The sequence below is a fragment of the Canis lupus genome, chromosome 28, assembly GCF_003254725.2.
Source record: "Canis lupus dingo isolate Sandy chromosome 28, ASM325472v2, whole genome shotgun sequence".
NCBI classification, from domain to species: Eukaryota; Metazoa; Chordata; class Mammalia; order Carnivora; family Canidae; genus Canis; species Canis lupus.
Window position 1 is genome coordinate 33,601,150 of NC_064270.1, and position 142,969 is coordinate 33,744,118.

The following is a 142,969-nucleotide window of genomic DNA, read 5'->3' on the forward strand; positions in this document are numbered from 1 at the left end:
GGATCCAGAGGGCCTCTGCTGCTCCGGGGACCCTAATGGAAAGGAACATCCTTCCTGAATGTGCAGGACCCAACCCGGAAGCCTCAGGGTACTAGATACACACACACACACACACACACACACACACACACACACACACACACAGGGTTTGACCCTCTTTTCTCCTCCCTCCTCCCCCATCCATCCCTGGCTGAGAGCCTTAGGCAGGGAGCCCAGGAAAAGCCTGAGAAGCCAACTCTACCTGACTCTACGTACTTCTTAAAATGTGCCGCAGTGTACTGAGTATTGATTACGCATGTGATTCATGACGAGGAGCGACTCCGACCCTTCTTTTCTAGGCAGTGGGACCAGTCAGAAGGCGCCTAAGGGGAAGGTACCAGGCGGGCAGCGCATCTTGTCCTGACCCCTGAGCCAACCCTGCCCGCAAAGCTCTTACATTGTCAGGAAAGTGCTAGAAAATGCGGGTAAGCACTGCAGAGACAGCGGCGATGCAGATCAATCTATTTGGGGGTGGGAGTCCCCGCTTCCCGGGAGGAGCACCCCCTGGAGGGGACTCCGTGCCCCCAGCACCTCCCGGGAGGTCCCCACCACCCTGCACCAGTCGGTGGCTCCCTAGAGCCGTGAGGTCGGTTCCTGCAGAGGGTGGCCTGGCGGGAGGACAGCGAGCTGCTTCATCTTCTCTGCCGGGATATGGTCAAGTCATTTGTGTGCTACTTTAATATTCTGGATGAGTGTCCTCTAGTTCCCAGCCTAGGAAGCTGGTGGGGGAAGGGCAGTCAAGAGGAAGGGGGCTTCACCGTACCCGCTGTGCGCCCACCTAGCAGGCACCCAGTGGGGAGGGGTGGGCAGCTGGCACTGGGCACAGTGGGTTGCACCAGGCTCCCCACCATTAGCTGCACCCAGGGAGGGGTCTCGGCTGCAGACCCCCAGGCCTTGGTCCCGCTCTTCTGTGTTTATGGGTGCTTCCCATAACGTTCTTGTCCCTCGGAATGCGCAGGCAGCACTGGGGACCCCAAGCCCTCACCCTCACCTCCTGACCCACAGCTCAGGAAGGCAGGACTCAGCAGAGGGACAGAATTTGGGGGTCCCACCTTCCAGCTCAGCCTGTACTTCCAGCCCAGTAGCCCTATTGGGGGGACCAGGACCAAAGGAATATTCCAGAAAGCACTGAAATGAGCAAAGTCCTAGGTAAACCCAGCCAAGCAGGTCCCCCTGTGGTCAGCCCCACCTCCAGCCGCCCCAGCAGCAATTCCCCAGAGATTGTGTTTACTTTGTTCCCTCCGGATGTCACTATTTCTAGATCTTGACACCCTCTACGGGAGCAGGAATATGCTTTTGATGCCTGCAAGCCCGCAGTCGTTTATAAATTCCTAATTTGGGGCCAGCGGGGCTGCAGTGTAGCTGCTGGCACCAGGCCCGGCCAGCAACTTGCAGGGCAAGGCCCCTTGTCTTCTCGCCGGGTTCTGGCACCTTCTCGACTATGCTTCTCCACAGTGCCGGTCACCTTGTCATCTTCCCCAGACACCGCTGCTACCTTTTATTTTCAGCCCTCTGGCTGCTGCCCTCGGAGAAGCTGATGTGCTCAGGCCCTGAGCCCGGGTCCCCCCTGAAGCTCGGCGGTGCCGTGGTCCCTGTGCCACTTCCCCAGAAGGCCCGCTCCCGGCCACCTGGTTTTGCTGCAGCTGGAAGGGAAGCTACTGTTCGGGAAGGAAGACATTTGAGCAGATCTTTCTCAACTTTGTGTTTAGCATTAGACCACAGCTCTTGACGTCACAAGCCAGGAACCTGCCAGCTCCATGCTTTGTTTTTATTTGCGACGTGCCCTCCCCCAGGACTGTGGTGGTCCTCCTAACCAGCAACGCAGTTAGAGGGGTTTGTGGGATTAGAAGGAGCCCATGGGTTCATTTCCCCCAGGCCATGCTGCAGGGTTGAGGCAGGTGGAGTCTGATTTGTCTGCTCTCCAGGCTAACCCGATGGTTTGTCTGTCTTCTCCCCCCTGATCAGCAGGGAGCCTGCTCCTCCCTCTCTTTCAGCCCCTCTCCTCTCCCCACTCATGCTCTCTCTCTCTCTCTCTCTTAAATAAATAAATAAAATCTGGGACGCTTGTGGCTCAGTGGTTGAGCGTCTGCCTTTGGCTCAGGTCATGATCCTGGGGTCCTGGGATCGATGCCCACATCAATCTCCCTGCAGGGAGCCTGTTTCTCTCTCTGCCCATATCTCTGCCTCTCTCTCTCTGTGTCTCTCATAAATAAATAAATAAATAAATAAATAAATAAATAAATAAATAAATAAAATCTTTTTTAAAAAACCTTTTAAAAATGAATAAAATCTTTTAAAAAATAAAATGTAGAATCAAAATGCATCACAATAACAGAAAAGGGTAAGAAAATACAGTGTTCTAAGATCTGAACACTGTGTGGAAGAAATAAAAGTCTTAAATTATGTTAGATGGTAATAAGGAGGGGATATATATTGTAATTTCCAGGACAATTATGAACATACAAATAAAAGTATAATTTAGTGCCAAGTTTGGATAGGGAAAATAGAGTGATAAAGCTATCAACCTGTAAAGAAAATACGAAAACAATGGTGTGGAAAAGCAACATAAAACAGGTGCAACAAATAGCAAATACATAGTAAAATTGTACCTTAAAAAATCCCAACATATTAATGATTATGTTAAATGTAAATGGACTAAATATTCCAAGGAAGACTAAAATTGTCCTATCAGAGTTTTCTTAAAACTGACTTATAAATTAGTTACAAGAGATTCAAACAAGAGCAAGAGATGATAACACTGAAAACGACGCCCGATAAGCCCCAAATTGGAGGAAGAGACAAACCCACAATAATATTAGCAGATATTAGCACAGTCCTCTCGACAGAAATAGAAAATCAGTAAGGATGAAGTCTCAACAGCACGATCAGCTTGACCTAATTAACATCGTCTCCAACATTGACAGGACACACCTTTTTAAGGGCACATTTAATAAAATGAACCATATGTCGAGTCGTGAAGCAACCGCCAACAGATTTTAAGGGATTGACATCATTCACAGCTAAGTCAGTCCTCTGGTCACCGTGTCATTAATCTAGGAATGAATAACAAAAGGTCATTTCGAGAACTCCCATCTCTGCCCCACTAACCATCTCTGCCCCCAAAATCTATGTCCAGTTCTCTGCAAATCGTGGGCAAGCCCGAAAGAAGGAAAGGGAGCACTTCTCGAGCCAGACGTAGAGCAGCAACCGCAAGCCAGAGGGATCATTCAGGAGCCAAGACCATCCAAACCCAGGGGAGTATCAGATGCAAGTACGTGTCCTCAGGGCTGGGGGTTATTTATTTGTTTATGAAGATTTAATTGGCTTGATTAAGCAATTTGGGAATCGTGTTGCCTCTCATTTGGCAAGTAGAGGGGATCTCGCCGGGGCTGGGTTTTCGTGCTTATAGGAGAGGAGTCACAGCTCTGACATACAAGAGACAGAGGTGAACTAGGAACTCTGAACAAAGCCAGGGCCCTGGAAGACTGGCCCTCCCTTCTAAGAGAGACTAGGAAAACCAGAGATACACCTCAGGAATGAAGCTCGACTCTGCTCAGAAATGGTGAAGGTGGAAAAAGGCTCCCATTTGAAACCAAAGCTCCAAACCCACCCCACACCAGGCCTAGGTAGAGTTGCAGTGTGCACTGCCCACAACGGAAGGACATCCCAAACCAGAAAGTCTTTGCAAAATTTGGCTTCAGAAATGTGACCGCTTGGATCCAGGCCAAAGCAGAGACAAACACTTGCCTGGAGATACTTTCCTGCTCTGGGCTGGAAAGGCTCCCATAATAAAAACTGGTGACACCAGCTGAAGAAAGACTCACAATAATTTCTTTAAATCACAAACTGCACAAGGAAACAATTCTCAGTGAGGCCAAGTCAGCAGGGAAAGGGGACTAGATCCCCCAAGCATTTGCAATAACAAAACAGTTCAAATGAAACTATAAATCATACTTAAATGTAGGACTTACATTTTATGACGTGTGAAACTACAAATCATATTTAAATCATACATAAATTTAAATCATTTATAAATCACATTTAAATAACAGACTAGTTCAGTTGAGATGATAAATCATACTTAAAGCATGTTTAAAATGATTATGTAAAGAAGGAATGAGAACCGTATGGAAAGAACAGGATTCTGTGCAAAAATTAAATTTGAAAATGAACCACGTTGAAGTCCCACAACTGAAAACGATCCTGAAAAAAGTCATTTGAAGCCGAAAAACGATAGCTGAGCTCGCAGAGCTGGTGGTTTAGACAAGCAGAAAGATTTGGGGAGCGGAGAGAGGAAGGTAAGGATATTTCACAGAGTATGGTGCAGATAAAATGTGGGGAGCAGCTAGAACCTGGAAGGGATGAAGGACTGGGGAGGAGAGTGAGGAGGGCCAGGCAGGGGTCAGGGAGGATGGCCGTGAAATGACGGGTCTCCATCCGGGCACTTGCTAGCCCACCTGCCTCAGGTGGGCTCTGGCCACCACGACAGGAACCGACTGTTCTGGGCTCACTTCTCAGAGGAGGCAGGGGTGAGCTCTCTCCTCTGATGCCCATCCCAGAAGCTCGAGTGTTCCAGAGACGGCGGCCCCAGCTGGCGAGGGAGAAGCCTCGGAGCCCCTGGGATTGTGTGAAAGCCTGAGAGCCCAGAGCCTGAGGAGCCACAGGAAAGTGTCTCAGCAGATGCGAGCAAACTGGGATCACTTCCTGTGCTGCTTTCACTGTTTCTCTGAATGTCCTGGTGATGTGGGGCACGGGGGTTTCTCTGGGTTGTGATCTGCCCTTCAGAACCCGAGCTCAGCCCAGCCCAGCCATGCCCAGTCTAGCCCAGCCATGCCCAGTCCAGCCCAGCCATGCCCAGTCCAGCCCAGCCGTGCCCAGTCCAGTCCAGCCCAACCATGCCCAGTCCAGCAAACTCCTGCTGGAAGGACAGCAATTGAGGAGGGAGAAGAGAGGAAGTGGGAGGAAGGAGCAGAAAGTCAAAAGCAAAGGGAACAGAAGGAGGTCAGGTCTGTCCTGTTAGACGGGTCAAGCAGGATGAGTTACCGCTGCCCGTGGAGGTCCCAGACCCCAGAGTGTCTAAACTAAGGCAGGACAGGTGCTCCGTTAGCACAGGGAAGCCCTGGGAACGGAAGCCGGGGTGGGAGCCCAGCAGCCCCTGGGACCCCCGGAGCTCCTCCCTCCCCACCTAGGGAAGATTGGCCTGAGGCCAGGGGGAGCCAAGAGGTCACAAACCAAGGCCCCCGGAGGTGGGGCCTGCAGCCAGGCAGGCCTTTTGCAGGGAACAGAGAGCAGAGAGGAGAGCACAGCAGGGAGATGATGCAGGGGAAGAGCGCGATGGTGGAAGCGGGACAAGGACGTGCAGGGAGGGAGTGCTGAGGTCTGGGGCAGAGGCCGCAAGCCAGGCCCTCCAACCACCCACAGCCCCACCTTGGAGGCCTGCCGGGTAGGTGATGGCTCCCTTGGGGCCCTCCTTGGCCACCCACAGGCTGGCTCAGGACTGGGTGCTTGGAAGGGGGGGTTGGGAGTGAGGGTTGGGAAGGGGAGGCATCCCAGGTGGAAGGACCAAGGTGGGGAGGAGGTGTCTGGACTGCTGCCAGGTACAAAGAGGCTGGAGGAGCCTCAGCTCAGCCCATCGGAGCCACGTCCTGGAGGCGCCAGGTGGAGTGGAGGGAGCACTGGAGGGGGAGTCAGGCCGGTTCCCAAGGAGCCTCGGCTCTGCCCCTGGCCTTCGCCCAGCCTTCCTTTCCCTATGGACACTTTGGGTGTGACCATGCCTAGAGCCTGGAGGCCAAGAGGCAGGCAGGCGGGGTGCACGCCGGGAACACCCAGGACCACACTCCTCCCACATCCAGGAGCCTTCAGAGGGAGGCTCCGAACTGGCTGGAGGGAGACTTTGAGTCCTTCCGCCCTTGGATGCCCCGTGACTGGGCTTCCCCTTGGTTCCAGGGAGCTCCCTGGCCTAGGTGAGAGGCGGGTGGGGGGCAGCGGGGGTCCAGGTGGGTGGTGGATCTCGATCATCCATCATCAATCATCGATGCCCGGGTCGGCCTCCCGGCTGCAGGGCCCGCGCCGGCCACACGGGGGCAGCGCGGGGCTGTGTTTCCGTCCCTCCTGCTCCCCGTCCGCTGCCCCCCTGCACCCCAGAAGGCTGGGGACCGGCTGCCAGTCCCCGCCTCGCCCCTTTCCCCACCCCCTCTCCACACCCCGCCTCTGCAAAAACGCCTTAGGAAGTCAAGAGTCGTGGGGCGAGCGGCAGGTTTTTAAAATGCAACCCAGAGACCAGCAGATCTGAAATCCTCCAGGCCCTGAGCCTGGTCAGCAGCTAGGGAAACTGAGGCTCAGAGCAGTTACGCCGCTTGCCCAATATCGTCCCGCTCCCTAGCTCCCCGTCCAGCCTTCTCTCCAGGCACCCACTGCCTCCCTCGCCCGGCTGCTGGTTATGGGGTGGGGGGTCCCCCAGGCTTCGCTGTCTGGATGGCCGGGGGGCACACAAACGACTGCGGAGCCAGGTAGAAAGCCATGAATGCCACACTGGGTGGGAGAGGGACTATGAGGGAGGCCTCCTCATGCAGGTGGGAGGGAGGGTGGAATCCGGGGGCCGTCATGGAGGAGGAGGCGCCGCCCGAGCTTGTCCCTGGGGTGGAGCAAGAGGCTGACTCAGCTGAGCAGGGGGCAGGCGGGCGGGCACTCTGATGGGTAACGCCTTGGGCAGAGGCAGGGAGGCAGAACAGAGCATCGGTGGGGGGGACCCGGGCCTCGAGGGGGAGGAGGAGGTTAGAGGCTGACAGGGACGTCGCTGAGCCTGGTGTCCACGCGGGCTGCCTCGGTCTCTGTCTGTAGCACCCGGCCGGGGGGCGGGGGGTGCTGGCTTGGCTTTGGGAATTTCCTGAATTCCATTATGTTGAAAGTACAGAAAATGGCAGTTCTCCAGATTATCTCATGTGGAGGTAGGAGTCAACAAATGGTCTCCGCGGCGACCGTGGGGCCTAAGAGGAGACGTCTGGCGCCCCGTGAGCTCTGGAGGCCAGCCCCGAGGTGGGGGGGGGGGGTGGCCTCTCCCCATTCCTCAGTCGTGACTCGAACTCGCAGCGGAAGGAGCGGGAACTGGGACGCTGAGCTCCGCCAAGGCCTCGGGCCGGGCGTCAGGGCCCAGGGAGCGCGCAGGCCCGAGACGTCAGGGGCTCCTCTGGAGGCCCAGCAGCCCGCTCGGGACACAGAGGGGATGCAGGGAGCGGGGCAGGAGGCCAGGGTGGAGGCCAGGGTGGATTCTCGGCCTCAACGTCCCCGGCAAGGCTGGGCACCGGGGCCGGGGCGGGGGGGCGGAGAGAGAAGGGGCGCCGTCGTCTGGATCCGTTCAGCTGTGTCCACAAGGCAATGCCCTTGAAGATGCTACCCGGGCCTGGCGGCAGCCCCAGCACCTTTGTCAGCCTCCCCGCCCAGGCGGGAAGGCAATGCGACCACCCAGCCCCACCCACCTCTTTGCACACTCAGACTCCAGGGACCCAGAACTGAGGTGTGCAGGGTAAGACCCGGGTCCTGGAGACCAGCAGGCCTGACACCAAGGACCACCCCTGCCGCGTAGGAGCCGGTAGGGGCCCTGTCCTGCCTGTTCCCCATCCGCACGATGGTCGGCCCCAATAATGATAGGACCCCCCTCTGGACTGAAGGGGAGGATCCAGGGGACCACGAAGGTGCGCTTGGCACAGCAGGTGCTCAGTAAACAGCTGGCGCCGTGATTACTGTCGCCGCCACTGACCCGGCCTCCCCGGTCAGCAGATGTCCCTGAGTCTCCTCCGCTCCTGGCTGACGCTCGGGGCCTGCTCGGTGCTCTTGGCCATTCTGCAAAGTGCCCTCCAGTGGATTCCGTTTCCCACGAGTCAGTCATGTCTGTTCCCAAATCCATCCTATGCCACTTGCGCCTGACCTTATAAACGCGCGATTTAATTAAACACACAAAGCCGCGGTTCTCAGACTGTTTCGGATTAAGACTCCTTTCTATGCTTAAAAATTATCCAAGGCCCCAGAGATTCTGGTTATCTGGTTTCCATCCCTCGATGCTCACCCGGTTGGAAGCGACCACCCAGGGATTTGTGGAGCACCTGCACAGACCCCAACAGCTGGGCGACGTCGCTTGTACCCCGAGAAGGACGGGGACTGTGTGAGGGCAAACGACCTCTGGGTATGATCGTGAAACCAGTTTGGGCGGGGGCATCTCCCCGAGAGATTTCAGCACCCGGACCCCGTGGGAGCCACTGCTGTGGACTCACGACCCGGGAGAGCCAACAGGAACTGCTCGCTGCCAACCAGCCTGGAAGCTTTGAGGACGTCCTAGCACAGATGAGGGAGATGCGGTGGGAAAATGCCACAAAGGAGGAAGGACTCTGCCTTCAGACTGCGAGGCTGCTGCCTTGGGGTCCCCGTGCCCTACAGGGAGCCCAAACCAGAGCCCGGCACTGATTTTATCAGGACGCTGCCTCTGCGAGTCACGGCCCAGGGCTCCTCTCTGCGCGCCCACCTAGGGAGGAGAGGCTCTGGCCCTGATACTACAGGATGGACAAACTAATGCCCTTTAAAGATTGTATGTAAAAATAAAATGTTAAAAACCATATATATGGTTCAGTAGGATTTCCCCTTTACCCAAGTTCCTGGATGAATTCCAGAGTTCCAGAGGCCGCCAGCACAGTGACTACCCTCCTCCCCGCCCCAGCCAGCCCATGGCCTCCCACCACAAATTTCCAGAAGGTCAGGTCGCCAGCCTTGCCAAGGCCTGGGAGGGTGTGTCCCAGGGCTGGGGACAGCGAGGGCTGGGTGGGCATGAGGGACGGCTGCAAGGTCGGCGCTGGAGTCGAGGGGGGCCGGGTGAGTGGGTGGGGGGAGCTGGGGCTCAGGGGTCAGTCAGCAGGGCGAGTCAGGGAGGACCTGGCAGGGGCTCCACATTTCATCCTGAGCAAGCTGGGGGATTGAGGAGGGTTTCCGGGTACAGAGGGACGTGGTTTGAGGGATGTGTTAACAGGTTGCCTTGGCTGCAGGTTGCAGGGAAAGAGCTTGGGGGGTGGGGGGCAGGGGTGCTTGGCAGGGGTCCCACCATCGGGGGTGGGATGGTTTTACATGTAGGTGTTTTGTGTTTCTTTTAAGATTTATTTATTTGAGGGGGGGGGAGAGAGCAGGGAGGGGCAGAGGGAGAGGGAGGGAGAAACCTCAGCAGACTCTGGCCGGATCCCATGACCTTGAGATCATGACCTGAGCCAAAACCAGGAGTCTGAAGTTGTGCCAGATGCACCACCCGGGCGCCCCTACATGGAGGTTTTATTATTATTCAGGCCCAGTGAGGCCCACAGACCAGGAGACAAGTGCCACTGAAGACACAACGTGTCACTCACAGCTCCCAAGAGGAGGGGGCCCGCCAGGCCGCGCGGGGCCACCCCGGGGGTCAACCAGGGTGGGCCAGCACGCAAGAGCCTCTACGGTGGTTTCCAGGGGAGAAGTGGGTGAAGAGGGTGGTCACGCTAAGCAGGGTTAGGACGGCCGGTGGGAGTGACTTGGAAAATCTCACCAGGAAATACCGGTGGCAATGTGCTTTTCCTCCTGTTAAACAGGAGCCTGCGTATCTTCTATTTTGCTCGCTCCCAGGAGGATCCGGGCACAGGGGCGCCGAGCAGGAGCCCCGGCCTGGTCTGAGGCATGCTGGCTCTGCTGCCCGGGCCATTTGGGGGAAGCCAGGCCGCCAATCCCTACTCGGTTTCTGCCACAGACAGGGAGGGGAGGTCGCACGTGGGATGCAGTGGCCTCAGGAGGGGCCGAGGTCACAGCAGGAACGGGCCGCTGCCCTCAGCACCTCTCCCGGGGCCACCCAGGGGTGCTGCAGTTCTGCACTGCTTGGGTGATGCTCTGGTCTGTATCTAAGTGCTGCACGAGATCCCAGGTCCACACGGACAGGGACCGGGTCTGCTCTCCCGGGAGCCTCCGGCGCCGGGCACCCAGGCAGCACTCCGAAAACACCTGGTGAAGGAAGCGGCAAAGGAAGCGGCGAGGGAGCAGATACGCAGCCCCCACCCCAGCCCACCCCAACCTCTGGCCCACTGCCTCCTGCCAAGTAGATGTTCAGAAAATCTTTGCTAAGAAATTAAATTTTGAGTCTTTGTGCACTTTCTAGCTGCAGGGTGTCCCTTGGTGCCTCTGAGGCGGCGGGGTGGGGCTGGGCCCAGGGGTGGGCAGCCCACTTCTGAGGACTCTGCTGGCTCCTATGGGGGGAGCCGGTAGGTCGGTAGGTGGGAGGCCCAGGGGATTCTACTGCCCGTTCCATTGGGCAGAACAGAGTTCATTTCCTCTTGTTTTCCCCTAGAAGCTCCAGTCACCACCCAGAGCCCTGGGACAAAGGTCTGCAGAAACCGCTGCCCCATCCCCGAGGGCCTTCCAAATGGGGGTTGGTCGAGGGAGGAGTGCGGTACCTGAAAGGCTGGGGTACCGGCTGGGGAGCCCTGCTGGGGGCACGGTGCCTATACAGGTGGCACAGCGGGTAAAGGCATCGGCTTTGAAATTAGTAAGTAGAAAACCAGTTGCCATTCTGCTGCGACTGGGGATCAGGCCATGTGACCTCAGGCAGGTGGGCAGCCTCTCTGATCCTGTTTGTCCCTTTGTAGACCGTGGTCTTATTAACTGTCCCACTCGCTCACGAGGCCCCCACACCTGGGGATGTGGGAAAGGCCAATCTCAAGGTGATGGGGTGAGCGCCTCTCAGGTGTTCTCAAGGTGATGGGGTGGGCGCCTCTCAGGTGTTCTCAAGGTGATGGGGTGGGCGCCTCTCAGGCCTCCACTGGGGAACCTGGGCCTTGAACCCACCCTGTCTGGCTCCAGGCCTGGGGCTTATCTTCCTCCCATACCGTCCCTCTTTGGGCGCAGTTCGGTGGGTGCAAGTCAAACCATCCCTCTTGGTGGAAGAATGGTGAAGAATGGCTCCTGACTTGGGGGGGAAGCTGGACACGGTCCCGTCAGGACTCCCCGGGCCCGGCCTTTCTCTGCTCCACTGGGTCCCCGCTCTTATGTCACCATGTGGCCTTGGGAAAGCCATGCAACTCAGAGAGGCCCAGGTGTCAGCCTTGCAGAGACCTCCCTGCTTCTAAATCCTACCGCGAAGGGGCTCTGGGGGCCGGCAGAGCCAGGGTGCATGCTGGAAACCCACGAGAGCCCCAGTGGCCTCCCTGCTCTCCCCATGCCGTGCCCCAAGTAAGGAATCCCCACCGTGGGAGGGGGGGCCCCTTCCCATACCCCCCACACCCCACCCACAGGGCGGCCAGCAGATAATGGGCCCATCTGGCTCCTTGCCTAGTCCTCAGTGCAACAGTGAAGGGCGTGGGGGCAGCCTGCGTCCGGTCTCAGGAGCCCAGCGGCAAGAGGATGGGCAGCCGCGCTCGGGAGGGCATGCTGTTGTCCCTCACAGGCCGGCTGCAGGTGCCCAGGGCGCCGTGTCCGCCCGGGCGTTCAGACCCGGCCCGTGTCGGCTCTGGGGGAGCAGGCCGTGCAGCCCCGAGACACCCTGGGCTGCCATCAGTCCTCCCCCCTTCTGCCCAAGACCTGGGCTGGAGCAGGTGAGCAGAGGGGAAGGCGGACGGGGCCGGGGGATGGCCGGGCGGGAGGGCTGGGGACACGGTCGGGCCTGCCAGGGCGCCAGGAGCAGGGACAGAGTGGACTGCAGTCCAGCCGGCCCCAGGCTGCCCCCAGACGTGAGCCCGTGGAGGTCACGGCCCCGGGCCTCTCTCGGGGACCAGAAACCATGCGAACTATTTTGGTGGCTTTCAGAAGCTGCTCCCCTTGAAGCATGACTAACCCGGAAACAGCTGAACTTCAGAAACTCTCAACTGCCCTTGTGGCTGAGGCGGGTCTCCTGGGGAACCGAGAAAGTGACTTTAAAGGAAAAAACAGAACTTCTAAGCACTCAGCAATCTATCTGGGGTGGGGGGCCCCTGGGCTCACCTGGAGAAACACCCAGAACGGCTTGCAAGGTGACTTTGGGAGAAAAGTGGGTCTGTGGCCTGCCTGGCCTCCCCCCGTCCCGCTCACCCCAGCCACAGGACCTGCTGGACAGGAAGACGCACCACCTCGGGACGGATGGGTCGGGAGGGAAGCTTGGTCCTCTGCTGGGCAGCCGCCTGCCCCCTCAGATCTGCTTGGGCCCCACAGGGCAAAGATGCAAAGGCTGGGCCGGGGGCGTCCACTCCCTTGGCTGCCCGGCTGCCTCCCGGGGTCGCCCTCCTGGGGGTGGCTGAACAATGACCCCCGAAGATGTCCACATCCTAATCCCTGGAGCCTCTAAGTCACCTTATGTGGCAAAAGGGCCTTTACTCAGGCCCTGAGACGGGGAGAGGACCCTGCATTACCTGGGGGGCCCAGAGTCATCCCTGGAGTCTTTCCGAGGGCAGGGAGAGGGGGACAGTCAGAGAAGGCCGATGTGACCCCGGAACTAGTCAGAGATTCGAGGATGCTACACTGAGGACCGGGGCAGGGATCACGAGCCATGGAAAGGGGAGGCTTCCAGAAGCTGGAGATGCCAAGGGAGCGGGTCCTCCCCCAGCATCTCCAGAAGGCACGGAGCCCACACCTTGGCCTTCGCCCCAGGAGACTGATTCCGGATTTCTCATCTCCGGAGCTGCCAGATAATCAACTCGTGTTGTTTTAAGGCGCTAGTCTGGCATAATTAGCGCCAGCAGCCGAGGGATCCTGGTCCGGTTCCCCAGGGCCACCCGCCCACGGGCCTGCCCCCTCCTGGCTGCTCGGCGGGAGCCCTGGCCCGGGAGGTTCTGGGAAGGTGCCTCTTCCTGCAAGTCTTAACAGGATCTGCCTCGCCCACAAGGAGAGCGGCTCCCCCAGGGTGAGATTTCGGGAGCAACAGGGAAACACCCGCCCACACCCAAGGCCTCTCTCCCTCCCTGCTGGCTGAGACCAGAAATTCCTCCAGAGCACGGCCTTTGCTTGTTCCCAAATAGGGGCATGGGGAAGAGGTCATTCCAAAGGGAGGTCAACATTAAGCTGTAGATGAGCGTTCCCTGTGAACTGGATCCCGAAGAGGGGGGCGCCCACACAGGGGAGAGGGTTTCCCAGGACAGGGAATCAAGGGACCTCAAGGCTCACCCGTCCATCCTGCCCCTCGTGTCCCACCCACCCCTCTCCTCTCAGGCTGGCTTTCTCTGCTGAGCCAAACTGGTCCTGGCTCCCTCATCAGGAGATGGGGTCCTCCTCTTTCCAGGTCTGGACTTGCTGGCCCCCCTCCCACAATACACAACTACGGGGGAGAGTTCTGGGGGAGAGACTCTCCCAAGGTGGTCTTTTCAGAAAAGGGGGACCAACCCGTGGTCCACACTGGCCCCCTGAAAGCCCAGGCCTCTGGAACCCCAAATGTGGGTCAACCCCATCTCCTCTACCTGGCTGGCCCATCCCCCTGCAGCCAGAGGACCCTGAAGTGACACACACTCACTGCCCCCGGGTATGAGGGAAGCAGCCATCCTGGGAGCAGCCCGTGGGCACAGCAGGGCCTGTGGTCAGTCACCCCACCTTCCAACCCACACGGCCGACAATCACATGAGGCTGGTCTGTGGGCACGGCGGGCCCTGGCACCCGCACACCCATGGCAGGCCTACTCGTGGGTTGTCCCTGGTGATGTCAGAGCTCTTCCCTCTCCCGTCCCCATATGCAGGGGGTCCCCTCCCCCGGTGTGCGCAGAGAGCACACAGGTGAGACCCTGAACGATCTCGACGACTCATCTGTAAGCAGCAGGTGTGGTGGAGGACCTACCCCGGGCGCACAGGGGGGCGAGGCACCGCATGCACTCCCGGGCCGGGTCACGGGGGCCACATTTAATTATGTTAAATATTAATAAAAGTACAGAGTAACTGTGGTTCACTTAGCATACCTTCCACTACCGAGGGTGTACAACTGAATACAGTCCGATACGCGGCTTTGGGGACACACAGTATCTTCAATACCAGGTCATGAGAAACGCTCCCATTCACTTTGGTTTTGGACGACAGGCTCTAGGACCGCCGTCCGGAACGACACCCGGGCCATCAGCAAGAACCGGGCTGCCTGTGAGAAAGCAGGGGCGCCAGGGGCGCCCTCCGGAGAAAGGCCCCTCGAGAGGAACTGTCTGGATGGCATGATTGGCACCGAAGGGCTGGGCCTGCGTCTATAAAAAGATTTGTATCATAAACCAAATAATATTGGAAATAATACCTCCGGGAATACTTCTGTAAGAAGCAGAATCACACTACATGTTATTCACATGCATCCGAGTGCGTAGGAAAAGTCCTCTGTCGTAGTCGTGGGTGGGGCGGGAGAGCGAAATGTGTCCTCAAGTGACAAGTTCGTTGGCAGAGAAATCAATCCATGAAAAGGTGGTGTCCAGAGCGGAGGTGCCTCATCAGCAACAGAAGTGGAAGGTGCCCACGCACGCATGCGCGTGCACACCCGGGACTGTGAATAAATACACACGCACGCTGCCGTGACATCTCCCTGCAGCCCCTGGTGCTCAGGCCGGATCCCCTGCTGGCTGCCTGTGAGGGACTTAGGGCCAGGTAACTATCCCACAAAGCAGGTCTTCAGGACACACAGCTCCTTCAGTAGCAGGAACAGCTCGGCTACGGCCATACTGATGGCCCTTGCACGCCTTCACCCGGGCGGCGCATCCCACCTCTTGGTGGCAGAAAGATGAGGACGCCAGAGCTGGACAGCTGAGCAAATCCTCACGTCTGCACACATGGCTGGACACAAAGGCATCCGCATGTTCTGACTTTGGCGTATGGGACTTGTCCAGAGAGCTCTGGTTCCCAGGAAGCTTCCCTTGGAAACACTCCAGTGCAAAACTCCATCGAGGTCCCACCTGGGGCTGCGTGCCAAGTGGGCTCCAGTGTTCTCTTCACTCTCTCCCCATCACTTCCAAGAAATGATGAGACCTTTAGCCCATCCACTGGTAAACCAAGCTGCCGAGCGGCCCAGTAAGTTCCATTAAGAATCCCAGCATACCATGCGCGGCCCACGTATAGCTCACTCATTGTGTTTCTGAATCAGAGCAAGCATCTTGTAGTCTGTGAACATAGGAAGGGCCTCTGGCCACACGTGGTGGAGAATGTGCGTAATGAGCTCATTCCGGGGGGTGGGGGGGTGGGCGGAGGCAGAGCAACAGAGAGCGTCCTTGGCCGGAACTAAAACTTGAAACACCTTCCAGGCCTGGTGGTGACCTTGAGTGTGCGAGGAGAGTCCAAGAGGCCCAGATTTCCCAGGAAGAGTTCAACCCCTGGAAGGTGCTCAGTCTGGCATTAACTGCAACAACTTCCCTTCCAGTTAGAAACGGACTCTGTATTCTGATTATAAACTGAGTAAACTCTTGAGGAAACATCTAAAGAGGCAGAAAAGGGAGCTACGGCTAACGAGATACAGAAAGTGGTTTCAAACATTCATTTTCTAGTTAAACGTAAGTAACGCACAAGGACAGAATGGGAGATGGTCCGAGAAACAAATGTGCTACCAAAAATTGATGATTTTTTTTCTTCTCTCTCATGAAAGTGAAGTTAAGAGGGTTTATATCTGAAGAGAAAAAGGGTGGACTTTGGAGTAAAAGGAAAAAAAGGAAAGAGGCTCCATTCTCTGCCCAAACGAAGGTATTGGCCTGAACAGTGCTTCCAAACTGAATGGAAGTGTAAGCTCTGGCAATGCCATGGTGTGACCTCCGGCATGGTGGCACGACCTCCAGTGTGGTGGTGTGACCTCTAGCATGGTGACATGACCCCTAGCATGGTGGCATAACCTCAGTGTGGTGGCATGACCTCCGGCATGGTGACATGACCTCCAGCGTGGCGGCGTGACCTCTGGCGTGCTCAATCGGATCCCAGCATCGTCAGCCCCCAGCTATGCCCGTCCCCCAGCGCCCCCACCAGCACCGCCCGCCTCACCCCCGCAGCCTGGCCACGCTGCTGCAGGAGGGAACAGTTTCCCAAGTGGATTTCCAATGGCCTCGGCTGGAGAGGCCCTGCGAAGGGTCAGTTCCCAGATTATTTCACACCACAAATGGTTATGCTAAACACGTGCCTCGGGAGGGGAAGAAGAATCTTGGGGTTTTCTCCACACTGTGAGTAAAAGGGCCCCCCCACAAAGAGAGACTTTTCAATCGTGGTACAGTGGAAACCACAGCGGGAACGCAGCCCTCAGGTCTTCCTCCAGGCGAACGCCTCGTCAGCGAGCACCTGCGCCAGCCTGGTGTTGAAAGGCCCGTAGAAGTCCTGCAGGATCCTCTGGGTGACAGGCCACATGGGCCCCAGGTTCCGGTCCTCAGGACGCCGTGCATTGGACGCGGGGCTCTTTGTCATCAGGGTCTCTTGTTTCTCACCTAAGGGCCCTGAACAGAGAGAAAAGGCTCCCATGAGGCCAGAGGCACGGCAGGATGGAACCCCACAAAGCTCCCAGCCATGCTTCGTGTGTCGAGACAGGAGTTCCCCTTCAGTGTGCGGAGATTAAAATGCTTCAGCTGGACCCATTCTGGAGTCGCTGAGGGTGAAAAGCAGAAGTGTCATCATGAAATAGCAGGGACTCCTGGGCCTGGGGTTGCACTCTTGCCCTCGGAAGTGTGGCTGGACCTGTGGGATGCAGCTCACCTGGGCCTCACCTCCTGGCTTCCTGGCCAGATACCCCTCGAGGGCAGGCACTCTTGGCTGCCAGCCTGTCCTTTGATAACTGTCCAACCTGCACATCCATGTGCTTAGATCCTCCTGCTAACCAGCCTGCCAGAATTTTTGTCCCTGTTCTTTCCACTTCAGGCTGCTGATGCAAAGGGCCTGTGGCTGGGCCATACTTCACCCTGTGTGTTGTGCTATGCAGGGCCCATGGGGGCAGGTAGAGGCCACCTATGCCCAGAGACTCCATGAGCTGAACTTTCTCCTGCAGCAAGGTCGTAGGGAGCGAGGCCCAGGAACAAGCCAGCCACCTCCACCCCCAGCCCTCTAGACCATAGGCCTCTCACTGGCTTAACCAACTGGATCAACGCTCAGGCCCTCGGGATGGTGACAAGGCCAAGGTCCTAAGCCTTTACACAGAAAACCCTATTCCAGTGTCCTTGGGTTGCATGTAATAGAAGGAACAGAGCTGCCTCACTGTCCGTCTCAGGGACTAAAGGCAAGCTCATCAAGGCAAGAGAATCTACCAGCGGCCAAATCAAAGAAAAATGGTTCTGGGCCTTCAAAGGGAAGAGTAATCACACTCCCTCATATCACCAGCTCACCTATGACAAAGGGTCCCAAGGCCAGTGGTGGGCACACATACTTCAGGAAATATTCCCTCAACAAAATTCCCAGGCCGGATAATTAGACGGGGCTGCGGGAGATGAATGATGAGCTCTGCTCTAGACTTCAAGCAATCCTTGGGGGCACATCCACATGGGCAGCACGCCGTGTCCACATGCCCACCCCTACCAGCCATCACCATGGCCAGGAGCAGTGGGCCTTCCCAGACGTACCACCAGCCATGTGGCCCTGACAACATCAGGGGTCGACAGAAATCTGGGACGAGGCAATGACCTGTCCATGCCCTCCTCCAAGCCTTGCGGCCTCCGCAACACTATTCCAGGCACACACTGACATCTCACCCATCCTCAGGGCTCAGGCCACTGACCATTCCTTCCATGAAGCCTTCCATCCTGTCCTTCAGCAGCTGGGACCCCAGGTCACATGTACAAACCTACTGCGAGGACACTAACCTTCCCCATCGTTCTATCAGTGCCTTGGGTTCCTTGAGCTGAGGCTTTCCTTCTCCTCTCTGTCTGCTACCCTGAAAGCTTCCAGATGAGGGGCCATCCCCTCACTACCCCAGCACAAGGCTCGGCGCCTGACAAACAGCTACTGAACTAGCCACCCAGCTCGGCCCATCCCTGCCAGGTGCACGGAGTCCAGATGTGACGCAGCGAGCACCGCGGCCAGCCAGTGTCCACGGAGCTCATGCCAGCTCCACGGTCTCCAGCGCGACATTCATACCGAGGTTGAGGAACTGGAAGACCCTGTGCATGGTGTACTTGACGTTGGATGCGTGGTCTTCCAGGCGAAGAATGAGGAATTGGTCTTTGTTAAAAACAGTGAGCCAATCCAGAAGGTACACAGCATACAGACCGACCTGGAGCCTCACCTAGAGCCAAAGAAGAAGGCAGGCGTTACCTCAGGAGTGATTCCCCCAACATTTTTCCCCAAGTATGATGGCATGTGTACAAGCCAATCCCAAAAGACTTATCCAAGCAAACAACTGCCTTCAAAGGATGGATTTTAAATGCTATGCATGCTCGAGTCCTCATGGAGGGTTCTGAGCTACCCACGCAAGGGGTTCCTACTTGGCGTCACGTTTAACCCTCACGATGACCCTCTAGGTAGCTCTGTGACACATTTGGTAGTAAAGACTGTGGTGAAGGAAGTGCCCCAGACTGTTTGCATGAACAGTGCCGACATTCTTTGCACAACGTCCTGGCTGTTTCTGCTCCTACACCCAGCACATGACGACCATGAGAAACACCAGTCAACGCCTCAGAGACAAGCCAGGTGAGGGAACTGCCATGTGCCCGGTGCCACCCGAACACCCGTGCCAGATGGCTGTGTGTACGTCCCGGTACAGCAGTGTTACATGCAGCCACTGCACGTCCGGGGTCCTCGTCTTTCTCTGCCTTCTCTCACGCCCAACTGCAAGCTTGCACAATGAATAACCTTGCCCAAGGGAAGTCTGACCCCTTGTCCCTGGATCCTAGGAGGTGACCTCTAGGTCACCTGGATGTCCTACCTCATAAGCATCTTTGCTCACCTGGGGCATCTGGCCACCCGACAGTACAGAGCATGAGTCGCCCCGGGAGCTTTGGGCCACACAGGCTCAGTCTGACCTGCAGCAGGGGCTGGGCAGTAAAGGCCAGCCACGCGGAGGTATGTGACTGAGCCCAGGCAAGAGCCTGGACACCAGGGCTTCGGTGGGCTTCCCTGGTAGGCAATGCTCAGTGCGTAGCGTCACGTGTGCTTCTTCCCCGCACAGGCTGATGGGTGATGGTTGTCCCTTCCCTGCTGTAAATCGTAACCACGAATACCACCGTCTTCAGTGCGCCCTGGGATTCCTTCCAATTACTGAGCCCCATGGGATCCCTGGGTGGCGCAGCGGTTTAGCGCCTGCCTTGGCCCGGGGTGCGATCCTGGAGACCCAGGATCGAATCCCATGTCGGGCTCCTGGTGCATGAAGCCTGCTTCTCCCTCTGCCTATGTCTCTGCCTCTCTCTCTCTCTCCCTCTGTGTGACTATCATAAATAAATTTTAAAAATTAAAAAAAAAATACTGAGCCCCCAAACCACTTTTGGGGACCCCTAACTTACAAACACGTCACGACTCAGAGTGGTCCTGGCATGTTCCCTTTAACCTCGCAGCTGCTGTTAAGCTCCTCAAAGCTTCAGGAAAGAACAGTCCTCTCCCCTTCCACCAAGGCCCCTTGTCCTGCACTCCTACTCCTGCGCCCCGGCCTCCCCACGTCCTCAGGACCCCACTCCTCTTCCTGTCTGCTGCTCTGTCTCTGCCACCTTCCCAGATGTTTCCATCCGCTGCCCCTCCGGTCAGGCCCCACTGCACGGCCTCCTCACTGCTGCTCCTGTCTAGTCTCCAGCAGCCAGCCCTCGCCTGCCACTACCGTAAACAGTCCCCACTCCCAACCGGCGCCCTCCCCCCCGACGGTGTCCAAGTGTGGAGAGAATTGGTCTGGATTGTGCTCAGCCCCCAGGTGCCCCCTCCAAGCCTCGGCCCCTTTGGGCTCCTCCTGTCTTCCCCTAGCAGGGCTCTGGAGGCCCTGGCGGCCGTGCCCACTGCCGTGGGAGCAGACGACGATGGTGAGACAGTTGACCCGATGCACAACTTGTTTCCTCTCCCGCTATTCTTTTCTCATTCTGTTATTTTTCTTATCATGTGGGAGGACACAAAGGAAGAAAAACAGGGAGGGGGATCAGCTGTCTCCAAAATTCATCAGCTGCCTCCAGCCCCCAGGTGGTTGCCTCTTTGTGTGTCAACCTGTACAGAAGACCCCAAGCTGGGCCAAAGCCACAGGGAAATGAGTATGTGCCAGCCTCAGAAATCACGTGTGCGTCGCCTCTAACACAGACAAACCTTTACAAGAACGTCTGCTTGAGTCATCAGCCTCACAGAACATTTCAATTCTCTGTCAGGCTCACGGCTGGCCCCTCTCAGGGAGGCCCTGCCTCACAAGGGCCATATCTTCCAGAGAGCCCGCTTTTGGAACTGGGGAACTTTCTAGAATCAAAGAAGCTGGTGTTTGCGACACGAAGGGGCACTGTATAATAGCCGGGATCCCACTCCTGACCTGGCCACAGGTGACAGACTATTTCTGGGCAGGCCTGCTATGTCCATCATGGGCAGAGCCCCCACCACTGCTCCCAGGGGGACAGAACCTGCTGGCTGAGGTCCTCCTGCAGCCGGAAACAGACTCGGGCGCTCTGCAGAAAGGAGGCGGGCTGGCTCCCATAGCAGCAGGCTCCCTGGTCCCCTGAACACCCCTCCCCCAGCCCGCCGCCCCTGTACCACTCCAGGAAAGCTCTGGTCACCCCAACTGACACTTTCTGGTGCAAGCAGCATCGCTGCTACAACTGTGCGCCATTAAGACCAACCTAGGACAGGCCCACTCAGAATTCTTCGCCTCTCCCCCGGTAGAGTTGGAGAATCAAAATGGAATGAAGATAAAAAGAGTATTTAGGGGAAGTGTCCGATTGATATAAAATTACAAAACATCAGAGCTGAGAGAAGCCTTTGAGGTGATCTGCCCCAGCCAACTCTTGATGGAAAAACAGAAGCCCAGGGAGGGGTGGGAGGGCCGGCTCAGGGTCAGCTGGGAGCACCCACCAGTTCTCAGTTCCCGATCGGGGCTTAGGTGGAACTCCCACCCAGCCTATCTGCTGTCTGCTAGTGCCAAAAACTCCTCGTTCATTCATTCACTTGTTCTGCAAATAATCAAGTGCATGCTACACACCAAATGCCCCACTTGTCAGTGGAGATGTGCTGCTACGTAACAGACACGGCCCCTGGCCTCCTGGAGCCTGGAACCTAGTGGGGGACCCAAGAAACCAACACCTGTAACCAGCAGCTGCAGTCCACGCTATCGGGACACACGCAGGGTGGGGACAGGGAGCAGACGGTAGATGAAAGCAAGACCAAGAGAATGAGAAGCCCTCCAACACCCAGGAGAGGCCTGTCCCCTGGAAAGGAAAGTGGGAAAAGGCGCTGGAACCTGTCTCTTCAACCTCAGGGGACAACGCTCTGTCTGGAGGGCTGCTAGACGGATTGCCGGGCCCACCCCCAAGGCGCTCGATTCTGGGGTCTGGGGCTCAGCCCGGCAGTCTGTGTTTCTGACAAGTTCCCAGGGGGCATCGATGCTGCTGGTCCAGGGACCCGCTCTGCAAACCCCTGCTCCGAGGCAAGAGGCTGGCCTGAGGACTGAACAGGAGAGCGTGTGGCCGCAGAGCAGTGATGGAGAGGGGGTGGCGGGGAGGAGGTGGGGGTAGCAGCCGGGCCGGCTCGCTCCTTCTGGTGCTGTAGGAGGGCAGTGAATGTCTTCAGAAGGGTCGTACCAAGGTCCACCCTGGGCTGTGGTTGAGCTGGGATTCAGCTGGAGGGAAATCTGCTTCCCTCATCCCAGAATTAAAGATTCAATCTCCTTTGCCTGGCTCTCCCCGCTGAGCAGGAGCTGGCCAGGGGCTGAAGAGTAACGGCCAATCTGCGATCTGTGACACCCGCCCCCCTCTGTCCTGTGTACAGATGCTGCCCCTGGGCTTCTCTCTCTGACCAGAGGTGTCTGCTAAGCCACCACCTTGTGGTGGCTTCCCCCTTTTATCCCACCACCTCATCCTCATCCAACCCATCTGCACTTCTCTTCCACTATGCCTCCTAATTGTTTCTAGAAACCTGCATCCCCTCCTACCCTGACTCAGCCACCAGTTCTCTTACAGAAATCTCATCTCACCCCACCCCCACTGGCTTCCCTGTCTCTGGGATACACCCCACCCTCCCACCCCTGAGGGCCCTGTACACTGGGCACCTTTCTGAAATGCACAACTGCTACAACTATCCTCCCCTCAAGCCCTCCCTGGGGTCCCAGCACCCTCAGGATGAAGTCCAGACTTCCAAGGCTCACCAGAGCTCCTCGGTGATGCAGGCTCACACCTTCCTCTTACCATCACCCCACCACCCACACGACTATGTGCTGTGCTGACTGTAGTAAACACGGTCTGTGCCCACCTCTCATCTTTTGCATATTCTGCTCCCCTCACCTGGACATGTCACCAACTCCACATCCCTGGATGACTCATCCTTTCAGCTTCAACACAAACATTACCTCTCTGAGAGAGTCCCTCTGATGCCCTATGTCCGGGTAGCCTCTGCTGGGAGGCACAGCTCCTGTCCCAGCCTGTCACTCTCCCTGCTAGGGCTGAGGCTGCACTGGGCAGTCTGTCCTGCCATGGCTGCCATCCCAGCCCGCGGGCCACTCACACACATAGTGAAGTGGTGAATGCACGTGAAGGGTAGCAGAATACGCAGCCCTGAAATATACCACTTGGCGTAAGGATTATTTTGAAGGCAACTGAGAAGAAACAATTAAGAAAAGCTCTCTGCCCTCATTCTGTTTGCCTAAAAGCAGTAAATTTGTGAGGGTGCCCTCCTCCCCTCTTGGCCATGATGGACCAAAGTTAATCACTGGAGAAACTCTAAACCTCTGTCGGCCTGAAGACAGCACCAAAGATTTGACAGAACAAACCTTGCTAAAACTAGCCCTTATCACCCCCATCCATTTATTTGCCTTCCCATAGTTTCCTGCCATAGAAACTCAAAGTCTTTTTCCTTTGTCTGGTCACCTCTTTACAAACGCATTGTTCTCTTACCACGTCACATGAGCCTGAGTTCTAACCACCCCGGTGAGTTACTCATCGAGGATGCGTGTATCTGCAACACAGACATTAATAAGCTGGTGGTTCTTTCCCCTCTTGTTAATGTGTCTTTTGTCATCTAATTTATGGGGTCCCAACCAATGACTCTAAGATAGCCAGAGCCAAGGGATGATTTATTTCTCCCCTCCATGTGAATGAATATCACTCTGATCCTTCCAACAGCCTGGTAAAGCAGTAGTATTACTCCATTTTATGGGAAGCAACAGAGTCTCAGAGAAGCTCAAACAATCGTTCAGAGTCACACAGCTGGTAAATCCCCAGGCTGGGAACTGCACCCACGCCACCATCTGACTCCACAGGCCACTCCTCTACCCTACACCCCTGGCCAGATTCTGTGCGGATCTGTGCCCTGGTCTGCAGCATCCTTGACAAACTAAAAACTCCAGCAGGAGAGCCTCAATCCAACCCACTGCCCAATGCACCCTGCCTTCCAGATGACACACCCTCTGATAACGAGACAGTGAAACCCCTTGAGAGGTTTGTGAAGCTCCCCATGCCCAGAGGGTTCCCAGCCTCCACCTCCAGCACATCTGTCGGTGGTTTACCACATGATGCACTCTGCAGAGCAGCACTTGTGAACCACACCCCGGGACAGGGGCAGCGCTGGCTTCACTGTGAAAGGCTTTCCTGCCGCACAAATCTACTACAAAGGTACGCCCACAACCCAAAAGTGGTGCAGCAGAAATCCACCCTTAGCTAAAGTGTGTGGAATTCACCACCAGCAGTTTCTTTTGCATAAAAAAAAAAAGCAAGATGCATATGGCTATATTCCTGAAGGCGAACAAGAGAAAAGAAAAGAGAGATCAAGGAAAAAACATTTTTCCATTTAGGCCCTGCCAAAGAAACACTGAAAGTCACCGGTGGGCAATTTTTTTTTTAACCACCATTACAATCCACCACTGGAGAACATGCTTAAGACAGTTTGAGAGCTGGGTCCCCGTGTCTGCCAATCCTAATTGCAGGGTGCATTTTCGGAGCCTCGCTACATGGTAATCTTCCTAAATGCGCCCTCATTCCCTGCGGAGGGAGGAGAGAATTGTACCGGGGAGATCAGCAGGGAAGAAAGCCTGGTGCCAGCTGAAAGGGCCCATCCCTCTTACAGTTTTTATGTCCGTGCATATTTGTGTGTGCATTAGCCGCCGCGCAGAGGCCTGGGGAGAGGCATCTGCACATTCAAATGCTTCTCTGTGTTTATATGCTCCCATCCCATCCACCATGCCGCCTGCATAATAAGCACCACAGAGCCTGTTCTGAGGGGGGCCGGGCTTCCAGGATACGCACAGGCATGGCATTGTTGAGCGTGTTGTTGTAGACACAGGCACGCAAGGAATAATCGAGCATGCAATTTTCAAACAGCTGCAGAGCTTCCGTCACTTTTTCATGAAAGTCGTCGGCAGATTTATTCGAACTTGCGAAGTAGAGATAGTCGGAGTACAACCTGTGAATAAAATAAATGGATATTTTTACCGCCCAGGAATGTGAAATCATGCTTCTTGGGTGACAATGACAATCAACGTGCAATCACAGATCTCGTCTTGTTCATTAAGACCCTGGCATTTCTTTGTTCCCTTGCACATGGCCACTTCCCTACCTCCTCTCACACCTCCCCACCCCTGCCAGGGCCACCCACACTCTCCTGGACTCAGACTCATCTACACTGGCCCCAGACAAGCCACCAGCACTTTCTTTGTTCTTTCCAGCCACTTGAGCGTGCAGCCCTGCTTTCCCTGTCCTAGTGAGCTCAGAAATGAGAGCAAAGTCAGGCCATGAAAATGTTATCTTCCTTCCGGTCTGTCTTCTCTCCTCCATCCGAGGCAACAAGAACATCTGTCGCTCTTATAACATTACAGTTCCTTGGGAAATTCCTGCCCATTCCACAGACATTCCAATTTTTTTTTTAATACCACTTGATGGGATGAGCACTGGGTGTTATACTACATGTCGGCAAATTGAATTTAAATTTTTAAAAATGTAAAAAAATAAGTAAAAAGGTTTTTTAAAAAATACATGAAATGTATCTTCCTAGATTGGTAGGGAACCTATTTTTCAACGCAGTATAAAAACACGCCCAGATATGCATGCAGTCACCTCTATATCTGTTTGCTTGTCCATGTCCATGGGTCCATTCATGCGGATCCCACCACATGGATGTGCCAGGTTTTCCTACGGGAACTGGTGGTGTGGGTTCCTTGGCTGAACTTTACTGAGGCTCCTCTAAACCTTCTTCCCAGCTTGTAAACGGCCACATCATCTCTGAATTGCCCAATTTCAGCAAGAATTCTGATGGGTCAGTTTAGCCAGAATCCCCCACCCTCTGATATCTGATTATCCTGGATGTGTGGTGGGTTCTTCATCCCCCCCAACACTTGGGGCATGTCTCATCCCCTCAGCCTGCCTTCAGTGGGAATCCTGCTACATCGGGTTGGCCAGAGCCCTGACTCGCTTACCCTGATGTGTCCTCTCAATAATTTCCAACCCACTGATCCCCACCCTTCCTTGGCTATAAATCCCCACTTTTCCCTGCTGTACCTTGAATGGAGGCCAGTATCTGTCCCCTACAGGAAACCCCACACCATGTCCTGACCTCCCTGCAATGGTCCTCAATGAAGCCTGCCTTCAGTCTTGAACAAGCACCAGAAGGACCTGCTTGCTTGCTTGCTTTCTCTTTCTTTCTATCTTTTCTTCCTTCAATAAATCTTCTGCAAATATATTTTACTGAACTCTCTGCATTACAGACAGATTTTTTTTTTAAGCATGGGATATTTCTTTTTCTTACATCACATAAATAAGCGGTAAGACAAGATGAGTTCTAACAACATAATAAATCCATCTCTCTTGGAAAGCCTTCCTGCCCAGGTTCTCTGGTGGTCCTAACTGGGAGTCTTGCTCCCCAAAGATGAGCTTCATTATCAGTTGCTGAAAAAGCCTTTGAGAAATTTTCTTTGCCTACTCAGGCATCTATCTGCATATTTTGTATTTTTGAAAACGCAGACGGCATCAGATTACATCGGATGGAGTCAGGCTGCAGACCTACCACTGTGGCACTCTCCTAATCACCTGGTTTGGAGGATTCTGAGCATCCATGAGAGCAGCTAACATGGTACACTGCAGCCTGACAGACACCTGATTCTACTTGTCGCCAAATAACTTTTTTCTTTAACAGAACTGAGCTGTGAGTTCCCACCCCTCTTCTTCTTTCTGCTTACAGAGAGGCTAAGTCTTTGTGCCTTTTCGATGCCCATCGCCACGTGACCTCCCTGCTGCACCCTTGCCTCATACACCATCCTCGGCCTGCCTGTGGGAACACGGAGCTGACGAGGGGCGGCCCCCTGACTCCAAGGACCCACATTCTCTCTTCTGCTAACACCATATTAACCCCCCCAACTTCTCCAAAGTGGCTTCACTCATTCCAGTGAAGGCAATTCAGTGAACCTTACTATGTACCGTATGTCTGAGGAGTACACATCTGTCCTGCCAATGGTGCTCCAGCCCCTCCCTGGGACTCAGCCACACTCACTGGAGCAGAAACCACAGGGCCCCCACTGCACAGGTCAGCTGCAAATGCTCCTCCCACACCTCTCCCCTCCAACTACTGTCATGGGAGAATATGCAGATGTACCGGTACCTCGAGCATGGCTTGTCAGGGACAAGAGCTTCTTCACCTCTGGCACAGTGCCTTTGACATGACCCTGAGAATTCATCCACAGCCAGTATTCACAGAGGACACCTGTGAGAAGTCTGAAGATGCCTGGGATCAGCCCAGAGATTGCCTAGAGTCTACATACACCCTGGCATGGGAGTTTTGTAGACCTCAACCTGTTCCATTAAACACTTCAAAAGGCTGTTTCCAGACTTGTCCTCAGTGATGCTCAGTGACTGGTGAGTTCACACCCCTCAGATCCGTGCCCACCTGAGCATATTACCCAGGATGATACCACATCTGCCCATTACAGTGTCTCCCAACATCAGTAGGTTCATCATGGCATCCATTGCTGCAGGTTAGTCATAATATAATCTAGAAGCTGATGGTTAAATGCCAAAATCAGCTTTGCATGGACCTCACAGCAATTCAGTTGTATGTGCCAAGGCGTACCATGTGGTCATGAGTCCGATGGGGTACCATTCCCAGCTCACGTGTTTCTTATCAGTCCAACTGATATTATGGCCCAGGCCAAGAAAGTATGTCCAGGAAAAGTAACAGACACCTCTGAAACTGTCATCAAAATCTATTATTTAATAGGAAATCCAAAACCAATGACTCCTATAAGACTATCCACATTCTTTGGTGGTACTGGAATTCTATCCCATAAATTACTATCTAAAAACCCAACCACCAAGTCAAGTTTTCCATACTGAGAGTTGATTTTGTAGCAATATTTCTTGTGGACGTTAGGCTCATAAATAAAACAAGAGCCCCTAAAGCTGCCTCAATTTTAAGTACAAAGTAACTTCATGAAGAATCTGCTGATTCTATACAATTGTTTAGGGATTAGGAAGTAATTCCAGGGCACACACTGGAACATGTCTGATGTTCCAACCAGGTCAACCCAGCTCTGCCGGCGGGCAGGAGGATGGATTTTCATCTTTTGGAGGTGACGTGAAATGAACACAGGGGTCCCACCTTCTGTGAGTCAGACCCACTTCCTCAGGAGAGTGGAGGGGGGATGTCTCTGGCCTCTCAGACCCCCAGGAACCCTGGATCTGCCCACAGAACGTACAGCAGGCCTCGGGGTTCCCTGAAGCCCACATGCATGCCCAGATTTATATCTGCAAAAATACATCCTTCACGCTCCACTTTGTCAAAAACATCTGAGCAGAGTCTTTGTTCATCACAACAAATGGCCATCCTTCCCATCCAGATTCTATAGATCCCCTCAAAATATGTACCCAGTACCTGTGAATAGGATCTAATTTGGAAATAGGGCTCTTTGCAGATGAAATTATGTGGAAGATCTTGAAATGAGATCATCCTGGATACAGGGTGGGTTGTAAGTCCAATGACGGTGTCCTTACAAAGGAGAGACAGACACAGGGGAGAAGGCCCCATGAAGACAGAGGGAGAGGATGGGTGATACCACCATAAGCCAGGGAATACCAAGAGCTGTGGGACACCAGCAGCAGCTGGACACAAGCCTGGGACAGTCCCTTCCTCAGAAGCCCCAGAAGGAACCTACCCTCCTGATACCTGGACTTTAGACTTCTAACCATCAGAACTTCCAGAGAAGAAATTTCTGTTGCTTTAAGCCACCAGGCTTATGGAAATCTGTTGCAATGGCCCCGGGAAATACATGCAGGTTCTAACCCCCAAATGCCAGGAAGACTGGGGAGTCATTTCTGCCAGCACCTCTCTCCTATCCTGAAACCTCAGCAGAGTCCTGAGTGTGCAGCTGGATGGGGGCAGGTGGTCGGCTTTCCCAGAGACACAAGAAGGAAGGCGAAGGAAAAGCACTGTTTGGGTCCCCTGAAGAATGAGGCTCATGCTTCACAAGAATGTTGGCAATAATCAATGCTGTGATTGCCCCACAGCTACCCTCTGGGAGGAACGGACCAGGTAGTGGCCATGGATGACTAAAAGCCACCTGCATGGTTTAAAGCCATTCAGAAAATGTTGAGAAGGGCAGCAAATGTATCAAGAATAAGTGTCCAAAAGCTGGAGTAGGCACACTCACGTAACAAGAGCTAAATCTAAACATCCACATTTTGGTCTTGAAAATCAACTGTACGATGATGAAACGGGGGAGAGAAGCCAAAAGGGAAAATACACAATAGGTTTAGCTGACATAAGCTCGTAATGAATCACCACAGAACTGCCTGGACACTTAAGCAGATCTCAGGATGCATTCACAAAGGTATGGCATTGAGGACATGGAAGGGTGTCACCTTGCTCCACCCTAGCAGGTGGGGACCCCAGAGGAGGCTTGCCTACTTCAGTGCTAGGTACCAAATGGTGGGAGGAATGAGCTGTTGCATCTGAAGAAGCAAGCCTTAGCAGGAAGGACAACTGTTTCAATGACCAAAAGGCTGTCCTGTGCTGGAAGGAGACCTGAACCATCCTCCTGAAGGACCAACTAGTGAGTAGAAGGTTCTGTAATTAGTTTGATGTGAGGGAAAAAAAATCTCCAGCTGGGCCAGTCCAGTAGGAAACAAATGCCCCAGGGCAGGAGCAGTCAAGGCTGGGGGCGTTGCTGAGGGAGAGCCGGCTGACACCGACACCCAGCAGGCCCCCTTACAGCGTAGGGGCTGCCAAGGCCCCTTCTGCTGAACCACCTAATTTTCTTCTTCTTCAACCATCCCAAACAGATGGGTGTTACATTTGGCCAGGACTGTTTCCAACAGCAATTCCAAATATAAGTCCGAATACATTCCAGGCCTTCTGTGCTGTGGTTATTTTAGAAGGCTGCTGGGCGGCCCCATGCCGGGGGGTCGGCCCTTGTGGAGGTGCACTCAGCTCCTGCCTGTGCTGTGGCGGGGGGAGGGGGGATCCTGGGTCCTAGCATTGCCATGAGGGAGAGTGGGAGAAAACATATGTGCCCGGCGGGGAGCGGGGGGCTGGCTTCCTCCAGAAGGGACCACATCTCTCCCGTGGAAACAGAGGAATGGCCGTCAGGACCATCACAAAGACCCCACAATGTAAAATCGGGCTGGTTATGCCAAGGCCAGTGCTGATCTCTGCAATGACACAGCCAGGGTGCTGCTCCGAACCTACGTGAGCAGAGGTGGGGGCACTGATCGCCCCACACTGGAGGCAGCCACTACTCCACGGGCCGCCCCTGCAGGTCAGGCTCACACAAGTGGGCTGTGGGCTTCCATCCCCGATGCGGCTGCCCCTCACCAGGTCCTGTGCTGGGTTCCACATGCCTGTCCTTACTCCCTGTTCAAGACCTGCCCTCTGACCCAAGACACAAGCTGAGTATCGCCACCCTGTCTTAGGAGGGGAAGACTGGCCTTTGGAGAGATTAGGGGACTTCCCAAGGTTACGCAGCCCAGGCGACTTTGCGGCTGGGGTCCAGACAAACCCCAGTTTGCCTGAGTCCTGAGTCCCCTGAGCCAACAGGCCTGGCCCCAGCCTCAGAGCTTAGGGACGGAGCAAGTAGCAGCTGATGAGAGCAGGGTGCTAACCATCTGAGCCAATGGGCTTGGGTTTTGATGTTTTGATTGTTTTAGGTGCACAGTGATTTAGAAGCAGAAGTCAATGCTGTTAGAGAACTGGTTAATGAGGTACAGGAGACAGAAAAGCAATCACAACATGTAATAGAGCAAACACACACTCAGAATAAACACGGGGAGCTTCACTGCCACAATCAGGGAAAGCCAGTGTTTATGGAGAACCACACCGGACATCCAGAAAATGACAGCGACAACAAACAGGTGTTCAGGTAAGAGCTCCCGGAGTGACCTCTGAGCACGTGCGTAAGCTGACAGTCATTGGCTGTTGCAACAACTCATTTGCTTTGAATGGTTTTAGTTCTTAAATGGTGACGTGCTCATCAGTCAGCCTTGCTGCCATAAGGAGACCCACGCAAGTTCCAGCTCAAATGTCCCTAGTTCGGGGAGGCTGGTTTCTCCTCCTTTTGTTAATGGTCTTGTTCGTATCATTTTTAAGTTGAGATGTAATCCACATAGCGACAATTCAGTAGTTCTTAGCAGACACGCAAAGCTGTGCAAGCACCACCACCATCCAATTCCAGAAGGTTTTCATCACCCCGGAAAGTCGCTCTAGGTTTTAACTCCTCCGTTCCCAGGGAGGCTCACATGAGAAGTCACAGAGATTCCCACGCCCGCAGGGCCACACGTAAGGTTCACCTTCACCAGCTCCGTCTCGAGAGCCTGAGCAGTGCCACTGCTCCCAGTTACTGCTCCACGCATCAGACATCGGAGAGGGCCAGGCTCTGAGAAAAGATTGGGGGCAGACGCTGAGGTGGTGGGTGGTGGGGAGCAGCCGATGGCTCCTGGGCTGGCTCACTGCAGGCTGCGCCGGCCCTGACTTCACTGTGCGCCCACAGCGCCCGCCAGCTGCCTTCTCAACGACATACATGTGATGGTCCTATTTCCACCACCAGAAGCCCCCAGGAAGTGGGCATGCTCTCATCTCACGCGTCACTCTCCTCCCACCAATGACATCACCAAGGTTCTGCAGCCACCCAGAGGATGATTACAAAAATGAAACCCAGAAAGCCCCCTCAGCACTCTCTATTTGCCGGCATCCAGATTCAAATCACCGATCAATAACTTCCTGACCTCTGATATGGTGCCATCAATAATGATTTATGTATATTTTTCCTACAAGGAAATAAAGACCATTTAATATGGCCGGGAGGCCCTTCTGTCTCACTGAATCATAAGCTGTGACTCTCTCACCAAGAGGAACGATGAAGCAGGACTGGCCGGGCCAGCTCACTGGGGGGAAAAGCCAAGAGTCATCCAAGGCCGTCCACATGGGTGACACTGATGAGGCTCATTTTCTGCCACAGAAGAACATCCAGGTTTGGGTCTAAACACATCCACATGGATGCAACATCTCCAGCTCACTGAGGTCATTTGGGCTGCGTTTTCTCCTCCTTTGGTGCAGCAGTGGAGTTCTGGGTTCACCTTTGTTTCTTCTAGAGCATCCAATCATGGGTCTTTAGTCAACATTCATGGAACAAAGAGTAGAACCTCTCAGAGGCAACACCAAACATCCCTTTGATCTATGAGCCTGGCATGGCTTACAGGCACTTTCACAGTTTGCCAGTGATCCTGATAGCAAGTGTCTGGTAGCAGGAAAGAAAAGGCAGTGCACAGGATCACCGGGCTACCCCTGGTTACAGCAGCAATGAAGCCAGGCCTGGATCCCAGGATCCCAGGATGTGGGACCTCATCACAGAGTGTGGCCATTGCCCCCTTCAGCTGGGGTGTGGCATGTGCTATCCCTCCCCTCCAAAAAAAAAACCAGCTCTAACTCACCAACCTCACTAATCCGAGGTCCCTGAAGTGACCTTGGATTCAGAGTGGGCTGAGTGTCCTCCCCCATCCTGGCCTGGTGGGCACACAGCTCACAGCCTCTGCAGACTGAGCGATGGGGGCCCCTCTCCCCGGTGTTTCTTGCCTTGCGCAAACAACCCGTGTTGGAATCATCAGGACTGCCGAAGACTCTGTAAATGTTTCCCAAAAAACTAAATAGTGTCAGACACATGGGAATTTTCAGCTTGACCATTCTTCTCTCCCCAGTAACAAGATGCGGTCCCTCACCAGGTGGCTACCCCAGAACGGAGTCACAAAGGCCCACGTTGTCCTGGCCACGACGTGGCCAGCTCACCCTCCCTGCTCTGATGTCTGAGGTCCCCCGGGCCCCTGGCCCCTGGGTGGCTCACAGTTCAGCCCAATGAAGGTGACCTCATGCCATCTTTAGGGCTCATTAAAGGCATACCAGTGACACCCAGACAGACAGCTCATTCTGAGAAGCAAAATGCCTAAATTGGCCAGAAAACTAATAGGCCGCTGAGAGCCTCACTACGGTCTCCTCCAGACTGCCGCTCATCCTTCATCCTCCAGGGTTTTAAAGACAAGGGCGAGGGTGGGAGCCAGAGGGAGGGAGGCAGGGCGTGGAATTGATCTGCGGCTGCTGTCACCACCTCGACACTCCAATAGCCTCTCCCCCCTCTAGCCCTTGCCCACAGAGGAGCTCTCTGAATTTCCCTTTAAGATAATTGACCTTAATAATTGATCTATCAGTGCTGAGGAACAGCGTGCTTTCTGATCCTCATGCGAATGTGTGATAGAGGAAACGTCACGTGACCCCGGAGCACCAGCTCTCTTCTCCTGCCTGGGACGTGTCTGTGGCACTAAATCAGTGCTTCCAGGGACCGAGAGTTGAGCTATTCAGAGAAGATCTTCAGCACAGGCCAAGCGGCGAGAGAAATCCTGGTTTCAGGTCAGAGGTCTACAGCAATTCCAAAGCATGGATCGGCACGGCTTCCAGCCATCTGAGCTCGAGGCCGGCCCTGGGATCACCATCCTGCTCACTAATGTGGAGTCCGTGCTTGGGCACCATGAAGACAGGGGTCCTTACTGCTTACAGTGCTTTGCAAATGCAGGGAGTCATCCTGCTGCTGACTCACATGCCAGTCCCAGCAGCATCTGCCCTCAGCTGAGAAGATCTGCTCCACCCACAGTTAAGCCTCCCCAGGGCAGACCACGTACAGTGGCCCATGGGCGAGAGAAGCCTCACGGGCGACAGCTCTGAAGGGCCATCCCAGCCACACAAGTCCTGATGGCATCAAGAAGCCATCCATGTGACTGCATCACGGCCCAACTCTCCACCCCATCACCCCCCCACACACCCAAGCTTTTCCCACAATGGGTCCCATAAACCTCCTGCATGCACACAGTGCTGTCTCCACATCCGCATCCTGAGGACCAGCCTATGATAGCAAGGACAGCTTGACTCTTCCATCAAACCAACACGGGCTCCAATCCAGCCTAGCCGCTACTAACCAGGTACTGTGGGTAGGGGACGTAGCCCCACGGAGCCCGCACACCTCCTTGCCAAGTTCAAATGAGGCAATGCCTGAACCAGGCTTAGCACAGAGGGTGCCTGGAGTTAACGCTGAGGTCACTTAATTGAGGGCTGTCCCCACTCCTTCCATGAGACACAGGTTCCAGGAGGGCAGACAAGGATTTTGCTCTCCAATGTACATACATCTAACACATCAAAGGTGTCCAGTGACTGTTTAGTGAGCAAAGGAGTGCTCAGTCTGGCTACTGCAATTATTTACTACTACTGTAACCTAGTAATAATAGCTAACGATTACATAATATTTTGCATTTGTCCAGCACTGATTAAATACGTTACATACATTAAGTTATTCTCACAACCCTGAAAGCAGGACTATTTTCTCCCATTTCACCAATAAGTAAATGGGGCACAGAGTGGTCAAGTAGCTTGCCCAAGGTCACAGAACCAGTGAGTTACAGAGCTGGGGTTCCAATGTGGACCATTTGGCCCCCCAAGGCTATGACTCTATCAAGGTGACCCTGGTTTGCCGCTTGCCACCCGCACGCCCTACCCACCCCTGCTTTGCAGATGGAGTAAAATCCATAAAACTAGGATTGCTGTCTAAAGGCTTAACATCACTCATTACTCTGTCTGAATGACCAAACTACATGCAAATGGATGCGTTTCATTAAGTGCTTCATTCTCTCCCTTCCTAGTGCATCATCAGAAATAGATTAATTATTGATCCAGTCTAGTGGATTGTTGAAAAGTCCCTTTCTACAAGCAGATGAAGAAAACAACGCTCCAGGTGCCAAGGCTCAAGGAGTCAGGGTTAAAATCAAGTTCTCACTCGTAACTGAGTGGAGTTTTCCTTTCCGTTTGACCCATCATCATGGAACATGAGCACCCAGCGTCCTGTGCGGGTCACTGCGGTACCTTGCATTAAGACTACATGCAGGGATCCCTGGGTGGCGCAGCGGTTTGGCGCCTGCCTTTGGCCCAGGGCACGATCCTGGAGACCCGGGATCGAATCCCACGTCGGGCTCCCGGTGCATGGAGCCTGCTTCTCCCTCTACCTATGTCTCTGCCTCTCTCTCTGTGACTATCATAAAAAAAAAAAAAAAAAGACTACATGCAGGGGGAGCCCTGGTGGCTCAGCGGTTTAATGCCACCTTCAGCCAGGGGTGTGATCCTGGAGACCTGGGATCGAGTCCCACATCGGGCTCCCTGCAGGGGGCCTGCTTCTCCCTCTGTCTGTGTCTCTGCCTCTCCCTCTCTGTCTCTCTCATGAATAAATTTTTAAAAATCTTTCTAAAAAAAAAAAAAAGACTACACATAGAATTAAACCCAAAAAATGGATACGGTAAAATCCTTAACAGATGGCGTGTGACCCTACTCCAAGGATCCCCTGAATGAACTACATCAGAGAGCTCAGCACCTCCCAGCCATTTGTCACAGTTAATGGAGGCGGCCTCCAAATTACAAGGCAAACTCTGTCAATCGCTCACAAATGAAGAGGCAGGAGGCTAACGGGAGATGTGTTGAAAAGAACAGTTTTTCTTACTATAGAGTCGAATTAAAGTAAGAAAAAAATCTGCTTCTTAATTAACTAGGCCAATTTGGCCTACAAATGCTTCACTTTTTAAAACTGTCATTATCCCTTACGTAGAGAAACTTGCAGCGTGAAATTTGGCTGGCCCTTCTGGCCATAAGAACCAGCCTATCCACGTCCCACTATTCTTCTGCTCTCCTCCAGGGCGTGGGGGTGGGGGACTGGAGGCGAACTTACCATTTATATCTTTCTCTGAAAACTTAAAAGCAATTGATTTGATTCTTTTTGCAACTCCAACATTTTTAAAATCCTCTACCTCAGATCAATTCTAGAAATAAAGGCTAAATGTGAATCTGGAACTTGAAATAAAATCTACCCCCACCCCACCAATTTGTAGATGGAAAGAACAGTTTAGCCTAATCCCACTGGCAGCAAGCAACCCCCAGAACCTTCCCTTGCAGAAGAGCAAGGTCGCAGAACGACCTATGTGGGCTGATGGCCTGGGACCCAGTTAGACCAATGGGAACAGGAGTTCCAAGTGTTTGTTTCTTCAAAAAATCTAAACATTGAGTATCTATCATCCTTTCCGGCAGGGATGGCAAATAAGCCAGACATTTAAGATAGGCCATGAGTCACGGGTTCCAAAAAAGAAATTCCTATTGTTGTATACTTTTCATCAATGTTTAAAAAGCAAATGGAACAGCTGTTGCTGTCAGTAACCCACACAGAATATGTGCATATGAACACACACTCCACTGTGCATGTGGAGGTTCTGCCTCCGGACACGGTGCCGCACTGGCAGCTTCCCTGCTCCAGGCTGCAGGGCGGGCACCCAGGTTCCTGGAGGGACAGACAGGGAAATGGAGTGCAGGTGTGGTAGGCAATAACCCCTGTTCCTTGGCATGCACACCCTGTAATCTCCTCCCCTTGGGTGTGGCCTGGCCCTTGTAGCTTGGTTCTAACCAACACAATGTGGTCAAGGGGATAGGCTGACACTCTAATGATCAGATTACAAAAGTTTATGACTTCTGACCTGTTAGATTCTCCCCCATGCTGGTTGTGATGAAGCAAGCAGCCATGTTGGCAAGACCCAGAAGGAAGGCACTGAGGGTAGACCATAGCCAACAGTCAGCAAAGAAAGGAGGCCCTCCTTCCAATGGCCATTGAGAAACTGAATTTCGCAAATGAGCATGTGAGCTTGGAAGCAGAGCCTTCCCCAGTCAAGCCTTTGGATGAGACCTCACCCTGGTGAAGCCTTCACGGCAGCCTTGAGAGACATCCTGAAGGAGAAGACATAGTAAGTTGTGCCAGATTCTGACCCACAGACACTGCAATAGTAAGTGTGTGGTGTTTTAATCTGCTAAGTTTTCGGGTGATTTGTTATGCAGTAGATGACTAATGTAACACACCAGGCAACCCAACGAGTGGGGTAGCCTCCTAACGAAGGCTGCCACCATGGCATCCCACCACTCCCCTCCTCAGCACCATGACATCCACCGTGAGACAGTCAAGGCCTCACTTCTCTGAAAAATCGCCAGCTCCCAAAGAGTAGGCAATGGGTGGGCCTTCATCCTTCATGGATATGTATATGCTCAGCACCCAGCACGGTGCCCAACATGTTGTCAGGGCTCAATAAATCTGTGAACTGATGAACTATCTCTGTTGAGGACCAGAATAGCAAGAAACCTTCACTTTCAGCTCCTACAATAAATAGTATTTATTCCAGAAAGCAAGCAAGCAAACAAAACAAAACATGGTGACTACTTGGAATGGCCATCTTGTGGCCCTTGAGCCTTCTAAAGGAAGGCAGACTTTTGGCTAGGTCTGAGAGGCAAGTTGGGCAGGTCTTGCTTCTGGCTCACTGTCTAACCCTGGGTGGCACCAGGACCCATCCCTATTCAAAGGCTCGCCTTATGGCACTTGCGTCCTCAGGTGTAGAATCAGATCTGCAGGGAGAGAGAGACACACGTAGGGAGGTTGACTCCACTCTCCAACAAGAAAACCCATGGTCTTTACTTTTGTCCACACTGATTCCCTGCTCAGAATGCTTCTTCCTCAAGCATGTTCCTTCTTTGTTGGCTCGGCAAATTACTCTTACTCATTCTCTAAAACCCAGCCTGGCTTCAGCTCCTCCGGAATAACTTTTCTAGGCCTCCCCACCTGGAGCTCATTCCCGCTTCTGTACACTTCTCACCCTCCCTCTTGCTCTGGCTGACTCCACAGGCCATAACCACCACAGCCATTCCTGGCTTACGACCAGCTGTGAGCTCCCCAAGCCCAGGGCCTAGAACAGGGTGGACACACACTGAACAGGCCCAGATGCAGACTGGTTCCCACTGCTCTATGCCCAGGGAGTGACAAAATGTCACAGTCTTGGCCCTCTGAGGTAGAGGCATGGCATGACCTTCCTCAGAAGGAGAAACTCAGGAGATGTGACAGGAAGACATTCAGTGAGCAGAAAGCACACTCTTGAGAGAATGTTCCGACCTTGTGAACTGCTGCTTGGGGCTGTCTGGGGGAGGGAGGCAGAGCAGCTGTGAAAACACCTCAGTGGGCGGCAAGGGGTCACTTAGTCACTGAGCCTCTCCTTTCAAGGCTGACAGTTACATAATCGTGTCTACACGAGAGCACCACTGGTTTGTGTCAACTGTTCTCAGGCCGAGGGGGACTGGCCTACTCCATGAGCAGAAGGGCCAAACTCCCTGCTTCCCAAGTGTGGGAACTGGCAGGTAGGATGAGGGAGCTGCTCTGAGGTCAGTGGCTGCCTCAGAACTGGACCAGATAGATTCCTGAGGCTGAAAGGACAGAGCCAGAGTGGAACCATCTGGGCCATATAGATGTGCCTTATGGCGTAGCACCCGGAGGGCTGCCAGGGTGGGGACGGTGGGGAATAATCCAGTTCTCCTCTGACTAGATCACATTCGGAGCCGCAGGGCCCATTTCAAGAACTCCACCAGAAGGACAGAGATAAATTCAGGGAGGAGAGAAGAGGGCAGGACTTTAAGGCATATCTTTCTGGGGGCAACAATGTGAAACAAAGTGAGACAGGAAACCGCATGTGCATACAGTTGTGTGCATGCACACATACACACACCACTTATCTGCATAGATAAGCAGTCTGGAAGAAAATATATCAAATATAAATACCAGCTATTGGGTGGGAGATTATAGATTCTTTTTATAATAGTTTTCCTTGACAGATTTCCAGTGTACCTCCTAAAATTTCCACAGCAAACACGTCTTATTAGCATCACTGGCAAGGATGGTGAGGCCAGGAATGTGTGCCATCCAAGGAAGGCATTAGGGGTGTATTAGATTCCTAGGGCTGCTACCACAGCACTGCTACCACAGTCTCGTGGCTTGTAACTGCAGGAATTTATTCTCTGGCATTTCTGAAAGCTAAAAGTCTGAAATCCTGGTGTCGGCAGGATGGGTTCCTAGTGAGGGTTCTGAGGGTCTGTTCCAGGCCCATCTCTAGCTGCTGGTGCTGTTTGGCAATCCTAGGTGTTCCTTGGCGTGCAGACACATCACTCCGATCTCTGCCTCCATCACCACCTGGTGCTCTCCCCGTCTGTGTGTCCCCGGTCCAAACTTCCTCTTTCATAAGGACACCAACCACCCAATCAGGGGCCACCTTAACCCAATATGACTTCATCTTAAGTCCATCTGCAAAGACCCGTTTTCAAACAAGATCACATTCACATGTATGGGGTGGGGGTAGAACTACAACACATCCTTGTGAAGGGCATAATTCAACCCGTAACAAGAGGCAGGTCACCCAGTGGAAAGGGACACAGAGGGCTGGGTTGGCTTCAACACCTGGCTGGCCCTCCCATTTAGGGAGAGTGACACTTGGGTCTAGATGGTTCTACGTGAATAAACAGATCCAGCATGGATGCTCCCAAAAGACAAATGTGGTTTCAAAACAGGAGGGGTATTCTCACAGATTTGGAGTGGTCATCTTGGGTAGGGGGACTCCCGCCCAAGGGTCCAGCCTGAGGGCCCCTTATCTCTGATGTGGCAGTACCACGTGGATCACTGCAAAGTGATCGTCAGGTCCTGAAGCCTTCAGTTTCTGCCACGCACACTGGCTTTGTCGTGACTCAAGCATCACCAGCATTGGCCCAGCCACCCCCGCATCGCCCAGTCCCACACTGGCTGTGTCTTGGCTGTACTGGGCAACCCCAGCTTTTTTACAACAAAGCAGCTCTGCCCGTCATTTCTGGAGACTGAACACAGTTTCTTTGAGACTAAACGCTGAGAACTGATGGAGATAAAGGCATCACACAAGGAATCATAGGAACCAAACCCCTCGCCAAACCCTGACGTCCCCTGAGTCCAAGGGGGTTTCACATGCCCTGACAGTACCCAAGGTGGGGGTCGCATGTCCCCAGGTCAAACAGGCCAGAGGGTGAGGGCCCACAGCCAGACCATGGGCAGGATGTCTAAGAAAACAATCCACAATTTGTTTAGACCCAGTGAAGATTGCACCAACAATAACATTTACATAAGAAATAGCAGTAACATTGCAAGTTAAGCTTGTTTATTTAAAAAAAAAAGAGAGAGAGAGCAGATCTTATTTATGACGAGAAGTCAGGCTGTTGCTTCAAAACTGCCTTTTCGCCCCAGATACGAGAACTCCAGAGTGCTCACCTCTCTACGGGGTCCCTGAGCATGACAATCAATTTTGCGTCCGGCTGGAAGGCGTGGATGAAGTCCTGGGTGAGAAAGGGCGGCTCTCCGTCTGTGCTGTTGTCGTAGAAGAACGTCCACGCATTGTTGTCCCACATGGTGGAGGCGCTGGCCTCCCCTAGAAACAGAGAACGCTGTGGATGAGCAGGGCTGAGTTCCAGGCCCCCCCAGGGCAGCCTGTGCTGGGGGCCAGACCTGGCTCCACCACCAGCATGCAGGCCTCCAGGAAGATGAGGCCAACAAGCAGCCTCTGCCACAGTGACCTCCCCTGCATCCACCCAGCGGTCTCTGGAAAGCAAGGTGATCCAGGCAACACTGAGCATCTGCTTCCTCCCAGCTCCTCTCTAGGATGTGTTTTTTAAAAAAAAAAAACCTTCTAGCAGCATCTGGGTCTCAATTTCACGACACTTGACTTTGCTCATGGTGCACAGCTCTGTGGCGTTTTAAGGGCCCACTGAGAATGTACTAGATGGTTTCCTTCAAAGAGCACCAAGGATGAAGGAGTAGTTTGGGTAAGCTGACCCTCATTAGGAAATCAGATGCAATCTGCATCGGATTTTCCCTGAAATCACAACCAACGGCTGGCTCTGAGACCAAATGAGACAAAGAATTTGCGGGAAGGCTCACGGGACCTCAGTCTTGGGTGCCCTGTCCTGTGTGCCCACCCACCCCATCACCCTGCACACAGCTGGCATTCATTCCATGCTGACTAGATGGACAGGAAGTTGGTCCTGCCCTTGTTTTATCATGGTCTGCATGAATAAGGGATAAAATGTTAAGTACACATTCTAGGACAGCGATGAGGCCAAGATATACACATTTCAACATCTCGCACTCAGATACTTGAACCAATTCCCTGACTTTTTTATATTTTTTTTTTTTTAGGAGAGTCTTCAGAGATTTAGAAAGAAAGGAAAATCGATCAATTACATACAAATTCAATTTCCCGACATTTTACATGGGTATTTGATACATCTCAAAACCACTTATTCAGGGAAAATCTGAGCCAAAAGCCTAGGGTCTTTGATCAGTGATGAGTGCATCACAGTAATGCAGGGAGTTGGCAGGGTCCTATCTATTCTGTTGGATGTGCAATCACATCCAGGTGAGCACTTCTGTTCTAGTCTTTTCTTTTTCTTTTTTTTAAGAGAATACCACAGAATTCAGGAAACACAAGTCAATCAGAAGTCCTTTGAAAATTCTACTCACACTGAAACAAGAATATTAGAACAGAAGAAGTATCTAAAACCAAGTTAGCATAACTCTGTCAAATCTCATAAACTACTTCTCTAACCACAGAAATATTGGTCCATCCACGGTCCATCTATACATCCATCCACCCATTCATTCATCCTCCATTCATTTCATATCCATCTATCCCAAAAGCATTCATCTGGTGTCTACTAGGTGCCTGGCGCTGTTTGGCATCAGGATAGAGAAGGGAAATAAGACAGACAACACCCTCTCCTCTCTGACCTTATGACCCAAGGGAAGGCTGACAACTCTATAAATAAACAATCAGATCCTCAGGTGAGCACTTGGACAGGGCAGAGCGGGTGCCGTGAGAGTAGAGGCAGTGGCCTTTCATTGTGTCTAGAGCCTGTCCCACCCCTGAGAACCCGGTCACTTGAATCCTTCATGACTCCAGCCATTAGCCCAGACCACTGAAGAAAGGCTCTCTCTGATCCCTGAGCCAAGATGAAGACCGACCCTTACACTCTACCAAAGACCTAACCAGAGGAAGCTGAAGCAGAGCTGAATCACATTCCAGGGCCTGGAGGAGCCAGAATGAAGGCTGCTCCAACAAGTCCATTGTACGGATGTGCAGGCTGAGCTCAGGAACGTGGAGACTGACTCATCATGTGGCACGTGGCTGGTGGCATGGGCGGGCTCACTGCCAGCTTTCCCCACGCCTCTCCACTACCAGAAAACTCCCCAAACTCTGCTTTAGGTAAATATCAGGGCAGAGAATTTTTTCTTTAATCTTCCTTTTTAAATCTGGAAATAAGTAAAATTAGAAAACCAAACTAAGGCTTTCCTTTTTCATTCATTATCTTAGTCTCTATTTCCTAGCCCTAGGATGTATATTTTTAGCTCTTTCATAAGAACATGAGACTCTCCTAGAGGCATACAGTGTGGGAGTCACAGTCAAATATTAATTAGACTTGTGATCTGAGGTGTGTGGACCCAAGGCAGCCAGAAAATAGCTAGTAGTCAACTCACACCAGGGTGGGGGTGGTATATGATCTCATCAGGCTCTCAGAACTTGATTTAAAAAATAAAACAATAAACAAATCAGGGCTTAGGCATGTAAGCCTCTCTCCTTGGACAGGAGAGTCAAAAGCAAAGAGACAGCTTTCACATGGCTGATTACAATTCCTCTCAGTCACTAACAGATTCATTCAATTTGGAGAATCAAAATATAACAAATTTAGGAAAATACAAAAACAGATTCCTGTCTCAGGTAACCAATTTAAGTAAACTACGTGGCCAGATTTCTCTGTTTCAGAAAGTATAAGTGGGTAAATGTCTTCTCCTAAGCTGAATCTAATACAAAAAGCAAATAGGGCTCTTTATAAAACTTTGTGAATTAAAAAAAATATTAATCAAACCACTTCACTTTGAATGTCTAAGGACATTAAGTTGATGAGGGCTAGGCTTTTTCAACAGCAATTCATCACCAACTATGAGTTAAGGCGGCATCTTGTTTCTGGAGAGATTGCTTCTGTCTTCACTGCATCCTGGGGCCAGGTATTCCAATAGCCACAATATTCAATCAATGACTAATTGGCTAATTACGTTTATGATCCCCCATCCAAACTTAGATCAGTATGTCATGAAAAGAAACCAAGCATGTGTACTTAATTTAAATAAAAACAAAGAAATGTCAACTTTTATAAAAAGCCATTTCAGGTATACTGGAGCCCCCACAGAACGAAAAAGTCTGCTAAATATTTCTGCTTTAGACAAATTGTGTCAGTGATATGAACATTTTACACAGGAGTAGGAGTGATGGCCAGGTCAGGAAGTGCACCCTCCACAGAGGTGGCAGGCAGAACAAAAGCTGGGCCAGCCCCAGAGCAGAAGGGGCCCGGCAGGAGCGGGGGGCCACCCCAGGGCAGGGGTGGCCTTGAAGGGAGCCACACAGAAGCCGTACCGATGATGATTCTGGTCATCCTGCTCTGCTCCTTTGCAGAGCTGGCCTGCAATCCTTGATGAATCTGGTGTGCAGCCAGGTCAAAGAGGTCCAGGTAATCTTCCACGGGGTAGCGGTCCCGAAGCCCATCTCTCAGGCGCACAATTCCTATGAGAACCAAGAGGCAGGAGTTACTGAGCACGAAGCTGCCAATGCTGGGTGGCGGCCTCCTGGGGAGTGACCAGGGAGAGATGTGAAGGCCAGGGGCCCAGCTGCGGCAGCCTAGGCTCCATCCAAGTAAACTGCAGGAGGAGGCTCCCAGGGAGAATGTTTCACCGATGCTCACCTCAAGGGGTGGAAAACCATCATTTGCAAGCGGCAGCCTCAAGCATGGCACACCTATTCAAGAATTCTAAATGCATCTGCTTAGAGGGCCAGCCTTTGGGGCTGGCTGACATACGTACCAGGTGGGGCCCCAAAGTGGCTGAGCAACAACAGCATTCAGAATGCACACACTTTATTAAACAGAAAAGGGAGTTGGGTTTTGTGGGCTTTTTTGAAGATTTTGAGAGAGAGAGAGAGAGAGAGAGAGAAAGAACCAGTAGGACAGGGACAGAGACAGAAGCAGGCTCCGTGCTGAGCAGGGAGCCCAACATGGGGCTTAATCCCAGGACCCTGGGATCATGACCTGAGCCGAAGGCAGATGCTTAACCCACTGAACCACCCAGGTGCCCCAGAGAAGGTGGTTTTTATCTAACTTCTATCTCTAGCCTCTTTGATCACGCAACTTGTCTGTACAAACAAGGGGAATTGTCCCAGAACCCAGGGACAAACAGCTGAAGTCACTAGTTATTTTGGCACTGGCCAATGCAGCCTAAACTTACCCCCTTGCCTTAAAAATGGGTGAATTTTGGGGATCCCTGGGTGGCTCAGTGGTTTGATGCGTGCCTTTGGCTCAGGGCGTAATCCTGGAGTCCAAGTCCTGGGATTCTCCTGGCATGGAGCCTACTTCTCCCTCTGCCTGTGTCTCTGCGCCCCCCTCCCCCCGCCTCTGTGCGTCTCCCATGAATAAATAAATATTTGTTTTTAAATGGGTGATTTTCACGTGCAACAACATTAACAACACACTGCCCAAAACCACAGCTGCCAAGGTCAATGGAAAGGGGAGAGAAAACGTCCATGTGCACAAGAGCAAGAGGTTCCAGGAGACTCTGAGTCCCGGGTCCCAGAAGCACGCCCCTGCACTTCCCTCATCCCTGCCAGCAGGAGGCTGGTTCTCATTCGGGCGAATGGTGAGTGCTGCAAGGAGAGGGCCTGCCCACGTGAAACCCTGAAGCCGGGGCTCCCACAGCTGCCTCCGCCAAACCACAAAAGACACATTTACACTTCTGTCCGCTAGCTCCAGGAAGAACATCAAAAGGATTAAGTCAATTTGTCAGGAAACAAACAGGACTTGGGCTCCACTTGGGCCCTACAAAGGAAAAACACGTTAAGATTCCCTTCTAAGCAACCTGGTCCTGGACATTGAAACACGCCCTGGAATCCCTCCCACCTCTGACATTTGTCAAAGTGACCAAACGTCTCCTGGCAGAAGGGAAAAGGTTAAGAAGAGGAAACAGTGACCCGAGGGCTGCAGAGTGGCTCAGGCTGGGCGGGGGGCCGGGTCCACAGTCACCCCTGCGGGGAAGGGGTGCTGGAGGTGAGGTCCCCCAGAATCCCATCCATGTGCTTTTCCTCCAGAGCAGCTCAGGGAAATGAGCCCCGAAGCAGCTGGAGGAGTGTTGGCCGCCCTGGAGGAGCCAGGCAGCAGCTCAAACCTCACCCGGAGAGGCAGCCTTCCTTCCTACAGTGTCCCCCCAGGGAGGGGTGGGGGGCTCCAGGGGCAGTGGCGCTGCAGAGCTGGGGATGGGTGCCCCCGGAGAAACACCCACCTGGCACCTGGCACTCACCGATGGCAGGTGTCCCAAAGCTCTTAAGAACGGCTGCCATTCTGCACCTTCCCCTTGCCCTGCATACAGCTGGCACTCAATAAGTGTCCTTGGGGCGCGCGGGAGCGGAGTCCAGCCCCGCGGATGTTTGTGGAGGGGACCCTGGACTAGCGAACCGTGCGCTCTCTGCGTCTCAGGTGAGGGTCCTCCCCTCCTGCTGCCCTGCCTCCCTGGCGGCGCTCAGCACCACACCTGGCGCCCGCCCCACCGACCCCCGGGCCGGACAGATGGGACCCACGTGGACCAAGTTGCGCAAGAGGCAGGAGGCGGGGACAGGGAGAGGCGCATGCGCACGCAGGCCCCGCCCTCACGGCAGGCCCCGCCCGTCGCGGCGGGGGGGGGCTTGTGCGCATGCGCTCACCAAAGCGCTTCCGGGTCCACCAGTGGGGCTCCTTGATGGCGGAGAACTTGACTTCCGGGTGCAGCCGGAGGCGGTCGTAGAGGTCGGTGGTGCCGCACTTGGGCTGCCCGATGATGTAGAAGCGCGGCAGGCAGCGGAGGCGGAAGTGCTTCCCGCTGGCGTGCGACAGGTGGCCCCAGAAGGCCTTGCGCAGGGCGTCGAAGGTGGAGCGGAAGCGCTTGGAGTAGAGCACGTAGGAGTTGGTCAGGTACGGGTCGGTGGTGTTCCTGCCCGTGAACTCCTCGTACCAACACGGGCTCTTGCTATTTGGAAGAAATTTATTGGGGATTACTGAAAACATCTGCAGCGGGAGAGAGAGAGGGGGAGAGAGACACCCGGAGGCGGCGAATTAGCGAAAAACACGTTCTAAGCACGATGCGGTCACGCCCGATGCTCGCTACGGGTGTTCTCGCGAGAAGTCTCCTTGGACAATAGCTAAACCCGAAAATAAAGCAGACCTGGGTAAGTGGCCACGTTTTCCCTTGGCCCAACATTAAACTAAAACTTGGGAGAGAATGAAGATAAAATCAGGCTCAAAATCCGTTCTGCGGCGCTGGGCTCGGCAATCTTAATTAAATTTCACAGTTGGAATCTTTTTTTTTTTTTTTTTTTTTTTTTTTACTAGGTGTGTATTTAAATGACCCCATTCGAGGCAAAAATACTAATGAGGACACAATAGGAGCAGGACGACGGTGATCTACAAAAACAACGGCAACCACCCCAGCCACCTTTCAAGTCCTACGATGGCATTACGGGAAGGGGTGGCCCTGCGCCCCTGCTACCCGGACTTCCCTCCTGGGGGCGAACACCGTCAACGGAGAGCCCTGGCACAGTGCCCTCTGATCCATGAGGCTGTCAAGTCCCCCTTGTTACACCTGAGACATTTTTGGGTCACGTTTCTTTACTGTGTTCCCAAAGGTGGTGATGGAAAAGGAAGCATCTGTTTAAAAAAAAAAAAAAAATCAGCAAATGGAGATTAGCACAAGGCTACTCACGTGCAATTCTTGCTTCTTGAGATCTTCTATGTCTGGGAGCTGCCTGGTGGTGAACTCTATCCTGGCTGTGATGCTGTTGATAATTAATTTAATGCTTGGGTAGTCTTTGACATACGAAATATTATTTACAGAGGGTTGGTGATGGTGCTCTTTCCCGTCACTCGGGTTTTCACCGTCCATCAAGCTGGGATTGCTGGGGAAGGCTCCGTAATGGAAAGGCGAGGAGATGAGAAGCTCTTGGTGGGCCCCAGAAAGGATGTAAGACGCCATCACCAAGGTCATTATCATCAATCCAAAAACGAGGCTGCATCGCTTCCCCTTCTTGAAGCGCAGAAACCTGCCCCAGCTCTCGTTCCCCTCAGCCCTCACCTCGAGAACAGCAAGCAAGTTCATCTGCTTACCGTCCACACGAAGCACAATTTTGTTCTCGCCCTTGCACGCGGGGCACTCCGGGTGACTGTGAAGAGGGCCTCCTCCGCAGCCCACCTGCTGTTTGCGCTCGTTGTTGGGCAACAACTGTATGCAGCAATTAATGCAGTGCCTCATGGTAATGCCCTTGGACTGCTGGCGCACAGAGCCATGGGCGAGCCCCTGAGGAGCCCAGATATATGCAAGGTGTGCTGGAAAACGTTAAAGGAGGTCTTTTGATTATACGAGATGGTTTTAAGGCACCAGCAACGGAAACAAATATAATGTAAAAATGAGTAGGCACCAACGCACTAGAGAACGAGGAAGGGCCTTCTTTGGTTCAAGTTTGAAAGACAACAAAAAGAAGTGATCTCCAATTGTCATGTTCTGTAAGAGCCACTACAATCTTAGAAAAATCCCCAAGTTTGGGAGCAACGCTGCCTGTTTCAGGTTTTTCCCATGGCACAAAACAAAGTAGAAGAATTCTCGCTGGAGAACATGGAAACATCCAAGAGATTAGAAGAGATCATGGTCTCAGTGAGGGATGGGTCGGCATGCCATCCTTGGAGAGGCCTGTGAAGATTTCTTCTTCTACATCCCGTGTTCCTTTATAATGTTTCCTCTTCAGGGGGAGCAAAATCTTTAAGATGTCGGATTACCTAAACAACAAAGAAGTTTTATTACATTACATGATGATAGCAATATCCCTGGGATCACCTTCCAAGGAGACAAGTTCTCTTTTCTACTCCCGGTAGTTTTCGTTAATCTGCTCGGTCACAAGCAAGTCATAGAAAATCACATAGGATAAAAGGAGAGATTTGAGGTCCTTGGTGCTTGGCTCTGGGGCTCAATCTCTGCCACCAAATGTGGCTGCAGCACCAGCACCGCCAACCTCATATCAAACACCTCAGATTTTGTACCGCCCATATATCCTTTAACGTCCCAGCCATGCCACAGCTAAGTACTGAATCCCCAAATCTCAGAACGTCACAGTCCTTCTCAGATGCATGCCCAGTCAGTGACTATAAAAGTTGAGAGATTAACTGAAGTACCTGTGCTTTTAAATCAACAAAATATCCAAAAAAGCACCTGGTAGGGTAGGAGCATGCAGAGAAAATATGTTTTTTTCTCTCCCAATAGCACCAATAGTCTCTTACCGAGAACTAACCTTTATTATCAGTTTAGGAGGCAAAAGTTAATGAAAATTTAGAAACACTGCAATGATTCTCTCCTTCAGCAGAGTGTATCATATAAAAAACCATTTGACTTTAAGTTATTAAGCAATTAAACCCAACGTGCAGTATTCCCCTGAGTAACATAACACTCAGACCCTGAAATCATTTTTCACTTTCATCATCCTGGGGAAAACATGATTCTTAAAAATCCATTAACAGAATTCTGTGGTTATAAAATGTATTGTTGCCCACATGACACTTCTTTGTAGGTGTTGTAAAAAAAGCAAAAAAAAAAAAAAAAAAAGACTTAGTTTCCAATAATGGTAAACCAACACTAATTAGCTGTGTGACTTCGAGTGGGCCATATAACTTCTCTGAGCTTTGCCTCCCTCCCTAGTAAAATTAGGGTAAGAGTACCTCCTTTATAAGCATATAGGAAGTACTAAATTAGTTAAGACATGTGGAGAGTTTGCATAATGCCTACATGTAGTTATTAGCGGCCCCTAAAAGGTAGGCAATTTTTATAATAGCATCATCAATGACCATTACTATTATGATTTTTAATTGTCAGTGAATGCCAAGAACATTCAAAGTGGAATCAAAGAGGGGAGATCCTATCATGTTATTTTTCCTACTGCGCTTGAGGGTTACCCAAGAGCAGTAGACTCACCCCTCCAGCTTGGCCCACATGCACAGCCCTCAAACAGTCCTGCTTGTCCCCAGAGAAAGTGGGATTAACTAAGCCTGCATTAAGGCCTCCTCGTATTAGCTAGAAGGCTGAACAATGAGGACTCACCAGCAGAAACCTTCCCTTCCCTTCCCTTGGACAGAAAACCCATGCTTTATCAAAATACGTTGACCAAGAAATAGCCAAGCAGTGCTTCCTAAAATGTCTTCCACTCAGTGTTCTGCACGTTGTTGATATGTGTTCTGTGCCTAAATTACTTGGTGGAAAGGTAAGAAGGCCAAAAATCAAACAAACTTCTTTACAACAGGACTTTTTGGGGAACCTTTAATATGCCAGTGAGCCCTGTGGCTCCGCAGGAGAGGAATATAATACGCAAACCTTCCAAAACATAATTGGCCATGGAATTCTCACGAATGTCGCAAGGAACAAGCTTGAGAAATGCTCGTTAGTAAAGGCTGAGATTGGGGTCAGGACGGTTCCGGGAAGGGCAGAAGAGCGGGGGTGTGCAGGGAGCAAACCACTCTGGAGCCAGGCCAACATCCGGGGCTCTGCCCCTCATCTCTGAGAGAGGTTGGAGGGACGTGACAGGAGCCTCAAGGCTCGAATCTGCCTCCCACTCGCTCCACCACCCTTGACCCATCACTTGGTACAAACAATTCTTCCAAACCAAAGAAACAAAAGGGCAAGATCCCCTACTTGGAAATCCTATCACTAAGCCAAGAAAACATTTTTTTTTACATTTTGAAGACAAGGCCAAGCAGGGCTAAAAGGAGGCTCCAACCAGGATCTCAGTGGGGAACGTGTTCGCACCCTTCTGTGCAGAAAGTCTAATTAGATTTTTTTTCAAAACAGTCTTTGAAGCCCTAAGACAACAATGTACAAAAAAAAAAAATCTGGACAAAATATTCCTAAACAAAAACAAGGTTTGTTTTACAAGCCAAGGAAGTGAACAGATCTGGATAGTTGGGGAAGCTGACAGTCTTAACGGGAGGCTCTGGGATTCGGTGAGCCCAAGCATTTGTACCCTTGGGGTGGCTGCACACTCCAGCTAGGCCTCTTCCAGTCTTGCTTCTTGAACATAAATTGGGGAGCAGAGAACTGGGGTGACGACACGTTCGTTTGTCCTTGTGCTCCGCAGATCTTTTCTAAAGAGCAAGTGTGGACCAGCCAGTGCTGCAGATGCAGTGGACCTGAGGGCCCTAAACCAATAGAAGATGGGGAGTAACAGAATAAAAAATAAACATGTGGTCTCTGTCCCCAGTTCCTGGCAAATAGCTCCTAAAACCCTTGAAATCTCCTAAGTGAAAGGGTGAGAGGAACATCTTTTTTGTTATTCATAACAAGCCCCCATTCGACCACAGTGGAATTTATGCTGTGACTCTGGGCAGCACCCCTGAGAGCTTCAGCTTGGGGCTGGTGGCCAGAAAGCACAAACCTTGGTTAGACAGTCAGAGGTTGGGACTTACAGCCCCACATACCCAACCTCCAGGGAGGCAAGTGAGTTCATCACCAAGGGCCAATGATTTATTCATCACGCCTATGTCACGGAACCGCCATAAAAACCCCGAAATGACAGGATTCCGAGAGCCTTCTAGTTGGTGAACATGTGGAGGTGCTGGGAGGTGGCTCGCCCAGAGAGGAAGGCATGGAAGTTCCACACCCATCCCCCCATATCTTGCCCCACGCACACGTTTTCCATCTGGCTATTCCTGAGCAGTAAGTATCCTTTACAACAAACTGGTAATAGTAAAGAAGGCATTTTCCTGAATTTTCTGCCTTGTTCTAGCTGAATTATCAGACCTAAGGAGAGTATTTGTAGCCAGGTTAGACAGAAGTTGCATAGCCTAGGGACCCAGTACTTGCAACTGGCGTCTGAAGTGGGGGCAGTCTTGGGGGCCCGAGCCCTTAACTTATGGGGTCTGTGTGAGCTCCAGGTAGTTACTATGAACTGAACTGAATTGTTGGACACCCAGCTGGTGTCTGGAGAGTTGGAGTTTGCTGGCATGAGGAAACATCAGGGGGACCCTCTTTGAGAAAAAACATAAACTATCTTACATTTACAAGTTTTACCAAAACATACAACTGGTTTTTAGTATATAAGATACCCCTTGATGTCAATGAAAAAAAAAGTCCTATGACTATATCCCACTCGTGGCTGGGTCCCTGTAAGTGCAGAGCCTGGAGCTTTGAGGCTCCCAGCCCAAACCTTGTCTGACCGGACGGGAGTGGTACAGAAGTGCCCAGGACAGGGAGGCTTTTCCCCACCTGGAGCTTACATCCCACCAGGAGTGAGGGGCTACAGGGCAACAGACAATAAACGTGACAAAGGTGTAAGATCATCCCAGACAACGATAAAGGCTATGAAGAAAATACAAAGAATACAATGAAACCATGACAACAGGCATTCTCCAAGGCAGCACTAGGGCCAGATAACTCTTTGCATCAGGGGCTGTTCTGTGCACTGAACTCCACCCCCAGGTGAGACTTGCAGTCCAGAAGAAAAGGGGTCCAGCAGCAGGATGTCCAGGGAAGACTAGTTGGGAGGGGCCACCTGAATGACAAGAAGGAAGCCATCCATGTGGGGATCGGGAAAAACAAAGACCCCGTGAAGGGGAGAAGCTGGGGATCAAAGCCGAGGGGGACCACCAGGAAGGTAGAACCCTGGGCTTTGGGGCAGGTAAGGGGTAGGAACCAGATGAGAGAGGAAGCAGGAGCCAGATCCTGTAGGGCCCGGGAGGCAAGAGTCAGGGCTGAGATTTGTTCAAGTGCAAAAAAAGGATGCATGCCATGTATTCTCTCGAAAGGATCTTTACAATACGTATTACTATTAACTAACATAACCGATGAAGAAAAATCGAATTACTGTGACTGTATTGAAGGGAAAAGGGACTGCCGTTATACTCGTGAATTGGCCTTTTCCATCCGCCACAAATCACCCTGAGAACAGTCACACAGAAACCTAACACTTAGGTGGTTCTTCTTTAAAATATAAAGTGATGCATGTCCCTTGCACTTTACCTGTCTGGAATGTCCACATTTTGGTGCCAGTCCTCAGATAAGCGAGGACCCTTGGCGTTCCCATGCAGCTACTAAACCAAAGTACTCAGGTATACATTTCAGTGAGATCCCTTCCCAGCCTGGGCTCAGTGCTGCACCCAATGGAGGCAGACAGTGAGTGTGGGAACCCATACCCCCCTGCGAGATCAGATGACTGGTCCCAAAATAGAAAGCGTTCAATTACCCAGCCCTGGCTAGGATGCCCCCTATTAACCTATGCACCCCAAGCATCATTAGCAAGCCATTTATAACAAAATTGTAATTGAGAGACCCAGAAATACCACTTTAGAGTAAGTAATTGAATGCCCCCTCGGTGTAAGATCGATAAAGGGCATCCAATTTCACCCTAGGAGAAACTTATTAAATTATTGTAGCTATGAGCTGATAGAGCAAAAGAAAGATGTACAAAACTTCAAAAGAAATCTGGACAGATTTAAATAAATAGCTTCATTTAGGTAGACCATTTACATCTACCCTCTGGGAGGAGAGAGGGAAAAAATAGCTAATTACATTATTTTACTTGCATGTTTTAAGGGAAAAAAATTTGATGGGTCTTAAGTAACCTTTACTAAAACACAAGGCTTTCTTCTGATTAGCATGTCTCACTGCTGACATTTCTCTTTGGGCTATGTATATGGAAATACATTTCTTCAAGGAATATTCATCAACAACTACAAGAAGGAACATTTTTCATATTTAGCTCAAAGACATCATAAGATTGTCTCTGAGACTGAGAAGCAGCAAGCCTGGAGAGTCCCGTACAAACAACAGATTATCAGCTTCAACCTCGTACCTGGAGTTTTACGCTTTTAATCACAATGCAGTCAGTCAACAGAACAAAGCCAAGACCCCTGATTATCCCTCACTGGCCACAGCACAGTAGAAGGAAGCCAGTCAGCAGTCCTGCGGGCCAGGATACCAACGCGATGTCCACCTGGTGACTTCAGGCAAGTCACTCAAGTGATCTGGGCCTCTGTGTTCTCAAAAGAAATCCTTGATGGTAATAAATCACATATAGCATTGGAGCTTGGGTGCCAAAGCCAGAACCTGGCTTTGACATTGGCCAAGTCATTATAGTCCTCTCCTGTTTTCCCTGGATGTAAATGGGGAATGCTCACAGGACCCATGCTGTGAGCACGAAGTGGTCAATTCACATAAAGTCCTTCAAAGAGCCGCCCATAGGAAGTGCCAAACAAATGTTAGCTCTTTTAAATATGGATATAGTCCCGGCCCACAAGAGGTGTTTGGTAAGCAAGCAGTTAATTACTATTTTCGGTAGAGATCTCACTATTGGTTCCAGTTTATTATCTTACCCCATATTCCACTTTTGGTCACATGAATGACTTTGCAGCTTCTCCCTTTGGCTTGAGTGGGAGACTTGCTTTGGCCAACAGAATGAGGGAGAAGTGACCACGTGCCAGTCCCAAGCCTAGGCCTTAAGACCCGTCCCACATACTCACTTGCCCTCTGCACCTTTGCTGTCACCATGGAAAGAACATGGTGGCCTGGCAGTGCTTGGGGTGGTTGGGTATGTGATAAAAGCTTATGGATACACTCTTCTGCAGGTTATAAACACTAGGTGTTACTAAGTTAAACTGGTATAATTTTACAAGTTCCAAAAAATGGGTTTACAGGAGTAAAGTGAATCATGAGTGATTCAGGCCAAAGCAATTCATCCAAAGACCCAGTAAATCAACTGAATCAATGCTTTTGCCTAATAGAACCCCTTGGCTAATGCCACAAGCAGATATGCCAAAACAGTGCTAGAAACCCAGATGGCAGCTGCTCTCGAACAAGACATAACTGCCCAAATGTCACGCACTAGGTTACTTTCTGGCAAAATGCGTGTTTATGACAACCGCAGCTGTTATGCTTTGTTATCTGGACAACTGACCCCATTCTCCCCACTTCCTGTTAAAGACCCCTTCCTCCCTGCCTCGCTCTGGAGCCACTATGCGTTCTGTGCTTCCTTGAGCAAGCCCGTCCTATAGCCTAGTCCTTAGGACGTCCTTGCCAGATTTTACCTTTCCTGATAACGGAGACACCTCATCCGTGCTTTGTCTAAAACAGGGGTTTTCACACTGTGCAAACTGCAGGGTCTTCCTGATGGGCCCAAAGCGTGTGTCATCTGAAACACAGGCAGTTCGTAAAAAATTATTTTTAAAGCATATTTGACTGTATAGTAAGTTCATCATCAACACAGCTGTTAATAAGGACTACTTCCCATGCCTTACGGTATAGAAAATATATTCCAAACTATTCTTTCATCCTATAAAATACATCCATAAGAAAAAGGTATTTCCTCTGTGATCAGATCTTCACAGGATGCAGCTCCTCCTTTGTATCTAGTGTAAGAGGCCCAATGCTCTGCAACTGCAACTCTGCACAAAGTTGGGATGTAGCAAAAAATGTCTTCTGAGCAATCCAAACCAAGTGTTACAGGCTTTGGAGTCAGGCAGACCTGCATTTCGATCCAACTGCACTCTCTCCCAGCTTTATGATCTCAGACAACTAACCTGACCATTCTGTGATTTTATTTCTCATCTGTAAAATGGGAATAAAACCATCTGTGTCACCTAAAATGGATGTGAGGAAGAAATAAGATAATATACATAAAATGCTTCCTCCGGCATCTGGCACCTAGCGAGCCTCAATATATGACAGGTGTCCTTTGCATTCTTATAGAAGCCCTCAGGACCTCACTCCAGGCCTACTTGCTTTCAATGTATACATACTTCTAGGCACAGGTGTCCAATTTTCCTGTCTGCAGCTGATTTGAAGTAATGAATGAGAAGAGACAGGTGGCGGTGAGAGGCAGGCACACAGAAGAAAGAAGAGCCAAGTTTTACAGCAGAAATAAGATGCCAGTGAGCATTGCTGACTGTGATCACTTGGTGCCCCGATAACCAGGGTGGGGAGCCCTGGAAAGCCTGAGACAGCAGTGGGTGCAACTTGGGAAAAGCCCAGCACCTTCAGAATAATCATCCATCCATAATCTGCTTCAGTGCTTAACATGGAGCGTCAGTGCTCCAGAAATGTGCCCATCCGCAGAGGTCTAAAGGTCTGGGCTAAGCAAGCCGCCTCTTTACAAATGGGAGGTTTAAGAGCAGAAAGGAACTCATGGAGGATTCCTGGGGACTTCTACCATAAAGTCCTTCATGCTATGACAAACCTGGAACACCTCAAAAATGATGGTGAGGAGTCAGGGTGCAGGTCAACAACGGGACAGGCTCCAGGGAATCAAACCTGCGGGTACCCATTCTACTAGGCCCACATTTCACAGACGAGAAAACTGAGGCCCAATATGGTCCTGTACAACCCCAAGGGTGAGCATCTCATTACAGAGATCCAACACCCTGATCCCTATCCACCTGCCCAGGCCCCACACCTCCTCAACCCAACCTGAGGAGCCCATCCTCACCCCCACCCCATCACCCTGGCCTGGCTCTCAGAACAGTCTGGAAGTTCCTTCCAGCCCCTTGCCTCCCTTTGGAAATTCTCTTCTAAAGAACAGATTTGCGGGATCCCTGGGTGGCGCAGCGGTTTAGCGCCTGCCTTTGGCCCAGGGCGCGATCCTGGAGACCCGGGATCGAATCCCACATCGGGCTCCCGGTGCATGGAGCCTGCTTCTCCCTCTGCCTGTGTCTCTGCCTCTCTCTCTCTCTCTCTCTCTCTCTCTCTCTGTGACTATCATAAATAAATAAAAATTAAAAAAAAAAAAAAAAAAGAACAGATTTGCACAGAGATACAGGATAGGGGGTCCTGGATATGTGGGAGGCAGACGTGGGGCGAAAGGCAGGTACCTCCTCCAATCACTTTGTCAGCCCGGGGCACTGAGTCTTAAACTGTCTCAATACAGACTCATCATGCAGGTGCATCTGCTCCAGCTGCAAAGGGACAGTGACAAAGTTGACAGAGGCTGGCCTGGTGCCAAGTGTGGGGCAGGGGACAGAGATGGGGGCTGGTCCGTTAACAGAAGGCTGGAGCTAAGAGAGCAGGGAGGAATGGATAGGACCCCATGTGGGGGAGGCAGAAGAAGCCCCCTGCGCCTTCTTATGCATCAAAGAGAAAACCCTGGAACCTATACGACTGAGGTGGTGGCTTCTCAGACTGTGCTTTTAAACTTTGTAGCCTCAAAAGCAGCACCTTCCCAACGAGGCAGCAAACTACTGCACATGGCCCCTGAGCTGATACTTCCCAGTGGGAACCTGGCTGGTCACCCAGGGCAAGTCACGGCACCTCTGGGCCTGTTTCCTGGTAGGTAAAACCTGGAGCTGGCACTACCTCCTTCAGCCCGAACACTCACGGGAGTCTGATTTGAAGTGAATGTTTCCCTGATACCAACCCACTGTCTTCACTTGCTATGTCTTCTAAGGCTGCTAAGAAGCCAGCGGTCTTGCAGCAAGTGCTGAAAGGCTGGTGCATACCACCTTCACGCTAGGCAAAAAAAAAAAAAAAAGCTGCACAATTAGCCCCAAAGACATAAAAGTGTCTTCTCCTTAGCTCACAACACCTTTAAAGCACATGTTTATCAAGCACCCACTGCATTTGCCAAAGCTACAAATATGAAAGCCCAGGCCTTCTGGAATATTCCATCTTAACTCCAGAACAAAGTCTCCAGAGGCTCCAGAAAAAATGTCCACCGTCAGAATTACACAGAATTACACATAGCCCCCAAAGCCCACCAGGCCCTGACTCTGCAGACCCCGGAAGAGCCAGCACCGGCTCGCAGAGCTGAGAGGCGTCCTCACAACAGGGACCCTGATCCCACCAGGGATCTCTGGTGGTTGAAGGCGGCGGGGACACTCCGAGCCCCCTCTGAGCTGGTGGCTCTCCAAGAGGGTTAATGTGCCCCAGCAACCTGTGCAACTGCCCAATACATGCAGGGAACACAGCCAGACACCGTCTCTGCGCCAGGTGCAGCACGATGAGGTGTCCCCAGCAGGAGGGAAGGGTACACAGGAGGCTTTAGGATGCTCCTGCCACAGCTGGCACACGATGACGTCTATGTGCACAAGACACTAAAGGTCTTTTTCTGAAACCAATCGGGGGGAAAACTCTTTCTTTTCACTCATTTTATTACTCCCAGGGTAATGCAAATCCATCCTAGATTGAGGTACTAGATTTTCCACTCAAGCTTACAGATCTACTGATGGTGGTTTTCTATTAAGGTAGAACCTACCAGAGACGAGCTTTCACAATCTGCTGCGAAGCCTGCCCACCTAATGGCTCTTGGCAAGGAAGCAACAGCCGTCACATAAAGGGAAAGCATTTCAAGGAAGCAACGTTCAGTCTGTTTTAAGGCATTCAAAATTCAATATCACCCTTTGTGCAGACTGGGATGTATACCTCAAAATGTGGTTTTCAGGGACCCCAGAGGACAAGAGTACCATGTGAGGTCCCTTTTTTTTGTTTTTTTGAAGGGGGGTGTGGGGAGGAGCAGAGGCAGGAGAAAATTTCAGGCAGATTCTGTGCTGAGAGCAGAACCCAATACGGAACTCGATCTCAAAACCCTGAGATCATGACCTGAACCAAAATCACGAGTCAGACCTCAACCAGCTGAACCACCCAGGTGCCCCAATGTGAGTTCCCCTCTGGATGGCAACTTTCTGGGGTCAGCACTGGGACCCCCGTGTTACATGTGGGAGACTGAGGCACAGCTGGGGTGAACACATACCCAGAGAACCAAAATGCAACTGCAGGCCTGTTTGGCTGCAAAGCCATGAGCTCTGTCCCGTAGCACACCACCATGGAAGACAGCGGCTCTGGGAGAAACCCACTCAGAAGTTGAGGCTCCCGGGGCAGCAAGAGGTGCTGCTGCAGTTCCGTGACTCTCCCTGTAAGCTCTACAATGGCAGGGTTGGTGACACTCAGCCCTGAATTCAAATCAGTGCAGGCACTAGATCTCCCACACAAGCTTCAATATCTACTGTGCCTGGCACCGGGTGGTACTCACTACATCTTTTTTTTTTTTTTTTTTAATTAATGAGTAAAGAGGTAAACTTCCAGCAGATAATCCAGAACGGGGCTTTGGCCACTTATGACAACGATAAAAGTGACAAGAGCTAAAATTTATTAGGGCTTCCTTATGCCCAGACACCAGGCTGGGACTTTGGGGATTATCTTGTTTACGCATCATGACAATCTAAAGAGGACAGCACAATTAGCATTTCCACTTCAGATGGGAAAATTGTGGCTCAGAGAATTTGATGTCCTACCCCTCCTCCTCCATATGACTCAGAGAGTCATAGAGTCTCTCTATGAGAGAGAGCTGGGGATCCTGGGAATCAGTAGGCCTGGGCGGAGCACCTGCCGTGCCCCTTAACCAGCTGCGTGACTGGATGCAAACCCCGGCACCACTCAGACCCCTCAACGTCTTCTTCCCGAAGCAGACACATCACAACAGTCCAGTGATCTCAGGAACCCAGGTACGTGATGTATTCTGTTACGATTCTTTTCGCATGCTTTCAGGGTTTCCAACACCTGTCACGACAAACCTTAACTGACAGGAAAAAGGGACACGATGTGGGTCGATGGGGTTATTATAGCTCTTGTGCAGCGAGACTGCGAAGAAGAGAGGCAGATTCTAGTTGCCTTTCAACAATGTTCCCCTAACACAAACAGGAAAATGAATACAAAGCAGCAGCAGCTCCCAGGATAAGGCACAGAGATGACATCTCAGGGCCATAAGGAGCAGGGTGGCTCTCCCCAGGCGGAGTCCCCAGAACCCTCCCACCTGCTTGGACAGGAATTCAGGAAGAGTGGAAGGCCGTGGAAGAGCAGAGGAAGCCCAACCCAGATGTCCTTCAGTTCAGAAGAAGAGAGGTCTTGCATAGACATAGCTCACATGCTCAGAACCAAGTGCGAATAATGATCTTGCAGATGTACAGCGGCACCCTTCAATGAATAAATTAAGGGCAGCACAATTGAATGGGGAGCAGCTGCGTACTCCCCACCAGATGGCTTTGCTGATCTGAATAGTTTTAAACATTGTTTTATTTCCAAAGATAAGCAAAATAAGAATCTGGTTAACCCTTGAATAAGAAGAACCTCCTGAAAACACTTCTTCAGAATTTATTTCTTTTTGATGGCAAGAGTGAACAATATGACTGAATCTCAACGTTCGCAGGAGGGTTTTAGAACAAGGTGAAGTGAGATTTCTCCAGGTTGCTGTCTGCAGGCAATGGACATTCACTATCTGCCCACAGGCCTGGCCTTTACTAGGTGTGGCAAGAGGCAAGGACCACTCCAGCACCAACCCAGCTTGGGTGTAGAGACCCCAGGGGCGTGGGCAGGTGCACCAGCCCCCAGGAATATCGGGACCTATGCCAACCCCCCCCAGGGGAGTGGGCAGGTGCACCAGCCCCCAAGAATATCGGAGGCTATGTCGGCCCCCCAGGGGCATGGGCAGGTGCACCAGCCCCGGAATATCGGGGGCTATGCCAACCCCCCCTGGGGCATGGGGAGATGCACCAGCCCCCAGGAATATTGGGGGCTATGCCAGCCCCCCAGGGGTGTGGGCAGGTGCACCAGCTGCCAGGAACATCAGGGGCTATGCCAACCCCCCTAGGGGTGTCGGCAGGTGCACCAGCCCCCAGGAATCTCAGGGGCTATGCCAACCCCCCTAGGGGTGTAGGGAGATGTACCAGCCCCCAGGAATATTGGGGGCTATGCCAACCTCCCCAGGGGCATGGGGAGATGCACCAGCCTCCAGGAATATCGGGGGCCATGCCGGCCCCCCAGTGGCATGAGGAGGTGCTCCAGCCCCCAGGTATGTGGGTAGGTATGCCAGTGCTCCAGGGGCGTGGGAGGTGCGCCAAGGGCTGCAGGGAGCTACAAGACAATTTGAAGCTTCCATGTTCAAATATTCAAACATTTCAAACATTACCAACATTGTTCTTAAGTGAAGTTAAGCTCAGATCTGTCACTAAATGACACAAAATGTGCCCATCAGAATTGCAGCTTGCCCCAGTGGGTGCTGGAGGTGAGTTTGCTGTAGGGCAGCGGGTGGAGAACCCACAGGAACCCAGCACCTGTTCTGTGCCAGGCACCGGGCTGCCTCCTGTCCACCTCGAAGATGAGGCCAAGCTAAAGGTACTGTCTCATTCTGCAATTGCCCCCTTCTGCAGGTAAGAAAACGGACACTGAGCAGTGGAGCCTCTTGTCCTAAATCACACAGCTCGTAAGACGCAGAGCTGGATTTAAACACGAACTGAAGCCCAAACTGCCCATCCCTGTGGGGAGGGGGGCCCACAGGCGCACATGCCAGCCGTGGAGGTGGGCAGCCGGAGGGATATGCTCTCCACTTACACTTCTCCATCTGACTTCCGAGTCCACTTACACAGGGCAAGTATCCCTTTCATCACCACAAAGACAGTAAAGGGGAAGTAGCAGTAATAGATATTGAATAAAACAGCATGACAAGTGGGCAGTGGACAGGGTCAAGGCCCCCAGGACAGGAGTGCTCATCTCTGAGCCTCAGTTTCCCCTTCTGTGAGAAATGAGTGCACTCTTGTCCCAGTCCCTGGCTCAGGTGGCTGGGGCTGAGGGGGTGGCACCAAGGCCACAGCACCCCTCAAGACAGGGTTTGGCAGCACTAAAGGGCTTTGTGCAAAGTACAAACATGAGATGGAAGCCTCAATTCATCCCCTTAGTTCTCAAGTTGCTTTTGCATTGATAGCATCTTCCCACCGGACGTACTATAACCTTTAACTGTCATTTAAAAAAAATCCCATTCCCGTTTCACTAGGAATGCTGTGCCTGGGAGTGCGCCCTGCCTTCCCTGCCACTGCTACGGAAACCCTGGAGGGCGTGCTCATTGATAACCACGTGCACCCACTGCCCAAGAGGGCACCAAGGGGCCCTGAGCACAAGAGGCCCCTGGAGGACACCTTGTGCTGTTCACTGATGCCAAATGAGGCTCTGACGCTGATGACCTGGGATCAAGCATCAGATGGGTACACGGGCACAGAACGGGCATGTTGCTCTCGTGGAAGGAGGAATGTGGTGGCAGAGAAAAAAGAAAACCAAAGTGAGAAGTATGTGAACACACACACATGCCCATCTGGTCGCTGTGTGCCCGTCTGCTCATCTGCAAAATGGAGACCAGGCTACACCTGCCACAGAGCCACAGGCATCAAGTGGGATGATCCACTCGAGGTGCTTGGATGCCGGCCGCTGGCGCCAAGCACCAATAATTGGCAAGTGGACCTCCATCCTCATGTCTCCTCCTTCTCCCCCTCCCACCACTGCTGCGAGGGTCTCAGCTCTGCAGGAGGGCTGCCCACCCGCTGTATGAAGACCCAGCCAAGTCTGGCTGCGAGGCAGGAAGGAGGAAAGCCGCAGAGGCTTCAAATGGGCCAGGTCTGGAGAAACGGAAATAGGCCAGTGGAGGAAGCCCTCGGTGGTGAGGACGTGGGGACGAAGACGCCAATGCCACCAGGACACCCGGAGCCAAGCACTGCTTCGTGGATGGAAGGAGAGACCCACCAGAGGAATGAAGTTACACGGTGGTGGTTTCGAAGCCTCCTTTACACATTTTAGAAAACAGGCTCAGTGTCTGATAACCTCACTCAACTCTGGCATCCACAGTCACAACTCTGTAAAAGAAACAGGTCAAGCAAGGGTTATTTATAGACGAGACGAGTTATCCCCCCAGACATTGACCGTGGATATGCCCAGGCGACGGCAAAGGAGTCCTCTTCTCCATTAAGTGGAGACACTCGAAGTGTTTAGTGGCCCATACTTTCCAAAAAGCCTGAGTTTCCATACTTGAAGCCGGAGAGGTGAACATTTGATAAGTTTTATAGGAAAGGTTACGTTCTCCAAGAATACCTCCGTTTCTCTCAAGCCACATCTCTGCCCGTCTCGAGGATGAAGGGGGGGGCGGGGGGTGCAAGCCCAGGAGACAAAGCCTCTTTCTCAGCACAGGTAGGGATAGCAGAGTGGAGGACTAGGAGCAGCTACACAGCACATGAAATCAGACAGCTCAGCTGCAAAATCCTCCGTTCTGCGTAAACAAAGCAACCTCTTCAAATTAACCACAGAAAAGTGGAATCTTTTTCATAAAGATCTGGAAAGCCTTCAGGCATCATTATGAAGGTCAGGACTTATGTGCACAGAGCTCAAAAAAAAAAAAGTCTCAACTCTTAAAAAAAAAATTTTTTTTTTTTTGATTTTTAAAAAAGTCCTTGCGGCTGACTTCCTATCAAGAACCGCTCTGGTCTCTGTTTCTGCAAAATAAATATTTGGCTACAGTGTACAGTTGTTGAGACCCAAAGTCGGCTCACAGGCAGTAAGAATTTCTCTCGACATAACCCGAGTGCGTACGTGCTGCCTCCCCATCCTTCCAAAGGCCCGGCAGAGGCTGTGGGAGCAAAAACCGAGCACTGGACCTAGACAGGAGTGTGTGGTGAGCGGAGCAGGAACACGGAAGCTTGGGGGCACCTGCGGCCCAGAGTCCCCAGCAGATCCCGAAGCACTGCACCCACCGTCTGACTTTGGGCAGACCACCTCACCTCTGAGCCTCTGGGCAGAGGACATTATCTACTCTCCCACCGTACTCCAGGAAGGTTAAAGGAGAAACAGAGGCCCTGGGTGCCCCCTCTGCCCCACTACCATCCATCCCACTGCCCCCCCCCCCATTCCCTGGCCATCTGCCATCTTCTCCAACACCACCGGCCTGCTTGGCCCATGAACTCCTGTCACCCTTCTGATGTCAGCCAAGGCCCCCCAACCCCGAGCCCCAGACCAAGTCGGACCCCACACTCATCTGTCCAACCCTTCCCATCTCTGTGTGTGTTTCCTGGACTGGCCCCCGCCCTGACCACTGTCCTGTGAGCTCCATGGCAGCAAGAGTGTCTCTTCTACTCACACTTAACCACCTCTTCGTAAAGGGAGAAAATCAGAGAGGCAGGCGGGAGGCAGGCAACAACACATATAAAAATACAGCACGTTGCAAACAGAGAATTCCCAATAAATGCGGGGGGGGGGGGGAAGGGATGGTATTTAAAAGAGAACTTAAAATCCTGCCATGCTGAAATCCTGCGTCTCTAGGATTAATCCTTCCGTCACCGAAAACCCACCTCCTGGTGTCTCCAGGGCCTGCACCAGCTTCCAGCCTGGGGCCGTGTGCTGGCCCCAGGGTCCCGACCCCTGCGAGGGCCCCCCCACCGCCCCAGGTGTGCAGGGGCCTGTGACAGCACCTCATTCCCGCCAATGTCACCCCTCTTCTAAATTAGCTTTCGTACTTAAGAAGACACAAAATGCTATGTCTTCATAAATTATAGGATTCTTATCTGCGGCCAGAGGTTTGCTTCTTCCGTTCTGTGTTTACCCATCTTCAGCTCTGATGACACCCCCTGCCCCGTCTCAAGCATGTTTCCGAACGCACTGGGACGCCCCCACTTCTCGGCACTCGATGCCACAAACCCCAGGACTGAGTCCCAAACAAAAGGGAAATGAAAAACCCCTCCGCCCTTCGGATCGTTTTCGTTTCCTTCCTGTAAAGGCTCTGGAAACATTTCAAAGACGCCAAGTTCGGAGAGTGCACCAAAAACCCAAATTGCCTCTCCCTGCCCTCCTCGCTTTCTCTCTCTTCTCCTTCTGCGGCCCACCTGCTCCTGTCCCCACTTCTCTACTTCAGGAGGGAGAAAACACCAATTCCCCCTAAAATCCAATGCGTGCCTCGATTTAATTAATTTGAGGGATTTCCTGGGGTCCACGGGTGGGGGGAGTCCGCCACAGGGCTCAGGGCTGGGGCGGGCAGGGTGGCCAGCGTGGCCCAGTCGCTTCCCGGCCCCCCCAGTTCACACAAACCAGGGCTCGAACCCTGGGCGCTCCTGCACCACCGCCGCCAGGACACGTCTGGCCCAGCTTCTGCGTCTGTTCCCAGGCCCTCCCCACGCTCCCCTCCCACGCCGGCGGGAAGAAACGCCTCGACGCTGTCACATGGCGATGGGGGCTCATCCTTTTTCTAAATGTTCCTCCACCGGGATGACTTTCACTTTCTGATGACAGTTACGACCCGGCTGGACCGTCCTTGGCCGACTCAGTGTTTCTGAGGTTTTCACACCCTTTCTGCAGTCGTAAAACCTGAAGCAAAAGTGAACGATTGGGAACAAATCCCCAAGATGCTAGAAGTGGCCAAAAGCATTCACTGAACACAATCTGGAAAAGAGATGGAGCCGTTTCGGCTTGGTCAGGGCAGCACCCCTGCCTGGACGGCTGGCCACCTCCCTGGGGACCCTGCGGGGCCTTCTGGCCACAGAACCTGCGTCGGCACACACCTCGGCTTCGGCCTCCTGCTCTGGCCCCATCCGCCCCCGCCCCCCCGGGGTCTGACCAGCCCCCCCGCCACAAACGGGTTTTGCAGATGGAGCAGAGGAGCTGTTTGCAAATCCCAGAGTAACCGGCTGGCCTCAGAGCATCGCCGGGCATGCAGGCCCCCAGCCTGGGCGATGCGACAGCAGCCTCCAGACGCCACATTCTGCACTCATACCGGAGGATGCGGTAATGTGCCAAGACTCCTGCGAGCAGCATGCTTCCATCCTCCTTAAAATCCTCTCGGGGGATTTCAAAGAAGAAAATAAGAACGTTGTTCAAAGGTAGCATGAAGCTCTTACATACCTATCTTTCATGGATATTTTCTGGCCAGTAATTTCCATTCACATCAATGAAACTGTGGCATCTCGTTCAGACCCACCTGCTTCATCACCACGGTTAGGCCTTGAGGAGAGAGGCAGAAGAGAGCCGGCGTCTGTCCTGCCCTCCTAACCCCTGCCATCCCGTTGGGTACGGAAGCCTCCAGAACAGAACCACACACCTGGGAGATCACCCAGTTTCAAGCTCTCATTTCACAAGGAGACGTCAATCTGCCCAAAACCTGAACTGGCTTTCAAGTCTGATGAGCAGGGGAGTTGGAGGATGTTATGTTGGGGGCAATTAAGCTCTTAACTGGAAGCCTAAGGAGCCAGGAATTTTAGGAAACAAAGTTAGAGATAGGTAAATATCCAAATTCCCCAAGTAGAGATGGATTTTCAAATTGCATGAAAAGTTGCGTCTAAACACCTAAAATAGAAGCAGCTATCCAGATACTTCGTGTCAAAGCTCCCCCAACGTTTGCCTGAGTTATTGAAACAATGGAAACAAAAAATGAGCATCCGGCTCACTCCGGGAGTCACTGTCTCCAGGTCTCACCTGCTTGCGGGGTCACAGGCAGAGCCGGGGAGCGGGGAGAGAGGGGTCTCCATGGGGGAGGGGTTCCACATGCCAACCGCTCAGGAGTGGGGTGGTGGCTACGAACATGGGGGTCATCCCACCAGCTGGGGCTCTTATTCTGGCTCCAAGGCCTGACCCCAAGCCCACATGAGTTCCCCATCTGAGAACTGGGGATGATGATGAGGATGTCTAGTCTAAGCAAACTGAAAGGAGGATGGATAATCCACGGACAGTGATGGGGAAGGAGCCTGGCACCCCCTAAGTGCTTGAATAGACAGCAGCCATCCCAATCACGCTTACCCTCACCATTACTATTACTCCCATTCCTGTTATTATTTCTGCTCTTTGGGTCTGTGTTTTGCTGATACGTCAGGTAGGTCTCTGGTCTGGTCTGTCTCCCTCGGCTCCGTGTTTCATTCTGGCCTCTTCTAGAAGGCTGGCTTGCCAGAATGCATCAGAAATGAATTACTTTGCTTACTGTCTGTTGCAACAACTGATCCTTCGTATTCTAATCCAGAGAAAGAAGATCAAAACACATACATTTTCATGTCTTCTAAGTCAGTTTAAAAAGAACTGCTGTGCTCTTATAAAAAAAAAAAAATCCTGCTTTCCTATCAATGCTTTGATAGCCTTAAACACACACAAGCGCACGCACACAAACACAGAGAGAGAGAGAGAGAGAGAGAGCCAGAAAGACCAAGGAAACAGTTCTTTTAAAAATAATGGGCAGCCCGGGTGGCTCCACTGTTTAGTGCCGCTTTCAGCTCAGGGCCTGATCCTGGGGACCCGGGATTGAGTCCCACATCAGGCTCCCTGCATGAGGTCTGCTTCTCCCTCTGCCTGTGTCTCTGTCTCTCTCTCTGTCTCTGTCTCTCTCTCTGTGTGCGTGTGTGTCTCACAAATAAATAAATACAATCTTTAAAAAATAAATTAATTAAATAAAATAAAAATAAGACCTTGGGAATAACTGCAAAGTGTTCCATTTTGACTAAAAAAAAAAAACAAATACAAGTGATTAAAACAGGATCATTTTTATCCTAGAATGGTAGGTTTGATTTTGGGCCTCAAGCCCACAAAGAAAGCATTAGCAGGGAGATAATCCAAGCTAGGAAGAAAGTATCCAAACAGGTTCGAGCAAGCCCCTCTCTGGGCTAAGCTGCAGTCAGGCTTAAGTGGGACACGGCCAGTCAGGGTGGGGACTCCGCCTCTCAGAGGTGGGGAGGCAGCCCGTCCCTGCACAGACATCCAGCTCAGCATCGTGCCCCAGAGGCCTCTCCCTCGGGGGCTCCCAGGCTGAGTTTCACCCCACAAACTCCCCACAAGCCGAAATCTCATGTGACTGCCCACATCCCTTAAAACTCCCAAATGCAGGAAGAACTGGGGTCACAGACAAATCCCACCAGCTCGGCAACCATACAAATCAATGCCACACAGACCATATGTACAACCAGGTGACGCAGGAGTCTAGTAAGGTTCAAGCTCGTCCCTGGAATGGATGACAAAGGGCGGAGACTGTGTGAACCACGTAACATGGCATGAGTTACAGGGTCTGGGCCTCAGGAAGCTGCTGCCAGGGGGACCCAAGGTCCCCTGGCAAGTCACCTGGTGCCTGACCCCTCATGCTGTGATGTCACTGTCAAGGTCAACCAGTACAGAAGGAGAAACTCAAACACGCAGTGGGCAGGGCCTATGGCCTGGTAATAGCTGAAGAGGGCGGGGTATTTACTGGAAAGTTTATAATTTCAGGTGTAGAAATTCGAGTCACTAACTTTAAACGGCCAAGCAGAGGACCGATGAGCCAGGCTCCAAGTCATCCGTGAGCTCCCACTGGGGGACACCTGAGACAGAGGCCAGCCGGCCTGTCCCTGCTGAACCAGACCCCGACCCTTCCCTCAGAGAGGCACGGATTTCCCTCACTCTGCTTCCCCACATACATGGGACTCTTCCAAATTTGGACACATGGTCCCACCTGTTTCCTGGGACGACAAGAGAATACTGATGTGGCCCAGGGCGCTGTCAGGAGCAAACGGCAGAGGAAGGTCAAGGGGACAAAGAGAACACTGCACAGGTGGGAAGTTTTCTCTTTCAATGTGTAATGTTTTGGTGGCGTCCAAGGAACAGTTTTTGGAAGGAAATAGAATCCCCTGCACTTAGAGTTTTAGAATAAGGTGCAATGTTGGTCTGAGTCTCCTACCCACTCACAAACCAGAGCCCCCAAGCCCACCCACTGGGGTTTAACTTCAAGGAGGCCAGTCCCTCACCCCCAAGGGCCATAATCTGTCTTCAGACAGCATGTCCCCAATTTTTTAAATTTATTTTTTAATATATTTTACTTAAATTCAATTTGCCAACATATAATACCCAATACTCATCCCATCAGGTGCCCTCCTTAATGCCCGTCACCCAGTCAACCCATCCCCCACCCACCTCCCCTTCCACAACCTTTGATTGTTTCCCAGAGTTAGGAGTCGTTCACGGTTTGTCTCCCTCTCTAATTTTTCCCCACTCAGTTTACCCCCTTCTCTTATGGTCCCTTGCACTATTTCTTATATTCCCCGTATGAGTGAAACCATGTGATGATTGTCTTTCTCCAACTGACTTTTCTCACTCAGCATCATACCCTCCAGTTCCATCCACGTTGACGTAAATTGTAGATATTCATCTTTTCTGATGGCTGGGTAATATTCCATTGTATATATTGACCACAGGTGCCACATATATTGACCTTTATCCGTTTATCTGTCGAAGGACATCTTGGCTCCTTCCACAGTTTGGCTATTGAGGGCATTCAGCATGCCCCAAATTAACCCATTCAACAAAGTCCACAAAACCCCACTGTGGTGTCAGGCCAAGGGCACAGCAGTGAACCAAACAAGGCCTGTGCGGTGGGCTCGCAGGCCCGGTGGTGGAGGCATCCAGAACCCCACAGATGGGCTAAGTGTGGGGGTGAGTGAGAGCTGCTGCACCACAGTATCTGCTGGCACTCGGGTGAGCTCTTCTGAGCACCACAGACCGCCACACCTGCACGGGACTCGTCCAGGGGGCTCCCACTCCCCTCCAGAAACACAGGGGCCGAGGCCACGCAGAAACGAAATCGGCTTCACTTTCTGGGATACGTTTCTGCAGCTTAGCTTTCTATCTCCCTGAGTGGGGCATCCGAGCAAAGCTCATTTCCAAAGGCAGCCCCAGGAGAGACGTAGGAAGGGCAGGAAGGGCAGGGCACTGGGGCGGCGCACCGATGGCGTTCCCCTCCTCTGGATGAGGTACCCTTGAGGCCAGGTGTAGGGCCGGATGTGTGATCAGCCCCAAACCCCACTTCTAGGTGAGCAAAACAACAGGAGACAGCAGGCAGCCGTCACCTCCTCCCGTTACCTGGCACAACTCCCAGCACGGAAGGAGAAGCCTCAGAGCAGCACGCCCCACAGAGAGAGAGCATGGGCCCCACAGCCAAGCTTAAACGTTCCAGATCAAGTTCATTCTCACCTCTCTTAGTCACCCAGACCTATCCACAATAGAATCCTTTCAGCACGTATCAGCACCAGAGTAATCAGTGGAATTGCTTGCGTTCATCCAGAAAGAAAGTTAGAGCGCGTGGCGCTAAGTTTCTGCCCCATAAGAAAGCAAGAGAGAGGCAAAGGGCACGCAGGCAGTTTGACACGGCGCGGACGCCCCAGCGCCATCCAGCCCTGTCGCCTCGATGAAGGCAAATGTCCTCCCATCGGATGGACACCTGTTTCCTTCCAGAGGCGCCAAACCAAAGCCGCCTCTGCTTGTGCATCTCAGAGTGACTAACAGAGCTCATAACCTCTTTGGCTTATTTTCTGACCCAGCTCGCAGTCAGACGGCTAATGACCTCCAGCTGCCAGGTCCTAAGGGCTCCTCCGGGGTGGACGTGGCCAGGAGGCCGCACCGGGGCCTGCTCAGCTCGGCGGCCCAGCCAGGCACGCGGCAGGGGTGAGGTGTGCGGGGCGGGCTGGCTCACGTGTTCTTTCAGCCTCCTCTCGTAGGAGACTTTCTGGGGCAGAGGCTGCATCAACAGCAGGCCCAAGGCTCCCTGCGCCACCGCCAGGAAAGGGAACTCGCCGCTGGGTCCCTGGTCTCCCACTGTGCGGCCAAGAGGACCCGCACCCCCAGGGAGGGAGACACGGAGTCCTCACCTGGGCCTTAGACGGTTCCTCTCTGCAAGCTGCTTCCAGAGAATTTCTCAATCTCCCAATGGAGAAAGAGGATGGAGGTCCCAGGAACCCTGTCCCTGGAGGAAGCCCAGGTCCCCTGAAGGCAGAAGGCAGGAGGTGCTAGGCAGTGTGGGCCACCCTGACCGCAGGGACGCAATGCTGGGGGTCGGGGCGGCCGCGCCTGGAGTGGTGGCTCTCTCCAGGAACCCAGTCTCCAGGAACAAAGACTCCACACTCTCTGAACATCACAGACAGAACCACAGGTCCCAGCACCTCACTGGGGTTTGTGACCAGGACCCTCCTGTCGCTTAGCCAGCAGCTGCAGACTGCCCCTCCAGAGGCCTGCTGGGGCCTTTCCCTCCCTCCCCCCGGGCCCAGAGCTTCCTTCTGCCCACCCTCCGCCAGCCTTGTCCATCATGACCTGAGAGTCCCCGACAGCCCCTGTACCCCGGGCTAGAAGGCTCGATGCATCAGCCAGCATGCTTGTGCACCACTCCCACCCCTAAGGTCTCCCCTGCGACACACTCATCACCACTGCAATTAAACGACCATTTGACTAAGTGCTTATGTCTAGTCCGTCCACTAGACTCTAAGCTCCAAGTCTGCAGGGCCCCGACACGTCCTACCCACCGATTCCCCAGCAGCCAGCGTTTACTTCCTTGCCTGTGTCCTTCTGTGGGTTAGGGCTCACGGACTGGGAACACCAAGGCATCCCCAACACCTGGCTGTCCATAAACATTATTTCTCTCCCACCCTCACATCTCCTACATCACAGCTGTGGAGCAAGTCCTAGGACCAAATCTCAGCCCAGCCACTCCCAGCTGGCTGACCCCAGGCAAGTGACTGACCTCCTCTGTGCTTGATCTGCCTGTCTGCGAAACAAATATCACATCATCTACCTCTCGGGGCCAAAGGGGAGATTAACTGAGTTACGTGAGGTACTAACCATGAGGTCTCCAACAAGACAATAGGATTTTCTTCTATCTTTATCATTTCCTTCTATTTAGGGCCACTGTCCAGGAATGCTGGCTCACAGGCCCAATGGGAACCTAGTGTCTGGTTCATTGGTCCATTAACAGGTCCTACTAAGTGTGGCTGTGCTAAGTGTGGCACGGGGCACAGTAGGTAGACCAAACAAGGTCCCTGACCCTGTGGAGGTTCTGGGGTTTGCAGAGAAGAGAGATTATTCTAGCACATTCATCTTTTCATGTCTCTCTCTGTCTGTCTGTCTGTCTGTTTCTCTCTCTCTCATTTTTCACTTGTGCATTGATACTTTCTTCCCCAGTAGCTTTAAACCAGAAGTATTATTTAAGTTATCTCAGACTCCCACACCAGGTAATAAAAATATAGTGGGCTTTTCTCCTATTATTTTTCTTTTCAAAATAAAAAACAATGACCATGGATGTCTTACCAGGGAAATGAAAGAAAACCAGCTTCTGCTTGCAAACGAAGATGCTAAGCCCGTTATTTACTGAAAAAGTTATGCACTGGCCAAGTGCTCCCTTGAAAGGGAGGAGCTGAACCCAGACCAGCAGGTGCAACACAGGGTGTCGGGCCCGAGGGCGGGATTCCTGCCTTGCTACCTCTCCCCAGCCAGGAGGCAGAGAAGACCCTTCCTTCTTCTCTCCTGGAGCTCACAGGCCCATTCAGACCCATCACCCTGTAACAACGAAGGACAGCACAGCTCCTGCTGCTCCGAGCTCACGTCTCCAATGACCTCTGTCCAAACCGAGGACAAAAGGAGGAAAACCCAACACACAGTAACTCCCCCGAGACGAAGCTCCGAAGAGCCGACCTGGGCAGCTGTCCACGAGTGTTCTGAGCCGAGCCCCGACCCCTACACTCCTTCCCCATTAAAAAAAAAAAAAAAACTTTCATTCTCATCCTAGGGCCCCAGTTCCGATTCAAAACCTGCAAAGGCCAGGCTCTCCTTTGCTGGAGCCTCCCTTCTCTTTGGCAGCCGCCCCGGATGCTGCTTTCTGCTTCTCCACTGGCTCCTAAGAGAAAAAGGCACCCACTGAGCGCATGCAAGTCCTGGCTGGCGGTGCTGGGCGAGAACAAAGGCTTCACACAAAGGAGAGCTGGGCCTTCCAAGGCCTGCGGCCACTCGCTCCAGAGGAGGATGCTCCAGGACCGGAGTCTCCTAGCTGAGGTGCACTGCGCCGCCCCCTCCTTCGTACCCCGGGAAGTGACCAGAGTAACCTACAGTGGCCCCAAAAGCCTGGACTCTCTCGGGGGGGCCTTCCACTCAGCTGGGAGGGCAGGGCCCACACGGTGAATGCCAGAGATGAAAAGCCGGGAGGGGATGGGCTGCCGCCCCTCTAGGGACTGAGACACAGGATCCATTAAGTGGCACCAGATAATCACTGTTTGTCAGCCTTTTATACCGTGCAGTGAAAAATCACCAGGATTTTAGCTTTAGACTCACACACGCGCGCGCGCACACACACACACACACAATCTAGAAGGGTTTCACATTCAGGGTTTCTCTTCTGTAAGCTGAGCTCTCTGACCACGAGTTTCCTTGGAGGATTTGTGCCCTGGGCTTGTCCATTCTGAAGAGCACAGTGGTAGATTTTTCCAGATTCCTAACACTTGGCACCCAAGAAAAACACAGGAAATCCCACCAGCAGACCAGGACAATCGCTCCACAAACCAACTCAGTTCAGCAAATCTCGCCGGAGTGTGCCCAGGAGTCGGGCACCCCTGCCAGGCCCCACAGAGTCCACGGGGGTGATGCATCTGCAGCCCTGCCCTCCGGCTTCCCATGCTTGACCCTTCACGCAAGTGAAATTCTCTGTAATCTTTCAGGAAGGGGCTCCCATTTGCATGTTGCATGGGGCCCTGTAAATTATACAGCCGCTTGCAGAGATATCTTAAGAGTTATGTAATTAGGATTAAAAGGAAAGAGAAATCATGCCCAAAGAGCTTCTCTTATTCCTGGTACACGTACCCTTGAAAGAGCAAGTACCTAGAAACGGCATTACACCTCATCACGGGTCTGAGTAGGGACCTTTCCCAGGGCACTTGGGAATCAGCATCCTGCATTCTATAAACCAGCAGCGAGGTTACCACAAGGCGTTTCCATGAGGCCATTTATCATCACTCTGATCTATAGCAGCATCTCCTCTAATGCAGCTTTGCCTGACAATTTAAACAATATGGGCCCTTTAATTTATCACACTAATGCGATTACACACTCATCCCAGAGCCCAGCACCGCGCACTCAAGTGGAGGCCCCTTCTGTGAAACTTACGGTGGAAGCTTACACTCTTCTGGCCCCTTTAAATGGGGAAATCTTTACCTTAGTTGAGCGATGGGCTCATTCCACCACCTGCAAAGAAAATGAAGCCCTTGGACAAGGGCCCTGCTCTGTCAATTTCTACAACCATCACCCAGACTGCGAGGTTTAAACGCCATTTACAAACAAGCTTAATTTTAACCTTCCTTTGTGGAGAATGCAAAATCAATTAAGTATCTGCTGATAATGCCCTCGTATCTCGTTTTGGTGGCATCTCACAATTAATGCTGCCCATGAGGCTGACAGCGAGCAGCCTCACACATGCCTTCTGGTTATTATGAGCATCACTCTGACCCACAGCTGAGCACAGGGGGTTCAGACACAGCATGCTGCATGGGGAGTTTGCATTTTTAAGAAATCGGCTTGTAGATGGTTTAATTAAAATACACCAGAGCATAATTCAATTGGAATTGAGGCTTCCATCAAACTAAATCAGGCAGCAGAGATCTTCCCAACCTTAAAAGTAGCTACTGTTTTTTCACCAGTAAAACCAACTGTACTCAGAAACTAAAGGAACATGGAAGGAAGGAAGGAAGGAAGGAAGGAAGGAAGGAAGGAAGGAAGGAAGGAAGGAAGGAAGGATTGATTGAAAGGACAAGACAGATTCTCCACCAAGCCCCATTATGTTGCAGTTGAGGAAAGAGGTTCAGAGAGGTCAAGCAAGCAGCCCCAAGACACACAGCCGTCAGTGAGAACTGAGACCAGAAGGGTCAGCGCCTGAACAAGGAAGGCAGCCCTACAAGGTGAAAGCATGCAACCTCTGAAGTCAGACCACCCGGATTCAAGTCCCACTCCACCTTTCGCCAGCTGCCAGAACATGGGCACAGTGAGCCTCTCTGGCCTCAGTTTTCCCATCTGTAAGTGGGGGTGTGAAGCGTGTCTATATCAAGAGGTGCCGAGAGTAAACACAATGTAGATAAAGACCAGCACAACCACTCAAAGCCTGGACTCAAGCTTCCCGATTCCCTGTTCTGGGCTCTATCACACACTGTTCCTTAGGGCCCCTTAGATCTGAGAATCCCTCAAATCAGAGGATGCAGGCTGCCTATGTGCAGGCACCAAGGGTGATGCGCCCCGGGAGCACTGTGTAGGCGCAGAGAGGATGTAACACGCACACATCACGGATCTTCTGGTATCAGCTGACCAATAGAAACCAATTTTAACTGATGGCCAACTGGAAGAGATCCAAAGACAATCTAAAAGATAAACGACAACATTGAAGTTTATGAAATTCTAAAGTGCTGCAGATCCCTAGATTTAATAAAATTAAGTGGCAACAGAATAGGGTCTTTGGCGTAGTGACGGTATTTTACCAATGTCAATCTCCTGGTTTTGATAGTGTTCGATGGTCACACAAGAGGTTATTGTTGCAGGAAGCTGATTGAAGAGCACGCAGGAACTTGGTACTATTTTTTGCAACTTCATGTGAGTCCGAGATTCCTTCAAAATAAAAAGCTACCATAAAATTATGAGGCAGCATCTAGGAATGCCAAAAGATTAAGGGTATTCTCGGCAAGTTTTCAACACGTCAATACAGTCACAGTTTCCAGGCGGGATAGCCCCACGTGGATTTGGAAAAGGACGCTGGGTGAACATCTGGAATGATTCTAATTCAGGCTATTGGGGCGGGGGGGGGGCGGAGGGAGAAACCTCTTTCTGTTATTTTTCCATTTACTAAACTCAGGGAAATTTATGTTTTGTCCAGAGTTTAAAAACCCATCACAAACAATAAAAAATGGAGCTATACATCTACTACAGCTAATGATAAACATCTATAGGAAAACTTTGCAATGTTACTTTACACCCTTAAGAAGGACCAGAGAGAGATTTAAAGTCTGAAAATAATCGATAGAGGGCAGCCCGGGTGGCTCAGCAGTTTAGCACCTGCCTTCGGTCCAGGGCATGATCCTGGAGACCCGGGATCAAGTCCCACGTCGGGCTCCCTGAATGAAGTCTGCTTCTCCCTCTGCCTGTGTCTCTATCTCTCTCTCTCTCTTTTTCTGTGTCTCTCATGAATAAATTTTAAAAAATAAAATGTTAAAAAATAGAAAGAATTGATAGAAACAATCTGTTGAGGCCCTATGATATGTCAGGTTGACCAGTGGGCCCTTGGACCTGATTCCCCACCAAAAAAGCTGTCATTAACCTGTCCTGGCATGAACTGACTACATGTTGCATGGAGCAGTCTAGGTGTGCACAAGGCCCAGAGTATCCTGCAAGAGAGGAAGTGGAAGATCTAGAGGCCGGAAGACCAAATTGGCTGATCCCATGGAGCTCATGGCTTAGCAGGACCTGGGTTGGGAAGGGAGATGATTCCAAGAAAGGGACAATGAATGGCAGGGCCCTCAAGGAGCTGTCACAAATTCAGGTCATCAGCCGTGCACTCACCTTGGGAACCTCCTGGCACTATTTCAGTCTTGTGTTGATGAACACAGTTTCAGCTGCCCACCCTAGGGCTTCGCCTTCAAGCACATGTTTACATAAAAATAACCTCTGCTCACAAGCCAAACCCTAAGTGAGAGGACAAGGAGGATGGGGTTTCTCCTGGTTTCCTGCTAGCCCTATTTCTGCAACTGCAGCAGCTGTGAGCCAGCCAGCATCAGACAAGTGTTCTTTACCCAGAGATGTACAGCGAGTGAGAAGGCCGGGCTGTAGATGATAATTTGGAGGAAGACAAAAGAATGGATGTCACCCCCCAGTGTGCTAGAAACCAGGTCCTCTGACCAGCTCTCCCGTCAACTGGTCCCCTCTTGGGGTCTTGGCACTTGCTGTTCCCACTGCCTGGGACTCTCTTTCAGAGCTTCAGGTGGCAATGCCTTCTTATTCAAGGATCAGCCTAGATGTCCCCTTCTTGGAAAGGCCTTCCCTGATCACCAGAGAACATTCTGTTCTCTGATATTTGTGAAACTGTCCACTGTTTGTCCCCATGAGAATATATGTTCCATGACCACAGGGACCGGTCTGTCTAGGTGCTGCTGCATTCCTAGCTCAGGTGCTCACTCATTCCCAGTGTCAGGTGCTCACTCATTCCCAGTGTCAGGCACAGAGTAATTCCTCAATCAGGAGAGTGACTCTTAAGGGAAGGTAGAAAGACTGAATCAAAAGAGCTGGTTGAAGGGTCAGGCTCCCAAATGATTCTTCATGTTAATGAGGCTGAAGGATCAGGGGTAGGTCCCTTCACCTCCACAGGTCGTGGCTTCCCCAGGTATAAAGGGGCTGTGGGCAGGACAGGAAAATGAACCAGGGCACCTGTAAGACCTTTGCTGTCCCCACACTGGGGGCTAAGATTTTCAATTACCCAGTGTACTCTTGCCTTTCTTCCCTTCACCCGTGTGTCTATCCATCTGTCCATCCATCCATCTAATCATTCTTTCCTATAGGCTAGGCCCTGGAAATGTAGCCTTGAGTAGGACACACTTCCTGTCTTAGAGGGTAAGTAACGTGTCTTTAGTGGTACATGTTAAGGAAGCAACCCCTGCAGTACCAGCTAAGCGCCACGGGAGACCCCTGGGTCTCTGGCTGGGCCGCTGTGGAGATGGTGGCAGGGCAGCTCACAGGGAAGGAAAACAGACCTACAACCCCACAGAGGCAGCAGAGTGATGGAAAAGATATGATGGTCACATCCAAGGAGTCTGGTCAAGAAACCCAAAGAGAGTAACTAACCATCCAAGTCCCAACAGAGACAAAAAGGCTCGTTCCTTAGGATCACTGTGGAGACGATCTACTCCCCCGTTTGCCATGGAAGAACTCGAAATTCTCCTTAGAATAATTATAAACACTGCTAAGTCCCACCAATGGTTCTCAGCTATAGAGCTTAACACAATGCCCGCACACGCGTCCCCACGCACACACACAGATGCCCAGGGCCCACTCCCCCAGGCCTGATGAATGACTGGAGCACATGTATTTCCTTTGAAAAGCTCCATGGGGGTTTCTGAATTCAGCACCCAACCTTAGAGCCAGTGGGTTTCCTGCAAAGTTACCTTCTCACCACAGTGTAGAGGTGCAGGACGATGTCCCTGACGACGACGTGAAAGGTATCCCTGAGGATCTTGAAGATGGACTTTCTGAAGCATCCAGAACATTCAGGCCCTAAAACACTTCTATCTACTGCATCAGAACTTCAACGGGACCTGGAACCGAGTGCGAGAAAACCTAGTCTGGTAACACAGCTCGACACTCCAGGGTGAACCCCTAGCCACGCCAGCCGCCCGCGCCCCCGGAGGGGCCCCCGCTGGCCTGCGCAGGTCTGTCAATGCTCTGGCCCAGTGTAATGCTTTAAGAACAACTTCATAATGTACCCTGAAGTCACAGCCACAGCCCCTTGTTTATAGGCTCAGCCAGATCAGATAAAATTTCATTCTCTGAATTGGTTCCTAATTTAATTATTCCCCGGATAAGCGTTGGCCTCCTATTGCCGCAGGGAAAAAGAATGAGAAGGCACTGGCGCCGCACGTTCCAGTTCTGGTTTGGCAGCTGGGGGCGGATGAGCCATTCCCGGGCCTCTGTCGGGTCAGAAGGGGGGACAACAGCGGGCTTGGCAAGGTGGTCACCCATGGTCCACCCCACACCAGGCAAGAGGATGAGCTGGAGTTTAACTAAGGGTTCAGGAAGAAGGATCAGGGCAAGTGGACAGACTGAAAACCAGGATCCAGTCCTGCCTCTGTGTGGTCTCTGAGGGCCTCGGTTTCCCCAGCTACAACGTGTGGCTACACTATGATTCCCCGAAGGCCCTTCCAAGCTCTAAAAGTCAGACAATCCAGAAGGGGCACAGAAACCCATCTGAAGATTACGCCTTCCCTAGGGCCAGGGAAAAAAGTAAAAAAAGCAAATGACTCTTATTAAGAGCAAGTAAAGGGGCGCCTGGGTGGCTCAGTCGGTTGAGCAGTTGCCTTCTGCTCAGTCGTGATCTCAGGGTCCTGGGATCGAACCCCACGTCCGGCTCCCTGCTCTGTGGGGGGGAGCCTGCTTCCCCCTCTCCCTCTGTCCCTTCCCCTGCTCTCTCCCTCTCTTCCTCTATCAAATAAATAAAATCTTTCAAAAAAAGAGCAAGTAAAAATGTAAACTATAACCTTAGAAATGGACATGTGTCCACACAAAAACTTGTACATGAATGTTTACAGCAACCTTATTCATAAGACATTAAAGATGGAGAAAATGCAAACGTTTATAAAAAACATAGTCTTGGAGCACCCAGGTGGCTCAGTGATTGAGCATCTGCCTTTGGCTCAGGGCGTGATCCTGGCATCCCGGGATCGAGTCCCACATCGGGCTCCCTGCATGGAGCCTGCTTCTCCCTTTGTCTATGTCTCTGCCTCTCTCTGTGTCTCTCATGAGTAAATAAATAAAATCTTTTTTAAAAAATGGTCTAACCATACAACGGAATATGATCTGCCATCAAAAGGACTTCAGTACTGAACATGCTACAACATGGTGAACTGAAACTACGATGGCAAGTGCAAGAAGCCAGTCACAAAAGACACGTGTTCCACGATTCCCGTCCTACAAAAGTCCAGAACAGAGAAACCGACAGAGCTGGAAAAGTAGAATCCTCACTGCTCAGGGCTGGGGGGCGGGGGGCTGACAGCTAACGGGTACAGGCCTTCTTTCTGAGATGATGAAATGTTCTAAAATTGAACGTGATGCTGGTTGCACATGTATCTGTAAATATACTCAAAACTACTGATTTCTATACTTTAAATGGGTGGATTTAATTTAAACGTGTGGTATGCGAACTACATCTCAATAGAGCTGTTTTTTAAAAAAAGAATAGGTTGAATGGACCAAAAAAAAAAAAAAGTCTGTTGCATAATTGTTAAAAATAAACCAGATGAGAACTTTGTAAGATAAATACACACACACACACACACACACACGCAGGCACATGCACGCGCATACACACACCCCTCCCTCAACAGTTTTGCAGCTTCACGGCTGGTCCAAAAGGTACAGAGCTAATTTTCAGTGGGTAAATCTGCTTCTTCCATAAACCAAAAACACTGCTGACTCAAACGTGGGCAGGCCTGCATTTTTGTCTACCAATTTGTTTCAGTTTTAACAGCTGAAAGCAAATTTCCTTTCTACCACCCAAACGGCAACCAAGCTTTTAATACATCATTTCACCTAGCTTTTAATACATCATTTTTATTCTCTGAGTCAAGTTTTTCCAATGTAAAGGATCCTTGGATTTGCAACCATCAACCTGTGGGCAGGTGGGTTTTTGGGGTTTTTTGTTTTTGTTTTTGTTTTTTTGGGTTTGGTTTTTTTTTTTTGGCCCGGGAGGTGCTCCTGAGGAGGCCACATTTAGTGCCCACTCTTCTCTCATGTCTAGTTTCTCACAGTTGCGGCAATAGTGGGTATAAATAGCTTTTCAGCTAGGACGTCACAAAGGTCAGGCTGCTCCCACTCTCATTAATCGGAGCGTCCCTTCATCCTCTTATTTATTCCAATAAGACTGATAACATGCTAAGGCAAGTTCAGCATGTCCTAAAAGCAACTATTTCCTCTGACTTTTGGAACAGCGCTCTTGGGTTACTGGCCCACTGTGGGGCTTCACACCCAGGCCTTCCAGGATCATGCGATCTTTATTAAGAACCGTGACAGAGAATATGGGGGGGGAGGCTTACATCACTGTGGGTCAGGTTAAAGAGGCCCACAGAAAAGGCAACTGTGAGTTTCCCGCAGATCAAGAACACCCAGGCACACAGGAAGTAGTCCTTCCAAAGGGCTCACTATTTCTAAGGCCGGACAAAAAGGACTAGGATAAGGAATAAGGAATGTTCACTGATGGGTCAAAGTAAGAACCAACCAGAGGAACTTCCATGCCTAACACTGGATAGCCCAGGGCAGCGTGGGGGTTTGAGCCCTGGTTCTGCAAGCCTCTCCCCTCAGACTACCTCTGTCCCTCACTTCCTCTCCCATGAGCTCCCTCGGGCTCAGCATCTGGGGAGCCCAAGAAGGAAGAGCTCCCAAGCACAGGGAGGCCTGAACTCCTATAATGAGGACGCTATGCCCTTTGCAAGATGGAGATGGGGAAGGCAAGATGGAGGACTCTTGCTACCTCAACTAAGTCCGGTGCTAAGGTAACAGGTGCAGCATATGAAGAGGAGTCGGCCCCACCCAAGGTAAAGAGCCTGGATGGCTGGGAAGCAGGGACAAATGGGCCCTGGTACTAGGCAACCAGGGGCCATGCCCCCTTCCCCTCTGCCCTCCACCCTGTGATGATGGAGAGCTTGCCAGGTGTGGGTCAAGCCTAGATTTGGAGCTGGCCTATCACCCAGGTTGGTTGTCTCCCAACAGGGCAGCGGACCTCTACTTCTCCATTTGTTGAGACTTTGGGAGGCAGGGTTTCTAACCAGGGCTGCCACAGAGGGTTTTGAGAACAACTCCCTCCACCCTCCAACACACACACACACACACACACACACACACACACACACACATATTCACAAAACATCAGGAAACATCATCCTGGCCTGGCCCAACTGCAGCCCCCAACCCCTCACTCAGTAGAAGAGGGCAGAGACAGGTGAAATGGTAATATTCCATCTCCAGCAAGTATCTGACAAAGCAGGCTGTTCTTCACACTTGAATAAAAAGCCAAACTGTCCCCAAGAATCTAATGGAGGATGACATCCAACAGAGGCCTTTGGAGTTCAGCCATGAACCAGAAATGAGAACTTCCTGCTCTCTTCACCAGACCACAGGATGGCCACCAAGCCCTCCTTCTTCTCCACATCATCCTAAAGCAACAGCAATGCTAAAATCAAGCGTCTGGTTACATGACCCAGAGATGAGCCAGCTGCAGCCAACCCCCTGCCTGGATGTCCAGGAAACTGAGGACAGAGCAGCCAGCCGATCCCATGGGACCTGGGCCAAAACTTGGCCATCCTCAGAGTGGCTGCAACTGAACAGACAGCGTGATCAGAAATGCATGCTGGGAAGCACAAGCGGCCCAGATTCCCCAGGGCAGCCCTGCTCTCCAATAACCCTGGAATCCCTCACGTGCACAAGCAAATATGGTTCTGTGTGTGTACGTCTGGAAGGCTCTCTATATAAACAGGTTCACAAATCAGAGGAAATAATCCTCTGCAGACCAATAGTCTGATTTTAGGTTTGGAAATTATGGTCCCAATAAATACACGCCAGGATATACTTTATATTTTTAATGCAAATATTTACATTCCAAACAAAGGCGCGTGGAACTTAAAGACAAGCTATTTATGCCAGCTATAAGAAATGCTAACAGCCCCCACATTTCTTCCCTGAGTGGATGGCTCCTGTTTATATTTCTGAAAAGCCAACCAAATGTCCATAACAGTTCTCCCCAAGACACTCAAGACACACAAAAAAAGTAATTAATGGCCCAAAAACCTAATGCCAGGAAATCCATGGTTATTACATTAGGCTCTTGACTCTCAGACATTTAGTGGCAAGCTAACTCCCATACTGTGCTACCAAATTGGGGACTCTTTGATATCCTCTGGGTCACACCCAGGGGCCCATGTAAAATCCAGGAAGAGTCCAGGAAAAATGGGCTTTTGAAAGAATCGTTTGCAGTGGATGCATTAGTTCAATCATCGCCAGTCCCTCCAGACTCCGTAGGGGCCTAGCCATGAGCGGGCCTCCCAGACACCGTCCCCACCCTTGAGAGGCTCACCGGGCTGGGGCGGGCAGGTGGCACCCAGGAGACTAGTGCACTGGGCTCAAGGTGGAGCTGGACAGAGTAGAATGCAGCTCAGAGGAGGAGAGCAGCGCTTGGATAAGGGATGGAGGGCCACAGGGAAGAGGCGCCAGACGTGGTGTGACTTCCTGGCAAAGGTTTCCTGAAGGCGATGGGGGCTGTGGGGCCTGGTGGGGAGCCAAGAGGAGGTGGACGAGGTTCTCCTGGCCAGGCTCTGGGTGAGCCTGCACCTCCCCTGGGGAGACCCCCCTCGCAGTTAGAATGCATCCTGGGGGTGCCCAGTGAATCATCATCTCACCGCGGTGATCACTCCCACGTGCTGCAGGTGACAACATGTCACTGACAGGTCTTGCCGCCTCACCTCGATGCCCCCGTCCTCATGGGCCCCATCTGTCAACCCCCACCAAGGACCAGGCCCAGGGCTCGGCATTACTACTCGCTGTCCGCAAGGGACTCTCCTAGCCCATGCCCAATGTTTCCTCCTGCACAGAGGGCGCTCCGCCTGCATGTCTGCACCTGGGGGTGTCTACACTGTCCCAGCAGCCTGGGGGGAGGAGCCGGGCATGAGGAGCCCGGTCTTGCCTTCTCCCACCCGTAGAACGCATCTGGCCCTGCCAGCTGCCCCTGGAGGAGGGGGCTGCCCCGGGGGGAGCTGCAGCTTTCCCACTCTGCCTATGACCTGGGGGCGGGGAGCACGGGGGCAATAGTCGGCGCCCCTGCCCAATGCCCTCTGTTCAGGGCCACGAGGCCCGCCTGCCCACCAGTTCAGGCACATTTCTCTGACGTCAGCTTCAAGCAGGGACGGACGGCCAGGAAGAGGAGTTCGACGTGGGGAGACCCCTTGAGCCCTAAGTTCTGTGACCTCTAATACTCAAAACACAATACAAAGTAGAAATTATTAACCCCCTCCTTACCGATGAGCAAACTGAGGCTCATCAGGGAAGGTCAAGCCACTTGCCCAGGGTCATGGGTAACAGAAGAAAGAAACAGAGGAGGGACTTGCCCAGGCTCACCCACCACCCACGCTGCGCTCCCGGGGCCTCCAAGGGAGTCACCACCTGGGGTAAAAGAAGGTCTGCGTGGAGGCACCGAACACTTGGTTCACCGCACACATGAAGGTGCAGGCTGAGCTTCACTTGCATCAGCGTAAGGAAACGGGTGTCACGAGGGGCAGACAGAGCTACCCAGCCCCTTTCAGCAAGGGGATGACACGACATCCCACCTTCCCAGAGTCTGGGACGCAGCTTCCAAGCTCACAGCAAAGGTGCGCCAGGCCCAGGCCCTTGGGGCGGGTCCCTACGAGGCCACAGTAGAGCAGGACAGAACCGTCCCTTGACCCAGGGCTGGCCCGGGAGGGACGCTTTCACCAGCCCCCGTGGTCTTGCCTTCCGCACCGAGCCCACCACTGACATGTTTGCCACAGGGAGCAAACGGATCAGTAGTAGGAGCATATTCCCTTTCAAGAGAAAACGTGAAACCACCAGGTCCCGGCACACTGCAGGAAAAAATAATTGCGGCCGGTCTGTATCTAATTATTTGCCCATGTTGGGGTATTTCCCAGGCACCTGGGTGACTAGGCTGCCTGCTTCAATATTTTCATCACAAACACAATTCTGGAGAGTGTCCAAGTTTCCATTATAATGACACCCTCTGCTTCTGAGGATCTGCCAACCTCACTTTCTTCTGAGACCCAAAAGTCCTGGACCAGGACGAGCTCTAGAGACGTGGCATAGGTGTCAGGGAGAGAGAGCCCGCCCCAGCCAGAGGGCCTTCCCCCCCCCAAGCCTGCTCAGGACCCTTTTAAGCTTACAGTGGGGCTCAAGACGTCACATTCAAAAGCAAGCCACCCAGCACGTTTCCGGGGAGACCTGCCCCATCTGCCCCCTGCTTAATTCTGACCAGTGGGAACACAACCCCACGGATCCACAGCCTGCCCACAGTGTGAGCTGAAAGGGTCAGAAAGAGGCTGTTCATCCAGCCCCTCGCACACAAGAAGAAATAGCCCCGAGAGGGGGAAGCAACCAGCCAAAGAAAACCCGAATAGGATCTGGGTGTCCTGGGGCTCCTGGCCTTATGAGGTGTCAGAGAAGCCCTCTGGGGTAGAATTTGCTAGAAATCATGCCTCCTAACCCCAAAGTACACGCATCTACCATCTGCATCAAAAGTTGTACGTGCAATTTCAGGGAGTTCAGAGACATCCTCTGCCCCTGGTTACGAGCTCTAGAGCTCAAGAAATACCACAAGGGCTGACGTTTATGAGTGCCTACTGTATGCCAGGCACTCCTCCAAGCACCTGGCAGGTGTCAATGCATGTATAGGACAGCAGCTGTCAGGCCAGGGCATGAAGTCACCCCAGGCCTCTCCAACCCCAGAGCTGCTAACCATGCCCTGCCACGCTCTCAGCAGCCTTATGTAACTGCCTTGTGCAAGCTCTGCCTCGCCCACTAATTGGGTGCTGCCCTGATGCCCAGTGCTGCCCCTAGGCCCCTGCGCACCTGGCCCAAGGCCCACACCTGGGGCCACCTAAATGCTGCACATCGCTGCCAGGGATGAAAGAGACGCCACCCGAGGCCTCACATCCCTTTTGAAACCAGCAGAGTCCGAGAACCCCCTTTCCGTGGCCACCTCCCCCTAACTTAACCACTTGCTGATTCACGCTCGCCTTCCCCTTCTGGGGAGGCCACGATTGTTATTCTCTACCCTCTTCTGCTGTCATTTCTTCATCCCTCCTCCTGTACAGCTGGAAGGCTGAAAACTTGGTCTGGGTGATCTCAAACAACCTCCCCACCCTCTAATTGAAACAAAAGAGGGGGGGACAGCGATCTGACCTGCCTGGCTCAGGGCCAGCTGGGAACTAGTAGGGACCCAGCAAATGACAGCTGTCATGACTGTCTACCTCCTCAACCCCCATAGGTTAAAAAAAATTTTTTTTAATCTGTATTGGCCCAAATCAACACAAAACCTTCACTCTTCTTCTCAGCTCTCTAGATGGGATAGACTAACTAGGTACCTGCCACCTTTATGCTTTGTTTTGTGCTGTGAAAACACGGGTCATCGTCTCCCAGGGCTTTACTGTAAAGAAGGGGCGCCTCAGTAAGGAAATCAGATCTCAGCACTTGAGAACAATAAAGAAATACATTGTGCATGTCCAAACATTCAGCCTCCCGATACCTGGTGGGCTAAGTGAGAACACAATCTCCCGATTCACACGACAGAAACGAAATCACCCATGGAAGGAAGTGAATATCGCTCTCGAGCCTCCCAACATACAGACTGGGGTGGCAGGGTGGGGGGAAGACAGGCTGCAGTATTCTCCACGATCACTGGGAAGGATCACTTCTAAATGACACGCCGCTAAAGGGTGACCGCCGCTTGACTGCTCCCAGAAATGACCCTCCCGTGTCAGCCACTACGTTTAAACAAACATAGCTTCTGCTTTTAGAATTTAAGGAAAGTCCTCTCTCTCTCTCTCTGACACATGGTTCCAAATGGCATCTCTGCAATCCTGGACCTACTGAGGCCCCGGTAAGGGGATGGATTCCAAAGAAGCAGACAGGAAAAGTGAGAGCTGCCAACCACAGAGGGTGTGGATTCACCTGGGAGCGTCCAAGAGGCCCCCGCACAGCATAGTGGGGGAGAAAAAGCAGGCCCAGGAGCTAGGCATCAGAGACCTAGACTGACTCTCTACTTTCCGGCTCTTGGGCAAGTCACCCAACTGCTCTGAGCCCAGATTTCCACATCTGTAAAAGGAGACTCCTCCCCAACAACCCACCATCTCCAGCACCGAACAACCCACCCCTTCCAGCACCGTTCTTGCCATACTCTCCCTCCTGACTCGAGGTTTATTTGTCCATCTGGCACAGGTACTTCTGGTACTCTCCATCCTGCAGGGGCCGGGGCTGGGCCTGTCCTATAACCGTACCATCCCCAGATGTTCCACCATGGGATCTATTTGGTAAATGAAATTATATGAAAAGTTTTGGCACGTCACTTGACGGGAGCTCATCAAGTAGCCACTCACTGAGTACATGATACATAAACACATGAAGAAGCCCGGCTTGGGCCACAGCCACGTGGAGACCCGTCAACTCTTAGTCTCTGAGCCCTTGGGGCTCTGAGCCCATTTCTATCATGTGTCACATCTCCCACGGTGGGACACTCCTCCCATTACACATACACAGGGCCAGATGTCAAGCTTCAAACCCCCTGGCACTGGACCCGCCCCAACCTTTTTGTCCAATTCTAGAACTTGAGCACACGCTTGAATATCCACGCTTGAAAATTCTCTTGAAGATTAACAAGACCTGCAAGTCCATTCTTCCCCAACTGGCCAAGCCTGAGTCAAAGCTGCCCCCTATGGGGCTCACCTACTCAGGTAGCTCCAGAATCTCCCTCCCCTCACACTCCTCCTACACTTTCAAGAGCAATTTCCAGCTGGGCGCTAGGTGGCCTTGGGACAACCACAGTCTAATCACGACCTGGTACGAGTCTAAAGCTTCTCACAGTGCAGATTCAAAGGGCCTGGGGTTCCTGTGGCCCAGCTGGCTAACTTGGGAGAGTCTTTTACGCTCTCCTCCAAACACCAAATAAGCACAATCCACCTCCTAACCTCTCCCGCAAACACTGCCTCTTCCAGATGCAGAGATTAATCCTCTCTCTTTCTGGCAGGTGGAAAACCAAATGCCTCTCCTGGCCAGGGCCAGCAGAGACAGAAGAGAGAAAGGTGCAGAAAGAGCAGCCCTCACAGAAGCCACTGTGACAGTGCTGGGATCCCCGGCCAAGACAGTGGTTCAGGCATCACAAGCTCTAGTCATCAGAGAAAAGCAAGGCACAGTGGGGGCAAACGTGCCCCCACTCTCCCACCACTCCCTCCTCCCATGTCCTGGATAAATTAATGCTGGCTGCTTGCTTCCACCACGAGCCAGCTCACTACAGTCATGCAATGATCCGAAGAGAAAAGACAATGTCGAATTTCCTTCCCAGGGCCCTAGAGACGGTTCTCCTGGGAAGCCAGACCTTGAAGGGAAGGCCAGACCTGCAGCTCCACTTCTGGCTCAAATATACACGGAGAGGGAGACCACAGCAAGCGGCCTCACCTGGCTGGCTCACGCTCCCCATCCAGGAAGAGGCAGGAAGACCATTTTCCTGCCAGTCTTCCGGGAGTATTGTAGACAAAAACTTACCTGATTAAAAACTACCTAATTAAAAGGTATTTTTATTCACTCGCTATTTTAAGCAAAATCCTATATGACTCCTAGGTATTTAGGTACCAATTAAACCATCCTGATTCAACATGCAGTTTGTAAAATTAATAAGTGCCATCTTCTGTAAGGGAGGATTCCTGATTTTGCAAAAGCGGGGGGCGGGGGGTCGTGGGCAGGAAAGCCAGGGTGAGGAGCCGAGTGGTAAGGTGCTGGAGAGGAACTTGGGGCAAATCTCCAGACCTCAGTTTCCTGCGGGGTGGGGGTGGGGGTGCCGCAGGGGGTGCAGATGCCCTCAAGGTGGCTTTCTGCTCCGTCGCCGGGTGGCTGCGCTCAGAGCAACCGCAGCTGATAAAGGGGCTGGGGACCCAGCGAAGAGCCTGGAACCGGAGCTCGCTGCTCAGTGTCGCTGATCGGCGCGCCAAGTCCCTTCACGGGGCGTCCTGGGGCTTCCCGAGAGCACAACTTCATGCCCCAAACTCCGTGCCACTGACCCACCCAGTGCACGCGGGGAATGGGAGAACGGGGGGGGTCCCCCCTCCACAGGAGCTAGTCTCAGCCTTGCCGCCTGCTTCTCCAACCTCCCCACGCGCGGCGCAGACATCCAGCCGCCAGCAGCCGGCAACCGAGCCCAGCCTTGGGTGCCGCCGGGCTCTCCAGCCGCGAGGGGGCCGGGCCGGGGCGCGGGGCGCGGGGCGCGGGGCTACGCGGGCCCCGGGGCCGCGACGGGGCGCCCCGCCCAGGACCCGGGCGGCTCCGAATCCTGGACACGCGCGCACGCGCCGGCCCCGCCATTCGCCCCGAGGAGTCTCCAGGCGCTGTCACGGCTCTTCATTCATTCCCCAAAGGCGACGTTCGTCCCCCCGGGCGCCTCCCTCCCGCCACCCCGGGGCCCGCGGGGGCCAGTGCGCCACGCGGCGTCCCCTCCCGCACACTCACCCCGACGCCCCCGCGCCCCGGCACGGTCGCCCGCGTCGCCCCCGCGCCGGGGCCGCTCCGACCCGCCGCGCTCCGCTGCCCGCGCCCCGCCGCCCGCGCCCCGCCGCCCGCCCGGGGCCGCCCCCGCCGAGCAGCGCCGGCAACCCCCGGGCCCCGGCGCCTCCCGAGCCACGGCCGCCGCGGGGGGGGGGGGGGGGCGCGGGGCGGAGGGCCCGAGGACGGGGGAGGGGGCGGGAGCAAAAGTTCAGGCCGCTCGGGGCCCGGCCGCGCCCCCGTCTCCCCCCACGGCCGCCCCCGCGGGGTCCCCCCCCCGGAGCCGGGTCCCAGCGGCGGCCTCCTCCGCCCGAAGCGGCCGCGGGACTGGAGCGGGAGCTCGGGAGGCGGCTCCCGCCGGAGCCGGGGACACAGAGGCGGACGCCCCGCTTACCTGCCCGGGGCTGCGCCTGGAAACTTCCCCGAAGTGCGCGGGGAGGGGGAGCGGAGCCTCCGGCTGGGGAGATCCCCGCCCCCTCCACCGCCCCCAGCGCGCGCGCCGCGGAGACCCCGGGGTGTCCGAGCGTCCGGCCTCCGGCTGTGCGCGGCGCCGCCACCCCTGCTCCCGGTCCGCGGCCCCCGAGCCCCGGCGGCACGCTCCCGAGCCAGGCAGGGGGCACGCGAGCCCCGGCGCCGCCGCCCCGCAGCCCTCCCCGCGGGGTCCCCGGCGCGCGGGGCGCCCGGAGGCGGCCGGGACGCGGCGGGGCGCGGGGGCCTCGGGGAGGCCGGGCCGAGCGACGCGGGGCTCCAACCTGCCTGGGCTCGGCGCGCTCGCAAGTTCATTGTCTGCCTGGGCCGCCGCCGCCGCGCCGGGAGCGCCGGGGAGGGAGGCTGCGCGCAGCTCCGCCGGCCCGGACTCCCCACGCCCAGCCCCGCCGCCGCCCGCGCCGCCCGGCCGGATCGCCGAGGGGCGCCGCAGCCCCGAGCCGGACCCCCCCGCCCCGCCCCGCCCCGCCCCGGCCCGCCCCGGCCCCGGCCCCGGCCCCGCGCCCCGCGCCAACTTGTACCTGCGAAGCCCGAGCGCAGCCCCGGAGCCTGTGCGGCTCGGGCCCCGCGGGAGCGCGCCCAGCCCCGCGCCTCGAGCCCCGCATCCGGGGCGCGTCAACCTGACTCCCCGAGCGCAGGGAGGAAAAGTTTGGGAGTGACGTGCGGATGGCGAATGAAACCTCCGAAGAGAACCCTCCCCCCGCCCCATGTCGCGCTGACACCCAGCGGCTCGAGTCTGGAATGTGAGATCAAGGCGTGTGCGCCGCGCGGTGGGTTGGGTCCCCGCCCCCCGCCCCCCGCCCCCTCCAAGTAAACACGGCGGGGGTGATGCGGTGATTCTAAATAGAAAGCAAACCGAAACCCCTCGGGGCTGCCAGAGACATTTTTAAGGAACTTGGCGGTCTGCAGCCAGCCCGTGCATCGGTATGCAAGGCCACGGCGCTGGTGGGTTCTGCGCCCTCTGTTGTATTTTTGCAGCCCGCGAAGGCCAAGGCCCTGCCGGGCTCCTTGGCCCAGCCGGCTTGCTTCTGCCGGGAGGGGCAGGCTCGGCGGGCCCCGGAGCCCTGCCGCAGTGGCCCGGACGCGCCCGCTCCAGAAAACCACCTGGGCTGGCCGAGGCCGAGGAAGCGGCCCCAGGGATCCACTCCCCGACTCTTGACCCAAGATGCCATCGCTTAAAAAAATAAAAAAGACCCTGGATTCGGGAAGACTCAACTCCAGGGGCGCTTGGGGCACCGAGCCCAGCATCTCAGGAAACCGGTCCAAGGGACTGGGAAGAAAAAAAAAAAATCTTTGTCTTCAGTCACACAGCCTTTTGCCTGCCCATGTCCCCGTGGCCACGGTCCAGCATCCTCGTGCTCAGAGGAGCCAGAAGTGAAGCTGAAAGTGTTTCCCAAGTGCTGCTGCAGAGTGCTGGCCCTCGGCTGAAGGGGGCTTCCTGGGCCTGCCTTCCCAGCCCGCCTCTCCTCTGCTTCTGAAAATCTGATCTCTATTTCAGGAGGCTTCATCTCACTTCCCCTATCCACCACCCCCCCCAAACACCCTAGCCTGCCCTGGGGTCCTAAAAGTGATGCTCAGCATCCACCCCCCCTCCCCCCAACTAACGCGGAGGTCACAATCAGAGGATTATAACTGCAGATGGGGAGCTGGATGAGAGGGGAGTTCTTCAAAACTGTGTCTTGTTTTCCTGCAAATAAATGCCCCTTACATAAAATCTGCGAAGAAAGATTGATGCAAGAGACCAGCCTCAGAATGGCAGACGGCATTGCTTTCTCCATGTAGACTCCACTTGGTGACTTTTGTTCATTATTATTTTTTTAAACAAAAACCTTTTTCTGAAAATACAATGAGCTGCTTTTTGCACGGTTCACAATTCCCAATAGATGATGATGCCATTTTTCAAGGTCTTATACACGTTGTGGCTTTAGGGCTTATTTATTAGCTCCCAAGAAAAGCCTGCCTTTCAGTGAAGTTTATATACTCAAGTAATTGCATCGAGGGACACAGTGCAGGGCGCTGTTAAAGAGGGCTAGTTGTACAGTTGTACTGGGAGGCCCTGGGCCAGGCAGCTGTCAGACCAGAGTGTGCAATGGGTTTAAACAAACACAGGGAAGGTTCTATGGAAACACGCAAGAGGAAATCCCCTCCTGTAAGGCTGTGTGGAACATTATTCCGTGGCCACACATACCTCCATCTTTCCTCTCCTCCCTCCAAGTAAACACATGACCCCGTTATGGAGATGGCGCTGGGCCCACCCGGATCACTTTCAAATTCAGGTGTCAGAAATCACGGTTGACACGGAGCAAATTGTTTTTAAGTAAAATCTCGGTACCACTTTGATACGAATTCCACTAGGGACTTTCCAAAAGTATTTATGCACGTGCCTGAGATTAACTGGAGGGCAATTTTTTGCCCTCCGCATTCATTTCATGAAATTATGCAAGAATTGCACTTTGTCTGTTACTCTGGAGAGTCGAGAGAACCCCCAAATGCCAGATGTGTGTCCGTGAGCGGATGGATTGACAGTGAGATGCGTAACTGTGAGGGAGGTTGGTGCCAGTGTGACACTGTCAATTAATAATGGGTGGAAAAATGAAGACAATTTAAGAAAACAAATATCCCCTCCCCCATGTGCACGCCCTTCCATAATTCTGGAGTTAAATTGCCCAGTTTCAAGCCATATCTCTGACACCTACTAGTTGGGTATATGTGACTTTCTGTGCCTCAGTTGGGATAAATAATAGCATCTACTGGTGGTCAATCGAATTAAACTGATCCCATGGGGTATTACACTGCTACACCCTAGTTGGGGCCTCAAAGAGCATGGAATGTATTTCCCCATTCCTTGATTTTGGACTTGGCCATATGACTTGCTTTAGACAATGAGATCTTAGGGAATGTTACTGAATAAGAAGATTGAGATGTGTTGCAGGGCTAGGCTTGCTGTCTTGTACTCTGGTGGCTTATAATGAGAAGATGTCACAAGAAGCTGCTGCCTCTTCCATCACAGAAGGAACACACATGGAGCAGACCTGAACTCAGCTGGTAGCCCGGAACCAAGTCACCCTACCTATAGCTGGCCACAGAACTGCCTCAGCCAACCTACAGACCCATGAGCAAGGGGGGAAATGCTTGCTGTAAGCCACTGAATGCCAGAGGTTGTTACGCGGCATTATCACGACAGTAGCTGACTGATGCATTCCCTTGGCGGGCTCGTGTGAAGATTCATGACAAAATGTTTGAAAAATACTAAGCACAATTCTTGGGACATAGTAAGAGCTCAGAAATATTTGTTGTGATTAGCAATCAACATTATTGAAAGTAATTCCATCCATAACAGTCATATAATAAATTTTTTTAAGATTTATTTTTATTTATTTATGATAGACATAGAGAGAGAGAGAGAGAGAGGCAGAGACACAGGCAGAGGGAGAAGCAGGCTCCATGCCGGGAGCCCGACGCGGGACTCGATCCCGGGACTCCAGGATTGCGCCCTGGGCCAAAGGCAGGCGCGAAACCACTGAGCCACCCAGGGATCCCCCACATAATAAATTTTTTGACCAAGGTTGTGAATAGGCCCTTGCACACTTGTGAACAAGTGAACCAGTATTGCTCAAATAAAGACTATACAAGACACTACGAGGACATCAGAGACTGAAAAGCCAGGGACCTACCATGGTGACCGAGTGACATTCATTCACTCCCTCATTCATTCAGCAGCCATTCCCCAAACACCTGCTCCATGCCACACACTGGAGTAAATGTTGGAGCCACTAAGATGTCTGTGTCTCCATCCCCTCCTAAACATGAGGACCTCTGGAGCCCCACCATGTGAGAAGCGCTCTGCTAAGCACTTTTGCATGCTACATCACTTGACCCTCACCACAGCCTTGTAAGCCAAAAATGAGCCAGTATGACTGATCCTCATTTCTCAGGCAAGAACAGAGGCTTTGAAACCAAACCACATAGGGGAAGGGCCCAAATCTGTAGATTCGTGTGAGCTGATGCCAATGAATTCAATTTAATGGCAGGCACGCCTGATGGGATAGTGTAGTGAGAACCAAGTAAAGGGGTGAAAGCAGCTTGGGCCACTCTCCATGCCAGCTATGTGCTAAGTACTGGGGAAATACTGAGGCTCAGAAGACCCAGGTTCTGCTCCAGCCACCAGCTGTCTCCCTCTCTGGACTTTGTGTCTCCAACTGGAGGGAGAAAGACTTGAAAGCTACAGTCTGGCATTTTACGGAGCTACAAATTCAAGAGGAATTGCTGTAGAAAGTCCCTTTTTTGGGGATATTAAGGGATGTGAATCATGATTCTGGGAACTGGAGCCATTATTTGAAAGTGGGGACCGCAGACCACTGGGGAAGAAAGGAAACAAGGCCAGGCTCAACCAACAGCAACCTTGTCATTGGTCATTCCACCATTAAAGTATTGAGGCTTGAGCATTTGGGGTCTTCCAGGCACCCCCTAATAAAATGTAAAAGCCCACAAAAGAAAACCCAATGTTAGATACCTAAAGGCCCTAGCTATCAGCTAACACCTTCATATTCAATTAGCACATTAGCAGACACTGGGATGGAGTTTCAGTTCACTTTCACCTTGTTCCCACAGCTGAGGTGGTTTCCAAAGGGACTGCATGGGGGTGGAGGGCTGCGGGGAGTCGCCTATGTGTGGAGGGCCTGCACCTGGGTGTGAGGGGTCCATGGGGACCAGCGCACAGGCTCTCGAATGCAGTTCAGCGGACCTGGCTTCGGATCTCCACCACCAGCAACGACCTGCCTCCAGCCCTGTGACTTTGACAAATTTAGACTGCTCGGTAACCTGAAGTGCATTTCAATTTCATAAATTTAGAAATGCTCTGGTTAGACAGATCCCTTCTGCAGTAATGCATCCATTAAGTGCACTTTACGCCAATTTTGGTATGCTAATCCATCACAAATCGACGTGAAATTTAGGTTCTTGTGAAAATTTCCTACACCCGATCCAAAACCTCTACCGGATTTAGGGTAATAACAAATTGTGGTTCCTTAAAGCTGCAGACTTCAGCTCTGCATCGAAACTCCCACGAAGAAAGGAACGGGGCCAGTTTGAGACAGTCATCGGAACCTGTGTGTGCACCCTGAGCTCGGCCTCCTCCCCCAGGGGCAGCTCCCTTACGCCTTAGGTGCTGCTGCAGCCTGAAAGCATCACCTGAGAAGTCCGAACTGAGCGGCTGGAAGTCCTGGAAGGGAGGGCAGAGCAAGGTCCTGTGAGTGTCAGCATTCCCGGCCCCAGCTCAGAGCCTGGCCTTGCAGATACACCCGCTAAATGCCTGGTCAATGACCCAGCTGGAATCTCCTGGCTTGATTGGTGCCTTGCCCATCAGACTTAGCTTCCTACGATTCTCACAATTTCCTAGAATCAGATGTCTTCCCCACCAATGAAGATCGGAGAGCCCAAAACCCGGGGCAAAAACCTGAAGGCAAATCAGTTGAGGACCTCAGCTGATCTGAGCCACGACAGCACCATGGGAAGAGCCTCTTTATCCTGCAGCGTCTGAGGCCAGGAGTGAATGAAGGGCCAGTAATTGGCGATACAAAGAACGTGCGGGTGATGAAAGAGACATAATGTCATTGCTGTCACCGCCAGAGACTCTGCTGCTACCAATTGTGGAAGGGCAGCGCCGATTAACTAGGTGTTTCTAGCTGCATAATAGACATTTTGCCAATAAGGTGAAAGTTTATAGCCGGTAGCATTTTCACTTGCTTCTGTCCTAAGATCTACAATCTACCCAACAGCAAAAATGAGCTGTTGACTTGGTAAATTTAGAGCAGCATTGCCTGCCCTAGATGTGAAATACCTGAGCCTTCTAAATACATTTCATTCTCCTGGCTGAGCATTTAATGCAGTCAAATGTTACAAAGCAGTGCCGGGGAGGGTAATGGGAATGACGCCCACACGCAGAGGCTCTGAGCGGCTGTTCACGATTTGCACTCCCTCCCTGCCCGGCTTCGCTGCTGAGTCCAATCCAGACCCACTTCAGGCTCTGCAACAGCCCTTTCTGTGCAGGTCCCCACCACACACCTGCCCAGGTGCCTGGTGCCAAAGTCCCAGTGTCTTCTTTAGCACTTTGGCCTCCAGTTACCCACTGTCCTCTTCCCAAAGCCTGGCTCACCTTAGAAGCCTGGGAGGTTTTAAAAATTTGGATTCCTGAGGCACCTGGGTGGCTCAGTCGGTTGTGGATCCGACTTGTGATTTTGGTTCAGGTCATGATTTCAGAGTCATGAGATCAAGGCTCCCCCTCATCAGGCTCCACGCTCTGTGGGGAGTCAGCTGGGGATTTTCTCTCTCCCTCTCCCTCTGCCCCTCCACACCCCCAACCCCTCACATTCTGTCTAAAATTTTAAAAAAATGAGTCTCTAAAAAAGAGAGAGAGAAGATGTCATACAGGCTTGGTTGGTCAGACTCAGATATTTTTGGCAAGAAGGCTTGGTGGATGGTGGTGTGTGGAGCACATGACCTCTGGTTGTCTTTCTTCTTGTGATGTTAATAGCTAACAATGTTTCTAAATCCAAAATTCTAATATTCAAAATCCACTATTCTTTCTTCATTTATCAGATGGAATACTTGTATAAAAGTGAAGTTTCCAAAAAAAAAAAAAAAAAAAAAAGTGAAGTTTCCCTTGTCCACTGCTGTTTTACCTTGTGGTACAGTTGGTAAAGAGAAGGCAAGGTAAATGCTTAATTTTAAAGGTAAAAAATTCTTTCATTTACTGTTTTCAAAAGCAGGGTTTGGTTGTCCAGCATCCTCCAGTGGTGACCAATCAGATTTACTTCTGTTGTTGCTTTAATCCTATAGGGTTGGTGGCCCTATGAGAAAAGGGAGAGAGAGATGTGTCTCCCAAGCATGCACAAAGATGTCATGGAAGCACACAGTGGGAAGGCAGCCACCTGCAAGCCACGAGAAGCATCAGGCTGGGATCCACCTGGGAGGTACCTTGATCTTTGACTTCCCAGCCTCCAGAACTGGGGGAAAACAAATTTCTTTTTTTTTTTTTTAAGATTTCATTTATTTATTCATGAGACACACAGAGAGAGAGGCAGAGCCACAGGCAGAGGGAGAAGCAGGCTCCTTGCAGGGAGCCCAATGTGGGACTCGATCCCCAGGACTCCAGGAGCACACCCTGAGCCAGAGGCAGACGCTCAACCACTGAACCACCCGGGGAATCCCAGAAAACAAATTTCTGTTGTCTAAGCAAAAAAACAAAGACCCTGAACAAAGCCCAGTGAGTGTGGCTGTGGCTATGGTGCAGTGTGGGGTGCTAGGAGGAAGTGAGCACCTGGTTCAGGGGGCCTCCCCTCCAACCCGGCTGAACCTTGCTGGGTGCACTCGGGTACTTAGTGAATGGGCTTCCAGTCCCCAGGCTCAGGTTCTGCAATTGGATGACCCCCTGGTTTGCTCTGAGACCCTGGGGGGTGGGGGGAGGCTTCCCTTCTCTGGACCTCACTTCCCTGCTCCTGACATGAAGTGGGGAACTGGATTATCTCTTGAGACTATGCTCTCGCCAAAGGGGGTCATTCGGATCTTGATTATGCCATCAATGAGAAGCGGCAGAAAGTGTTCCCTATCCGTTATCAGCCTTCCACTGCTGTGAAACAAATTACCCCAAACTTAGCGGCTGAAGACAACATCCATCTGTCACCTTGGAGCTCTGTAGGTCAGAAGTCTGGCGGGCTCTCTGCTCCAGGTCTCAGGAGAATGAAGTCACGGTGCCAGCGAGGCTGGGCTCTCATGCACGGGTCCTGGGGAAGGAACCACCTCCAAGCTCATTCAGGTTGTTGGCAATATTCGTTTCCTTGCAGTCACTGAGGTGCCCATTTCCTCGGTGGTTATCAACTGGGGTGCTCTCTCTCCTCCTAGGGGCCCCCCTGCATCTTTTCATGTGCTCTCCCCTGCCTTTCTCTTCTGCTTGCTTTTGGGGCTCCTGTGGTTACGCTGAGTCCACCAAGGAGAATTTGGGATGTTAGTAATGCACGGTGACCTCCCTCTCTGAAGGTTGACTTCAACTACCTGCAAGGTCCTTTTTGCTATGTAACCAGCACATTCACAAGCAGGACACTAGGGACAAAGGTGATGGGGGTCAGTTAAAGTTCACCCGACCACCCATCTGTGTTAGGAAGTCCAATAGGGGGGCACCTGGGTGGTTCAGTGGTTGAACGTCTGCTTTTGGCTCAGGTCATGATCCTGGGGTCCTGGGATCAAGTCCCACATCGGGCTCCCCACAGGGAGCCTGCTTCTCCCTCTTCCTATATCTCTGCCTCTGTGTGTGTGTGTGTGTGTCTTGTGAATGAATAAATAAAATCTTAAAAAAAAAAAAAAAGGAAGTCCAATAGGCTGGTCTCTCCTGCAGACCATTCCTTCAGCAAACATTTCCTGAGTGTGTGGGGGATGCTCCCCGCTGAGCTTCTGAGATGGCACCCTTGCCCTCTGGAAGCCCCCCCGCCATCGGAAAGGATAGAGACAGAAAGAACCAGGTGCCTGTCCTGGGGCCCCGGACCCCGGGCCCATGGGGGACAGGTGTCTCACGCATAAGAAGCTGGCCCAGGCAAGGGTCCCAACTCCCAGGCATTCCGGCAACTCTCAGCTTTTGCTCCTTCTGGATCTCCCTGTGCGATGATTTACTTTACTGCGTTCTTTCCACACACTCACGGGGAAGCGATTTACATCCTGAAACACACTGACAAAGTGGGGAGTTGCTTCCATAATGAAGTGTGCGCAGAGTCAGGGGAATAGAGGAACGACATTGGCCACGGGCCGACGATGATGGTTGACGCTGGAGGTGGGCTGTCAGGCACCCATCTCCGTTTTGGGTCTGAGCTTGGAAACGTCCACAATAAAAAGAGCTTTTCAAATGAATTTTGAAGGGATGGAAAGGCCACTCTCATTTGCTATAAGAGATGATCAAAAAGTAAATATAATTAAAAGAAAACAAGGTGATTAAACCCCAGCCAGGTACTGATGGGTATTTTCTCCTTGTTAACAAGGAGATTAGCAAGTATCAGAATTTAAGGGAAGGGCTCAGTGGACTTTCTCATTGGTGTAAGGTTTTGGTTTTTTTTTTTTTTTTTTTTTGAGATTTTATTTATTTGAGAGGAAGAGAAAGGGAGAGAGAGCACGCATGGGGGGAGGAGGGGCAGAGAGAGGGAGAAACAGACTCCCTGCTGAGCCGAGAGCCCCTCAAAGGGCTCGATCCCATGACCCAGAGATCAGGATCTGAGCCCAAGGCAGATATTTAACCAGCTGAGCCACCCAGGTGCCCCTCACTGGCATACATTTTTGAGAAGACTTATCAACTTTCTTTAAATCTTTCTCAGTAAGCACAAAGCAGTAAGCAACTCAGTAAGTTGTATTTAACACCGGATCCATGCATCCCTAATAGCCTCTGTGGTCAGAGGAGCTCTGAGTCACCTTCCGACCCTGCAGTGGCCCCGCCTGGAACAGTGGTGTGCTGTCTGGGGGCGTCAGGGAGGGGCCAGGGGGTGAAGAGGGACCAGCTGGGAGAGCTGCTTTAGGCAAGAAAGCTTGGGTTCTAAGCCTACCTTTGATGCCTCTCCCCTTGCTTGGGCACCTGACCTCCTTCTCTAAATTGTCCTCCTGCCACCCCTTAGGACTCAAGACCCCAAGCACTGCTCACACCTCCACCCTCAGCTGCAAGGCCGCCCTGGGAAAAAGCCTAGGCCTCCACCTTCACTGAATGACCAACTAAGGCGTTTTGCCTCCTGGCGCACCACCTCCCCTCCCAGATATAGAAGAGACTGCAGGTGGCTTTGTCAGATACTTCTTTTTTTTTTTTTTTTTAAGATTTTTTCCTTCCTTCCTTCCTTCCTTCCTTCCTTCCTTCCTTCCTTCCTTCCTTCCTCTTTCTTTCTTTCTTTCTTTCTTTCTTTCTTTCTTTCTTCTTTCTTTCTTTCTTTCTTTCTCTCTTTCTTTTTTCCTTCCTTCCTTCCTTCCTTTCTTCCTTCCTTCCTTCCTTCCTTCCTTCCTTCCTTCCTTCCTTCCTTCCTTCTTTCTTTTAGAGAAAGAGCACATGTGTGTGCAAACACGGGGAGGAACAAAGGGAGGGATAAGCAAACTCCATGCCAAGCACAGAGCCCAATGCAGGGCTCGATCCCACGACCCCAAGATCACAACCTGAGCCGAAATCCAGAGTTGGCTGCTTAATGGTGCCCTGCTTTGTCACCTTCTAAATCTTAGGCATCCTGAGCACTGAAGAGGCTGAGACAGGAGGCTGGCTTCACAGCTGGGCCATCGATCCAGAATTGAGCTGTGGGCCCTTCTGGTCAGTGGTGGGGTTAGGCCTCCTGACCTCCTGGCATCTCTCAGAGGCCTGGTCTCCAGCCTGTCCCAGCCTCTCAAGGATATGGACAGAGTGAGAAGATGGGCCAATTGCCTGGCAGGATGGAGGCCACAGGGAAAAGGAGCAAAAGGAGAACCAGTCCCTCCCCAGGAGTACCAGGTGCTCTCCCAGCCTCAGTACTACAAAGAGACAGAGGAAGACATGCATCCAGGCACTGTGCTGGGGCCTGGCCCATCACCTTAGACTGAGACACTGCCAAAGCAGACCAAGGTATCCGATAGGGAATGGTGGGGTCTGAGGCACCACGGAGCTCACACACCATCCCAGGAAGCAGCTGGCTCCCGGTTCCTGCTAGATGAAGCATGGGAGCCAGAAATCTGAGTATTATTGTGAAATAGCCCAATTTGCAAAACAATATTGAATTGGCAACTAAATCTAGGGGGGGGGAATGTTCAACACATTAGGAGCCAACCCAGTCAGATTGCAGGAGACAGGAAAGATGTCCATGGATCACAACCTCTGTAGCTTTAAACCAGTGACTTCCAGACACCAGCTAAGCTGTGATGGCCGGGGTGAGGGTAAGAGGATATTGCCCCATTTTACACGTTAGCAAACTAAGGCTCATGTAGTTGGCCAGAGGCACACAGCTTTACCAGTGGCACAGCAGGAGACAGGGTAGGGCCCATTGCCCCTTGATTCAGTGCTCTGTTCGAGGTCCCCCCTCATCCCAGAAATGGGCCAGGTGTCCTACCCTAGCAGGTTAGCACCAAAAGGGTGGAGCACTCAGTCAGGAGTCTCTTTCAATAGCCTGAGAGAGCCACCAGTCACCTCACTCCTGATTCACATATTTATTCACCAGTAGCACATGCCAACAAGGACTGTGAGCCATTTTCAGATGACGATGTTACGATTAAGTCCTCTGAGCCATTCGTCATCTCTTGTTTACTCCTTTTATTGCCTGGCCCACGCCAGGCTGTATCACGGTAAATGTGATGTATCTGGCCTCTGGTTGGCCCCTCGGGAGGGAGAATTCTGGGAGGGAGGAGCCCAGGACCCAAGAAGCCAAGAAGTAAGAAGGACCTTTCCTGGGCAGAGAGGCCTCTGGGCCTGGCGTCCCCCTTCCCAGAGCCAGGAAGACCCATCGTCCTTACACCAAGAGGATGGGGATGTATGCCACCTGAGTCCTGGTCCTTGCCTGCCTCCCACAGGCACCCACTCGGGGAAGCTGCACTGGACATGAAGCCTAGAGTCACCCTCTCCCATCCTCGGGGGGCCGGGCTTCCAGGAGCCGTGGGTGCAGCCTTCACACGGGGCTTCCTTCCTGCCTCTCAGGGGCTCGGGGCTCTCGAGGAGCCGGTGCCTTCAAACGTCTGCCTCCAAGGAGCTGAGTGACATTTCTCTCTCTCGCCAGAAGCCACTGACACTGACACATACATCACACATCTCAGCGACCAAACTGAGTCATTAGTTTTCAGGCTGTGACCAGGACCTAGAGCTGCCTTCCTGGCTCGGGTCATTGTAAAAACAATGATTTCTTCTTTCACTTCAGCCCGAGAGCTGAGCTGATATTTGAAGATTCAAGGAATCAAATATTCATAGAAACGACTGTATGATTCTTATTTGAAATATCAATTATGGAAGGGATGGACAGAACCAACCCTTTTCTGTTAAGCCCCAACCAAGGAGCTGTCCCTAGTCTCGGCTAAAAGCCCAACATAAATAAACAAGGTCTCACCTGCAGCTGGACACGCCGTCAGGACCTGCTCCGGGCGAAGTGCTGCGGTCACAGCAGCACCAACAAATCCCACATTGGGCATGCCTGGGGCTTCACAATTTACAAACTTTCATATTTGTCCAGTCTTTGAGCCCCCAACTCCAGCTTTTAAATATCTATACAAGAGGGGTGCCCGGGTGGCTCAGTCGATTAAACATCTCTGTCTTGGCTCAGATCATGATCCAGGGCCCTGGGATCGAGCCCCACATGGGGCGCCCTGCTCAGTGAGGAGTCTGCTTCTCCTTCTCCATCTGCCCCTCCTCCCGCCACCCCCACCCCACTCCTGCACACACTCTTTTCTCTCTCTCAGGTAAATAAAGTCTTTAAAAAAAATAAAATAAAGATCCAGATGGGAAATACTAATGCACCATTTTTATAAATGAAGCAGTAGCTCTGAAAGGGGGCAGTTCTTGCTCAGACTCCACTAAAAAGTGTAACTGGAAGGATTAAACCCCAGGCTAATGCTCTCCCCGCCAAAAACCCTCTTTACTTCGCAGAAAATCTCAACCTCCCTCCAGCCCTGAGAGTAGATGTTCTTCGACCCATTTCATAGGTAAGAAACTGAGGTTGGGAAGCTCTGTCTTGGACGCCTTTCCAAATCCCTTGTAACGTTCATGCACCCAGCCTTCCACCCCCAGGACGTTCCCGGCACCCCAGGATCCTGACCCGCTTTTCCCCGGGATTAGGAACCCACAGAGATGGTGGCATTCACGTGTGTTTTTCAGTCGTTGTTGCTTTCCAGCCCGGTATTTAAAAAATAACACACCGAGACCACAGAACACAAGGTTTTCTGCACCTTGGCTAATTTCCTGCTGACTCAGGCAGGCTGGGCAGGAGCCAACCGTGGTAACTTCTCCGGCCCTGTGTGAGAAATATTTATTGTTGAATAGTCCTCTGTTTAATAAAAGGCAGCCGGGCCTTTCTACAGGACAGAGAGGCTCAGGCAAGTGTGGCTGTATTTCCCACGCCTGCCACCTCTGGGCCAAGTCATTCGGGAGGACCCCTCGGCTTTTGTAGCAGGGCTTGGGTCTTCCCTCTGCAGAGGACCTGCAGCCATGACTTACATAAGCCAGAGTGGCACTTCTGTCCCCAGCTTCACTCTCCTAGTGAGCCAAGCAGAGGACTTAACGCCTCTGCACCTCCATTTACCCGCCTGCAAAATGGCCAGAATCAAATGCAAGTATTGATGGCCTTGTAAAAGGCCCACCTCTGATTCATCCTCATAGTCTCCCTGTTGGGGGTGGGGGGACTCCTCCCTGGAGGTCGACCTGTGGGTCTATGCGGACTTGAAAGGAGCCTTTGAAATGCCGGAACAAGTGAAATAAGTCAATCGGAGAAGGACAAACATTATATGGTCTCATTCATTTGGGGAATATAAATAATTGTGAAAGGGAATAAAGGGGAAAGGAGAAAAAATAAGTGGGAAATATCAGAAAGGGAGACAGAACATGGAAGACTCCTAACTCTGGGAAACGAACTAGGGGTGGTGGAAGGGGAGGTGGGCGGGGGGTGGGGGTGACTGGGTGGCAGGCACTGAGGGGGGCACTTGACGGGATGAGCACTGGGTGTTATTCTGTATGTTGGCAAATTGAACACCAATAAAAAGTAAATTTATTATTAAAAAAGAAAGAAATGCCGGAACGCAGGCTGGAAAAACAGAAAAGGACTTGGGGCACTCGGATAGTACCTCTGCTACTTAATAATGCACGAAGCTTTTTATGATGCTTATGGGAACAGCTCCTGTCTGCAGAGGGGCTCGCTGAGAGAGCCACTTTCAGGAGGGAGCCCTTCAGCATAGATTGGAATCCCAATCCCAGAGCCCAGGGGGTCAATCACATCTCAATTACCTCCACAATTACAAAGCAGGATATTGAAGGGTGGGCCCCCACCCCAGGCGGGTGGCTTGTCCCCTGCCTTAAGGGTGTACTTCTGCTGGTGGCAATTAGCACCTCAATTTTTTGTCCTACCTCTGCCCCGCTCCCCCTGCCCATTGGAAACTCGCAGACTGAAAATTGATCAGAACTCCAGGGGCTGAGATAACAGATGGTGCTTTTTAATCTGTCAGCCTCCCTCTAGTTCTTGTAGGACTGGCTGGCGGCTGCCTCCTCCTCCTCCGAGCAGGGCCTAGCATGGCTCTGCCAGGGACGGCTGTGGTCTCTCTTGAAAGCCCTAGAATATTGCATCCCACTGGATGCACCACTGAGCCCCCTTCCCCATTTCCCCCCAAAGCCGCCTCCCTGATGGCCATCTCAGGGAAAGGCAATCACCCAAGTGCAGAGGTTGGAATTGCCCTGAACTCCTGCCCTCTCCCTCCCCTAAGTTTTAGCTGGTCTCTTGATCCCACTTGTTGATAGCTCAAGGACACATCCCCTCCTCTTTTGCCCTGTTGCCCTGGCCCCAACTCAGGCCTCTACTGGCCTCCTGCAGATTCCAGCTCTGGCCTCCAATGGGGCCTCTTGCCTCCCGCCTACCCCCCACCCCCCATCCACTGCAGCTAGCACTCTCTAGCTTGACCCACTGTCACATCCTTACCACCACTCGGCTCCCAACCCCTCCTTCCTTTCTTGCTCTCAGTGCTGCAGGAACCCCGAGCTGCTCATAGTTTCCCAGATACCCTCCTCCCTCTGGGCCCTGGGCCTTTGAATATATTGCTCCTCCAGTCTGGGAGGCCCTCCCCATCCCCGTCTGGGCGGCACACATTTATTGCTGACTGAGGATCCATGTGCTCCCCTGGATTTCCCAGCACCCCTTGCAGTTAGATTGGCCATGTGATGAGTTCTGGCCAATGTGCTGGCAGGAGGATGACATTTCTGGCTGAAGCCTAGAGGAGCGGTGGGAGCTCCGTGTGCTTGCTGGCGAGGTAGTGGACCCCAGGTGATGGCAGCCTCAGTCACTGAGCCATTACAAGGAGGACAGCTGGATCTTAAGTCTCTGGACATACAAGGCTTGTGTGTGAACAAGAAAAAAATCACACACGTCAAACCCCCAAGGTTTGAGGGTTGTGGTGATGACAGCAGAGGCCCAGTCCATCCGAATCGACAGCCTGCCTGGTGGGCTCCCTTCCCTTCACACAACCAAGAGCTGCCTCCTCTAGAAGCCTGCTATCCAGGCCCCCCAGGGAATCTCAGGGCCCCACTCTGGGCTTCTGGAGTGTCCTAGGGCTTCCCCAAGGGGAAGAACTTTGTCTTCATCTGCCCTATGGTCACCATCACCATCAGCAGCATCTATCATTTCTTCACTACTGTCTAAATGCTCTACGCACATTCCACATCTCATCTTATCTCAATAATCATCCTCTTAGTCCATAGCATTTATTGTTCCCATTTTGCAGACCAGGAGACCGAAGTTCAGAAAGGTTATGAGGTTTGTTTGGGGGCCCGGCTGCTGAGGGGCCATCTGTGCAAGCCCAGGTACCCACCCCTGCTGGACCCCTCCTTTAGCCACTTTCATATCCCCAGCACTTAGCACAGGTTCTAGCACACAGTAGATGCTCAGTGAAGTTTGTTGAATCAATACACAACTGGCTCTTGCTTTCTGACCTTCCTTTTATGCAGTAGCGGCTCAGGGGGAAAGGCGCGACTACCCAAGGGGTGCTAGGGACAAGTGGAAGGTTATGCCTAGAAAGATCCTCAGCAGGCCCTTTCCCTCCAGGGCAGGGGGCTATAGACATTCCTCTCAATTCATTTTGCAGATTTCTGTGATGATCCTTTTTTTTTTTTTCTTTTTAAAGAAAACTAAAGAGGATGGGATGATCACAGTCCTCATCGGATGCTTCTACCTTGACACTAGAATTCCAAGGCTTTGGTCCCCCCAGTCCTAGAAGAGTTTCCTGCCCTCCTCTGTGTGCAAAGCACATTTCAAGTGTCTTACCTTATTTGATTCTGAGATACGGGTTATCCTCTTCCTAGATGAGAACATCCAGGGCCAGAGATGTTGGGCAATTACCCCTGTTTGGCAAACTAGTAAGATGCCAAGCTGCAGACTCTCTGCCATCGGAGCCCACATGGCCTTCCCCACTCCATGCTGCCTCTGTTCTGGGGGGGGGGGGGCAGAGGAGGCAAACTGGGCCAGTCCTGAGGCTGCTGGTCACGGATGCCAGGACTGAGAGCAAAAGGGGAGCTTGCAATCCGCTCTGGTAACCTCTTTCTGGCATTATATTCAGCACAAGGGAGTCATTATGCTGATTATCTTCCTTCCCGGGCAAAAAAGAAAAGCAAACCCAAAGTAACAAGTGGGAAGACTGTTTGGAAGACTTGGGGAGGCCAGCTCCAGGAGGGGCATGGAGGAGAGGTGCCAGGTGAGCAGACAGTTTGGATTGTGTCCTTTAATGGCTGGCTGTGATGGTGTGATGCAAGGCTCTGGGGAGAAGAAAGACAGTGCCATCCACTGTGCTGTGATGACTGCTCAGCTGACCAGTCTCACAGCCTCCAGGAATCAGCTGAAGGTAGTATTTGTCTTTTTCCACCAGCCTGGCCTGATTTGAGATCCCCTGAGACAGCCAGTTGGGTTTGATTCACTTTTCATGATTGGCTCATGGCTCCCATCTAGGGATTGGAAAATCCACAACCAAAGGCTATCAAAAGAAAAAAAAAAAAAAAAAAAAAAAAAAAAAAAAAAAAAACAAAGGCTATCAAAAGAGACAGAGAGGTGGGTCCCTCTTCTTCCTTGGTACAGTGACTTGTCTGTGTCTTCCCAGAGCTGGGGGCAGTGGGGAACAGATAGAAAATGTGCTGGTGGATGGATGGATGGATGGATGGATAGATGGATGGATGGATAGTTGGATGGGTGGATGGATGGGTAGATGGGTGATAGATGGATGGATGGCGAGACAGAGAGGCACTGTTCGGTCAAAAAGCATGAGGTTGCTCCAAAGGCTCTTCTGAGGGGGTCTTCGGGAATCAGGAGCAGGTAGGACTGGAGTCTGGGAGGAGCTGAGGACCCTCTAGTCCAGGCCACCCCTCACCCTTTCCAAGAACCTTCACCAGGTGTGGGAAACCACACATGGAGCAGTCTGTCCATCCAGCCACTGAGGACATGCCATGGTCTAGAAGGACATCAGACATATAATGAAATAGGGCATCACCAGAGGCACAGTGCCCATCCTCTCTCGGCCCTGGAGATAGCACCGCACCTAACTTGTCAACATTGGAGATCTTGCTTAATTGGAAACAGGACCATGTAATCACAGCCATTCCTTCCTTATTCCCTTTACCAATAAACAACAGTGGAGAACTCAGAAACCTGAAGCCCAGGAAGGACCAGTGTGGGAACTTCAGAGAATAGAACAGATCACAAAATGAGGACGTTTGATGTCATATTGCTGCTCAGATGAGCCACGCAGCCTGAGGCAAACACCTACCGTCCTCTGAATGCTTATTAAATGTTGGGTAAATGGACCACGGGATGTTCTGGGCCCTCAAGGGACATTTGTGGGGCGTCATCTCAAAATCTCATGGGTGCCTCTTCTGGGTGAAGCACGTGGAATCACAGGTACCTGAGTTGAGACTGTGGCTCTTCCATCTTCTGACTGGATAACCATGAAGGAGTCACCTCAGGCCTCTGTACCTCAGTTTCCCCAACTGTGACACGGTAGGGGGGCTGTGAGACCATGTCAGGCAGAGGAGAGGAGCATGGCTCTTTGGAGGAATTGGAAGCAGACCATTAACACGGGGTGGCAGCGCAGGGCTGGAAGATGGCCCTCGGGTCTGTAATTAGAAATGAGCATTCGCTCACTGTCACTCGTACCTTCCTAGCATCATATTCTCTTCCGCAGATTCACTAATACACCTTTGGGTTCATCTCAGATGGGTTGTTTCTCCAAGGCTTTCTGTGTTGGCTCAGCTAAGCTGCAGCCCTCCTGAATCCACCCTCATGTTCAGCTGGTCTTAGAGACACCCTTCCCTTTTGCCCTTGACTTCAAACCTTTAAGGATCCTAGGTCCCTCTTCTCCTTCCTGAGAGGTACCTGTGTGGTGGTGTTTCCATCTACTTTCAAAACTCCCACAGTGTCCCCAAGACAGCAGCCTACGCAGCCAGCATTGCAAATGAACCCAAGGTATGAGACATTCACACTGTCTCTGGTGGTAGAGGCTGGAAGTGTAGAGATTACATTGGTTCCAGGGAAAATGGGATCCTCATATCCAAGAATCAATGCAAAGAATGTCTTTGTTCTAGAACATTTTCTGCATTTGCCCCCTGACCTCATTTCCCTAGAGTCTTCCTAACCCTGTTGCGTGTAAATGGAGGTCTGAGATCAGCTGTTCCTATTAGCATATGAAAAATCTTCCTGTTCTATTGATTGCCATTACTTGAGTCCCCTCTGTAATTCCTGCAGACTTAGGAGCAGAACATGGCGTGAACACAGAAAAATGGTGAGGGGAAAGGAGAGAGGGAGCAGGAACCAACAATAAGCCTTTGCTCCTAGTGCCTGTACTTACAGCTCCCACCCTGGGGAGGAGCCCAACAAGAGCTGAATAGGATGTCAGGGACCTTGCCAAGCAGGCCAAACACCAGTCCTTGTGACAGCAGGGAAACTGAGGCAGGGACCAGCCCTGGAACTGGGCCTGCTTGGCAGAGGGAAGGAAAGACCCCAACAACTACTCCACAGGTGCTCCTGAGAGGGTGCCAGGTTCACGGGCCCTGGGGGACCTGCAGGGTATGTCACCTAGTGGCTTGGTTAAGGGTCTCATATTCCCACCACGGACCCCAGAAAATCTGGTCAGAGGCAGTTGGGACCTAGTACTCTTAATAACGTGACCATCACCCACTGTCCCACTGGGCAGAACACTCTGCCCAGCACCCTGGAGATGGGCAGTAAGGAAAAGCCGTATAGATTTCTGCCTCTTTTTAAAGACTGTATGTAAAGGATGCGGGCAGGGGCTTCTGATGAAGATGGAAATAGAACATTCCCCTCTGGCTTTAAAAGTAGAAATGAACAGCCTCCCGAAGAAAGAAGAATGCTCTGCTGGGTAATATTGATTATCTTTGGGGTCAGAAATTGTTTTGCAGTTGTTCCTGATTGAAAGGTTTTCTATTAATTCCTACCGGCAGGCACAATAAGAAATATTGAATACCTAATTGCCTTTGAAATAATTACACCCCCCAAATGTAATATCTTAACCAAAGCATCGCACAATCGATGCTGAGCTGAACTAGGGAGATTCGAGAGACAACGGAAGGTCAGCCCCGTTGGGCCGGGGGAGGGGACTGCTAGCGCCCCGGGCTTTGGGGTTAGAGCAGTGGTCTGCTGCTCCCTGAGTCCTGGCTTCCTTCTCCCTGGCTCTGGCCCAGTTGCGAGGTGGGTGCACAGCAAGCCCTCCCACCAGGACCCAGCGTGGGGAGAAGGATAGAGCACTGAACTAGCAGAGCCATCGTCCTGACCCAGGGACCATGGGGGAGCTAATCAACCTCCTATGTTTCTGTCTCTCTCTTCTGCAGAAGGAAGCTGACGGAGAGCAGCCCTGGGGGCCGGGGGTTGGGGAAAACAACTCACTGATGGAGGTGGAAGCATTTTGTCATCTCTGAAATCATCCGTTCACTCATTTAAAAAATATTTATTTAGCCCCTGCTCTCCACCAGCACGGACCTAGGACCTCAAGTGACAGCTGGATAAATAAAGAAGACCGAATCCCTACCCTCAGAGAGATTAATTCTAGAGGTCTGCAGGCGACAAGCAGAGAGGAACGCTGGTGACAAGTGTGAGAAGGAAAAACAGATCAGGGACAGGCGAAGTAAAAGGTTGGGGAGGGAACAACGGGTACAGGTACAGGTGTAGGTATAGATGTAGAGGAAGAGCGAGATTGCGATTACGAGGAACTGGCTCATCACGGAGGCCGAGAAGCCCCACGATCTGCCGTCCGCAAGCTGGGGACCCCGGAGATCCAGGGGTGTAAATTCCAGTCCAAGTCCAAAGGCCTGAGAACCAGGGACGCCAAGGCTGTACGTCCTAGTCCAAGGGCAGGAGATTAATTTCCCAGCTCAGTAGGCAGACAGAGAAATAAAATTCAACCTTTCTGCACATTTTTGTTCTATTCGGCCCCTCAACGGATGGGCCAATGCCTGCCAACCTTGGGGCGGGTAATCTGCTCTGCTTTGGTCTAGATTCAAATGCTAATCTCTTCTAGAAACACCTCATGGACACCCCCGGAAATCATGTCTAACCAGGTATCTGGGCACCCTGTGGCCCACTGGAATTGCCACAGAAAATTAACCATCCAGCTAAGATTTCATAAAGTCCAATCAGCAACGCAGAGGACTTATGGGCCACCCACCCTCCACGCATCGGTAGTCCCTCTAGAAGAAATCTTGGGCCATTTTTTTCAAATCCACTCATGTCCCTGGAGATTCTGACGAGCAGCGCTTCGGGATTATGCCCCTATTTGCATATGCCAGGCACTGGTCTAAATCCCGTGCATGGATGCCATTTCTCAATTTTAGCAATCAGAAAGGGAGGGAGAGAGAGGGAGGGAGGGAGGGAGTGAGGGAGGGAGGGAGCAGAGGATAATCCTTTAAAGATTCCCATTCCACAGATATGATACAATGGCTTGGGGAGGTTAAGCAATCTGCCCCCTACCAGCATAGAAGGGGCTTCAGAGCTAGATTTGTGGCCAGAGAGTGTGACTCCAGTGCCAGAGTCTTTCCCACATTCCAATCCCGCTTCCACACCTGGGGACCCCCCTGCCCCCAGCTCTGAGGCAATGATCCATGTTGACAAACCACTCATCTGTCCCAACAAACCCAGTTGCCAGCTAGGAAAAGAGTCTCAGAGAGGACTAAGGCTTCCCAAAGAACAACTTCGTATGTCGAAGGGGAACCCCATGTGATTTGGAGCGAGAAATCCGGGTTCAAATCCTAGTTCCACCCCAAGGAGCTAAGCCACAAGTGGCTGCAAAGCCACAAGTGCCTCCCCTGGGGAAGTGGGCGCTCTGACCCTCTGTCACATGCCAGCATTTGGGACTGTTGTCCTAAGGACAGAGAGGGCTTGCTTCTCAGAGAGCCCCCGTGACTGCCTGCCCACCGACCTCTAGGGACGTAAGGGGAGTCGACACATCTTATGACATCGCCACCGTGTCCCCGGGGCGGGGGTGCCTTCCTGCCACCATGAGATCTTTAGAGCCGACTTGCAGCACCAAGAAGCTGTGCCCTCCTCTCATCTTCCAGCGGAGACGCCGCTCACACCCATAGTGCCATCAGCACACCACTTTCAGGGCCCTGGGGTAGAACTGGAATAGTTTAAGTGACTGTTCTAATTGGGCTCCCTTTCCTCTGCTCCCCCTCCACCTGCTTTTTAAAGGATTTCTCCTGCAGCCCCTTCTGTGCCTGCTCTGATCTTCATTTATTCAGTCAACAAACACTTGAGCCCCCAGTGTGTGCCAGGAGTTGGCAGAGGTGACCAGACACTGAGCGCTGCACATTAGGAAGCGAGGCAGAAAGAAATTATGTGGATCTGTGAAACTCCAGTCCCAAAAGCCTAACTGCTTTCTCCAGTTGTCTTCAAGGGTAGGAGCCGGCCCAGAATGCAGGACCCCGGGGGCCCCCGCCTCCCTCAGCTCTGCGACCATGAGAAAGCCACCGAGCCTCAGTGGGCCTCAGGTTCCTCATCTATAAAATGATGAGGTTGGACCAAAGTCTTGTCTCCCGATCAGCACCGTCCAAGTAGAACTTTCTGCGATGATGGACACTTCCTCTACCCACGCCGTCCAACGCAGCGGTCACCGGTCACATGGGGGTGTTGAACACTCGAGGAATGGAATTTTTGATTTTAGATAATGTTTATCAGTTTGAACTTAAATCAGCCCACGTGACTGGTGGCTACCACGTGGGACGGGGCAAACCTCTCTGCCCTCCTTCCGTGTCAGACGCCCTGATTATACGGAAGCAAGAGCCACCACCAGCTCCGTCAGGTACCTACGCATTCTCTGCGCTGATCATCGAAATAAAGAGACAGATGTTCAGAAGTGAAAACAATTCTGATTTTCAAACAGGTTGGTTTCTCCTCCCAGAGGCAAAGACCTCGTGCCCCTACGTGAGACCCGGAGGCCAGTCTGAGCGCCCTCTAGTCCCAGGCAGGGCCTGGGAAAGTGCTGGGGGAGATTTTTAGAAGCGCCGGCCACCAGGTCCCCACTTGCAGCAAATTAAGTTGGAGTCTCAGGGCCTGGAGCTGCCATGATTCTAACGGGCAGCCACTGTCTCGCCCATGGCCCCCTGACCTACAGGGAAGTAGGATTTGTCCTGCCCACATAGCAGCCCATCTCAGAGCCTGAGCTGGACCCCAGGTCCCCAAACTCCTGGGCCAGGCAGGCTTTGCTGCAGGGCTGGTGGGACCAGCTGCGGGGCCCGTGGAGACGGCCTTCCTCCTGACTCCTCCCCATGTCTGAGCTGTGGCCCAAGCTGGGATTCCAGCCACCTGAGACCTTTTAACTTCCCGACAGCAGGTGCATCCGTCAGCCATGCAGACACCCTCAAGGATGGTGTAAAGCCACGTCCCTTTCCCATTGGGGTATATTATTCAGGGCCCCACAAATCTGAGAAAGAGTTATTTGTAAAAGATGTAGTTCTCTGCTCCTAAGGAAACAGATTCGCCTACGAGGTCATTCCAGACATGGGAAGACCCAGCATCAGGAGGGTGAGGCTAGGGGTGGGGAGGGTTGGGGAGAGGCAGCAGGGTGTGTTGGGTCAAGGCCACCTTAAAGCCACAGAAATGGCCACCAGTTCAAGGCTGGGTCTGCTCAGTGTCCCCATCCCCTGTGCAGGGACCTCTTTCTGGAAGCCACTTGGTGGGGATGGGTGTCCCCACCCAGACACCGCTCTGCCTGGGAGCCCTGTCCTCACTCTTGGCTACTCCCTGAATCCTTCCACGCACCTGCAGGTCCAGCAGCTGGCTCACTCCCAGCTCACATCTGGTGGGCAGGGATGGTTTCTTTTGCCAGTTTTATTTATTTCTGGAGCCAGTCTGGTCTGGTGACATAGCCATGGCAGACCTGGACTCAAATGTGAGCTTCCCCGCTTAACAGCTATGTCATGTTCTTTTTTTTTTTTTTTTTTTTTGCTATGTCATGTTCTAACAGAGCTTCGATGGCTTCATCTATAAAATGGAACCCGCCTTCCGGGTGGCGTGGAGGAAGGGGCTTCCTTGGGGCGGTCCCACACCTGCAGCAAGGGCTCCACAAATGTTGGCTGCTTTTTCTCCCTCTGCCTCACACCTGCAAGTTGTCAGCTGCCCCCAGACGTGGGTCCAGGTCTCATTTTCTTTTGTCGTCTCTTGAGCATTTCTCAGTGCCCGGTAAAGGGCTGAGTACGGTGGGCCTTTGGCAAATACGTGCTCAGTGTTACCAATGCCAGAAGGAGAGGACACGGGATTGCCTCCCCTCCATGCTTCTTCCCCAGGAATTAGAATTGAAAATTACCTTCCTCTCACTGGTGAACCTGACAAACAGAGCATCTTGCAGGCATTTCCTCAGTTACGCACATACACACACATGTACACACACTCGGCATCAAATACATTCCCTTCAAACAATAGGAGGAAATGAGGGCAACTGGGAACACTGCCTGACTATTGCAGAATTGTCCAGAAGGCTCCCACTGAAGATGGTAGCGGTGTGAAGAGGAGACCCAGCAGCCAGTAGGCTCAATAGTGAGAAAAACAGGAAATGGGAGGGGGGTGCATGTGCTGGTGTACTGCCCGTGGAATGCACTCCGTTCACAAATGCGGATGGACCCAAGGCCACTGCAGCCTGGGGTGCTTTCTGACACCCAAGAGTTGTTCAGGCAGAGGGTGCAGCCCCCAAGGATGGGAAGATGGATCCAGGGGAGTTGTAGGGGGTTAGGAGCTCTCTAGAAGACTCGGAGGGCCCAGGACTCAGTAACCCTCTCTAGAAAAGCCCACTCTCTCTTTCTCCCCTGGAGAATCCTGGTTTTCAGTAGGATTTGTGATGGAAAAAGGGGGTTAGGGACTGTTGACTAATCAGTACAAGTCCTGGGACGGCTCAGGAGGCCTGAATCCTAATCCTGGCCACACCAGTGCCTTGTTCAGAGCAGAAACCCACACAGAGGGCTCAGAAGGGGAGTTGACTTAAGGGTGAGCAGGATTCAGGTGGGGCTGGCAAGTCATGAGGACTCAGAGTCTCTGTCTTTCTCTGTCTCAGTCTCTGGCTCTCTTTCCCTCTTCCCTGGACCACGTGGTCTCTCCATTCCCCCTTTCTCTCTTCTCTCTCTCTCTCTCTCTCTCGATCTGCTACGAGTATGTGTGATGTTGCTGCTTCAATGCCCACCACACACTGACCAGCCTCCTGGTCACTTGGTCTAGCACTTCATTTCAGAAATTTCTATAAAGTGCCACCGTTTGTTTGCCAGACACTGTGTGGCACCAGGACACAGGTTGAGCAAGGCTGAGTGACCCTTATGGGCTCACCCTGTCATTCCATCGCTCTGGGGAAATAATTGGATTGGTCACTGGTCTTGGATGACTGTCATCCGGTGCAATCGGCTACAGCAAGAAGAGTCACATGATGCCAAATTGATGACTAAACTTGAAGCTGCTGGGGACCTCCAGGCCGGCCAGGTCCAGCCGGCCACCTGTCTTGGAAATAAAGTTTCACTGGACCGTGACCATCTGCATTTGTTTACATATTGTCTGTGGCTGCTTTCACACCAAGCTGGCAAAGTGAGTAGTTAGGTCAGAGATTATGTGGTCTATATAAGCCTACAACATTTCCTATCTGGCACTTTACAGAGAAAGGTGGCTGAACCCTGAGCGAAGACCCCCAGGTGTCAAAAACCGATGAGTGCCACAAAGTACTATGTGAATGTAAGGAATTATATAGCAAAATTATGCTGCCAGGACTTCAAGAGTCAGCAGGACCGCCTGTGTAACGTATTGAACATTCTAGGTATTATTTTCCATGGTGCCAAGCTTCTAGGCCATTTGCATAGGCAAGCAGAGCCAATCTGTCCGGGTCCCGCTTGCCTGTGGATGTGACCTCCGCTGAGCGTGGTTCAGGGTGGCACGAACCCACGCAGAGATGAGAGGAGGTACAATTGTTCGCCCAGACCCGTGCTCAGCATCTCGTGAGCACTCCCTCATTCATCCTCACCACGGCTTTATGAGGCCGGTACGGTTATTGGCCAATTTTCCTGACGCCAAGGCTTGGGCAGGGGCCACAGTTGAGTAAAAGAGAGAACTGGATGGAATCTGGGTCTGCAGATCCCAGGGCTCCTGCCTTTGCCCCCCAAGGCTTACAGGTTTGTTAGAAATCACATATATAAGCCACTCAGCTAACATTTGAGTGCATAATCTTTGCAAAATAGTGAGCTGGGTGCTTTGGGGGGCAGCATGCGTGATGAATACGGTGGAGCACCTGCTGCAGGGAGCACGGTGTCTGGGGGGAGACACTGATGCAGGGCAAACTGGAGGACTGAACCCATTCTGCAGGGAGGTCCGGCCCAGTGATGGTGGCAGCAAAAGGGGCGACCATGCGGGAGCTGTGCTGCTGGTGAGAACCTCAGCAATCATGCCCCCTGGGACAGACCCTGCCGCCCCCCACCAGAGCAGGGGCCCAGGCGGCCTGCAGGAGGTGGGGCCGCGTGGCTGCCGTGGAGGGATCCACGCGCCACAGATCCTCCGTGCTCACCGGGATGGAGACGACACCCCCCTGAGCCCGAAGATGACAGTGACGACGGCAGAGGCACAGGCTCGAGTCCGCGGGGCCGAATCACCCCTGGAGGGTCGCTGCGGGTGCATGTGCTTGGAGGGTCGCGTGACCGAGAACAAACGACGATCACGTTGACCCAGTGAGACTTGGGGGCGTGTTTGTTGCAGGAGCTGGAACGATCTAAGCAGCTGGTCCCCGCCCGCATCTTGTGGCTAAAATCACTCGTGGAGCTTCCTTGACGCCCGGGCCCGGCTCCCCCCTGGGAGCTGATTCAGTAGATCGATCGGCCGAGTGACTGGCCAGGCGCGTTAGGAGAAAGCCTTCTAGGCGGTTCTCGTGCAGGCTGGGCTGGGGTCTCGAGAGGCTCCTCATCTTGCAGATTCTGCCGAAAATGAAAACCGGTGAGGTCGTGGCAGCAGGTCACCCAGCGAGGGGGGGCGGAGCCGGCGGAGAATCCAGCCTCCTGGTGCCTAATCGGGCCTATGACCTCTATGACCGCTCTTGCTGCTCCGAACCGCGTCTGCAAGGTCCGGGTCCGGGTGGCGCTCTCAGCCTCCAACGCCGCCGCTGGGGTCTTTGCCAAGGACACGGCTCTTTGTTGAGAGAGTTTAAGCGCAACCAAGTTGTATGAAAATATTTGGAGAAAACCGTTATCTGATTTGGAGGGAGTCGAAACTGCACGTTCAATCACTTCTGCCTTTCCCGCTCCCAGGGCCTTGCCCCCCTCCCCCCGCCCCGAGGTCAGCAACCACACGCAGACCCCGCCCCCCACACACCACACTCACACCACGTACACACCTCGCACACCACACGCACGTCTCAGACACCACACACACCTCAGACACACCACACGCACCTCAGACACCACACCACATGCACTACACACAGCACACACATCTCACACACACCACACACACCTCAGACACACCACACACACCTCAGACACACCACACATGCCTCAGACACACCACACACACCTCAGACACCACAAACACACCACATAAACCATATGCACACCTCGCACACCATGTGAACACCATTTGTACCTCACACACACCACACATGCCACACACACCTCAGACACCACACACATACACCACATACACACAATATGCACACCTCACACACCACATACACTTACATCATGCACACCCACATACTTGTCATACATTCCACACACACCACAAACACTACACACACACACCACACACACATACTACACGCATCTCATATGTACCACACATGTATCACATACACACATTGTGCACACGTACCACACACACACATTGCACGCACCCCTCCCACGCACACTACGCACATACCAGACACAGACCTCGCACACACCACACATACCACACGGTCGTACTCACCCAGCATGCTTAGAGGATGGTGCATGAAATCAAATCAAATACTCCAGGTCAATGATATTCGTCCTTAGGACATGAGTTTTTAGAATTTCAACCACTTTGGTCAAAAGCCTTGATGAAACCTTCATGTGCTTCTTGGATTCTTCCGCAGTGACAACTAGTTTTCTTGATTTAAGATCATCACGAGTCCGCGTCCACACGGCCGTGTCTGCTCCATCTCACGTCTGAGGCAGTCTGGTGGGCTCTGAACGACCCGACCGCGGGTCCCTCCGGGGCTCTTGCTTCTGGCTCTGCCGAAGGCTGCTAGCTGACGGCAGGCGGGCTCCGGCTCCTCGGCCGGGCCTCATGAGGCGTGCAGACGTGGAGGGAAGGACCAGAGGAAAGCGCCCGGCTGGGCAGATCCCACTTGGCCTACAAGCTCCGGTCTCAAGTCTGTTCTGGACTCAGGTTTGCTCCAAGTCCGACCTCTGGGTGGGGGTAGCAGAACATCCACCTCGAACACTAGCTTGCCCTCGTCCACACTAACTTGAGCTGGTTACGCACCGACTTCCCTGGTCGGACACCACCTCAGCCTGCTTACGCATTAGCCTCCCTCGCCGGAGACTAGCTGTCCCGGTTGACCTACCTGGCCTAGTTAGGCCGCACCTTTGTCAAACGGTCTCTGTCTCTCAAACCAGCTGTGAGCTCTGGGATGGGGGCACCCCTCAGCCACCTGCGGGCTGCCCTGGCCTGCCTGCCTTCCCCTCGGCCCTGGCTCCGCAGGTGCTGCGTCCCGGCGCCTAGTAGGTGTCCTTAACGCTCACGAGCACAGATGTCAGCTCCGGCCCAGGGCAAATGTTGTCAGATATTTTCAAAGGTTTTATTTATTTATTCATGAGAGGCACACAGAGAGAGGCAGAGACACAGGCAGAGGGGGAAGCAGGCTCCCAGCAGGGAGTCGAGGTGGGACTCGATCCCATGACCCCGGGGTCATGCCCTGAGCTAAAGGCAGACGCTCAACCACTGAGCCACGCAGGCGTCCCACACGTTGTCAGATATTATGTTAACATTTCCGAAAACATCAACCTAGCTGCAGGTCAGAGGATGGGGAGGGAGTGGGAGCCACCTCTGGGAACATTATCCTCAACGAGGAGATTTAGATTCATTCCATTTCTGCATTTACAGAAAAAAAAAAAAATATATATATATATATATATATACACCTAGGAGCCCGGAATGAAATTCCATTCCATATTTTAAAGCCACAGCCTAGATTTTTAATTTCCTAATGGATTTATAACAGAAGAAAAATGGCCCCTTAATATGGTATTCTTGCCAGACACCAAATCTAGCCCCTGTGGGCTGTGCGACCTCCCAGCTGCAGAGCCCCTGGCTTCCCCCAGCCTCTGAGCTGAGCGCAGTCCCGACGGCCTCTTCCCCGAGAGAGCTCAGCGGACACCGCAAGCCCTCCCCGCCCTCCCACCAAGGTCCATGAGGGGGCCTCCTCCCTCCGCCCTGCGCACTGGGATGGCCCAGGATGCCAGCCTCCTGGGGCTAGAGCCCCCAGAAGGAGCCGAAGAGAACTCCTGTTCACGCTCAGGTGAAGGATGAGCACCCGGAGGCCCAGAGGCAGGCTTGGAGGGGGACCTGGAAGCAAAGCCCAGACTGGACATCAGAGCTATTCCCCACCACCTTCCACCTGCCTGTCAGGGCCATCTGAGCAACGTACGTGCAGCAGCCCACCCCAGCTGCTCCAGCCCTGGAATGATCGATCACCTGCCCCAAGGCCCCCAGTCCCTGTGTGACCCCCGGAAGATTCCAGCCGGCCTGCCCCCCAGCCTCTTCCCCTCCTAGCACCGACCAGCCATCAGCCCACGCCTTCATCTCGTCCTCCTCCCCAAACCACACTGGCCTCGTGGAAGACGCCGAGGAAGCCCCGCAGAGCCAGCCTCAGTACCAGGGCAGTGGGACAGGCACTGGGGGACCTCAGGCTCCTCCTGAGCGGGGTGCTCCTTTGCTGGGCTCTGTCCCTCCCCCAGCTAACTGCAGAGTGCTGGGCTGGGCCAGAAAGGAGAGGAGAGGCGGGCAGAGGCACTGAGCCAGTGGGACCGGGGTGGTGTGTGCACCCATGGGCTCCAGCAGCCAGGGAGGCCCTGAGGGCAGCCCCCAGTCCATGCTGTGACTCGGTACGAGGTTCCTAGGGACGAGGAGAAGTATAGACTTTCTGGAGGTTTTAGGCAAGACAGTGACTGTTCGGGCCTGTGCCCAGCTTCCCTGTGCCCAGCTTCCCATCACGGGGCCTCCATGGCCCAGCAATAGGACAGCTGGCCTTGCCCACCCTGTGAGCCCTGGGGCGCTGCAGGAGCCCTGGCCCTAGAACAGGGAGGCAGCTGGCAGCACTGAGAGCCATCGGTGGTGACAAGATTGAGGACAGTGTCCAAATTCTGTAACCAGAGGTTCCCTTGTCGGGCAGAGGGAAAGCCTTGGGACCCAAGGATCCAGGCAGTAGTCCCAGCCCTGCTCCCCACTGCCCTGTGACTGGGCCTTGGTATCCCCTTCTGGGGAAGAAGATGACAAAGCAAGCCTTGCAGGAGTCTGAAGAGGCTATGCACCCTGCTGGTGCCCCCCCATCCCCACCGCCCCGGGGTATTTGCCGCAGGGCAGGGTGCTCAACTCTTACTGTTACCTGAAGATCAAAAACATATTCGGAAAATTTATAAACAGTGTGTGTTCAAAACTGAGGCCAACCGGGGGCGCCTAGGTTGAGCATCTGCCTTTGGCTCTGGTCGTGATCTTGGGGCCTGGGACCAAGTCCTGCATCGGACTCCCTACTCAGCAGGGAGCCTGCTTCTCCCTCTACCGCTCCCCCTGCTTGTGCTCTCTCTCTCTCTCTTTCAAATAAATAAATTATTTTTAAAAACATAAATAAATAAATAAATAAATAAATAAATAAATAAATAAATAAAACTGAGGCCAATCCCCAGAGTGGACAGAAAGCCCATCACCATTCTGCCCCTGGCCTAGAGAGCTGATGCAGGGCGCCCTCTACTCCGCTTGGGGGCAGGGGCCCTGAGGCTGGGGACTGGGCCAGGACTGAGCTCCCTGGTCCCCAGGGGCAAGGGGTGGGACAGGAGAGGTGACTGAGAACCATCTGGAACCCACCAGAGAGAACAGAATCAGTGACTATCTGCCTGGGAGAAGTCTGAGATGCCAGGGCGTCCAACACCCTTCGTTGCGGGAATGGGGAGCACAGCCCAGGGAGAGGGAAATGGTCCGCAACGTCCAAGCCAGCCCCTTGCTGACGGTGCGAGGCCCCCTCTGCCGAGCCCTGCCCCGTCACGTCCCCTTGTCCATCTCTGCTCCCTGCTGCCCTCAATCTGTCCGCTTCCTTCCTCACTCCTCTGCTTCCTCTTTCCTTCTCCAAACCCTCAAGGGAGGCTGGGGGTGTGTGGAGAGGGGGTACACAGAAGGCAAGCCTTGGGGGGGCTCCCCCCGCCCTTAACTGGCTGGCAGGGAGTGAGCAGCAGGCCTCCAGGCCCCTGGAGCTGTGATGCCACAAAATGTGGAGGAGCAAGTGTTTTCTCTCCCCACCCAACCTCCTGGGCTCTCCCCAAGCAGCTGCTCTGTGCACCCCCTCTTTTCCACCATGCTTTACCCTTCCATGCACCCGCTCTGCGACCTTGGTGGGTGGGTCACTGTCCCCTTCTCTGCACCCTCACCCACAAATTGGCAGCACGGAGTAGACACTGCCTGGTTGCCTGGTTTGTCCAGCACACAGCTGTGGGCATCCAGGCCCAGGGGCCAGCGCTGGGCACCCAGCGACGTGAGAAACCAGCTCCTGGGGCTCCACCTTCATACCTTAACCAGCCCCGTTATGCACACATCTCCCAACCATCGTTTTCCCGTTTAACCTTCAACCACTCCAGTGATTTCTTTTTCACTCCGGGTCCCTCCCGAGGGGAGGCGCAGCCTAGGGGGGGAAAAGCCTGGAGACACCTCCCCTCCCCTCTCCCAGGGGATCGTGGACCGAGGCTCAGCTGCCAGTCCCGACCACTCAGGGCCCGGCTGACGCCCCCGCCTCGCTCGCCCGGCCCATGTATAATTGATGAGCCTCGTTCTCCCTGGGCGCAGCCCTGGGTCTCTGGGACCATGATGTTAAAAGCTTCCTGGGAAGCACTGCTCGCATCTCCGAGTGGGGTAATTAATGTAATACAGGGGTTTCCAAGTCCGATCCTGGCTGCGACTTTGACTCCCTACAATTCCTCCCTAGATGTTTCCAGAAGCACCCAGGCCTTTAGTATCTGTCAACTGGAAGGAGCTCCATCCCCTTGCACCTGCTTCCTTTTGTCGTTAAGGAAGAGGCCCACATCACCGGGTTCCAGGCCTGGCTCAGGGCGTGAAGGTGCGGGAGACAGCCGCCGCCGGGCAGCACACCCTGCTTGCGCAAGGACCTGGCCTCCATCTCGGAGTCCCGGCCACCAATCCTCAGCCTCCACTCACTGTTTAGAAACAGCTACTCTGACTCGCCACAGGAGAGGCTGCTGGAAACGAGATTGCCTGATCCCGAGGGCAGAGGGGCAGTGGGCTGGCTCTTGGTGTCTGAGCTCCGCCTACTAGGCAAACACTGGCCCAGGGCTGGTCGAGGCTCACAGAAGCTTTGAGAAGCAGGTTGTCAGCAGTGCTGTGTTTTTACAAGTGTGCTCTCTGAGTCCCAGACTGGTTAGGTACCGTGCACACACACACAGAGACATGCACACACACGCACACACACGCACACACACATGCACACACACATGCACACGCACAGAAAGACCAGGATTCCAATTCTCCAGAAGCCATCCTCTTCCCCCTGCCCCAACAAGCGCCAGGTCACTGTGACAAACCCATCCCCCGTGGGCACCTCTTTGCCCTGCAGGATGCTTGAAAGAACGTAGCTCCTCCTTCCTTGTGCACTGGGGAGAAGCTGGAAGGCATTGCTTCTTCCCTGAAAATAGAAGGATGGAGAAAAGGACACCCGACAGCCTGGTGCACATGCCCACACGCACCCTCACACGCGCATACACACACACAGTGGGCCGGGGTTGGAGATGCACAGGGGCCTCAGAAATCTAGGCTAGCCTGCAGGGGTCAGAAGGGCATTTAAAGGGACTTGGAGCAAGAACCCTGCTATGCGGGAAGCTGCTCTGTCTGGGCTGGCCGGGGAGAACCTAAATGATGCCAAGTCACCCATCAGGGTTCCAGCAGCTCAGGACGGGTTTCAGGAGTGGCCTAAGACCTGGAGTGCTGAGCAGGGAAACTGAGGCAGCCACCCAGGAATGCAGCACCTTAGGGTGTGGAAGGCTACGTCACTCTGGGCATGGCTACCCAGGGCTCAGGGCCAGGACATCAGATGCCAGGCGAGTAACATCCTCCCAGCTACTGCCCCAATCTCCAGTGGGACTGAAGCTGCTGTGGGGAGAGACACTGCGACCAGGGTGGTGGGGTGGGGGCAGGTGGGGCAGGTAAAAAGTGCCCCTCCCTGTTCTCCTTCCCTCTGTGGCTTTCCAGTTTCCCAGTCTCTCCTCTCTCGACCTCCCTGGTGCTCCCTGGGTTCCAGATGCCAGCTGGAGATGCACTGTTCGGTTTGGTCCCTGGAGACTGAAATGAACCCGGGATATAGGAAATACTGAGAGGTGATGGGAGCCGGAAGTCGCCAGCAGCAGCATGACAAGATAAAAAAAGGAAACAAAATGGCACAAATAATTAAATAAGGAAAAAAAGTCTTGTGAAATAAGACTTCGCTGATAGCATTTCACGAAGCATCTCAGGCTTTCCCCACAGACCCTCAGGCAGAAGCCATTCTTATCCTTTTTCTTCTGTCACTTCAACAAATCTCCCCAGAGTCACTGAGATTTCTCATTAGCCTCGGGCTGAAACGTGGAGGTTCCTAGATATTAAACATTAGCGTTGGCACATGCACTTTTCTCAAAGCAAGAAAAAAGCTAAAATAGAGAATTCAAAATTCAGCTGTCGTGTGATCATTTTTCCTGCCTATGGTTCAAGGATTTGACATTTTCATTCATACGCTGCATAAATGTTTATGGAGCACCAACTGCACTCCTGGCTTGGTTTTGAAGGTAATGGCACCATTTAAACCTGTTTGAGTATTTTCGACATATTTTTAACATCCTTAGACTTCCCGAACCAGCAGTCCGCTTAATCCCACCATTTGCCATCTCAGAAGAAGAAACAGAAACGTTGCCTGGAAAGGTTAGGGGCTTTGGTCACCTGCGGTTAGGGCTGTTGGATCCCAGGGCCACGGGATGGGAGCTGCAATGCCGGGAGTACAATCTGGTGGCCCCCAAAGCACGTGGCACCCCGTGCCTGCAGAGACTGCAGCATCAGGCCAGCCCAGGGCCAGAGGGAGGGGTGTCCCAGGGACGGCCTGGCTTCTAGGGCAGGTGGGCCCCGAGTGCATGACCCTCCCGAAGCTGCATGAGAGCTTCTCTGCAAGGGGAGAGTCCTCCCCTTGCCACACATACTGGGGCATCTCCCAGTTGCAAGTAAACGCAAGGTCTGAGGTGGGCACTTGATGAGCCTTTCCCTCCACCCAGAACACCATGATCTCACCACCCTTAAACACCCTTCTGTATATTGATGGTTATAAAAAAATTATTTTATTTTATTTTATTTTTAAAGATTTTATTTATTTATTCATGAGAGATACCGAGAGAAAGGCAGAGACACAGGCAGAAGGACTCCGGGATCACACCCCGGGCCAAAGGCAGACACTCAACTGCTGAGCCTCCCAGGCGTCCCAAGAATTTTTTTAAAATATAATTCCACCTGAGGGTTTTAAAAGCAAAATGAAGAAAGCACGTATCTGACCCATCCTCTTTCACACAAAGTAAAGCCAGATGACAGAAGGCAGCTGGAAGGGAGCTCGAAGATGGGCCACAACAGCCTGGGAGGGACCCTAACCCAAGAGCCAGGGGCCTGGCCTCTCTCTTCCGCTCTGTTCCCAACCAACCAAATAAACTTGAGACCCTCATTCCATTTTTAGAATTTTTCTTCTGTATTTGCTTACACATGAGTGCAAAGCCACTTGCTGAGCCCCTCCCTCCATGTCAGCTGATGCAGACAACCGAGACCCAGTCCCTGCCCTCCTGTGGCCCTGGGTGATTAGGGCACATACCCCCGCTGCTGCCATGACAGTAGCCTCAAAGACAGCATCTCAGCAGTCCAGGGCTGCAGAGGAACTGGGACCGATAAAGCTAGAAGCCCAGAAGGAATGGATCGCTGTGGACTCCAAGTGTGGTGACAGCCTGGTGACATCTGGTCCCCGGCAACAGCAGTGAGGATGAAGAAGGAGGGAGCAGGACTAGATGAGTCATCACGGGGCCCTGGTTTCCCCATGAAAGCTATAGAGTAACCCTGTCTGACGAGCCCGGACTGGGACACCTAGCAGAAGAAGAGTGACAAGCACAGGCCGATTTGCAAAATAGCCAGTGCACCGCATCAGCAAGCCCGGTGAAGGGGTGGAGGGGAAATTCTGACTGCAGAGAAGGACAGATTTTGCTTAGTTTTCGTGCAGAAGTTCTCGTGCATAAAGCCACTGAAGGAGGGAAAAGCTCTAGCTAAGTTTAGGGAGAAGAAAAGGTGGGTTGCAAGTCTCCTGAAGAAATCCGTTGGTAGTGGTTACATGGCAAAAAGGAGACAAGTGGGGGAAAATAGGAAAAGCAACTGCCCTAGATTCTCTCTGGAAAGTTTTTATGAAGACTGCCTCTTATCTGAACTTGTTCAATTGCTGCTCTATCAATCAAGCCAGGAGAGGGCTAGACACGGGGGGTTGAGGGGGGACCCTGAGAGCCAGTTCGGACAGCTACAGTAGCCCACGGTAAGGTGGGCCGTGAGAGTCCCTCCTGCAGGAGGATCCCGGGTGGGTGCATGCCGCAGGCGAGGGCTCTCCCCCCAGCATTCTGGGGCATCCTCGTGGCCACCAGTGGGTCCTGCAGGAATCAGGAAATGGCTCGCGTGCCAACATTGGGTTTGACCCACAGTGCTGGTTGATAACGGGAGCGTTTTCAGAAGGTACCTGCTTTACCCTGCACATTTGTAGGTCTACAGATTTCTGTCCCGAATTGTCCATGACTTTCTTTACTAATAGCAGTTGGAGATTTCTTTTTAATTTTTGCATTAGTCGAGGAGAGTTCTGCAATTTTCAATATATATAATGCCCACTGAATAGCAAGTGGAAGGAATTAGCACGTTCCAAGTTCTCAGAAACCCCTGCTTACAAAGCAGAAGTAAATATTGAAACAAGACATTGTTATTATTTGTGTGAATTTTAAAAACCTGTTTTTCGGACTCCGCCTAATGTCCACTTCCCTCACAAGGCCTTAGCCAAATGATGCAGATGCCCAGGCACGTAAACACATCTCTGACCCATCCGAGGACAGCTGCGTGAAGCAAACTAGCAGAAATGCCTCTTGGACGCTGCTACCAAACGAGGAAACATGGAGCTGCCCCCGTTAATTCCAGCTGTTGTCACGGTTTTAGTGGCACACCTCAGAGGAGGGGATTTTTCTTCCTCTTGGAGTGCGAATCAACCCATTAGTCCTACCAAGCTTCCTGAGACAAGGAAGCAAGTGCTTAGGTGACTTAAACAGTGGCAACTGGATGGCCCTTGGGACATCCCAGTGACTTTTAAGGTGGAGATTTGGGTGCCCAGGCAACGTCTGCAGTGCTATCTTCTCAACAGGGTTGGCTCATGCTCCACCATTGACAAGGAACCCAGCCCATGCACCCTGTGGGCTCACCTTCCAGTGGCCTGCTCACTGCTCAGACCCATCTCCAAGTGTCTGGGCTGGGGACGACAGGCCAGCTGTAACGCCACATCCACCCTTCCGTTCCACGGGCCTGACTCACCCGGACAGTGTGACACTGGCTGCGTAGGGACATAGCTCCTGGCTTGCTGCCACCCCACTCACTGGCCTCACAGTGCTGGGGCTGCGTGAGGCCCATTGTCTGTCTTGAATGAGAAAACCCCAGTCCATCCTCCTTGTGGATTGTGCTACCTAGAGGGGAGGTCCCCCTCACAACTTGTAACACCGTGCTAGGGACTATTAGCATTTGTTAAGTAGAAGATAGCTATTTCCTTTATAAATGGATTCTTCTAGCTGGTTCATATGAATTTTCAAATACTTACCTTTGACTTCCTGTACCCAACAGTTCAGCACACATTTGTTGGACATCAGCAATGTCCTATGCTAGGTCAGAGATACCACATGAGTAATTCACAGCTTCCCTCAAGGATCTCATAGTCCAATGGAAAAGACAGGAGGCGACCAGCTCATCTGAGGATGGCACTCTGCGCAACCGCCTGCTACTCTCCGTCAGATGCCAGCTTCATGGCCACACCCTCAAAGGGTCTTCCCTAAACACCCCCGTCCAATGCAAGTTTGTCAGAGCACCTGCTAATCTCCTTCATCAATAGCTATAATTTTGATTTGATTTTTACTTATTTGTGACTTGTCTCCCACTGATATACAAACACAAAAGCAAGAACTAAATTGCTCTATTTAGTCTTCTACTAGAATCCCAGTACCTAACACCCATAAATAAAGATCTCTTATAAGAAGGAGTGTGTACGATGATGTTTCTGACTATGTATTACAACTTGCGGCACTTCCTGCCTTGACACCCTTTGGTTTTGGGTTTTTCTCTCCAGGATATCACATAATTCATTCACTTATTTTGTTTATTGCCTGCTCAACCCTACTAGGATATACATCTTGTGCAAACCAGGATTTTTGCCTGTTTGGTTCAGTGCTGTTTCCGCAGGATATAGAAAAGTATGCATAGTACAGCCTCAATAAACATTTTTTGAATGAATGAATGTCAATGCTATGTAGGAGTGAACAGGAGAATAATTTAATCCATTTAAGCAAGGGGTGATCACAGGCTTTCTGCAGGACACAGCCCCCGAGCTTCGTCTTAAGTCCTCATGAATTAATTCACCAAAAGTGATCTGAGAAGAAAGAGAAAATCTGAGTAGCTCTATGATCACTAAGTAAGGTAGATTGATACTCACTTAAAAACCATCTGCTAGGCCCAGATTGCTTTACAGAAGAATTCTATCAAACTTCTATTTCTGATCATTTTTTTTAATTTTGTTTATTTGAGACAGAGAGAGAGAGAGAACAAGCTAGGGGGAGGGGCAGAGGGAGAGGGAGAAGCAGACTCCCTGCTGAGCCTGATGCAGGGCTCAATACCAGGACCCTGGGATCATGACTTGAGCTGAAAGCAGGCACTTAACTTACTAAGTCACCCAGGTGCCCCTCTATTTCTGATCTTATACTTCCAGAAGATAGAAAAGGAGAAATCATTTTGTGAGGTGACTATAACCTTGATAATAAAACCAGGGAAGGACAATGTGAGAAAGACAATCACTAGCTAACATTGTTCACGAGTTTCATGAGGAAGTCATAAGAGAATATCGTCAATCCAAACCTATCAACAACTATAGAATAATCATGCATCAAGTTAGGTTTATCCTAGGAAGGTGAAGATGATTTACTAGCAAATTATTGGTATTTCCATTACATTAAAAGATTAAAGAGAAACCATATTGGCATCTCATTAACAGCAGAAAAAGGCATCAAACAAAACTGAACATTTATGATAAAAATCTTAGCAATCTCAAATAAGATAGCAATTTATTTAACCTAATAGAGAGAATAAATTAAAAATCTATATAAGCATCACATTTGATGGCAAAGCATTTAAAAGTATTCCTTTCAAAATGATGAATGATGCAAGGTTGTCTGAGATTGCTGCTTTCATTCAACTGGAAGAGCTGACATAAAGTAAAGGATCAACTGATAGATAAATAGCACCGGGGAATTGGTTATCCAAACGGAAAGAAATGTGATTCTTGCCTCAGGTTATATGGAGGAAAAAAGACATAAGCACAAACACTAAGAGAAAAAAAATGGAATAATTTGACAGAACTTAAAACACTAATCAAAGATACGTTCATAAATGGAAAAAGACAGATCACAATCAGGGGAAAGATGTTAGCAACATATATAACCGAAACCAGATTATTATCCAAAATGTATTTGGGAATTTTTTCAAATCATTTTTAAAAATCATTAGGAGAGTAGGGGATCCCTGGGTGGCTCAATGGTTTAGCGCCTGCCTTCAGCCCGGGGAGTGATCCTGGAGTCTCAGGATTGAGTCCCCCCCATCGGGCTCCCTGCATGGAGCCTGCTTCTCCCTCTGCCTGTGTCTCTGCCTCTCTCTGTCTCTCACTGTTTCTCTCATGAATAAATAAATAAAATCTTTAAAAAATAAAATAAATAAAAATCATTAGCATCATTAGGAAATATGAGCAGAAGTAACCAATAGGCATATCACAGAATGGGAAACGTGACAGGGTACCTATAATCGGGGAACATCAAATCAAAAGTACAATGGGATTCCATTTCACACAGATCTGTCGTCCAGAATCTTTTAAATGTGTTACTAGACAGTGGAGGCAACCATGTAGACTGAAGGGAATGTTCTTTTTTTTTTTAAGATTTTATTTATTTATTCATGAGAGTCACAAAGAGAGAGAAAGGCAGAGACACAGTCAGAGGGAGAAGCAGGCTCCATGCAGGGAGCCCGACATGGAACTCGATCCCAGGACCCCAGCATCACGCCCTGGGCTGAAGGCAGGCACTAAACTGCTAAACCACCCAGGGATCCCCTGAAGGGATGTGCCACTGGTGAGCCATATAAACTACTCCAGCCATTTTGGCAAATTATTTGGCAATATCTAGGAAAGTTAAAATTTTTACTTGCCCCGTGATTTGTAATTCCATTTCTGCATGAGACCGTTGAAGAGCTGTTGCCCATGTTCACAAGGAAATGTGTTGATAGTGCTCACAGCAGTATGGTTTGTGGTAGAAGGAAGGAAAGAAGGAAGGAAGGAAGGAAGGAAGGAAGGAAGGAAGGAAGGAAGGAAGAAGAAAGAAAGAGAAAGAGAGAGAAAGAAAGAAAGAAAGAAGAAAGAAAGAAGAAAGGAAGAAAGAAAGAAAGAAAGAAAGAAAGAAAGAAAGAAAGAAAGAAAGAAAGAAAGAAAGAAAGAAAGAGGGACACCTGGGTGGCTCAGTGGCTGAGTGTCTGCTTTTGGCTTAGGGCGTGATCTCAGGGACCTGGGTTAGAGGGAAAGGGAAGGAAGGAAGGGGAAAGAGAAATTGGAAGTAACCAAAATACTCTCAACAAGAGAACCAATGTAAACACAGACATGTGCACACACACTGAAATATTGTGCAATACTAAAAACAAATTAAGGCTACAACACGGAACATCTCAAAAACATGTTATTAGGCAAACATCGCACGCTGTAGGAGGATACATAGAATATGATACCATTTATATAAGATTTTAGAACATTCTAAGCAGCAGTGAGTATTGCTTAGGGACTCATACATACAGAAACGTATGTAGATCTTAAAAAAAAAAAATGAGGGGATCCCTGGGTGGCTCAGCAGTTTGGCGCCTGCCTTCGGCCCAGGGTGTGATCCTGGAGTCCTGGGATTGAGTCCCACATCGGGCTTTCTGCATGGAGCCTGCCTCTCTCTCTCTCTCTCTCTCTCTCTCTCTCATAAATAAATAAAATCTTTTGTTAAAAAAAAAAAAGATAAGACACTGAATTCAAAATGGTGGTTACCTGGCGGAAGTTCCGGAGGAAGAGACATGGGCTCCGGAAGTCCAGAGAGGTTTGACTGCGTTGGGATACTTTGCTTCTTAAGCTTGGCTGGATATTCCTTATCTCCCTTAGATGTCAAATATTTTATTTTAAAATTGAGGGGGGAAAAGCCATGAGTTCTCATCAGAAGAAAAAAGGAGGGAAGGGTTGTCTACAGCGGAGGAAGAGCTGGAGCAAAGATCTCGAGGGGTAGATGAGCAGGGGTGGAACCATGAGAAATGCTGTGCTTAAAGACCATGTCAGGAGGGCATGGTTGAGGTTGTAGTCAGGGGGCAGACCATGCAGTGATCTCGAGCCCGACGCTGAGGAGCCAGGAAATTATTCTCCGAGGGATGGGGAGTTATTTAAGGGCATTAGGTGGGTGAGTGATTCAGTGCTCTCAGCATTTTGGTCAGGCTTCATGACGCTGCGGGGGGCAGCTTGGACAGATGGGTCAGGGGACGGGGCTTCTGGCAGCAGGAGACCTGGTAGGAAGCTGGGAGCGGTCCAGACCAGAAGTGAGGGGCCCCCAGGCCGAGGCAGTGGTAATGGGGGGAAGCTGCTGAAATATTAGGTTATCCAGGCCATATTTCAAAACAACTCTAATGCTTGTGGCACATCCACATGGAAATGACTGCTCAGCGTGTGGCAGCCTTGAAGTTCAAAGCGCAAAGGCTCCAGCCTTCCCATATGTTCCTAGAGGCAGCTTAGGACTGCAGGTTCCAACCAAGTTGGCTGCGTTCTGCTGGCCTCTGACGCCATGATTACGTGTTTATCGGTATTTAGAACGGGTTGTGCACACTGCCCGTGTTGTCAGGTCATTGATGAATCTGAGTGATGGCCTCTCTGTTCCATTTCTTTCTGATGAGGACACACATTTGAGCACTTAATAGAGAGCAGTGGCCTCCCGGGACAGATGGCCTGCGAGCAGAACAAAGCACTCTAAGGAATCCGCGCTTTCTGACCTTTACTAACCGGTCTGATGACTCTGGACGAGGAAATTCAAAATGTTATTTCCAAATTGGCTGAATTACAATAGTAATTGCAAAGCCAAGTCACAGAATCCCAGGTATTTAACACTAGATATTTAACAGCAAGCCCATCGAGAAAGCAGATTCCGCATCAAATAGCCCAAGGGAAGGATTTTATTATAGAAAACGAGTTACAAAGGTGCTGGGTAGGCAGGAAGGACAGACAGGATGGTGAGGGTAACCAGACACGAGCAGTAACAGGCAGCTACTACCAACCCTAGTGGAGACAAAAAGAAGTGATGTCCCAGAGCCGGGGAATGGACACCATATGGGGAAGGGCTGCCCAGTAGATTCTGGACTACAGGGAGCTAAAGCAGTCACTGGAGATGGTCCCTGAAGCAGAACGAAGGGACAAGGGCTAGAACCACCCTGACTCCTCCCTTTCTCCTGCCCTCCAGTCTGTTGCCAGCACCTCCCAATGGCTGAACCTAACCCCAAGCCAGTGGGCAAGCAGGCCTGGAAAATTCATTTCCCCCAGGCCCTGTGATACATAGCAGGATAGGAAAAGGAAAGGGCTGGATCTTAGGACAAATAGGCAAATGGCCAGGAGAGGAGGCAACATTGAGTCAAGACCCATATGTTGAAAGGACCAAACCATACAAAAGTCTGGGAAGAGAATTCTAGCAAAAAGTATCCAGAGCAAGCCGGGCAGGGATGGGCGTACCATCCTCCTCATCACAGTCCAGGCTTATCACTGGCACTGGTCATCTGGTTGACCCCCCCAACTCATGCTTCCCTTTTGCCAGATTTTTCCCTTCCCGCTCAAGCCTGGCTCTTTGGTACCTTCCAGCAGTGCAGAGCGCTGCCCTTCAGAGAGCTGGGGGCTGCGAGGCAGGCAGATCACGCTCCTATGTCTGAGCCAATCCTCTGACTCATAATTATACCTCCCTCCATTTATTGACTCTTCACCCTGTGCCAGGAATGGCACCAGAACTTCAAGTACATTACATCATTTGTTTCTTCCCACAGCCCTGTGAGGGGGGCTTTGTTCTCCCCATTTGACAGATTAGGAAGGGGAATTTCGGATTAGGGAAATAACTTGCCCAGAGATACCAGTGGATGGCAGGCCTGGAGTTCCTCTCACTAATTCCATTTGCAAATATGTGATGAACATCTACCCAGGGTCAGAGTGAGGGGATAAACAAGCATAGAATATATATAGTGTCACAGGGAAGGCAGGTATTAAACAAATAACCATGCAATTGTTAAGTAAGTGTGTATGATACAGTTAGTGCAGAAATTATTAATGGCAATAAAAAAATTGTAATAAAGTCCAGAGCCCTGCTCGTGTATTTCTCAAGTACAACAACTGAACATTTTGTTCACTAGTTCTATTAACTTCTGCTCTTCCATGTGTCATTCCCTTCTTCCTTTATATAGGTTTACTTCAAAGTTCTTTCTAGATACTTGAGTATCTAATTTATAGCTAAGGCTATAAATTTTCCTCTGAGTGCTGCCTTTGCTACACCCCACAGGTTGTGATGTATCATTCTTCATTTTTGTTCCATTCTAAACACATGCAGAAGTGAAGCTGTCAGGGTACTGGGACAGAATCTTACTGCACCATCTTGACCCAAAGTTCTTTTCTTTTGTTAAGCATACAAAATACAATAATAATAATAATAACAATCAATTCCTATCAATGAGGGAGGGTGACCCCAGTGTATGAAAGGGTTTGCCAACAAGGTGAGGCTCCCTTTCACCCTGGGTCCCCCCATTCCCTTTCTGCAGAGGTAATACCCATAGTGTCTTATGTCCCTCTAGAGACATCACCCACACCCAGATGCACCCCTTCTTGAACAGGTCTTCCCTTTTGCAGACTCCAATCTAGAGTTTCTCTGAGTGTGAAAAGACCATTGGGGCCATGCAAAACTAACTACAAGATCCCAGTTCTTGCAAAGGAGCTTCTAGAAAAATGCATCTTGAGCTTACTTCTATTTTGAAGTTTAAATACGGAACAACAGGACCTTGGAGAGGATTGCTCAACAGGAGGGCTCTGAGAATTTGGCTTTTGTAACCTTGAATTACAGCAAAAGGCGGAGACCCCAGCTCCGACTTGGGCAGAGATTCATTTTCCTGCTTTGCTCAGCTCAGAGCTCTCAAACAGTTCCTGGATCCTATGCAGGACATGCTTGGCAACTCCAGGGGGGGTCCTCAGGGTGCCACACCCTGCCCTGGGTATTTTCATATGCCATCTCATTTAATCACCAAGGGCATGTGCCATCTTAGGGAAGAGTGATAAAAACTCAGAATGGGTAGGTATTGGAGCTCAGCGTCACATGGTCAGTAAGTGATGTAGCAGGAATTTAAAATCAAGGCTGTCAGTAACAACATCCATGCCCTTCCATTCCACCATGTTGCTCTGACCATGTAAGGCCAAATTTACCTTGGAGCCCAGTGAGGGCACTCTGGGTCTCTGCCATCCACACAGACACAGTGACGGGCCATTCTGGCCTCTTAGCTGAAGGGTCCTCTGTGCTCATCCATGTGTGCAGAGCTGGAGGGCATTGGTCCAGAGGCCCAGGTCCACTATGACCTGTGGGTCAGCTCTGGTAAAGAAGCCACAGAGAGGCAAGGATGATGCACAGGGGAGGGGGCACGTCATGCAAATGTTGCCTCTTTGACTACCAAACTGGCTAAGAAATGCCAAAGAGAGAAAACAAAGTAGCCGAATTTGTCCATTCTTCATAGATGCAATTTTTGGTTTATTTTCTCTCAGTATAAACAGTGCTGCGGTGAACATCCTCACATATGTTCTCTTGACATGTCTTTGACAGTTTCTCTAGGGTTTATGTATTCCAAAGCAGATGTGTCAATTTATTCTTCAATCAATCATGTGCATATCCACAATGTTCCAGCATTCTTGTTTATGTGAAACTATCAGACTTCAACAATGTTTGCCCATCTTATGGGTGAGAACAGCATCATGTTTTAATTTGCATATCCCCAATTATTAAATGAGAGTGTCATTTTTTTTTTACTGTACTACCCAAGGTAGTGAATTTTATTTTATTTTTATTTACTTATCTATCTTCTTATTCATTCATTCATTCATTCATTCATTTTGAGGAGCAAGAGAAAGCACACAAACAGCAGTGGGGCAGGGGAGAGGGAGAGAGAGAATCTTAAGCAGGTTCCCCACTCAGTACAGAGCCCAACACAGGGCTCCATCTAATGACCCTAAGATCATGACCTGAGCCGAGTTGGATCAAGAGTTGGATGCTTATCCAACTGAGCCATCCAGGTGCCCCTAAATGAGAGTATCTTTTAATATGTTTTTTGATCATTTTTATTTCTTCTAGAATACTCTATTCATCTTTTGCCTGCTTTTTTCTACTTTTCTCGGCTTTTTAGGATTTCTTCAAATAATCTGAATTGCATTCTGTTTAAACTTTTGAAAATATTTTCTTCCCAGCTGGCAACTTGGTTTTTAACCTTGTTGCTGGTGGCTTTGGCCATGCAAAAATGTTTATTTTAATGTAACCAAACTTTTAAATCTTTTTCACTTATGGTTTATATCCAAGTAATCATTTCCTAACCCAAGAGTACAACATTATTCTTAAGAGCTCTGTCTTCAGAAGGTTGCTAGTGTATTCTAGAAACTTAGTAATTCTAGTAGCTAGAGAGAGATGTTAACAAACTTTTTCTGTAAAGGGCCAAATGGTAAATATTTTAGGCTTTGCTACCATCTCTTGCAAATTCTCAACTCTGCCATTGTAGCATGAAAGCAGCCGTAGACGATATGGAAGTGAATGGTGTGGTTATGTTTCAATAAAACTTTATTTACAAAAACAGGTGGCAAGCCAGATTTGGCCCACAGGCCATAGTTTACTCGCCCCAATCTAGATTATCTACATTGATCTACATCTACAATCTTCCAATTGTTGGAAGGTCAGCACTTTCTTGTGTGGTCTTTACAGGTGCCTCACCAGGTGTGTATACATTTGAGCGATTGTATTTGGAATTACATATGAGAACAATTATATGTGAAATAGATTTGACTTTATTTCTCTGACCCAAAGGACCTATCCTTCCTTTGTATTTGACACTGATTCTGGACAGATCAATTGGCTAAGTCATGTGTGAATAAGACAAAAGTTGCACATTTAGTTCTGAAAGCTAAATGGATGTGGACCAGAAATGAGCACACTGCCACCAGTTCAGTGTTGGCCTAGGGAAAGTGTGCTGGGGTTCAGACAGGCTGTGTGATTTGCAGGGCCCAGTTCAAAATGAAAACACTGAGCCGCTTGTTCAAAAATTATTAAGACTTTTAAGACAATACAGTGAGACATCAAACCAAGCCTGGGACCCTGATACACATGGGACCCTTTGCTACCCGTGGGGGGTCCTGCCTGGGGAGTAAAGGCTGCATTAGGGGATAGATGTCAACTTTCATCATGAGCTTTAGAGAAATTGTGCAAAGGTTATGCTGACTGTCTGGTGGGTTACTGGCATCGATTTAATCCAAGGATCGAGAGGGCTGAGAACCACTGGATCATTTCATAAAGTTTGTTGCGTGCTCGTGGTAAATTTTGAAATCCAATTTCTGAAACTTTTAATTTTCCCATTTGCTTTTTGGCTGTTTGTGGATTTTGCCTTATTTGAAATCTGAGGCCCTAAGGATATCTATTTAAAGCTACTGTCCAAGATTTGCAGCAGAAAAAAATGGTGCGTCACGCCTGGACTTCTACAGAGCAGAGTTTAAAGACAACTCTCAGTTCTGATGCCTCTGTCTTTGGTTAGCGCATATCATCCTGGGAGAGAAACCTCTGGGAGCCGAGAAGTGGTTTCTGCTTCTGGGGTTTTGTTCTGAAACCCAGAAAGGAATAAATAGTATCACTCCAAAAAACACCCCTGTTTAGATGTTTGATCTCAGCCCAAGCAGCTGCTGTGGGGCGGGCCGGCCCACCCACCCCTTGTGGGTGCCTGTCCTGGGCTCAGTAAGTACAGGGTTACTTGCAGTCCTCCGGGGCTGGCGTGACGGTGAAATCAAGCAGTGCAACTTCCCCAGATTATAGCAGAGGCCCAGAAAGGGCAAGTGACTTTGCCTAAAGACACAGCGGTGAGCTGCAAAGCGGAAGCCTGAAAGCAGTCTTCCTGCCTCCCAGTCCATGGTCCACGCTCTTTCTCCTTCTCTGCTCTGCACCTTGGGCCCTCCCATCCTGAAATGATCACCTGCTGAAGCATGTTGGATCTCGTGCTACTTCTTTTTTCTTTTAAGATTTTTTTAAAGACTTTATTTATTCATTCATGAGAGACACACACACACACACACACACACAGAGAGAGGCAGAGACACAGGCAGAGGAAGAAGCAGACTCCACGCAGGGAGCCCAAGGTGGGACTCGATCCCATGACTCTGTGATCACTACCTGAGCCAAATGCAGATACTCAACCACTGAGCCACCCAGGCACCCCCCCTTCCTCTTTTTTTTTTCTTTCTTTCTTTCTTTCTTTCTTTCTTCTTTCTTTCTTTCTTTCTTTCTTTCTTTCTTTCTTTCCTTCCTTCCTTCCTTCCTTCCTTCCTTCCTTCCTTCCTTCTTTCTTTCTTTCTTTCTTTCTTTCTTTCTTTCTTCTTTCTTTCTTTCTCTTTCTTTCTTCTTTCTCTTTCTTCTCCTCCCTTCCTTCCTTCCTCCCTCCCTTCCTTCCCCCCTCCCTCCCTCCCTCCCTTCCTTCCCTGCCCCTCCTGTTTTGGCAATGGTCACCTGGGCTGCCAGACCATCTTAATTCCCTGCCACGGACCCCAGAGGTGTGCTCAGCTAAGACCACCCGAAGAGGACTGGGGACAAGGGGCGGGGGAAGTGATGAAGTCTCCCACTTCTTCTTGCTGGTCTCTTTCCTGTGGCAACCGCCCAGTGTGAAGCATAGACCAGTGGTGGCGTCTGGGTCTGGATAAACACAATGTGGGTCTCGAGGCCCCGAGGCCCCGGGCCAGCATCGCCGCCAACAGGTGCTGTGCTCCCGCTTGGCCGCAGCCGGTGACGCACACGCAGGCCGCCGGCTCTCTTGCCCTCTCTGACCCCGTCTCCAGGAGCTGAGAAGCCGGGCACCAGGTCTGCCCTCCCCGCTTGGTCCCCGCGCCTGACCCAGGGTGGGCGCTCAGGTAGACTTGATCCACAAATAATTCTGCTCCTTTTTGAGGCAAAATCTGCCCCCTAGGATGCCGCCCACGCCCCCTGTCCTCATGCTGTGGCTCTTTGGGCCTCACCGAGCACCCCTCTTCCACAGGAAAGCCCATGGATGATCTATTTGAAGAAGCCTGAGGGCCCCTGTGGGTTTTCTCTTCCCCGAGACCCACATCTCAGGCTCCTCCCTGGTTTCCCCAGGGACGCAGGGGCCGCCCCCCCTCCCCCCGCGCTCTGTGCTTGTGCCCCAGGCTGCTTGCACTTCTTCATGTGTGACGGTCAAGAACCAGCCCACACCCCAGGTCATGTCCACGGGCACGGACCGGGCTCCCATGCCATTGTGGGAGTGTGTCTGCGTGAGTGTGTGTAAGCGTGTGTGATCGTGTGAGAGTGTCTATGTGAGTGTGTGAGAATGACTGTGTGAGTGTTGTGTGTGTGTGATTATTGAGAGTGTGTGTGTGTGTTCTGTGGGTGCGTCTATGTGTGTGTGAGTCTGTGTATGTTGTGACAGTGTCTATGTGTGAACATTGTATGGGTGTGTCTATGTGAGTGTGTGAGAATGACTACATATGAGTGTGTGTGAGTGTTGTGTGTGTCTGTGTGTGAGAACATGTGTGTGTTGTGTGGGTGTGCCTATCTGAATGTATGTGTCTCTGTGTGTTGTGTTTATGTGTGAGTGTGTGAGAGTGTTGGTGTGTGTGTTGTGTGTGTCCACGTGCCTGAGAATGTCCGTGTGTGTGTGTGTGTGTGTTGTGTGTACACACATGTCTGTGTGGGAGTCTTCTCCCCGACGTCCTTTGGGGGAGAGCTGGCTGTGGCCTCCACGGTGACAGTCACATGCCTGTGACTTTGTCCGGAAAGTGCTGAGCACAGGGCCTGGCGCCCAGGAAGTGCTCAGCATACTCAGCCATTGTGGTTGTCACAGGCAGCATATCGTGTGGCACTGCCTAGTAACAAAGTCCCCCTGTTGGGTTATCCATTTCCTGAGGAAGGGAAATTGCCAAGAGGGGACTGGGTGGGTCCCTGCTATGGGCTAAATGTTCGTGTCCCCCCCCCCCAAATTCATGTGTAGACATTCTAACCCCCAGAGGTGATGTTCTTAGGAGGTGCGCCTTTGGGAGGTGAGTAGGGCCTTGGGTGGAGCTCTCATGACAGGATCGGCGCTCTCATAAAAAAGACCCCACCCCTCACCCCTTCCTCCACCCAAGAACGCAGCAAGAAGGCGCAGTTATGAGCAGGAAGGGAGCGCTCACCCAACCCCGGAGGGGCACCGTGACCCCGACTTCCAGCCTCCAGAACAGTGAGCAGTAAAGTTCTGCTGGTTGTAAGCTCCCCGGTGGGTGGTATTTTGCTCCAGCAGCTCCAGTGAACCAGCGGACTTCACAGCCGGCAGGGATTCCTGTGAAGTGTGTGACCCAGAGCTCTGTTCAGAGAGAACCCCATCGGCCCAGGGGACGTGGTGGCCACAGTCTGCTCAGCGCGGTGAAAAACAATCACGTCGTACAGCTGGGGAAAGGAAATGGGATCACAGCACCCAGAGTGTAGGCATGAATAAACACTTCTTGTCCACATGTCACAACTCAGGGGGTGAAGGCGCATCCTTTCCAATCCCTCAGATCACCACGCGCCTAGCAGAGACTCATTTTCCCATCGGTCAACCCCCGAATTGTCCCAACAACACTGCGGGCTGTGTTGGAGCCTGTCTTTTAGACACAGAGAGCTCAGAGGGGTCAAATGACTCCTCACAGTCACACAAAGTCAGATCTGTCCTGGATCTTTCCAACTCCCAGACCAGGGCTCTCGTCACTTGGCCCCAGAGGCCACCATGGGACTTCCTGACCTGCCACCCAACAAAATGAAAACATCCTGGGCTGTCCTTGTGTGTGAGGAAACACACATCCTGCTGCCAAGAGTTGCCACCAAATCATTCTAAATTGGGCAATTAGAGTGATTTGTGAAATGAAGTACAGGATATGCCCTGACCCCTGGAACTTCTTCACCAAACTCTCTGGCCCTAGTTGTGCTTTCTGGTTGTTGTTTTTTTGTTTTTTTTTTTTGTTGTTGTTGTTGTTGTTTTTTTCTGATGGGGCCAGGGCAGATAATCCCTTAATCTAAACATTCACAGTTGCTACTTCCTGGTGAACCATCTCTACCTGGAGAGTCGAAGTTTCCAGAAAATCCAAAGTTGGATTCCAGCAAAATGAAAATAAGGCAAACAACAAACTAGGAAACGTAGCATGGGACACTCACCACAGAGGGTTGATAGCCTTAAGAAACAAGCTCACGAAATGGACAACCAGGAGAAGAGTGGGCAACAGGATGAGTCAGCAATTCACAGGAGACAGAAACCATCAAGAAGTATAGAGGAAAAAAATGGTCAGTCTCACTAGTACACAAACAAAAGCAAATTAAAATTCTGGGATGTTATTTTTTTCCTAATAGATTAGCAAAGATAATACCTGGTCCCAGTGAAGAAGCGAAGAAATGTGTTCTCCCTACCCTGACATTGGCCATTTCAATCCGTCTTTCTGAAGGGCCGTCTAGCAGCGTGTACAAGAGGACTTTAGGATGTGGGTAAATGTGACCCAGTAAATATTTTAAGACTGTCTCACAACAGAATTAGTGGAGATGTAGGGAGAGCTGAATATACAAAGGTATTCACTGAGGTGTGACTTATAATATTGAAAAGTCTGGAGAAAACACCCCAGGGGTCCAACAATAAATCACTGCCCATGAAAATGAGAGTAAATCCTCCATAAGAAGAGATATAATGCCGTTGCCTGAAATTCCACGGCATCTGTAACTCCAGGTCTGGTGTCCTCCCATGAGGGGTGGCTGCCTCTCAAGCCCGCCCCAGACGAGCCTCCTCCTTCCTGAGGCTGTGATTCCAAAGGGTGGTGGCAGCAACCAACACCCACGAAACAATGCAGGGTGGCATCGGGTTCAGGCCTTGGAGGAATAGGGAACGTGGGCCAAAATGCTCCACTGGCATCAGTTTGAAGCCACATGTTTTCAAATAAGAAGCTAATTAAATAATTGCATCTTGCACACTTCACTCTTGTTTACTCCACCACCAGCCCTGCCCCTGCCAACTCTGAAGAGGGCACGTGGCCCGTGTGAGGAGTGGCACAAAGAGAAGACCAGAAGTCCTCGTTCCTGGGCACCTATCAGCTGTGTGACAGTGGACCGCTAGGAACGCTACGTTCCTCGTCCGAGACCACCTGTAGCTTAGGGCCTGGCCTAGGCAGGCGCTCCACAGGTGACTGATTGACTGGTGGCTGGTTCTCCTGTCATCTTCCCCACCGGCCATCCCACTCCTGTGGACATGCGTGATTTTCAGCAGCAATCCAGAGATTGCTGTAACGCTGGGGAAGAGAAACTTTAAAAGCCCAAATATTGGCTTAAAGAAGAGGAGGGGGTGGCGCTCACTGGTTGGACATCTATCTGCCTTTGGTTCAGGTCATGATCTGGGGGTCCTGGGATCGGGTCCCTCATGGACTCCCTGCAGGAAGTCTGCTTCCCCCTCTGCCTGTGTCTCTGCCTCTCTCTGTGTGTCTCTCGTGAGTAAATAAATAAAATCTTTAAAAAAAAATACAGAAGAGGAGAAAACACTTGGCCTGTGTACACAGAGGCTGTAAGTGAGCTTCAGAAAGGAGCGCTGAGTGGTGTGCCCATGGGATTAACCCCCGAATCCCCGCCCCAACTCTAAGCCAGTGGCAAAGGCAGGCTATCTAAGCACAGGCCATATTTTCCCTCCAGCCTGAGGGGCTCCCTGCTCTGAGGATCCTGAGCACGTCTGGGCGGCGCTGCACGCTCTTGGTGTCCCATTGGCACCCACGCAGGGGAGCCTGGTCACAATGCACAGCCTCCCCCCTTCTCCAGAGAACTGACCTCTGCCTGCAGGGCTCTTCCCTCCCCTAGACCAAGCCCGATGCTGGAGGCACTCCATGGAGTGGACAGGTCACCCCAACACTGCGACACAACTCGTGCCCCAGAGTTCCCCCCACCCCAGGGAATCGGGCGGAAGCAAGTCTCTAGCAGAGACCACATCCCTGCTCAGCGGCTTCCCCTGCCCTGTCTGCTTCCTCACTCTTCTCCTGAGAGCTCTTTTCCAATAAACCACTCCAAAGAGCGTCTCTATTTCAGGCTCTGCTTCAGAGACCAGCTTTGATTTAACTCTCCGGCAATTCTTGAACACTTGCTCCGAACAAAGCCCCACACCACACCAGACACGGGCAATAATCAGTCTTGCAATTTCTGCTCATGGGATAGAGGGTCCAAGATGACCAGAGACGAGGGAGACCTTCGTCAACAGAGAGCTCTGTATTTCCCAGAATGGGTTCTCAGGAACACCGATCTCACTGCGAGGTGGGAAGGCAAAAGTGATTCTGCTTCACATAAATTCCAGAAATTCTGGCTTCGAAGTTAAAAGGATCCCTTTGCTGGCTCTTAGTCTTTCATATTCATTTCAACCCAATGGCAGCAGTTTTCAACCTCAACTCCGTGGACTTTGAGGCCAGAGAAGTCTTCCTTGTGGAGGTGTCCTGGATGTGTAGCTCGTCAGGAGCACCTCTGGCCTCTCCCCACTCAACCCCTAACTCCAATTTATTGCAACCAAAAGATGCCTCAGACATTCCCAAGTGTCCCCCTTCCCCAGGAATGCAGAGTGAGAACCATTGCTATAAGGGAAAGGTGCTGTCCACCAGCAACTTTGGGGGTTTCTTTCTCTTCTCTTCTCTTCTCTTCTCTTCTCTTCTCTTCTCTTCTCTTCTCTTCTCAGCATCTCTTAGAACTACAATTCTGCAGTTGGAAAATATCGATCTTTAAAACCAACTTCCACATCGTAGTTGAAGGAGCTAAGGGCCTGATAGGGGCCCTTTTGACTCACTCGCCAAAACCAAGTGAGTCAGTAGCAACTCTGAAACTCTGAAACCAGAACCCGAGTCCCCTGTGCCAAGGCCAGGGCACGGTTCTGTTTCTTCCCGAGGGAGGATCCTGCGAGGTAGCAGAGATGGGGGCGTCCAGAAAGGACCCAGTGCAAACCCTGACCAGGGTCCCCCGTTTGTCCGTGCCTTCTCTACTTTCCCAATGAGCTGATCTGTTTATTCATTTCCAAAAAACAAGGTTGGCTTGTTTGTTTTGCTGAGGACCCTTCTGGTCAATACCTTCCCGTAGGTGTGGAGAAATCATGAGTACTTGGGAGAGGCCATGGAGGGGAAGGTCTGGAGCCCAGAGAAAGCAGTTCTGCGGCCATTTGAGAGCTGACGGGGCTATGGATTTGTTTGTCGAGACCCATTTCACTCTTGACCTCTGTGCAGGCGCATCACAGCCACACCAGGCCACAGGCGCACACCTGTAATTTTGTATTCCGGCACAGAGGAGCATCTCACAAGTTTTCAATTATGAGAGAGCTTTAACTCAAATCCCAGGAGGAGAAAACCCATTAATTTATTCAATCTGGCCTGTCCTGCTTCTTTCTAGACTTTGAAAATTGTCATGCTTGCATGTGTCTCCCCACCACCCAAGCCCAGCTGCCCACCGCCCCCCCCCACCCCTTCCAAGACCATTCTTTTCAAAAAACAGCAGGAATTTCCTTAACCTACCTTGGAAATTAAGTCCCAGGAAAAGCCAGCATCTAATTCATTTCGCATGCTAAATTATTACAATCGAAAGGCAAAATCTCAACTGTGCAGCTTTAAAAACATCTGTGTTTTTCTTTTGACTTTTGGGGATAATTATCCCAGCTCATATTGTGATTGCTAATTACTAAGCTAAACTAACCTGCTGAAGGGCTGGGGTGGGGGGGTGCTCTTTTCAAAGCACTCTCCCTCAGAGCATTAAATCATCTGAAAGTGGAAATAGAAAATGGAGCGGGCACAGGGAGCTCTCTCCACGCACTCTAGGGCTGGGCTGATGTCGGACCTTGTGGGAATGTCTCACTGGGGATCCCCAGATCTAGGGCAGGGGCAGGGGCAGGGGTAAGGGATGTGGTGGGGGGATTTAATTTAATCAAACCGCTGGCTATGAATTTTTTTTTTCATGAACACATCATTCATTTGACCGAGAAGCTTACTTTTACAGAAACCAGACAAAACCAGGATTCCAAAAACTTGACAAAGCAGATTTTGTGTTCAACCAAGAACCAAAACCAAAATGTTTATAGTATATTTTAAAAATTGACCGAAAGCCAATGACGACATCATGTAAGAGACGAATGTCTAGTGAATCCGTGTGAACCAGAACCGAGACTTTCCTTGCTTCAAAGCGTGGCATCTCAACAAAACGTTCTCTCCCTCAGTTGAGCCTTGTACGAGTCCCCGCCACATGGCAGGTAACTGGGGACGCAATGGTGGCAAGACGGGGGCACTCCCGGGCCTCACAGAACTCAGACTCTGGTGGGAGGACTCCAGAGAAGAAGGCAGGTGATGCTGAGCCAGGCTAAGAAGTGTTCTGCTGGGGTCAGACGGCTTTCCTTGACACCGGGAGGAGGCCTCTGGTTCCTGAGCAGAGTGCTAGGAGGCTGAGGAGAGTAAGCGGAGCCAGGGGTATGGGTCAGAGTGAGCCCAAGGACAGAAGGGAGGCCTGATAAGGTTGGTGCCAAGAGGAAGCAGTACATTCCAAGACCCTGCAGAGAGGTGAGTGCCGCCTAGACCCCCGAGGCACTAGATGCAGACAGTCCTGGGGAGCCAGAGAAGGCCCCATGCAGAGCATGATCAGATCGCAGTCCCACCTGGTATCCATGAACCTGGTATTCATTTTGGAGGCAAAACAAACTGGACTGGAAACGGGTCATTCAAGCCCTGATTCCTGCTGGGCTGCATGGGTGCGCAGGAAGTCCAGCCCCGTAATGAATCTATGGGTCTGGGCAGAGACTCCAGACCCAGAGGGGATTCTCACATGCAGAGGGCAGCTGGGCTGTGAACCCCAGCACCTTCCGAGCAGCCCTGAACTTCTGCCTCTGCAGGAATCCCTCTCTCTGGGGGGTAAAAGGGTGGAAGGGGCCCCTTGATCTGCGAACCAGCAAGTGCCCCTGATTACACAGCCACCATGGGAACTTCACACACACGACAAAGAAGAAATGAAACAAAATCACGAATGCCTCCGAGAGCCCCTTCCTCATCCAACGAGGAAAAGGAATCCTTTGCTCTGCTCAGAAACTTCTGGAGGAAATGCAAAGGGGAGAAGAAAGGAGAAGGCAGGATGGCTTAGCTTGGTGGGCAGGGCCTGGAGAAGGAAGGTGGTGGTTTGCAGAGAGAACTGCTGGAGTCGGAATTCGGGGAAGCCCTCGTGCTTCTGGACGAACCTCCCCTTGCGTCACCGTGTGTGGCCCCAGTGAACCCCGTAAACATCTTTCTCAGCACTTCTGGGGTCCCGCTCGTGGGCAGCGTACAGGCATCGGGCTACGTGGGAGTCACGCGGCCGCTGCTCCTGGCATCCTCACCACAGGCCCGTGAAACACGTGTCAGCGACCCCGCGGCCTGGAGAGGTTGGGGAACAGGCTGCCGTTGTCCTGCCGGAGCCCCGGGACTGGAGCCAGTGGGATGGGGGCAAGCAGGGCGCTGCCCCCAGGGCGGGCCGGGGACAGGCTCCCGGCCCAGAGGAGGAGGCCTCCCGGCCGGCGAGCAACCCTCGGCCCCCAGCACCGGGGCCCCATCTCCCACAGGTCGTTGTTCCCCGGAGGCAACGCGGCTGCCGTTCTGCGACCGCAGCCAGCCTGTGGCCCACGCTTGCCTTCCCTCCCACGGTTGGTCCCAGACCTGAGGAGACCCGGTGGCAGCCGGGAAGGAGCGCCAGCGCCCGCCTGGCCTCCCCGGGGCCAGTGAGTGTCCTGCCCCGGGCGCCAGGAGGAGTGAGGGGACCCCGACTTGGGGAGATGGCCCTCCAGGGGGACCCCGCCTAGGGGAGGCTGCCGGTCAAGGACGGTCAGGGGGCCGGAGCCCGGCACTCAGAGCTTTCTTCCAGGTTTGGGAGCCTGGGGGGCGCTCCCGCTATGCCAGCCCATCTGCGAGCTCTCCGGCACCCTTCCAGAACATTCCTTCTCTGCCTATGCTGCTCACGGTAAAGGAAGCCTGACTGACCTCTTGAGGTGCCCCAAGCCACAAAGCGGGGCACCCCCATTGCCAGGCTCTCATATCTACTTGTCTTACTCACGAAGACCCAGAGGGTCCTCCCAAGGCCTCGCGGCCCGACTGCTCTCCCCAGAGCAGAGGAAACCCCGAGGAGGTGGGGTGAAGGCCGAAAACGAGGTGTAGGTGGGCATCGGCGTGGAGTGAGGCCAGGCACGGCATGGCAGGACCTGGTCCCCGTGAGGCCAGCACCGTCACCCCGACAGGCGCCCCAAGCGGCCGGTGC

At 52.1% G+C, this 142,969-nt stretch overlaps 1 protein-coding gene and 1 long non-coding RNA gene across 11 annotated transcripts; one reads left to right on the forward strand and one right to left on the reverse strand.

The window, feature by feature from the left end:
* Nucleotides 1-13,871: 13,871 nt before the first annotated feature.
* CHST15 (carbohydrate sulfotransferase 15) lies at nucleotides 13,872-88,345 on the reverse strand. 10 transcript variants are annotated; one of them, XM_049103015.1, is made up of 11 exons: nucleotides 88,158-88,345; nucleotides 76,278-76,427; nucleotides 73,608-73,734; nucleotides 53,625-53,728; nucleotides 46,273-47,339; nucleotides 45,239-45,578; nucleotides 42,911-43,057; nucleotides 39,715-39,871; nucleotides 24,317-24,473; nucleotides 18,048-18,195; nucleotides 13,872-16,420 (listed from the first exon to the last, which is right to left on the reverse strand). In XM_049103015.1, exons 5-11 carry the CDS (start codon nucleotides 46,816-46,818, stop codon nucleotides 16,230-16,232), a joined length of 1,686 nt encoding a protein of 561 aa, XP_048958972.1. In that variant the 5' UTR covers nucleotides 46,819-47,339; nucleotides 53,625-53,728; nucleotides 73,608-73,734; nucleotides 76,278-76,427; nucleotides 88,158-88,345; the 3' UTR covers nucleotides 13,872-16,229. The 10 variants fall into 10 exon arrangements, with proteins under 10 accessions (XP_048958972.1, XP_048958977.1, XP_048958970.1 ...); XM_049103020.1 differs by lacking the exons at nucleotides 73,608-73,734; nucleotides 76,278-76,427 and adding an exon at nucleotides 61,090-61,199; XM_049103013.1 differs by lacking the exon at nucleotides 88,158-88,345 and having other exon boundaries at nucleotides 76,278-76,568.
* Nucleotides 45,577-48,183, forward strand: LOC125753894 (uncharacterized). Its single transcript, XR_007406676.1, has 2 exons — nucleotides 45,577-45,739; nucleotides 45,903-48,183. It is a non-coding gene; the product is annotated as an uncharacterized LOC125753894 (long non-coding RNA).
* Nucleotides 88,346-142,969: the final 54,624 nt, after the last annotated feature.

What these genes read in the sequence shown, in the direction of transcription:
- CHST15 (XM_049103017.1), bottom strand. Translation starts at nt 46,818, where the DNA reads ATGAGGCACTGCATTAATTGCTGCATACAGTTGTTGCCCAACAACGAG. An exon ending in GTGGACCCGGAAGCGCTTTG is followed by an intron (nt 43,058 to 45,238) that starts GTGAGCGCATGC and finishes TGGTTCTCATAG; the next exon opens with GAATTGTGCGCCTGAGAGAT. An exon ending in GATGACCAGAATCATCATCG is followed by an intron (nt 39,872 to 42,910) that starts GTACGGCTTCTG and finishes CTCTGTTTCTAG; the next exon opens with GGGAGGCCAGCGCCTCCACC.